The sequence below is a fragment of the Cupressus sempervirens genome, chromosome 11 (genome assembly GCF_028749045.1).
Source record: "Cupressus sempervirens isolate cs-2001-9-10 chromosome 11, ASM2874904v1, whole genome shotgun sequence".
In the NCBI taxonomy this organism is placed as follows: Eukaryota; Viridiplantae; Streptophyta; class Pinopsida; order Cupressales; family Cupressaceae; genus Cupressus; species Cupressus sempervirens.
The window spans coordinates 170,696,639-170,840,817 of NC_143128.1; the positions used below are offsets into that span (position 1 = coordinate 170,696,639).

The following is a 144,179-nucleotide window of genomic DNA, read 5'->3' on the forward strand; positions in this document are numbered from 1 at the left end:
TATATTTGCAAGTGAGTATTGTGAGTTAGGCACCCATCTTTGTCACCCGATCTTACAGTTGGTCATACATAGAGAGGCCTAACCTCTTACTTCTCTCTGCATTCGTAATAGCTCAACTGGTATGTAACTTTGTCACACATTTTTCACAGTGGTGCATAAAAACTGTTAATTCAAAATTATTGAGGCTTTGCTAGTTGTAAATATTGTAATAGCGTGTCATAATTTTTCTACAACCCATTATCCCAATCTTCTAACCTGTTACTTTGAGAACTTTTACAAACTTGATTACAAAATAGTATTTCACCCTTAAAAAGTTTGAAAGCTAACTCTCAAAGAATCAAATTCTACATTGATAACATCCAAATATATTTGTCCTTTTGCCCTGTGAAGTTGTTCCTTGCTGCATATGCTCTTCCTAGATTATTGTATGGGAAAACAAAAGCATTGAAGAAACAAAAGACCTATTAGCAGAGTTCAATTTGCCCACAAAGCCTCCTAATTGGCTACTTTTGGCATTACTGCAATAGGAATAAAATTTCAGAGTATGAGATGACAATATTGATTCAAGATTCCAATATACAAGAGTATGGGAAGAAAGACACGAGCATTGTGTTTTCAATATGAATAATATTTAAACATGTAATTGAGAGGTGATGAATGACTAACATTGTGATGTTAATATTAAATATTCCAAATAATTGGATTAGCTAATGACGAGTAAATTTAGCTGATAATTATGTTAAGGTCTCCAAAAATAGCTTACAATGAGTAATATGATAGCCATCTAGAAGATTGTGAAGAATTCAACATTGAGGCTCACTAGCTGAAAATTGACAGCACACTCTTCTTGCCAAGATCTACTCATCGCACATTCCATTCAACATTGTGTATCCAATGCACTCCTTTTCTATTCCCACTTTTTGAGATTATATAAGTGAAAACACAAATTTCTTATAATATTAGAAAATGATGCCAGAGATGTTCTTAAGTCAAATTCTTATATTCTTAGCAAATGTTGTCTACAAGATTCCTCCAGTATCTCACTAGTTTCTAGTTTGTAGTGTCTTAATGGTATATCCTTTAATACAAGAAGATAAGTACTACTTTTGCAGGAAGATAGTTTTGTGGTCTCCAATTTACATGTGTCAAAAATAAAGGAGATATTTTGTATTTGCAACGGTAACTAGTATTGAGATTATGAAGACCTTTTGGAAGAGAAGACAACCACTCCAAGTTGTTACTGTTCTCTAGTATGAATTACCGCAAGGAATGTATGGAGACCAATCTTGGAAGTTTAGTAAGACTTTTGCATGAAGATAAATCAAGGGTCCTCAAATTTCTCATATGAGAAATACTAGAAAGTTTTGATAGATTGTTGCAACCTTTGACTTTGAGACTAGTGCAACTCTTTGGTAGATATGGAAATTCCTAAATCTCATCACATTAGTCCATTATAAGTTCTTTTAGGGATGGTGTGTAATCCAACTCTAGAATTTTATTTTTGCATGAAAAATCTCAAGCGTATCAAAATATCACATATGAGACATACTGGATAGTTTATTCAGCTTGTAGAAGCTCATAGATTTGATATTTGTGATACCTTTAGGGAGTGCAAACAATTTCTTGATCTCTTCATAGTAGTCTAGTTTGGGAGTTCTTAAAGATTGGAAGTGGTCCAATTGTGGTAGTTGAAATCTCTCAATGCCTCATGTGAAACTTATTAGAAATTTTCTATGGCTTGGAGTAGTATATGAAATTGAGATTTATGTGGCCCATCAGAAGGAAATGTAATTTCTCAATCTAATCACAATGCTTCACTATGATTTTTTTAAAGAATACATTATCTTAATTCTAGAAGTTGAGCTAGATTTGAGCAGAACGATAAACCAAGGTTCTCCAAGTATCTTATAGAGAAGATATTGAGCATCTTTTATAGCTTGTACCAATGTGTGTCTTTGATATTTATAAGATCTCCTAGAAGAGTGGGCAATTATTCAATCTTATCCCAGTCATATAGTGTGAGTTTCTTCAAGGATTATACGCATTCTAATTATGAAAGTTGAATGAGAAATCATGGATAGATAAATCAAGAGTTCTCATATTTCTTATTTGGGATACACTAGACATTTTGTATCTTGTAGTAGCATCCATGTAATGACCCTGCTCAAATCTGATCCCAAAATGCTGATAAAGGTTCAAGAAGACACTTTGCATACAAGGGTCATATGACTGATATAAAATTTTAGTTTTCTTTTTTGGCTCTTTCCTTCACTTAGCATCAATAAGAATGCTTGCAAGAAGACTCTAAATTGACTAAACAATGACCTAAAATGAATGCACAATTTATTTTGACAATATTCAATGCATATATGTGACTAAAACTACTTGCAATATGCAGCTACAGCAACAAGTAATTTTGAAAAAGACTTGGTATGCAAAATTGTAACATTATTTATGCCAAAAAGAGAACTTATAGCTAATTGGCATTTTGTCAAACAATTGACATGCAAACTAATAAGCTGATCATGAATGATAAATAGATATTTAATTGCACTATATTAGACCAGCAAATTATGTCTCCTTTATTGCACATAAAATGTTAACTACAATGCTAGTATGAAATGACCAAGAATCTTGGCTTACATCTGCATGAATAATGCTTAAATATGTTACAACTTCCACCTACAACCTTACCTTCTAATATGCATCTAAATGATAAGAACAATATATGAAATATCCAAAGGAACCTAATTGTAGATGGCTATAATAATTTTCTCCAATGCTGCCTTTCTACTTTGCTTTTTTTGATCTACTTTTTCACTTATTTTTTTCGGATCTACTTTTTCGCTTTTCTTTTTCAAACTACTTTTTTGGATCTTCTTTTTTGGACTTGTTTTTTTGGATCTACTTTTGTTTTTAGACTACTTTTTCAAATCTACTTGTTTGGACTACTTTTTTGGATCTACTTTCAAAAACTCAAACCCTCAAGAAGTTTGAGTATACAAATTAAGCTCAATGTGGAATGGTTGAATACCACTACCAAAGTGCAACCCTTTAGAAGATCTTTCACTTTCTTAGAACTATGTGATCTATTGGGAGGTATCATTCCCAAAGACCAATAGACTATCTGAAACCCTTGGCTTCACAATAGACCATGTGATTGTATTCACAATCTAATCTCAAGAGAAATGATAAAAATTGGATGATGAGAATGAAGCCTAGGATGCCTATTTATTCTTTTTCTCCACGTTCTTGTGAAACTTCTAGAACATTATTTTTATTTTATTTATTAAGTGACTTTATAAGATATTTTTCAAGTCACTTTATTAAATTAATTAAATATAAAGTTACCTTTTCAATATTTATTTATTTGATAACTTTATAGATAATTAACTTAATACCACTTATTTATTTAATTAAAATATTTAATTAGTAATCCTTATAAAATATTCATTATTTTGGACAAATTAATTAATTAAATTAATTAAATCAAATTACTACCAAAATGGGGACATTATAGTCTACCCCTCCTGAAATTGCTTGACCTCGAGCAATTCACCACCTAGATCCCACAAGAAGAACTGCATAATGTCCCTATCATCACCAAACAACTCCTGCAAAATTTTCTCAATCCATCTATCGATTTGTCATACCAATTGAATACCACCAATGCATTCCACTAGCCTAAGAGGAATGTACAACCCAACTCTACAACAATGGTGAACATTCTTGAATAAAATTGTACTCGGTATGGAGAATCCACATACTATACAACTCCTATAGTCAACACAACTCTATAGATCACTAGTCACTGTCTCATAACCATAACTCCCATGCATCACTGATGGCGAATAGTCATCACATGATAGATAGCAAGAACTAGAACCCAAACCAAATCTAATGGCCATTAAGTCCTAACACCTGGGTCCAATGCAAACTGATGAACATACCCTACAGTATAATGCTAAGTAAAAGAACCAACCTTAGTCAATAGCTCACCATACACAGGTGATGCAACCCACTCCAATTGATCACTAACCAAGTGAAAACTAACTACTACTTCTGAAGATATTGCCAAGGGAGTAGTCTCACTAGCAAGAACCATGCCAACTGTTGGCTCACCAACATCACACATGATCTCTAATAGAACATCATTAGTCTCCTTACTATCTGTAGTAGAGACCACCACCAAGTCAAACATACCACCATGCTCAGCTACAACACCCAACTCAACTGAACCTACCTCCAATGGAAATGAACCAAACATGCCATTCTGGTATCAAGGACATATATATCCTCATCTCTACTGCCTCTATCAACCTTGACCATGGACATCCTTGGATCACTAGACATTGCAGTCTATGGCTATACAAAATCTAATAAAGATTGAAGTCGCTCTAACTCCATGGTCACCTCAGCCAAATGAAAATGTGACTCCTCAAAAGCCAACTGTGTACTCTCAAGGAACTCAGAAGTCACCTCGAGCTGCTAAATAAGCTCACTCACCTCATCTTCCCTAACCAATAATGCATCATATGCTATACTGCCCCACTACATAAGATAATCTCTGTCGACTACCAATTGACCTTGACCATGGAAATCCTTGGATCACTAGACATTGCGGTCTGTGACTATACAGAATCTAATAAAGATTGAAGTCGCTCTAACTCCATGGTCACCTCAGCCAAATGAAAATGTGACTTCTTGAAAGCCAACTGTGTACTCTCAAGGAACTCAGAAGTCACCTTGAGCTACTGAGTAAGCTCACTCACCTCATCTTCCCTAACCAATAATGCATCATATTCTATACTGCCCCACTGCATAAGATAATCTCTATCGACTACCAATTGCATATAATTCTATCTCAAAATCTAGATAGCCTCCCATAAAGAGTGGATCTCTATCAAGGAAAGATAACTGCCTACCTACTCATCACTAGTAGGAGAACCCTATCCATAAACTACTAACAATTGACGAGTAGCATCAAAATGCTTGCAAGCGATAGCAATGTCTCACTCACTAACTCTCAGCTAACTAGAGACATGATTGTGTTGGCTAGTCAAACTCCTATACTCTACCCCTGGTACATTGTCCAAAGGAGTAACCTCAAAATAGCTAACATCTATAATACTGCCATCTAAATTTTGCAATTCAACTACTAAACTCATATCATCAAATGGAGTGACTAAAGCCACAACATAAACCTCTGTATCAAAGGAACCTGCTAAAGAGACTAAGTCCTCAACACTGTCCACAACATCCTCCTCGGTGTCATCTACAATAATCAAATCCTGGAACTCTTCTATAAACTATATCATATTTGAGGGATCATCAACCCATTCCAACAAGAATGGTCAATTGGATACATGAACAATGCCCAGCATAAGTGTATAAAAACTAATTCTAGCATCAAACAAGCTACTGGCATGGATGAGAACTACACCTAGTAAACTACTAATCAAATACTACTACCAAAGAATGATAGATATCTTTGGTCAAAACAATCCCAAGTACTGAGATAAGGATTCCAATATCTAATCCATGAACAAAAATCAATTGGAAACTCAAGTAAACTCCTCACTCGAGTAATGTGAACAATACCAACTAACTTCATGCACCTATTTACAATACCTAGTACAATATATCAATTTAGATTGTGAATGCTAGACATACTCATATCATCATCAACATGTGACCTGATTGTAAAAGAAAACTAAGTCCCTACCATATGCACTAACTCCTAAACTAAACTCACCTCTAAGCGAAGCTCATCCACATGTCTCTCAAAATCCTGGAAGCCAACTGAGTATACATCAAGGAATTTTGAGTATCCTCTAGCTCATGAGAAAATCGGTTGACCTCCTCTTCCTTCTTCTTCAATGCATCTAAATAGATCCCCACAAGATTAAGGAGATGATTGTGATCTGAAAATAGGTTTATGTAACTTACCTTCATTGCTTCCATGCCTTCCTTGACTTGTTGTAAGTCATCACAAGAAGAACATGTTGTCACTCCTTTCTATCTCTCCTGTAGTTGAATAATCCAGATGCGTTTCTCAATCAGTCTATGCATCTTGTCATGATGAGATAAAGCTACGACAATATCCTTTCCCCTTGTCTTCAGCTGGCTTGCCAAACCAAGTGAAGAACTACTAGCCTCTATCTCATGTGAAGAAGCATCCAACTGTGCTTGATACTCATTTTCTACAAAGTCCTGAATGCTCACTTTCTAATCAACCATACTATCCTCAAACATGACAGTATCCTCAATTGTTGTAACTTCATCCAACCCAACTGTACTGGAATCACTATCTTTGTCAATCATGCAGTCTAGTGTGCCTGTGATATCACCTTCTAATGCAACTAGCTCAACCTGCACAACATTTATAACCACTTCTACTTGTGAAGATGATACAGATAAACCATTACCTAAAGATGTGCTAATGTCTCCCTGTATCAAATCAACCTGTCTGTTAAACTCCTCATACAAGTTTCTGCCTATCATAGGAAAAGTACTTTGATCGTTAGGCCTATCAATCAAGCTCTTTAACCATGTACATGCCATAGGTGACACATTCCTTTCTTTTGTCCAAACCCACCATAAATCTTTTTCCAAAAGTTTAGAAATTTCATCCTTCCCCTCAAACAAGATTGTGAACATAATGGAGTGCATTGAGGTTAATACACTGCTGGGATGAAACTCATCCATAATATTCCAAAATATGTTAAACATCCTATGAATGTCACGGATACAATATATTGACATCATAACGTTTTTAAAGCTACACCTTGCAAATACTTCAAGTAATCTTGCCCATTTTGTGAAATAAGGATCCTAGATGTTGTCTAACTTTTCGAAGCTTTTTACCAGGTGTGAAGTATCTCTCTCATAATCTAATCATCATAAGAAGTAAGACCAGCTATTATATTCATGATTTCACTAATACAAGAGAGATCTACAAGTCTTATCACCTCATCATGATGTCTCAATAAGTGGGGCTTAACCAATGAACCAAATGTTGGAGATAAAGCTCTTTGCATAGCATCAGGCTTTGACTGATCAATCTTGCCTAAATAATTTTCCAACTCCTCCAAAGTTTTTAGAAGGTCCTTTGTTCACTAAAATGGACAATCTAATTTCTTCTTTGCACTGTGCATTGTTTCTTCCAAATCCTTGTCTCCTATTAATGCCATACTGATAATTGAATTCATTTTGAAATAACCCAGTTAGGTTGGTAGGAAACTCTTCTAATACCACTATAATGACCTTGCTCAAATCTGATCCCAAAATGTTGATAAAGGTTCAAGAAGACACTTTGCATACAAGGGTCATATGACTGATATAAAATTTCATTTTTCTTTTATGGCTCTTTCCTTCACTTAGCATCAATAAGAATGCTTGCAAGAAGACTCTATATTGACTAAACAATGACCTAACATGAATATGCAACTTATTTTGACAATATTCAATCCATATATGTGACTAAAACTACTTGCAATATGTAGCTACATCAACAAGTAATTTTGACAAACACTTGGTATGTAGAATTATAACATTATTTATGCCAAAAAGAGAACCTATAGCCAATTGGGATTTTGTCAAACAATTGGCATGAAAACTAATAAGTTGATCATGAATGATAAATACATATTCAATTACACTATATCAGACCAGCAAATTATATCTCCTTTATTGCACATAAAATGTTAACTACAATACTAGTATGAAATGGCCAAGACTCTTGGCTAACATCTACAAGAATAATGCTTAAATTTGTTACAACTTTCACCTATAGCCTTACCTCCTAATATGCACCTAAATGATAAGAAAAATGCATTTAATATCAAAAGGAACCTGATTGTAGATGGCTGTAATAATTTTCTCCAATGTTGCCTTTCTATTTTGATTTTTTTGATCTACTTTTTCACCTACTTTTTTTGCTTTGCTTTTTCAAACTGGTTTTTTAGGTTTTCTTTTTCGAACTACTTTTTTGGATCTATTTTTTCAGACTACTTTTTTAGATCTACTTTTTCGAACTACTTTTTTGGATCCTTTTTTTTGGACTACTTTGTGGGATCTACTTTCAAAAACTCAAACCCTTAGGTAGTTTGAGTATACAAATTAAGCACAACTTGAAATGGCTGAGTACCACTTCCAAAGTGCAACCCTTCAAAAGATCTTTCACTTTCTCGATTATGTGATCTACTAGGATGTATTGTTCCCAAAGACCAATAGACTATCTAAAACCCTTGGCTTCACAATAGACCATGTGATTGTATTCACAATTTGATGTCAAGAGAAATGATAAAAACTAGATGATGAGAATGAAGCCCAAGATGAGTATTTATTCTTTTTCTCCACTTTCTCCAAAAACTTCTAGAACATTATTTTTATTTTATTTATTAAGTGACTTTATAAGATATTTTTCAAGTCATTTTATTAAATTAATTAAATATAAAGTTACCTTTTTAATATTTATTTATTTGATAATTTTATAGATAATTAACTTAATACCACTTATTTATTCAATTAAAATATTTAATTAGTCATCCTCATAAAATATTCATTATTTTGGACAGCTTAATTAATTTAATTAATTAAATCAAATTACTGCCAAAATGGGGACATTACAATCCAATGTTAGAAATTAATTAGAAATTCTAGTAGGGGAGGTAAATAATGCCTTGATCTTGTAACAAAAGCTTAATGTGAGATTTCTTAAAGTAAGAAAGTTGCCCAACTATGGACAATGGGAAAGACTTTTGTAGCAAGACAAATCAAGAGTTTCCAAATATGTCATACAAGATATGCTAGATATTTTCTATAGCTTTCAATAGCATGTTGTACCAAGATTTTTGAGACCTCCAAGAAGAGTAGGGAGATCCTCAAGCTTCTCATAGTACTATATTTTGAATTCTCATAAAAGGTCTAGGTTGTCCAAGTTTAGAAGGTTCTTAACACTTGTATAGAAAGATAGATAAAAAGTTTCCAACTTTGCAGCATTAGACGTAAATGAAACCTTTTATAGATTACAAAAGTGACTATAATTAAGTATCTTTAAACAAATAGGCAATCCAATTTTAGAAGCTCTATAAGCATATGGTTTTTTAAAATTATCTCTGATCATGAAATGAGATGACAATATTGATTATTTGTCTGAAATATATATTTATCAAAGCAAGTATCGATTTGTGGTTGAGTTGTTTATAAGATCAAACTTGGTGTTCAATTGTCTTTTCTTTAACTACAAGTACACCCACCTCCTATACCATAACCAAAGGTCATGTCACTTAAAGGGACATGATCCTATCTAGGTCGGCCCATAATAACTTCTCAAAATTGGCACCTAGAAGGAGATGTTTATTGTTTAACAAACATAACTATTTAGTTAATGTTTATGCTTAAAAAATGGTCATTACCAAGGATCGCCAATCATGCTTAACCAAGGGTAATGTATTAATAGCCTTTGAAATTCTATTTTATCAAAGAAGCGGAATGTGCAATCTACATAGTCAGACCAATGTGACTATCGAAGTTAGAGTTTTAACAAAAAGGAATGGGAAAAGAAAATCCCTAGAATAACTTGGGACTTATACAGTCCAAAAATAATATGTACATATTATTTGATTTCCCTAGACTAGCGATGATATGAAAGACCTTTATTGCTTTCATTTAGATTTCCAAATTACTAAATACAACCTTGCTATTTACAATTTACTACCTTTTGGTAGGTTACATTAAATAGAACCAATTTTTATTTTACATATTACTTGATCCATATTGTGTCTAAAACCATGTGAGATGTTCATCCAATTTCCATTTTTTATCATGTCATCATTCATTTGACATTGGGGAACCAACTCTCTCTCTCTCTATATATATATATATATGCTTGTAAGTACTATCTACAAGGAGCTAAGATCAATTGTTATTGTGAACTAGAATGTTGGTTTCTCAAATTCATATTAATCCACAAGACTCATTCTTTATAGATAACAAATATTCTAAGACACCATCTTTTGATGATTATCAAATATAGATTAATCTTGCCTTGAATTTATTGTAACCTCAAGCATCTCTTAGCTTAGAATCGTCATTGATTTATGAGATAACTTTGGGATAAGTGACCAGCAAGGCTATAATAACAATAGGGAAATGATAAAATAATATGTTATTACAAGAATTCTTTCTATACTTGTCAAAGAAAATTAATAGTCAATAGATCTCTATTTGTTAGATGGGGTTGGCTTAAGCCTTCCTGTTTTATCTTCATCCTTCAAACAAAGTTTTAAAATTACTACCATTCCTGTATGTATGAAGGTTCCCAATAAACTATTTTCACTGAATTAAGGCCATCCTTCATGAGTATAAATACCATTACAACATCATGACAAGTTTCACTTATTCTTAATACAAATGAGTAATTACTACATATACTCAAAGGATAAGCCTAGATACCTAGATTAAGTAAAATAAATAGCTAGATTAGATATTTGATCAAACTAAATTAAATCCTAGACATAATAATCAAAAAATACCCTAATTTCTATAGAACAATTTATGTAAAAATTACAATTGAGAGAAGTTTTCTATAGACCATACAAAAGTAGCTAAAATCAGTTATTGTTCATATAAGCTTGCATCCACAAAAGCAACTGCCAACTCCATTAATATTCAAATTCATAATAGAGAGATTAAATTCATATTAGGCTCAATAGTAAATGGCTAGACATTAGCTCTATGTTAGGATAAAAATCCATTAACCCCATGACTATGTGTGTGTATACATACACTACAGATCTGAAAGCTAATGGATCATTTCAGATGAGGAGGACTGAGAGACTATACCTTTCTCCTTCCTTATTCATTTAACATTATATTTGATCATTAAATTATGAGGTCATCCAGTTAATTTTAGCTACAACTATCTCTAGAAATTAAAACTAGTATTCTCTATCCACTGTTCAGCTTATATAGAAAGGCTATTAAGTTAAATACATATAAACAAGATTTTTTGTGTAGGTTCTTGAACCAACTCCTAACAAGGAATTCTATTTGCTACCATCCTACTATAATTAATATTTATGAAACATAAAGGAAAAAAAGTTTAAAATTCTTTAAACATAAAGTTATTAGTGACAACATCATTAACTATACAAGCTTTATTATGACAGAGCTTGACCCATCTATCTAACACCTTAGAAAATGGATCAAAAAATAAGTGAAGGATTATATGTGCTTGACCAGTACCAATTCATCATCTGAGATGCCTTCAAATACATCCAATAAAGCCATTGAGTTTTCCTTAATAGCCTTTTTGGATGAGCTTTTTTAGGCAATAGAATGTTGAAGATCAATTTGAACTTTTTCTGAATCCTAATTTATAAGAGTTAGGTGGATTAACCTTTAGAATTGAGATAATGTAAGAGCTATTTATTATCAGCCATTGGTATGATTCTAGTCCAATGAAGTAGGAAATGTATTTTCCTTTTCATGTTTAGCCAATATTTGTAGTCATATAGAGTTCTAGAAAAGGAATTCGTTCTATTAATTTATGCTATAAACAAAAATTTTCAAGCCACAAAGAATCTTCCCAAGAAAAACTACTCTGCACATGGTGACTATGTTTTTTTTGCTAATACCATGCAAGCAATAAAGGTTCATGTAAGCTCATAGTTTTTTTGCAATAGTATGGTCAGTAGTTTCAATCTTCATAACAACATGTTCAACAAATTCTATTTGGCCATGCACTAGATTCATAACAACCATCTAACTATGGGCAATTTAATGTTTCTTAGCCTCTAATCTAGCCAAATGTTGCTTCCTTTCTTTAGCAGATTCCTTCTCAAGCTCATCAACTATCACAACAATAGCCGGTGTAGCAACTATCACAATAGTAGTCCTCTAGCTAGCTACTACAACAATAGGTGCCTACTGTGTAGAGAAATGTTCAACCCCAACAACACCTTTCATTTCAATAGTATATCAAGTAGGCTTTGGTACTAGCACCTTTAGTGCAGGCTTCAACTCAATCCTAGCAACAAGCACTCTTGATGTACCCTCAACAAAAGCAAGTGTAGGATAAACATTATTAATAAATATAATGACACAAGCTAGGTTAGTGACTGTGAAATATCTTAATAATACTTATTCATGATCTTCATTTTTCAAGGTTATTATCAAGTGGCTCCAACACAATAATCTAGACTACAACAAGTCAGTAATGCATTTATGACTTAGTTGCTGATTTATTTAGGATTTTTAATGTATAATAACGTTAACATTGTTATATGTTGTTGATAAAACCACAAACATTCTCAGTATATTCATAAGGAATTGTGACAACTAGCTCCACCAATGCACTTTCTATGTTTGTTGAAACCAAGACTACTGCAGCTGTCACACTAGTTATTGACCCTAGTTCTACACTGCTAACTTGTGTCTGGACAGGGCATACTTCTCTAGAGGGATACAAGTATTATTATAATAGTGTGACATGCAAAAGAAAGGTTTTAAGAAACATTCTTTTATTCAATCTTGTTAGCTTTACTTGAAACTTTGTGATTAATGTTAGACATTCAGATTATGCAACTTGTTCAGTAGAGGCTACTCTTTCAAGTTAAAATGCTATCATTTGAAAAAAAAATGGTATAGTTGCTTATGGTTTCCAATTTATGTTATCTTACAGCTAGTAGTCATGCTAAAAATATTTGAGCAACAAAAGCAACTACAACATCCTTGGGTAGAACTACAACAACCTCATCAACAACAAAAGCCTCAAATGTTGCAACCCCAACAAAAACAACAACAAAAGTCTCAGATATAGCTATCCAATCCACAACAACAACCACAACTTCAACAGACCCGGCAACAACATCAGCCTCAACTACAACAACCTTAGTTTAATTATCAACTATGAGTTTCCTTTTATATGATGCTCCATGTGGACCATAGTAGCAAAATATAACTATAATTTGATACTTAAAATTTTGATATGAATTTTTACTCAAACCTTTGTGTTAACCAACAAAATAGAGCAACTAAGTTTTTAATAATGTGTAAAACCCCTTTAGCCTCTTTGACATGGAATCTTACAAGTTGTCACCTCAAAAGAATGTGGGTGGAATTAGTTGTCCAATTTTTAAAGATAATTTATTTTAAAAATAGAAATATAATTCATGCCTATGGAACACTTTGCATGCTTATTTGTGCTCATTGATGTGGCTTTAAGGAAAATTTTGAATTTTTCTATATAAGTAATTATTGTTTTAGTGTTCTTGATACATTTTCACTTACTTCCTTTTGGCTACTATTACTCCTGAAAATAAACTCTTTTCTACCTTATATGTGCACAATGTCATGTGGACTTAGTAGTCACCATTTTATTTGAAATGAAAAATACTTTATAATCAATTTTTTTCATCTATCCTTTCCATAAAAAATAAACATTTATTTTGTGTAATTGCATGGTCAAAGGGTGAATGTAGAATCTATAGCTACAACTACATGTTTGATGCATGACCTTGGTGATGTTATATCAAAATTTAAGGCAATACATAAAATCATAAGTGAAAGAGCAATTCTTGTACCTAAATGGAAGTACTTGACTATGCAGATATAGCAAGCTAAACAATCTAAGAAAGACACAAAGTCTAATATACTCCTTGCAATACTTGATATAATGAAAGATAGAATTGAAAACAACTTCAAGTTATCTAGCTCTGGAACTCCTAATGCTATACATAACCTATTATAGCTAAATATACTACTAAATATGCTACGAAATGTACTCATACAATGCTATATACATTGTATGATTATTCTTCAAAGGGCATTAACTCAATGAAAGAGCACTTGCTTTTAAAGTAGGAGGATGGTGGTTCAATTCCATCATGCCCTATTATAACTATTTATACTACTAATTATGCTACTGAATATACTAATTATGTGACCAAATAGATCACTACATATAAAACTAAATATATGACTAGATCAACTTTCAAATTTATGACTAAATATGTGGTTAAATATACTATTAATTATATGACTAAACGCGTGACTAAATCAATGATCAAAAATAGTGATTAAATTAGTCAAGTGACTAATAGTAGATAATATGATCCAATAATTTATAAAACTACTAAATATACTACTAAGTGATTTTAGTCACTGATTTTGATCGGTGACTAAAATATACTACTAAAAAATAGTCAAGTGACTAATAGTAGTTAATATCCAGTCATTTATAACACTACTAAATATACTACTAAGCAATTTCAGTCACTAATTTTGATCTGTGACTAAAATATACTACTAAATATAGTCACAAATCAAAATATACTAAATTTTTACAATATACTACTAAATATAGTCACATATTTTAGTAGTTAATTTTGATCTGTGACTAAAATTTTTATGGTTTTCTTAGTCACATATTATTGTTTTTGTACTAGCGAATCCATAACAAATCAGTAAATACTAGGTTTAATTTGATCCTAAAATAATAATTATGATAGTATGATATGAACCATATGCTACTATAAGGTCTTGTAAAAACCATTTTTTTGCAATCCAAAAGTTATGAATAGCCTCACACTAGATTTGGAAAACATGGAACAACAATAAAAAATAGAAATGAACATTAATAGAAAAGTTCATAAATGAAAGATGTCCCATTGCATTCACTTGCCATAATGTTGCAATGATTGGCACAAACCCTACATTAATTAGATCCAAGAAGGATTGTGTGAGCCCTACAAGTATTGGACTAGTCATGATTGTTGATTCAAACTACTTTGGCCTCATTCTTTCATATACACATTTTTTAAATGCATCAAGACTAGCGTGAAAATCTAGGCACAGTTTGTCCAATTATGAGAAAAAGGCATAGTTAACTACCAATACTTTGCAATAACTATTACTACATTATCACTCCCATAATATAAAAGAATCTAATTGCAACATGATTATCCAAAGATAATAAAATCTAGACTTAGAAAATATGTCTTACTAGAATCTGATCAAGTCGCTAGATATCCTTCTCATTATTTAATGGTTGTACAAGAGTCAAGCACTCACGATCAAGAAATGAGGCTCAAATTGAATCATGAATCTCTCTCTTGAGCTTGATAGACTTCAATTTACAAGATTTTTTTTATTTTTGTAATAATTTGGCCAACCATCACAATTGAAATGACATGTTCCAATGGCTAGCCATCACTTTCATAATACAACTATCACAAAACTATCACAATTATGATGGCTAGTTTCAGCAGATCAACATTGCTTCCACAACATAGTTTTCACATGGACATTGCAATTGAGACATATTCAATATGGAATCTTTCCCCTTCTTCGAAGTTATGCTAGTTTTATCTGTCGCAATTGCGATGGAAGCCCTTGTCATCACAAATTGTGACAACAAAAGTCTGACGCCCATCTGATGTGAGACAATTCATGGATCTATCACTTGGGTGATGGGTGTAGGTCACAATTTAGGCCCAGATATAGTAATGTGTGAAAAATAGATGCAAAACCCAACTTCATAGAAGCCACAATGATCAATTGCAAGAAAATAACCTGTTATATGGAAGAATGAAGCAAAGAAGAGAAGCATGGCTCTCAAGATAAAATTTGTATTCAAGGGAGGAACAAAATGAATCAAAAGTGTTACAAAATACAAGGGGATTAATCCTTATAAAAGGAGATCAACCATTCTTTAAAGGGAAACCCTAAATAAAACCTAAAGAGATAATGTAACATTTAATAAAAGAAAACAAATATTAAATGTCACATTCATGAAGAGACAAAAGTCAAAACTTCAATAGTCAAATCTTAAGAGTCAAAAAAGATAATAGAACTTTAATAGACAGATGGAATACTAACAAGGAACAAATTAAAAGGTACATGTTTTCTTAGTGAATTTGAACATAAATCTATAAAAGATGCTTTACAAAATGGAGGTTGGATAGAGATAATGAATGAAGAAATTGATCAAATAGAAAAGATTAAAACATGGTCTCTTATACCTAAACCTAAGGATAAGAATATGATTGGTACAAAATGGAGATTTAGAAATAAGTTGAATGAGAAAGGAGAAGTAATAAGGAACAAAGCAAGACTAATATGCAAAGGTTATACATAAGAAGAAGGTATTGACCATGGAAAAATAATTACCCCTATTGCAAGACTCAAAGGAGTCAAAATAATTCTAGCATGTTTTGCACAAAAGGGATCCAAAGTATATTATATGGATGTAAAATCAACTTTCTTAAATGGAATCCTAGAAGAAGTCTACATTGAACAACTTGAAGGTTTCATTTATACAAGAAAAAGGGACATGGTATGTAGACTTTACAAAGCTATATACGGATTGAAGCAAGCTCCTATAGAATGGTATGAAAGGTTGCATGGACATTTGGTAAGCTTTGGTTTTGAAAAGACAAATGATAATAGTAATTTGTATATTAAGAAAGGACCATAGGCCAAGATATTGCTTGTAAAAATATTTATGGATGATATCATATTTGGAGGACATGAGATGTTATGCAAGCAATTGCTGAAGAAATAAGGAAAGAATTTGAAGTGTCTATGTTTGGAGAGACAAAATTATTTGTTGGTCTACAAGTTCATCAAATGAAGGATAGCATATACATCATAGTCAAAGTACATCAGGGAAACATTGAAAGCATTTGGAATGGAAGATTCCAAAGTAGTTGGAACACCTATGTGTACTAGACATAAGCTCTTAAAGAATGAAGATTCAAAAGAGGTGAATTAGACTACTTACAAATCAATGATTGGAAGACTTCAATATGTGGTACACACTAGACCTAATATTGCATTGGCAGTTCACATAGCTGCAAGGTTTTCTGCAAATCCTAAAGAAAATCATATGATGGTAGTAAAAGGATTTTGATGTACCTAAATGGAACTAAAGAATATGGTTTATGGTATAGTAAAGGAGGAAATCTTGAATTAAGAACCTTTACTGATGTAGATTGGGCAGGAAGCATTGATGACAAAAAAAAAAAGAACTAGTTGATGAGCATTCTTTTGTGGAAAGAGATTAGTATCTTTGACAAGCAAGAACTATAATTATATTTCTCAATCAACAACAAAGGTAGAGTATGTTTCTATAGAAATCAATTTTTCTAACATAATATGGATCAAGCAATTATTGTTAGGAATAAAGGAAGAAATCAAGGAACCAATGATTATCTATTGTGATAACACAAGTGAGATCAATACATCTAAAAGTCATGTGATGTACACAAAGACAAAACACATTGCAATCAAGTATCATTACCTAAGGGAATTGGTTCAAGACAAAGAAACAAGATTGGAATATGTGAACACCAAGGAGAAGATAATAGACATATTTACTAAGGCTTTACCTAAGGATTCATATATGTATCTAAGAGGAAAACAGGGGTTATTCTCCTATTTGATGCTCACTAAAGCACAAGATAATGATGCATCAACCAAGTTCCATTGAAGATCTATGCAGATTGTCATAGTTCAAGTGTGAAATATAGAGCATATTGCATATGAATTAGTAGAAAAGGTACATGAAAACTTAATGGTTTATATCCTTTGGCATTTGATGTCAATGAGAAAGAGTTTAGTGTCAACAAGGTAGAGTTTGATGTCAAAGAGAAAGAGGGAGAGTTTTGTATCTCGAAGAGAAACTATTCAAAAATGGAATTTATAGCAAAGATGGAGAATATGACAAAAGTACATAGTAGAGTGTTGACAGATGTAAGAGGGAGAGTTCATTTGGAAGAAGCTTTGACAAATCCAAGTAGAATCTTGGATGGAGTTGGTATGGATAAGAATCAAAATGAAACTAAGGAAATTATACAATTTCTCATACTCTTATCATTGTTTGTTGACATGTCATATTTCCATTAATGCTAAAGAGGGAGTCCATTAATGTTGCCATTGATGTTACACAAATGCCAGTATTAAATAAGGAATGAACATATGACAATATTAACAAGGAATATTCAGTATTGACTGAGCAATTGCGTAATGAAGAATATTTAGTGTTAACCAAGTAGTTGGCTAATGAAGGATACCATGATTGCAGTGTTAACCGTGTGGTCAGGCATCAAAGGACTTCTAGTGTTAATTGAGAATTCAATCCTAGTATTGATCTAGCAACATCAGAATACAATTTTCTAATACTTAACTAATTGAAGCTAAATATTCATATATTTAATGATTATTTGAAAGGGTATTTAAGATGACTTGTCAAAACGTATGATATATAAGAAAGGTCAATTAGTGAGGATAAAAAGGGCAAGTGAGAAGAATGTGGAATAAGATGGATGTGTGAGTGAAGGAAAAGGCAGAGCAAGAAAGTGTAGAAGATAAGTTGCAAAGAATATTTTGATGAGGGATCCACAAGTCAAGCTAGAACAAAGATTTGAATCTACAAAAGAAGTTTCTTTGTAAATCATGTCAAATTACTATTACCTTTTAACCATTGTAGCAACTTAATATAGGTGACTTAATAGTCATATTATAAATCCTCTAGCAAGGTGATATTTCAAGATTGAAGACCTCTAACTAGGCCACTCCTAATAGGGTGATCTAAATCCTCTAACAATGTCATACTTAACAATATGTTTTGCAACCTTTAATGGGGTTGGCTCCAAACGGGGCTCACTTCAAAAAGGTGAAAAATATTATGACTAGTTGCATGGTGGTTTTTCCAAATTGGGTTTCTATGTTAAATCTTGGTGTCATCTCTAGTCATGTCATTTTCTTTATGCTTTATGTTTTTGTAACTAAGTTACTAAAGTTCAAAACAAATTAATATTCATAAGATTACTTTATTAAAAGAGTGACAACAATATCTTAGTTATAACTGAGTTGGACAATATTGCATTGTTAGTGAAAAGTTTGATTTGACATCTAGGGAAAGGGAATTGTTTTTGTGGTAATTGATTCATTCCTCCCCTCTTAGTTAATTTCTTTATTTCCAACAAGGAATACCTACAAAATAAATAGTAGACTTTAAACGATAATAAAAATAACTATATTATTCTACCCTATATCCTAACCCCAACCTTCAATATGTCTCCACTTTGGGATCAATAACCCTCTTCAGGACTCCTAGGTTCTTGGTTACTTCTCTATCTTCTATGAAGTGCTCCCTTTAAGGTCTTTCCAAGAAGATACATTCTTTATACAAGGCCCTTGAGACATATGCATATGTTAACATCTACAAGATATTCTAACCTTATAACCATGCTAAGACCACTCTCTTCCCAATGGGACTCTCTTGATCTAAAACTATTATCACTCTCTTCCTAGAGGGACTCTCTTGATCTTAAAATTTAATCATTTTTATAATAAATTATATTTATACATGTACTTTTCACACAAATAAAATTTATTCATAAAATATACATTTATATACTCCAAAAATCCTTTATACCTTCCTTAAAACTTCAAACTTGACACATAATACTCTCCCCTTAATAAGTTATTAAAAAATACTCATTCATTCCTTCCTTATCAACTACAAATATACTTACCTTGATCTTCTCACAGTACGTTAACTAGCAGGGTGTGACATATAAGTTGGATGCACCAATCACTCTGGTTTAAAGATTTTTAGACTCCAAAACATATTTGATTGGCATAATCATTGAGGATATTAGTTTAGGTTCATTTAAGGTGAAATCAAAGGGCCAACATTGGGATATGTTTTGTGGTAGTATGATTATTTCTATTAATTTTTCCTTATTTATAAACTTGAACTTTTCATGTTGATTAGTGTAGTTGTGAAAGCCAACTTCATAGATTGCCAAGACCACTTGCATCCAAATAACCTGCTAAAGAGAAACCAAAGAAGGAAAGAAAGGGCTTGAAGAATCTCAATGCTGTGAGATAAAATATATTCCAACAATTAAAAGTGAAATATTTGTATAATAGGATATTATATGATATGAAAATACATTAGGAGAGCCTATTTATAAAGGCCTCTAGGAAGCTTCTAGAATGAGCTAGAAAGTGCTAGGAGATAAGCATGACAACTCAACATACATCCACAAAAGGTGGATTATCCTCTATGTAGATGAGAGGATAAGTATGACAAGGTAGGTGCAAACTCCTGTGTTGTCAACAAGTCAACACATAAGAGTGTGCTTACTCCTAGATAAAAAACTAATAAATAATGCATTTAACTAAGTAAACTTAAGTAAAGCATAAATAATAATAATTTACACTAATACCCCCCTTTAAGTGCAACTTAGGGGAATGAACTTAAGCTCACAATAGCTATGATGAAATGCATAATTGGTCCCAACAAATAGGCCATCTTAGGTACCCATGTACAAATGCAATGCAATCTCTATAAACCAGAGACAATAGAGAAAACCCAATGGAAAAAACCCTACTCCAAAAAGGGATAGCTGAAAACCTAGTGAAGGACTAAAGAGACCTCCAACTAGAGGAATATCCCAAAAAATAGGAACAAAGAGAAGATCATGAAGAACATCACTGAAGCATGAAGAAGCCACAAACTGTGTCAAAAGGAAACTACTAATCTATAGAACCTACTCTGAAATAGAAGGCTAAAACTAAAGTAGGAACAACAATAAGAGTGTCTATATGGTAGATGATCCATCTCACTAAAATGCATAGGTAGCCAATCACTACAATCACCTAATATATAGGATCAAATACTAAATACATAGCTTACTCCATTGAACCATCAAACCAAAAAAGCATTAGAAATAATAAAACCCCCCCTCTAATGCAAAAAAGGTGAGGTGATAGGAAAATAAGAAAGTGAGCCAAAATTCCTCTACAGAAAGAACCAAGAACAATGAGAGTAAGGAAGAGGTACAAACACCTATAAAGGCACGTGTCACCAATATATCATGGGGCTAATGGTATGAAGGTACACTAATTTGATAAAGGAAGAGGGCATTAAAAAGGAATACAAATATCACCCACCATGGCCAGAATTCACCTAAGAACTAAAGAACTCAACACAAGAACACAATAGACCAAAATAGACAGAGTAGGATCAGAATGATGATATTCATTCAATAACCACATTGAGAGTACACTAGGAGTGCCTGAATATAAAGGCCTCAGGAGAGCTTCTAGAATGCATAGAAGTTAGCAACATGATATGTCATACAACCAGACACATGTCCACCAGATATGGGTTATAATCCATTAAGAATGAGATTAAGTGTGATGATGTGAGGATAAGACTACAATTGTGTAGCATGAAAATCAGTGGTGTAGACAACATGTGCTAAATGAGGAGTGCAGATAATTGTGTTGTCATCATGACAACTTAGTGAATGATGCAAACTCCTATGTTGTAGACACCATGTGCATAATTAGAGTTGCGTAACTCAATAAGAGTTCACAAACTCCTAAGTGTCTCACCTAAAATAATAATTAAATAATGCATTAACCTAAGTAAACTTAAGTAAGTGTAATAAGTGAAATACTTATTTACACCAATAGGATCGAATACTGAATACATAGCTTACTCCATTGAACCATCAAACCAAGAAAGCATTAGAAATAATAACCCCCACCCCCCCCCTAATGCAAAAAAGGTGAGGTGATAGGAAAATAAGAAAGTGGGCCAAAATTCCTCTATAGAAAGAACCAAGAACAATGAGAGTAAGGAAGAGGTACAAACACCTATAAAGGCATGTGTCACCAACATATCATGGGGCTAATGTCATGGAAGGTACAATCACTTGACAAAGGAAGAGGGTAGTAAAAAGGAATACAACTATCACCCACCATGGCACTTTTTAATGAAGTGTGAGTACAACTGGCTCAAAACAATATTTAGGATCCTAAAATGCAAGAGTGGCACTTTATCTCAGTGTGTTTGCATAAAAATGCTTACAAATGATATCAACAATGATAAAAAAAATGAAAGAAAGTTGATACAATAGGTAGTACAGCTCAAAAAAAAAGATCCCATGCCATGTAAATAATCCTCGGACCTGGAACACCCAAGATATCCACCATAGTGTAAAAATGTTAAAAATATGATAGAAAGAGTATGGGGTAGAATGTGAAGGAAATTATAGCATTTCTAAAAAGATGACAGAACCAGCTTTCCAAAAATATAATGTTTTCAAAAAATAGAGATGGGAAACTCAAGATATGCTCGTCGGAGTGCAAAATAGAACATTAGGCTTTAATTGCAAAAATAGGCAACCAAACTACATCAAAACAAAAAATACCTACACAAATGTCTCTGTCTTGAAATCATCTTTTTAGTGCTTCTTCCAGATCAAAAATAGACCTTTGTATGCTTAAGTTATGGTTGAAAAACTAATGGTAGGTCAAAAAAGGACTTGAAGGGCTTGTAGGAGGTGCTTACATCATGCTAACATTAACATTTCACTAGCTTAAAATTGATGGCTCGGAGGCCATCATAGTAAAAAAAGACTACCACGTGGCATCCATGTAGTAGAGTGGGCACAGAAAATGTGATGTGGCACCTGACACATGGCAAGTGCTAATGTGACACTTGTGCCACATGACAGGTGCTAGATGGGCCACATGTGCAATGATAGATGGTGTCCATAGGAGTGGCAGAGCCACTACTAGAGGAGCAGTAGTGGTAGTAGGGGTAATGGAGGTGGAGCAATTGATGGATGTGGTGAAGGAAATTAGTGGTTGATGGTGAGAAAAATTAGTGATAGTGACAATGGTGGTCGGGTTAGCAGCCATGCCAGAAAAGATCTTCATGACTAGAAAACAAAGTTGCTAGCATCAAAAAATGACTACGGTGCTAGAAAATTGTTTCGGAGCCAGTTTTCCATTTTTGAAATTTTTTTTTGAAAAATCATCTTGACCTATGAGAAAAAGGCCTTATGGCCCTGCTAGGTAAAAAAAATTGCCCCCCAAAGCAACGTTGTCCAAAATGGACAAATTTTATATGGAAAGGGAGGTTTTGATGCCTTTTGAATCCATTCATGAAGTTTGTTTTGCTTCAAAGTACTTTGAAAATTAGTAACCCCCTATTTTCTAAAGAAATACCCAAAAAACTCCAGCTCTGATCTATCAAAACCTTGTTCTCCCTTTTTTGTCAAATTTTGAACAAGCTATGGCAGATTTGGCTCTGATACCAGGTAGAAGTTGTGAAAGCCAACTTCATAGATTGACAAGACCACTCGCATGCAATAACTTGCTGAAGAGAAACCAAAGAAGGAAAGCTAGGGCTTGGAGAATCTCAACAGTGTGAGAGAAAATATATTCCAACAATGAAAAATGAAATTGTTATACAATATGATATATGCAAATACACTAGGAGAGCTTGTTTATAAGGGCCTCTAGGAAGCTTCTAAAATGAGCTAGAAAGCACTAGGAGATAAGTACGACAACTCAGCATATGTCCAAAAAAGGTGGATTATCCTCCATGTAGACGAGAGGATAAATATGACAAGGTAGGTGCAAACTCTTATGTTGTCAACAAGTCAACACATAAGAGTACACTTACTCCTAGATAACAAACCAACAAATAATGCATTTAATTAAGTAAACTTAAGTAAAGTGTAAATAATAATAATAATTTACTCTAATAATTAGTGACCACATTTTTCGATGACTAAATAGCCAAAAATCTACACCAAATGTGACAGTTTTTTTAAATTTATTAATTAATTAAAAATCATAGAAACATTGTTTTGTGATTTTTTAATTAATTAATAAATTACATAAATTGTCACATCTAGTGCATATTTTTTGCTAGATAGACACTACCCCCATGTTCTTCTTCCCTGGTAGCTTCGTACCTATGTAAAGGACTTCCTCAGTTTTACCCATGCATTGACATGTTCTAAATATTTTCCATGTGATGATGTACATTGTTTTCCTTCCATATTTTATTTTCTTATATCTTCTACTTATTATGTCTGACATGTCCTATCCATCATTCATCCTGCCCGAATTAATGTCAAGGAATGGTTTATATATTCCAAAATACCCTAAAGGTCACAACATTCAGTATGATCAATGTTGTCCTTGTATAGAGCATACAACTATATGATTTTATTACTTTTCTTAGAATCCCATTAATCTTCTACTAGTTAATAATATTAATAATATTATTTATTTATAAGCAAGTTAACATCTAATCAATATGTGTTTATCAATTAGTAATTATTTAATACTCAATTGATCATTTCATATGTATACTCTCTATATTCTTTTTAATAATTTAACTATTTTATTTCTTATAATAAATTGAGTTATCAATTAACATTAGTTAGGGTATATTCCACATAAAATGTAAGTATATTTATACTTTACAAAGAAGAGAAATGCAGATATATGCTCCACACATGTCATTTCTCTAGCTTGGAAGATATTCTAAAACATATAGATACATTATTCATATGTAATGTATATAATATCATTCCACTTATCCTAGATAGGGACACTAGACACCCTTGTTCTTAAAAACTGAACCATAAAAAAGATCATGGACATGCATATGTACCAATTGTATGGAGATGGTCTTAAAGTTGGAGATAATTAAGCATAAATTAGACACTAATACCAAAATCAATCAAAACCTAGTATAAAATTTATAAAGAAATACAATTTATGAAACTACAAATACATCATTTTTTTCTTAAATAAATCTTGATAATATCTATAATTTTTGTATAACCTTTTCTAAAAATATAGAATCAAAATTATAAAACATAATTAAACTAATAAATAATTTTTTTTTTAAATCACACTTATAAACATAAAAAGGTTTTTCTATTAATAAAGTTAAACTTATACAATTTTAAGTAGCACTAGTATCTTTTCTTTTTTAAATAAAATATTAAGTTATTCACATGTGATCTCTTTAACCATCTAAGTATAATTGACATGAATATTCTTAGCTAAACTAAAGCAAAATTAGGTGGCTTCTTTTAATGCAATATTTTTTAGTTGTCTCATTCAATTTTTCCCTGAATAGAAATAATTGTGAATATTGCTTCATGCACAAAAAGGACACTGGGGACTACAATTTACTAATGGATTATATGTCACATGAAGTCACATGGCCATTTTGTAAAATATGAAAGGTGAAAAGAAGTTAAAGTTGTCATAATGTCCTTTTACATGATGCCTATCTTTTTATCATCATAATGTTAAAGAAGTTATATATTTAGCGATGTCAATATGCAAAATACTATGAAAAAACAAGTTATTGAAATTTAATAATTAAAATAAATTTCAAAATGCAACTATATTAAAAATAAGTAAATTTCCACAATTTATAAGATTTCCAAACATAATTTCTAGATTTAATTGTGTAAGTTCTTTTTACATCAATATTTCAAATAACACATTGTGATCCATCATTTTTGAATAACACATTGTAATCCATGGTTTCCATTAGTATATGATTCAATACATTGATATTAAAAAACTTACACAATACAAACTACATAATCAATTGTATTGCTAGTCCCTGCCTTATACATAAGGGAGGGAACTAATGTTTTCGTTTGACCCCCTTGCCTTTTTTCTTTTTTTTTTCCTAGAATGCATCATTTTTCAAAAGTTTGAAGCTATATATTTTTTAATTCATTTATTAGAACAAAACAACTTTATTTTGTTTTGTGGGGGATTATTTTTCTGGGATTAATTTCTATTTTTCAAATTGAAATTTAAACTGAAAAATATAAAAAAAATACAAAGGATAAGTATGTAGTTAATGCTTTTGTTAGCTTTGATTTGATTTCTTCAGCCACATGTCCATAAAAGCAATGAGCAAATTAAAATAGGCAGAGCTAATTGTCTTTGGGATGTCACACTGATAGTCTTATGAAGTCTTTTATTATTTTTATAACAATGAAGGTTTTATTAGACCGAAATGGATCAATCTTCAACATCCATGTTTACAACTATACTATTTCCATTAATGGTTGACAATTGATGTGTGAGTTATATGAATAGATTCACTATACCCTAAAATGAATTTTATTGTATATGTAGTCTAGCAAAATTGATATCACTTTTTTTTTAACGTGAAAACCGGTACAACTAGTGTAGTATGCTATGAATCCTAGGCACAAAGTTTTTCTGTCAGAAAATTATTTGTTCAGATAATAATTGTATTTTTAATAAAATATTATTTCAAAACATAGTCCAATGACAAAAAAAAAAATTTAAAATTTTTATTTAGAAAAATAAATCAAGATGTATATGTTACTAAGATTATATGGTTTCAAATATATTTATTAAGAAAAAATAATAGATAAAACTTCTAATCTAAACCATTTTATTTAAGCTTTTTTTACTTTATTTTAAAAAAAAAATTTTTGACTTTAGTCAAATAACAAATATATTTATTAATAAAATTTAAATTATGATAATATTTAAATGTTTTATTATTTAATTATATAAATCATTATTATTTTTAATATGTAAATTGGTAATTTAAGAAAATAATATTGTATTAAGTACTTAGTAATGATATTGTTTAATTTTAGAAAATATATATCTATAAATAAATAATATTATTAATTTTTTTTATTATTATATTATTAACATATATATAAATTCCTTTTATAAGATCTTTTTAAGAAGATCACAATAACTAATAGTAGCATATAACATATGCAAATTATAATGTAAAAGATGATAATAATTAATAAAATATTTTAGATAATTATTTTACATAATGCATATACATGGGTCTTAATTTTACCTTAGGTATGTGCTATAAAATCTATAAATTAAACATTAGATCTTTTATATGGTTTAGCTAGGTAGCCGTTGCCATTTTTAAAGCCACCTCTATATTTATTTGGCAAATTTAGTTTTAGTTTTTCTTTATGATTCTCACACATTTTACTATGACTTGCACAAGTGTGTTAGCTTTGTCATAAACATTTGTTTTCATTGGTTTATGAAATTTGATAACTATGTTTTCTCTATTATTTTGTTGAGCTACCATTTAAATTGCATTTGTTAAACAATTATGACACACTATTTGCAAATTAGTCCTTCTAATTATCTATTTCCTTTTTTCCCCAATTGAAAGGGACTCCTGCTCAAAAAGATCTCTTGTTTGTAATTACGCCGAGAGGCATTCTATACAATGGTAGAACAAATGCCCAGCACAGGAATATGCCAAGATTCCTTGTCAATAAAAAAGAATTGGGAGCAGTTACAAACTTCCAAATTAAATATTAGAAAAGAATTCCCGAAATAATAGCTGGCCAAAATAATAGGAAGCCAAATGGAGGCCAAAATAATAGGCTCGAAAAAGTAGGACCCGAAAAAATAGGGCCCGAAAAAATAGGGGCGAAATAATTTCAATATGATTTTTTTTTTGTTAAATATAATTTTGCATGCACATTCATGCTTTTTTTGTGGGGGTGGGGGAATTTGAAACAAATTTGTGGAATGTGAAGAGACCTCTATTGGGGGATATGAGGAGCCTCTCAAAAGTTATAAAACCAAGGCTCCTCATTTCATTTTCATTTTATGATTTTGCAGGAAGGAAGAGGTGGAGGTTATTGGAGGATTCGATTGGAGTTTTTGAATAGGAGTAAATTGAAGTTTTGGAGTAACATTTTTCCAGGTGAGATTTCTATTTTTTATTTACATTTTCATTTAGATTTAGATGTAGATGTAAATTGAAATTCAAAATTAGTTATAATATCCTATTTTGATTTAGATTTCAATTTTAATTAATTTCATTTAGATTTAGAATTCTGTTCATAACTATTTAGGCTTGCAGTTAATAGTTTAGTCTTGCATGTTTTATTTAGATTTAGATTTTTATTCAAAATCTATTTGATATATATATTTTATAAAACTTTTCATTGTTAATGGTGCTTGTTGGGAGTGTTTTAGGGGTGTCTTCTTTTCTATTTCTGAAATATTTTGGTCCAATATGTACTTTCCTAACCAGATCTATCCATTTTCTTCTGATTCATGCATGGAGCTTCCTAACGCTATTAGCGCATTGCTGGGACTAAATGGGAATGGATTAAAGATAAATGACTGACTCTGGATCTGGATATGCAATTGGAATTGGCTCTGCTATGGCTCCAATTTATAGGTTCATTCCTACTACTTATTCTTTCGATGGTTTAATATGGTTAAGTGCAGATTGAGAGGTTCTGGCTCATTCCCACCAGTTTGTAATTTTGTCACGATGTCTAGCGTGTGGCATTCTGATGAGATTCTTCATTGGAAAATGGTGTGAATAATTATGTCAATGCCGAACGACTTGTCCAATGTGATAATTGCTCTAGATATAGAATGCGGCCATGGTGATTTTCTTAGCAATACAATTGAAAAAAAGGGAAATCTAGTATTAACACAATGTTATAGGAAATCTCTGAGCAGAAATGCTTATAAATACATTCAAATTTCTTTTGTAACTCATAATATCAATCTCACTTTTTCTTGTGCTCCTTTAGTCTAAGAAAGATAATAGATTGGAGTAACAAATTGCTTCTGTAACAATAGTTGCAAGTGCAATTATTTTAGCAATTTTGGGCATTCTAACTATTCCTGTGATGGGTACTTATGTTTTAGTTCTTAGATTATGTGATTTGGTTGTATTTAGAGTCTTTTTAATAATGTTTGAAACTACTATTAAATATAATAATAAAGATTAATTTAATGTTAAATATAACATGCTACAACACTTATCAAAAATATCAAAAACACAATTGCTACAGCAAAATGAGAATGGAGAAAAAATTTCAGTTTTTGTATTAATTTGTCTACTTAAAATATATTACAATTGCCATATTTTATATTGAGAAATGCCTCATATGGACTTTCACATGCTTATTTAACTACACTACAATCAAGACTAACTTTGTACTTAATCTAATTTTATCGAATGAGACTGGCCCAAGATTCCTATGTAACTGTTGTTATAACAAACATAGACAGCTGTAGAACTTGTGATTAATAATTTATAACTGCTTGATTCTTCGTATTTCATGTGTAAATTCATGATTCTAAAAACTCAAAGTTCAAACTATATGTTACATTTTCTTCCTTATTCAGTGAATTGGTGCATGACTATTAGAATAAAATGGTGCATGGAAGAGACAAAACACAGAAAGAAATTACTCTTTTCTTATTATTATTGTTGCTGCTATTTTTTATTTTTTTATAATTATTGTTAATCTTGATGTTGTTTTTAATTTTATTATTACAAATATTGATTATTAATATCTCTGAGTTCATCCAGAGAATAGTACTAAATCTAGAAAAACTTAGTAATAGCAGTTTGAGATAACTACAGAAAGTTTTTATTTTCACAAATATTCTCTTTCTTTTGAAAATCTGCTATTATTTTGGTAATGAATTGTGAAGTAGAAAGGAAAAACTTTCTGTAAATCTTTTTTGGTTACTGTTTCGCTTGCAGTTTTCATTTTATATGAAAGTTTATTATTTTTTCAAATCTTAAAAATAAAGATTTTTATATATGTAATTTTATTTTATTATTAAAATAATAAGATTTTGGAGGTTGTAAAATATTCAAGTTTAGAAATTATTTTTGATTTTACAAATGAATTTTAACATAATATTTATATTAAAGAAAGAAAAGATAATAAAATTGTTACTTTAATCAAATATAAAAATTATAAAATTTTACCTAAATTTATTAATTGTATAAAAAACTATTAAAGATAATTAAGTTCTATTAAATGTACTTGATTTTATATTATAGAAATACAAACAAAAATTATAAATTGGGACAAACTTTAGAAATGAAGTCAAATTTAAAGAGAGACAAATAACATGAGGTGATGTGTGTGTGTGTGTGTGTGTGTGTGTGTGTGTGTGTGTGAGAGAGAGAGAGAGAGAGAGAGAGAGAGAGAGAGAGAGAGAGAGAGAGAGAGAGAGAGAGAGAGAGGATAATCTTAGAGGGGGTAGAAGGAAAAGGGGAGAGGTGGAGAGATGAACCATGGAGAGAAAAAGCATAAGAAGGGTCCAAAATAGATGGAGATGGAGATGGTGGAGAGAGAGAGGCCATGTGTGTGTGTGTGTGTGTGTGTGTGTGTGTGTGTGTGTGTGTGTGTGTGTGTGTGAGAGAGAGAGAGAGAGAGAGAGAGAGAGAGAGAGATCACATGAGGTGATGTGGTAGAGAGAAAGAGTGAGACAAGGGGGAGAGAGTGAGAGACATGAGGTAGACATAGATAGATGTAGTTAAAAATAAGGAGAGAGAAAGAGCGGGGCGAGAGAGAGAGAGAGAGAGAGAGAGAGAGAGAGAGAGAGAGAGAGAGAGAGAGATGATTAGAGGGGGCAGGAGATGTAGATATATAGAAGGGGAGTAGGGAGAGATGAGCTAAATAAGAAAAAGAATATATAAGGCCCAAAAGAGATGTAGACAATGATGGGGAGAGGAAGAGTATGACGGATAGTGATAGACAATGACAATAATTATGGAGGGAGAGATGTATATATGTAGAGAAAGAGATGGACAAAGAGAACAACGTAGGGGGAGTGGGGAGGGTATACATTATTGTGGGGGCGGGGGAGGGAATTATAGAATGGGACATGTGAGAGAGAGTGTGATTACAATTAATCCTAACCCTAACCCTAACTCTAAATTATAATTATAATTTAGAGTAATAATATTTATTAATTATAATTTTATTAGCTATAATATGATTAGTAACACAAAAATTATCTTAACAGCAATAATAACACAAACCCTAACTCTAACTCTAACTCTAACTAGATAATTCTAATCTTAACCCTAACCCTAACCCTAACCCTAACTCTAACTCTAACTCTATCTCTAACTTTAATTCTCCCCCTAACCCTAACCTTAACCCTTTATAATCCTAAATCTAATGCTAATTCTAACCCTAACCCTAATTCTAATCCTAATCCTAGCCCTAACTCTTATCATAACCCTAAATCTAATCAGGTAACTTTAACCTTAACCCTAATCTAACCTTGATCACAACTCTATCTCTAACTTTAACTCTAACTCTAACTTGACCTCTAACTCTAACTCTAATTCTAACTCTAACTCTTCTATGAACACTAACACTAACACTACATCTAATATTAACTCTAACTCTAATTGTAACCCTAACGCTAATGCTAATCCTAACCATAACCCTAACACTAACCCTAACCCTAACCCTAATGCTAACCCTAACCATAACCCTAACACTAACTGTAATCCTATCTCTAACACTAATTCTAATCCTAACCTTAATTCTAGCCCTAAATATAACCCTAACTCTAACTCTAACTCTAACTCCAACCCTTATTCGAACTCTAATTCTAACTCTATCTCTAACCCTAACCCTAACTCTTATTCTAAGCCTAACACTAACCCTAACTATATTGGTAACTCTTATTCTAACCCTAACACTAACCCTAACTATATTTGTAACCCTAATTCTAACCCTCACCCTCATTCTTACCCTTATCCTAACCCTAACTCTCTCTCTATTCCTAACTATATTTCTAACCCTAATCCCAACTCTAACTCTAATTTTAAACCTAACCGTAACCCTAACTCTAACTCTAACCCTAACTGTAAGTCTAACCCTAACAAGAACCCTAATTCTAATTCAAACCCTATCCCTTACCCTAATTTTCATCCTAATGCTAACCCTAACTGTAACTCTAACCCTAACCCTAACCTTAACACTAACCCTAACCTTAATTCTAACCTTAACCCTAACCTTAACTCTAACACTAACCCTAACCCTAACTTTAACACTAACCTTAACCATAAACATTAATTTGTCCCTAACTCTAACCCTAAATCCAACTCTACCATAATTGGACTCTAACCATAACCCTAACCCTAACTTTAATCTTGGCTTAAAACTTTTCCCTAACCATAACTCTAACCGTAACCCTTACCCAAGCCCTAACCCTAACCCTGGCCCTACTATAACCCTAACCCTAACCATAACCATAAGTCTAACCCTAACCTTAACCATGAGCATAACTCTAACCCTAAACTTAACCATAAACATAACTCTATGCCTAACTCTAACCCTAAGTCTAACTCTACCATAACTAGACTCTAACCCTAACCCTAACCCTAACTTTAATCCTAACTAAAACCCTAACCCTAATCCTAAACCTAACCTTAACCCTGACTCAAACCCTAACCCTATCCCTACAATAACCCTAACTTGAGCCCTATAATAACCCTAACCTTAACCATGAGCATAACTCTAACCCTAAATCTAACACTACCATAATTGGACTCTAATCCTAACCCTAACCCTTACTTTAATCTTGACTCAAACCCTAACCTTCACTCTAACCTTAACCTTGACTCAAACCCTAACCCTAGCCTTACTATAACACTAACCCTAACCATAACCATAACTCTAACCGTAACCTTAACTATGACCATAACTCTAACCCTAACCTTAACCATAAACATAACTCTAATCCAAACCTTAACCATAACCATAACTCTAACCTTAACCTTAACCATACACATAACTCTAACCCAAACCTTAACCATAACTCTAACAATAATCTTAACCGTAACTCTAACCCTAACCTTAACCATAACTCAAACCCTAACCCTAACTCCAGCCCTAACCCTAATGCTAACCCTAACCCTTATTCTATCCCTAAGGTTAACATTAATTGTAATGGTAACTTTGCCCCTAACCATATATCTATGTTTGACTATAACATTTTACATTACAATATGCCAAAAAGAAAATTACTCTTTTAAACCATAATCCTACCCCTAACTCTAACCCTAAATATAACCTTAACTGTAAATCTAACTCTACCATAATTAGACTCTAATCCTAAACCTAATCCTTAGTTTAACCTTCACTAAAATTGTAACCTAACCCTTACTCTAACCTTAACCCTGACTCAAAACTCTAACTCTAACCTTAACCCTCACTTTAATCTGGATGAAAACCATAGCCCTAACCCTAACCTTAACCCCAACTCAAACCCTTACCGTAACCTTAACCTTGATGTAACTCTATATACAACCCTAACTCTAAATATAAACCTAACCTTAACCATCACCCTAAAACTAACCCTTTCTCTACCCCTTTCTCTAACTCTAACCATAAATCTAATTTTAACCCTAACCCTAAGCCTAATTATAACCCTAATTTAAACTCTAACTCTAGCCCTTATTCAAGCTCCAATTCTAACTCGACCTCTAACTCAAACCCTAACTCTAATTCTAATCCTAACCCTAACTATATGTTTAACCTAAACCCTTATTCTTACCCTCGCCCTTTCCTTAACCCTAACCCTAACTCTAATTCTAACCCTAACTATATTTGTAACCCAAATTCTAACCCTAATCCTAACATTAACTCTAACTCTAATTCTAACCTAACCTTAACTATAACCCTAACAAGATTCATAATCCTAAAAATAACCCTAGCCCTAACCCTAATGCTAATCTTGACTCTAATTGTAACCCTATTCCTAACCGTAACTCTAACCCTATCCATAACTCAAACCCTAACAATAGCCCCAACCCAAACACTAACCCTAACCCTAACTATAACTCTACTCTTCAATATAACATTTTACGTAACAATATGCTTAAAATAAAACTAAATTAAAGTGACGCAAATAAACACCATATATAGAATTAAAAAATAAAATATTCAAGAATAATTTTATAGTAAGTTTATAGAATTGTATTTAAAAAGAAATAAATAATTCAGCACTTACCTTAAAAAAATAGAAAAAAATTTAAAAATACTTTTCCTATTGCGCTGTGATTGCCACTAGCTTATATATACCTCTATATATATTACGCCGAGAGTAATCGTTCTCGAGGCGCCTATTTTCATTTTCATAAATCCCAACTGTGATTAAAATAACGTTGGGATTAAATGAAAGTAGGCACCTCGAGAACGATACTCTTGACGTAATATATATAGAGGTATATATAAGCTAGTTAGTTATGGCTGTATAGAGAGGTACCGGATTTAGATCGAGTGGTCAGTTGCCAAACTTGCCAAACGAAGACCCCTCTACTCCCCTTATCGCAAACAATGTGTGGGCTCCACTCCTCCCATTTCCGACCTCAAAGACGTTCCCGCCCAGCAATGAGCTGTGGTCAAAGACGAATAAGAATTGATCTCTTCCCATAAACCCAAAAGATGAGTATCACGCAACCCGTGCCGGTCAGAAACATCTCTAAAAGAGATCAGCGATGCAATACAAGGCACTACTTTGTCGACGTGAACAAATTTGTTAAGTCGATAACAATAATTCAATTAAATGCATTAATATGAATAGATTAATGCATGGCTCTCATGGGCAGTTGCCGCAATTCCATATATTGTATGTGGCTGAGATTAATCCATCATTGCATTCGCAGGATTTTTCTTTCCGTTAGCTATAACTTGGTTCCTATGGAAGGCAGAAGCAATAGTCCGGCTGTGAGAGGTGTTTCTTGAATATTAAGATGGGAAAGGAAGAGAATGGAGGTGAGAAGAGCAGCAAGGCTCATGTGGCAGTCGTTCCCTTCGTTGGGCAGGGCCATCTTTATTCCTTTCCTCGAGCTCAGTAAGCTTCTGGCCTCCCAGGGGCTAATTGTTTCCTACGTAACCACACCGAGTATCGTTGCACGACTGCAGCCTCAGGTGGACCAGGTGGTCAAGAGTTCGAATCCCGCCCTCGACATTCGACTGGTTTCGCTTCCCATGCCTCCCATCGAAGGCCTGCCGCCAGGAATCGATAGCTCCGCGAGTATTCCTCTGCATGTGACCGGAATTTTCATGATGTCGTTCTACAAGCTAGCAGGACAATTTGAGCAATGGCTGGAGCAAGAGATTAAAATTACAGAGGATCAGAAGGAGAATTTCACCGCGTCTCCTCCCGTTTGTTTAATTAGCGACATGATTACTTCCTGGGTTCACAGATCCGGCGCTAAATTTGGGCTTCCCACATTGGTTTTCCAGGCGTCGGGAGCGTTTGGTATTTCTGTTTTACAGTCGTTGCACAAGCACAAACCGCACAAGAATGTCGAAGGAGACGACGAGTATTTCCAGGTCCCCGACCTCTTGTTCGATGTCAAGCTGCGTAAATCCGACGTGCCATTCGATTTGCGCGACACGGAAATGAATCCCATGCGGAGTTTCGTCTCAGAAGAGATCAATTGCAGCTTGGAAGGAAGTGGGATGATTTTCAATACGTTTTGTGAGTTGGAGCCACTGGGGATCGATCACATCAAGAGCTTGACAAAGAGACCTGTTTGGAGGATTCGTCCTTCGTTTCCCAAGAGGATTTTCGACGGAGAGGGAGTCGAATGGACTACCTGTGGCAGCCGAGGAAAGGTTGGGGCTATAAGTGAGGTGGAGTGCTTGCAGTGGTTAGACGACTGAAGGCAAAATTCAGTAGTATTTGTGTGCTTTGGGAGCCTTTTGTCTCTGAACAAACAACAGACAGAGGCACTTGCGAAGGGGCTGGAAGCGAGCGAGCAGGCGTTCATATGGGCTCTCAAGGGGTTCGAGGAGCTATTTGGGTCAAGAAATGCAAGCTGGTTTCATCATTTACTCCTATTTGGCTCATTTTCGTTGGATTCAATGTCCATGCAAGCGCGGGAAGAACGGAGATGGCGATAGAAAGTTGGGGAGCCCAAAGTAGCAAGAAATGTATAGAGTGTGATTTTCTTGATGAGGCATGCCACATTTCCAAACTAGGAAGACATGAATACAGTGTGATTTTCTGTTAATGGCAATGTTGTCACAAGCCACGTTAGAAAAGAAAACATAACCTTCCTCTTTCTATTTTGTGTATTACGATTAATTGTGTAGGTCCGCTTTTTACAATCACCTGAAACGAAGAAGCTTGCATGAAATTCAACATTCTTGAAGAGAAGCTACATTGAATTTGCAAGTAGAAGCTGCATTGGATGAATTATGAGAGAGGATAGCATAGCACACTGATAATTGCTCTTCAAATTTCTTAGAGTTGTAATTCTTTGTGCTTTTGCATTGTGTGTTTGTTGGAAGGTGTAGACGGCTGAAGGAATTATCAGTGTGCTATGGTATCCTCTCTCATAATTCATTCAATGCAGCTTCTAAATTAAGTCTCACATACCTGCAAATTCAATGCAGCTTCTTCTCTTCAGGAATGTTGAATTTCATGCAAGCTTCTTCACTTCAGGTGATTGTAAAAAGCGGGCCTGCGCAATTAATTGTAATACACAAAATATGAAGAGGAAGGTTATGTTTAATTTTCTAACATGGCTTGTGACAGCATTGCCACTAACAGAAAATCACACTGTATTCATGTCTTCATAGTTTGGAAATGTGGCATGCCTCATTAAGAAAATCACACTCCACACATTTCTTGCTACTTTGGGCTCCCCAACTTTCTATTGCCATCTCCTCCGTTCTTCCCACACTTGCATGGACATTGAAGCCAAAGAAAATGACGCAAATGTGTACTATTATTACAATCTATTAAGAGTATATTAACACACATTAAAACATTAAACCCCATAAGACACACTAATGTGGCCGAAGGGGTCCTAATTTCTCATAAAGGGTAATAATTGGTACAACAAACTTTCAATAGATAAAGGGGTTCTAAGTGATCTTGGGGATCCTAGGATACATAAATATATCTTAGGACTACTTACGACCATTTATGACTATTTATAGCCCCCCTTGTCCATTAATGTGTCCTATTGGTCTGTAGAATACAGTAATTTATAATAGGGCTCATAATGGGAGGAAACAAGCCTTATAATAGGGGGGCCTAATGTGAAGAAATGGGTCTTAGAGGATTCTTACAAAGTCATAATTGATCCTAAGAGTTATAGGATACACTAATTTTTCCTAGGACCCCTTAAGATCTCTTATGGCTTCTTACCACATAATAGTGTATGCTAAGGGGTTGTAAGGGGTCTTAAGTTACATTAATGTATCATAGGACCACTTACAACTTCATTAACCCTTAATAAATCATAGATGTCCTATGATACATTATTGTAGGCTAAGGGGCTGAGAGGGGTAGTAGGATATACAAATCTATCCTAAGACCCTAAGGATTGCTTATGCCCCCTCGTAACTCCTCAACATACAATGATGTGTGATGGGGGGTTATAAGGAGTCATTAGGGGTTCTAGGTTATATTAATTGATTTTATGTTTCCTTACGACCACTTAGCACCCATCAAGTATCTAGAGTAGAGAGATTGAGATTATGGGAAAGGAAGAGGAGAGAGGGGGAAGAAGGGGATAGGAAGAGAGAGTAAGGAGGGAGAGGAAAACTATTACAAATAAGTGAAGTAGAGAGATTGAAACTTTTGAGAGAGAGGGAGGTGGTGATAAAGGATACATTAGGACCTATTTGGACCCCTTACAACATATTAATCATTGTAGGAAACTAATGTTTCCTAATGTATCCTAATATATTTTAATATTTCCTAAGGGGTTTTAATGAGTCTTAAGTGGTCATATAAACCTCAGGATCCATTGTGACCCCTTGGAACACATTCATACCTACTAACAAACATTAGGACTCCTTATAAAATATTAATATTTATAGAATACACTTTAGGGTTATCATGCATCCAATCAGACCTAATATTTAATAGGGGGATTTTGGGGGTTCTAAGTGGCTCTAGGAATCCTTAGGGATCAATACAATCTCCTAGGACCCATTATGACCTATAATGACACTTTAGAACCCTTCAAAGCATATTAATCTCTTTATAAGACACTTTAGGGGTTTCATGTGTTCTAATGTGCCCTGATATGTCCTAAGGGACCATTAGGGAATAGTAAAGACCCATTAGGATACATTATAATCTATTAGGGCATATTCATACACATTGAGACCTATTAGGGAATATTAAAACCCATTACAACCGTAATAGGAAACACTAATGTGCCTTAAGGCGTCCTAATGTCTCACAAAGGATCATAATTGGTGCAAAAACTTTCAATAGGAAATAATGAACACTAGATAGCCAAAGATGTCAAACTTCAAAGGGTTCATAATAATTTTCTTACATAACAAATTTTTGTAAAAAGAAAATTTATTCTACAATAACCAAAAAAGCTTCATTGATCATTCAAAATTTGGAGACATTAGAAATTACAATTGTAGGCTAATATGAAACACTCGTGAATTTGAGAAAAGAGAGGAGTCAAGATATGATTTAGTAAAACCTCAGTCAAGCTCAAGATCCTTAACAAAATACAAGTGTGGTCATCACAAATATACTTTGCATGCATGTTGCATCTTTTTATAGGAAGGACAACAACTTTTTCTTAATATTAAGAGAACATGTTATATATAAAATGCTAAAAGGAAATAAAAACCTTGAAAATTTGGGGTGAAATAGGTAACACAAAATCATGAACAAAAATAGAATTTTATTTGGAGAATACAATTTTGAAGAAGGCAAAAATAACCTTTTTATCTAATGCATAGAAAAACATAATGTGAACCTACTACTTTGCATGAATCCCTAATTGTTATCAATCCAATAATTAGGTGTATTATAAAGAAGGATGGAAGTTAGTCATGAATATCAAGAAATGGTAGAGCAAAGCTTAGGAATTTACACTCAAATTGCTAAATTTAGAATTAGACAAGAAGATGACACCTATCTACAAATGAAACCCATTTATTTTTCATCTAAATTTTAAGAAAAACTAATGCAAAATAAATAAGTGTCTACATCATCCAAAAATTTCTCTCTGTCGCCAACCCAAAAGATCAAGAAGGATGTAGATTATTCCTTTGATGACATCAATTCCTAGTTTCATAGTTTGTATCAACAATATGGGATTATGGCATTAAGGGAAGAAAAGTTATAGATCTTGCCATCAAGGGGAAGGAAAGGCCAAACATCAATGACCAATCATAGAAATCATTAAAAGTTGCCTACCAAGGATTATATTTGCACAAACAAATCCAAAACTAAATATACAATGGAAAAATACAAAACATTGAATCATAACAAAAAATATTATAAGAGTATACATTCTCCAACTATGAACATAGAACATTGTAATCTGTGCTGGACTAAGACACATCAACAAGAAAAGTGGCGAGTGATGAAATCACACATTGAGTTAGAAATTGCTTAACAATAAGTCACATAGTGTGACAAGTGCAATTGCAGGTAGATTGGAACACTGATTGAGATAGTAGAATGAAGGAGAAGCATGAAACATGGAATGAATGTAGCCCAATCACCATTGTTGTGAAAATATGAGAGAAGGTCTGGATACAATATGACATGCAGTAGAGAAAAGTGATAGAATATGGTTGAAGCATGCAAGGTTCTAGATCAAGCTATAGACATTGAGAAGGGTAGGATGGGTACATATGAATAGGTAGTCATAGGTGTCTTGTGGCTATGCATATTGTGTAGTTCAAAATTTAAATAGTAGTTTAAGTGGGATAACCTTAGGGTTTCCATTCATAGTCTAAGAGAGTGTGTTAGTGAACATATTGTCTTTTCCTACTATAACAATAATTCAATCTATGCCCAAGGCTCAGAGAATCCAATAAAGTTCATAATAGTTGGGTAAATGTTGAGTTATTCTTTTCCCTTTGAATTCCATGGGTAAAACTCCCTTTACAAAAGATTTATTGATAAATTCAAAGATCAAAATCAACTAAATGTACACTTTTGCTAGAAAGTGCATAAGGAAAACTCATGTACTCTTTGGTATTGAGGTAGTATCTTGCAAAATCAAGGATTTACTGAATGAAAAGCTCATGGTCTTTCCACAAATAAGCAGGATTTAACTAAGAAATTGAACTTTACCACAAATTCAAACTAAAACTAGGAGAAAATAAATGAGAATCAACAACAAGAAACAACAATAGATGTCATACAAAACCAATCACCATAGCTCACAAAGTAACTATGATTGGACCACTATAAATGCTAGTTTTATAGCACAACAAAATGTGATAGATGTATATTCAAAAATACTTCTTTAGCACCAAGTCATTTAAGAAAGCATTTCCAAACATATGGCTATCTGTCTATCGCTACTTTTAAATAATTAACTTAAAATAGTACTAACTTTATTAGAGTATATTTTGGCTACTTAAAATCTAACCCCTAACTATCTAAATGCTCCAGAATTTATAGTTCATTACAAACCCAAAAAGGCCTCCATTAAAGCCTAGCCTTTCAGTTAAAAATAGTTGTGAAAACAAGAAATAGTTTTAAAAATAGCTTGAGAAATAAAGAGAGCTCTAATTTCTTCATTAAAATTGATACTCATAGAAGGTAACTGACTAGTAATGGCTTAGTAATGGGCAAATGGTTTAATAGTTTAGGATTTAGACTTAAGAATTTATCTCCCCTCTCTTACCATTGAGATAATGTGATAGGGTATGCTCATCCTGGCAATTTAGGGAAGTCGATACCCTATGCCTATAGTTTGCATAAAATCCATGCATGTAAAAACACATATATACTAACCTAAAAAGACATAAAAAGACTTAATTAATAGAAAATTCACCAAAGACTTATAAAAAAAATACAAAAAACCATCATAGAAAAACACATACAAGATTAAACTAAAGGGTTATAATCACAAATTAACATCATTCGACACATTCAGAAGGTAAACAACTTAGATAGTTATTCTAATTTTGTAGGACAAATGGCTTAAAGGTTTAGGATTTGGACTTAAGAATTTACCTCCCCTCTCTTACCATTGAGATAATGTGATAGGGTATGCTCATCCTAGCAATTTAGGGAAGTCAATACCTAGTACCTATAATCTACATAAAATTCACACATGTACAAACACATATATACTAAGCAAAATAGATAATGGCAGGAAGTGATGCATCATGTAGATCCCAACTAATAGGTGACTACGACTCGCTTCCTTAACCACATTAGAAATGCCGTACACAAAGAAAACATGCATGCACACCATACACTTGTAGTATGGGGTAAGTATCCATAAGAAAATGCATATGATAATCCATCTAACTAATCATCATTAATAACTGAAAACAATATAATAATCATCATGCATACATGAAGTATAGAGTACCAAGTAATCTCATTGTAAAATCCACTCAATATGAAACTATATCTAATAATCTCAAAACATTGCTACTAATCATCAAGCATAAAATTGGCCTAAAAGAGTTTTGGAATAATAACAAAATGCAAACTAAGGGTAGGAACTAACTTCCACCTCCCTGGACTTAGGATTACCTCTAGAAGCCTACAAGAAAGGTAAAACCAAAGAACTCGCTATACAAGTCCCATTGGACCCTTTCCCCATGTAGGAGGATATGACTCCACTAAGAATGCTCTCTAAGATCTACCCATGTCTCCAATCATAGGTTCTAAAGTTGTTGGTTTCTAGTTTGAGAATTCTGATTTCCATTAAGGGCAATAGGATGACTTGTGTCCATGTTGTAAACATGAGAAACACTCTCCATCAAAGCTCCTCTACACCCTAGGTGCACTAGACTATTGAACACTATCCCCACTAGGATAAGACTAAATACTCTAAGATGGCTGGTCATATTGGTTGTGCTTATTACATTGTGCGTTGTGATAACTCCTAGCATTGGAACCACTACCACCACTCTTTGCTAAAGGATAAGTTCCTCCCTACTGTTGATCATCTCCAAAAGGAGTTTCCTACTAACACTTGCACCTTGATTACTCTTGGATCTTGATACTATAGGTGCTCCCACAAAACCCCCATGACCTAGCTTAACACTCTACTCTACAAGGATGCCTTGATGTACCGCATCTTTGAAGGTTTTGGGTTCTAATACCTTAACACCCCCAACTAGATAGTTGTTCAAGCCTCTGATGAAATTTTGTGTGAGCTATGCTAGGTTATCACTAATTCTTGAATAGGGCATAAGCTCATAGAATTTGCACTCATACTCTACTATGGTCATAATGAACTGTCTCAGGTTGTGGAACTCATCTGCTCTATCCTACTTCCATTCCTCTAGTAGGAATCACTCACATAAGTTTTCCAAGTATAACTCCCATGTGACATTATTTATGTTTGTGCCTAGCTTCTTCTCTTTAATAGCCCACCAAGTGGCTCTAAAGAGTTCTAGGTTGGTAATAGAAAACCTAGCTTTGACATTACTATCAAAGTCCTGAATAACTTGAACCATATCTTGGCTACATAACTTGAACCATACCCATTAAAGGGTTTGACCTTGGACCTCTAAAGGTCCTTCACCTGAATAGATACAATCAATCTTTATTGATCCCTCTAAGGGCTCCTAGATGTAGGTCTATGTTCATGTCCTTCCTGATGTGCCCCATCCTAACCAACACCTTGAAGAGGAGGTAGGCGATCAGTGATAGTCTTCATCATTTGCCTCAGGTCAGCTTCCTCTAAGTTGGTTTGCTGCTCTCTATGGTTCTCTTCCTAGTGCTCACTAACATGCTCTTCCCTACCCTCTTCTCGATTAAGGCCTTTGTGGGTAGACTCAGGTACACTAATGTTTTTGCCTTGTTCACAGCCTCTACCATGGCCTATGCTATGACCTATAATTGAAGATATCATCCTAGATACCATCCTACAATAATATCCAAGAGACAAGATGCTAAAATAACCATAAAACATACTACTATAAAGCATATATAAAGGACACATTTTTTGAAAATAGAATAAGTTTCAATTTTCAATTTTGCCTATTTTTAGGTTTATCTATAATTCATTTTGAAGTCTAAGTGTTCAAGTTTGAATGATACAACTAATAGTCTAAGTTTTGTTTTTAGTTCAACTGGTTCAAGTTTTAGTTTGAAATAAATATGCATAATAGTTTAAAGTTTCATTTTTGTTCAACTAGTTAACAATTAGTGGCATTCGAATATACCCAAAGCTCCCAATGTAGAACTTAGGCTCTAATACTAGACGTAATGCGCCACCAAGGGATCCAAAAGAATTAACCTAAAGTTTTATGAAGTTTTCCAAACATTTCTTTTTAAAAAGAAATAATAACATACATATGAAATATAAAGTAGCAGAAGCAATAACATACACTCATACATAACCAAAAAGATTAAATCCCTTTAGGATCCCAAGATGTTGAGTCACATTTAAATTTAATTAGTATTAAGTCTAACAATTACCACATTTACATGAAAGAATAATTAAAAGTCCAAAGTCCATTTAAATAATATACATTTGTTCTGAATACCTCTTGGCAATAGAATTCAAAATGCTCAATCATCCACTATACATGTCATGTAGGGTATGAAAGGCTAAAAGAATATGCATTTATAAAAATAGATTTCATCATCCTTTTCAGATCCATGATACAAAGTACAATATAGTAAATGAAACTGTCCATCATAAAGATATAACTATCCATCATAAAGATACAACCATCTATCATAATACATAGAGATAGAATGAAAGAAAATGCAAACAAGAAAACTCTAGCCATGGTATCAATGAATGGATCTCAATGGCAACAGTAAAAAGAACATCCACCCAACTACATGGTAACCCCAAAAGACCCACTCCCATGCACTAAGGAGATAGTCTTAAGTCCCAAACAAGATAACAATCCAAAAATAAAAAGTAATATCTAAGTCTAGTAAACCCTATAAGAAATCTAACTCAAAGGTTATGAATAAACTTGACATCTTGACCCAGAGGCACACAAAGATATGTAGGAAATCTACACTGCTAGTGGGCAAGTGTCATCGCATGAATCAACGCTAGGGTTACCTGACTAGTCTTGTGAACCTATGCGACACTAGTATCCTTTTATACTGATAAGGCATACTAAAGAGTCAACGTTAAGGTTACCTGGCTAGTTTTTTAATCCTCTAGCCCCTTAGTGACTTTTTGTGGTATCACTATCTTGTTAATTCATTTTAACCTCATTTAATGAAACGTTATCACTTATTATATTACTATAATGGGTTACCCTAGTGGTCACTTTGGGCCTTAGTCTCCATTGCAAGCCACTTCCAAACTTAACATATAGATTACCTACCCTAGGCTCATAAAAGTACAAAACAAAGAATTACAAATTTCACCTTAGCTCTATACAAGTGACTAGAAATCATCAAAAGATAACCCACAATAACACATCAATTCTCTATGAGCAACTGGAAAGAATCCCAAAAATACTTATCGAAGACTCAAAAAGGTTAAGTCATATATGTCATACATCCACCTTAGCTTCACACAACAACACTAGAAAGCAATAATGAACAATAAATACAAACTCATCATAGAGCATGCCAAACACATTACCATGGTTGAGCATAAAAATCAAGATCAATTCAGCATAATAACACAAACACATAACTCCCAAGCCTTTGGTAGATGTCCTAGGAATAGTCAACACTCTAGTCCACCCAAACCCAAAAACATAATCAACATACAAACAACAATGTAGGCTTCATGGTTTGGTTTGATTTTGAAAACATATTGTTGAGTTAAATATAAGGTTTCAATTTTTGTTTCAATTTACTTTTGAAGTAAATAAGTCTCATAGTTCACCCTTACAATTAACGCATTCTTATTTTAAAATAATTTGCACAATTACCCCTATTTGATTTTAAGTCAATTATTCAAAAATAATTTCTCTTTTTGTTTAAACTTAAATATATTCAATTCAATTAATTAATAATTATTAAACAAACTATGTTAATTATATATATATATATATATATATATATATATATATATATATATATATCTTATTGAATAATTAATAATTAATAAAATCAATAAATACATTTTATATTTTTACAATTAATAAATAAGTTTAATAAATTTATTAAATAATTTTTTTATTAATTAATAAATAAATTTAATAAAATTATATTATATTAAAAAATGTAATTTAAAAAAAAGGGTTAGCATATTCTTTAAAAGCTTGCCAACTTTAAAGGTGTCATGTGGCCACCTGCCACAGGGGCTTATGGCCGTAGTGGTACCCTATACCACTATTTCCACAGTACCTTGTGATAATAGTGATGACGTCGGTAGGGTGTAAGGAGGAAGGTGTGGGGATTTCTCCACCCCCTTCCATTTATTATTATATATATTTTTAATATTGTTTCAATATAATAATTTTTTATTTATTTATAAATTTAAAAGAATAAAAAAACTTTGCCCCATTTAATTTTTTTTAAATATATTTTTTTAATAATAATCCTAGCAAATTTCTAATAGGAAAGGACGGCCAACCGATCAAATTTTCTATTTAAATTTTTGATTTCAATACAAACCCTTCCCTATTTAATTTTCACTTTTGAATCTACTGAAAGAGGATTGTAATGGCATTTTAATGTTCCTAGATAGACAAAAACAACATGCATATCAAAAATTCCCAATTGAAACACTTGTCATAGATAATTATTCAGATAACCATTTCACAAACACAAAGAAGATAGGAAAAGAAATAGCATAATTAACTTTGCAAATTAATCATAAGAATCTACTTAGATTTTGATGCTAACAACGCAACACCCAAAAAGACTTGTGAGAGAAATTTCTCCACTCAAAACTCTCTCTTTTAAAAATTCTCCTTCCAAAATTCGTAGTCCCTCAAAAATTAACCCTCAATTGGTGATAAGGAGTTCTCTCCTAAAATTGGGGTACTAATTGTGTGATCACCTGACAGGACTCCTTGCTCACCAGATATTAACTCTTTATTATCTTTTCTTTATGTTTTTCATGCACATTTAATGAATTATAAAATAACTTTACTTAATTTTCACTTGACTTCTCTTTTTAATTAATTTATTAAATTTTAAAATCATGCGCACTTTATGCAATCTTTAAACTTTTAATAAATTAATATCTTTTCCATGCTTTACTTTATTTTTCAAATGTTAATTGACAAAATATTTATTAAATAAAATAATAATAATATTTAGCATTTATTTAAAAATGAACTCTAAATATATTATTATTAAATTAAATAAATATTATCATGTTGTAAAAGTAAACTTATAACTTTTATCTTTAAATTTAATTCTTGTTATTTAACTAATTCTCTAAATTAATTAAATATTATTAAATATTGAAAATATCATAACAATTTTCCATTAAATTAAATCATCAACTTAATTATTTAATTTGACTTAACTAATAGAAAAATCACCAAAGACTTATAAAACAAAATACAAAAACCCATCATAGAAAAACACATACAAGATCAAACGAAAGGGTTATAATCATGAATTAACACCATCTGACACATTTGGAAGGTAAAAAAGTTAGATACTTGTCCTAATTTTCTGGGAAAAATGACTTAAAGGTTTAGGATTTGGACTTAAGAATTTATCTCCCCTCTTTTACCATTGAGATAATGCAATAGGGTATGCTTATTCAAGTAATTTAAGGAAGTCAATACCTAGTACTTGCAATCTGCATAAAATCCACGCATGTACAAACACATTTATACTAAGCTAAATAGATAATGGAAAGAAGTGGTGCATCATGTAGATCCCAACTAACAGGTGACTACACTCCCTTCCTTAACCACATTAGAAATGCCATACATAAAGAAAACATACATGCACACCATACACATGCAATATGGGGTAAGTATCCATAATAAAACACATATGATAATTCATCCAACTAATCATCATTAATAACTGAAAGCACTATAATAATTATCATGCATACATGAAGTATAAAGTACCGAGAAATCTCATCATAAAATCAACTAAATATGAAACAATATTTGATAATCTCAAATTATTGCTATTAATCATCAAGCATAAAACTAGTCTAAAAGAGTTTAGCAATAATAACAAAATGCAAACTAGGGGTAGGCACTACAAACTGATGTTTATGTCTAGATGTTTTATTTATTTTCTATTGAATGTTCATGCGAATCTTCTAATGAATCTTATGTTTTAATGTTAATGTGAATGTTCTAATGAAACTTATGTTTTAATGAATGTTATCATGTGATAATTCATGAATGTCACATTTTTTTACTGGAATGCATGAATTTTAGATGCTAACATGGAATTTAGATGTTGGGGGGTTGAGGGGTTGGGGAAGAATGAGCTTCCACTTTCACATGATTGGCCTTGATTAGTATAGAATATTAAAGTACTCTTGAAACCAAGTGAAGCTCAACATTAATCTATGATTGTATAGCAACTAATTGTGTGAATCTCTTGGTTTTAGGCAGTGTAGAAGGAGGTTGTAGTTCAATATGCAATCTCAATTCATATGCATATGACATTAGGTGGAGCTGAAAAATGCAATAGGTTTGCATTTTTTTTAGAGGTCTTCAATTAGGTATTATAAGTTATAGACCATCATGAAAATTTTAACTTTGACTCTTATAGGCAAGAGTAATGTCCTCAAAATGCATGCAAATCAAGCCTTTCTATGTACTACTTGTTGAGGACATTCTCTCATCCATAACAACTAGAGTTCTAATGTTCATGATGGTTTATACTTTTAAAAATTTAATAGACCTAAAAGCATGGTGCATTTTCTTAGCTCCACCTATTGTCCATGCATAAAAAATACATCTACATGTGCATTCTTGATTTAGAGTGGAGACCAATTCAAGGATGACTTGAAAAAGAAATGGTTAAGTGTATAAATTTTCTAGAACTTATATCAATTGTTTTAATCTGAAACTTATGACAACTTTTTAAATTATGACAGTTTTCTAACTTTAGATTTTGTTGCTTTAGTGCTTGTCGATGGTGATAAATGGATTGTGCTTGCCAAATATAATGCAAACAAGTTTACTAGGATTGCATTAAAATATAAAGTGAGGTATGTAATATTTAGTACTTTTCTAATCCATATAGATAATGGTCATCAATTTTTTGAAATTGTGGATGAGTTATCTTTTTTTGTTTGTAAATTAATATAATGTGAATTTTATTATCACATTCTCATTACAAATTTTTATGTTGAGAAAAATGATTATTCACAAGGATTAATGATTTTGGATATTTATTTTTATGGTTTCAAATGTACAAACCATTTATCCCAACATCTTGATTTTGCAATCTAGTTTCAATTGTAGGTTATATCGTACTAGGTGATGCTCGACATTCTCAAGCCTCACCAAAGAATCATTTACTTCATTATCCTAAAAAATACAAAAAAGGAAAAATCACCATACGTAGCTCAAAAAAACATATTTGAGAAATGAGTATTCTATATATATTAAAATATCAAGAAATCATATTATATAATGGATTGTTCTTTATCATATATTGCATTACTAATAACATTTCTAATGGTATTAATATGCCTTACCTTCTGTGCTATAGTGGCAACAAATTCTATCCTCAAAGAATCCTCTCTCTAATGTGCTCTCTTGCTAGAATGTTTTTGTTTTGTTGTAGCTTTCTCCAATGATTTTTGAGCTTCCTTAATATAAATTTCATGTTTTTGTTTCCACTTAGATGCCTCTTCCCTTGCCAATTCAACTTGTTCATGAGAAGCACTAAGCCTTGCTTCTATAGAAGTATACCTACTTTTTAAAGAGGCCATTTCTAAGACAATATGGTCTTCTTCAATTTTTTACTTTGAAATTATATGTTCATACTTATTTTTCCACTTAGAACCTTCTTTTGTAGTAGATTCCAAAACTTCAGATACATTTGTGTATCTCTATTCTAATGAGTTAGACTTGCTCTAAGTATTAGCTATTCTAGTTGTATATTCATCTAAAATCTTTTTATTATTTGAAATAGCATTGTCATATCTTTTTAAGTAATCATTTCCATGCTTCTAGCTAACCTCCAAATTCTTTCCAATCAATTTTAATTTATCTTTAAGTGAACAACATTTCAACTAAAGCCCATCTCTTTCAATTGAATTCTGATCATTGAGTCTCTTAGTGATGTCAAATAGAGGCCATTCTAAATTGGAAAATCATGAAGAAACTAAATTTTCATTAGAAAATTAAAAATTATATAAAAATGAAAGTTTTCAGATTTCTAATGGAAACATTATTAGAATAGGGGCATAATTTACTAAGGAACTAGGTTCTCACCTTTGCTCTAAGAAGTTAGGAAGTTTCCACCACTTTTGTGTGCCAAAGCTAATGTTTCATACTTTGTCACAAGGTCATTTAGAACCTTAAAATAGAACATGGAAATATTTTTCGTAGTTAAAAGCAAGAAAATATAATGGTTAACACGTCCATAATCACATAGTACCATAAATACACGAGAGTTAAGGTGGGTGCAATTAAAAAATAAATTTTAAGTTTCCTGATAAAATAATCATTGTAAAATTTACATGAACTTGAACAAATAACATTAATGCAAATAATAGTTTAACAAAAGATAAGACTACCTTTAGAGCTTGATAAAGCTTTGCTTTGAGGGCATAACAAGAAACATGTATCTTTTTGTCCATCATTTGAATAATACTTGTGCATTTCAGCTCAAATCCCTGAATACATTCCACTTAAAATCTTGCAAAGATATTCAATATTTTAGTACTAACTCAATGTAATTCTAAATATCTACATCTACCACATTCAAATCAACCAAGTTAAAGAGATGGATGGGATAGACAATTTTTTTGGTTATGCCACTTATAACTTGACAATCACCCATTATAGTTCAACATAAATAAGCTAAACACACATCTACATACATTGGGAAAATTGTATAGCCCCATTTTGTGTACCCATTCTTCTCTTTAATATTACACCATTTATTGATTCAAAAACTGTTGTTGCTTGCTTACTATTGCTATCACAATTTCTTAAGAAGGATTAGTTGTCTACTAGTATGTAATACATCTATCTAGAAGGCCAAAATTATAATTTTTCCTTGACAAAATTTTATAGAGAATAAACTACCTCTTTGGGTGATTTTGATTGATCGAAGGACCCCATGTAGGCTTCGATAGCACACTCATAAGCTCATAAAATTAACTTTCCTCTACACTTTATTATCAATAAAAAAATGTGTTTGAATTGTATGATGAGTAGTGATACATGTATTTTGTAAAGAGTAATGACAATAGTTTACAAACTGACTCTCAATAAATTGTCGATTGATAGCCTTGCATAGACTTCAATACAAAACTCATAAGCTCACCTCTATTCACCTTCACACTCTAAAATAAAAGAAAAAAAGGGTTAATATTGTACAATGGGTGGTGATTCATATATTTTATGGATAATAATGACATGATAGCTTAGAAACTATGATTCTCAATTTAAAAGATATTTAAGAAATGCAAGTAGCTCAAAATCCCAAACCAAATTGTGATTGGTGTATCAAGGAAAACTATTTGGGGCACTTTTTTATATGGCCAAGAGCTAGAAGTTAATTAAATTTGAAAATTTGAAAATATTCATCTTTAAAAATAGGTATACTAGAGCCATTATTAACATCATAGTTATATATTTTTCTAGCCAAAGAACTTAAATGTGCTCAATTAATTGGGTAAATTGAGATTATGATAAACAAAACTATCATGCAAGAAATAAACAAATAAAGACACTACAACCATGCAATCCATAACATATATGTAAATACTAGGTTTCATTTGATCTTAAAATAATTGTTATGATAGTATGATATATACCATATGCTACTATAAGGTCTTGTAAAAACCCATTTTTTGCAATTCAAAAGTTATGAATAGTCTCACAAAAATTTTGGGAAACATGTATTAACAATGGAAATAGAAATGAACATCAGTAGAAAAGTTCATAAATGAAAGATGACCCATTGCATTCACCTGTCATGATGTTACAATTGTCGGCACAACCCCTACATTAATTACATCCAAGAAGGATTGTGTGAGCCTTGCAAGTATTGGACCAGCCATATTTATTGACCCAACCTACTTTGGCCACATTCTTTCATATACAATGCTTTTTAATGCATCAAGACCAATGAAAAACTTTGGGCACAATTTATCAAGCTATGGGAAAAAGGCATAATTAACTACCAATACTTTGCAATAATTATTACTACATTATCACTCCCATAATATAAGAGAATCTTTAAGAAATGATAATGTTGAGCAAGGAACGAGAAACAATCCAAGTAAGTTAAGTGTGAAACAATGTTACCATAAGATAAGCAAACTCCAAGAGCATAAACCAAGATGGTTCAACAATGGAGACAAGGATTTATAAGGGGAAAGCAAAGAAAACCCCTTGTGAGTATTATGAATGAAGGAAAATGCCTAGAGAAGAGAGAGAGAGAGAGAGTGTGTGTTGGAGCAAAAGTAGCTCAATACAATAACATCAAGTGCTAAGAGTGTGTTGAAGAAAGAAGGAGGAGCATCTCTTATATAGAGATGAGAGAGGAGTTGCATTTGTAACTCCCATTTCTATGAATGCCACATTCATAATAGGTGTGTGCAAAGTGTCACAATCCTCTTAAGGAGGATAAACTAAATAAAGAAATAAAAAAAAGTTGTCCTTACATGTGGAATAAAGGAAAAACAATGACATGTCCTCCACATGTGTACAAGTGGACAAACTACATTCAGGGACCCTTGGAATATCCCAATTAATATATATATCCAAGGAAAGATTAACCTTTCTAACACCCCCCCTTAATCTTTACTTGGGGAGTTTACATCAACGGGTTGTAAAGCCAAATTTTTACAATGGAACTGAAATCTCTCTTTAGAAAGTGGTTTGGTTAAAATATCAGCCACTTGATCTTCTCCTTTACAATAAAGAAGAATAATTTGATTGTCTTCAACTTGTTCTCGAATGAAGTGATGTTGAAGTGAAATATGTTTGGTGCGTGCATGATAAACTGGATTCTTTGCCAAGGCAATAGCACTTTGATTGTCACAATGTATAGGTGTAGGCGATTGTTGAGGTAGATCCAAATCATCAAGAAGTCTTCGAATCCACAAAGCTTCCTTAGCTGCATTGGTACAACCTTTGTATTCAGCTTCAGTTGAGCAGAGGGAAATAGAGTGTTCTTTTATGCTTTTCCAAGAAATTGGACCTGAACCAACAAAGAAAAAATAACCACAAGTGGATTTCCCATCATTGGGATCTCCACCTAGATCGAAATCAGTATAGCCATGTAAAATAAATTCAGAATTTGCATCATAAAATAATCCCATATTAATAGTTCCTTTAATGTACCTTAAGATGCGTTTAGCAACTTTAAAATGAGTTTGTTGAGGTTTAGACATAAATCAAGAAACTAAACCAACACTATAAGCAATATCAGGTCTAGTAAGAGTTAAATAATTTAAACTTCCTACCAACTGTCTATACAAAGTTTCATCAACAAAAGGAGTATTCATATCATTCATTAATTTAGTTCCTAATTCACATGGAATTGAAACATTGTTAGAGTCATTCATCTTAAATTTTTCTAAAAGATCATACGCATACTTGCTTTGAGAAACAAAGATACCTTTAGGAGTTTGAAAAATTTGCATACCTAAGAAATAATGTAAGATACCTAAATCTGTCATTTGAAATTTCTATTTAAGTTGGAATTTAATATCAGAAATCAAAACGTCTAAACTAGAAGTGAGTATTAGATCATCTACATAAACAATAACAATGATAATATCATCATTAGTATGTTTAATATACAAATTAGGATCATTCTTACTTCTAGTAAAACCTTGAGAAACAAAGAAAGAATTAATTTTAGAATACCATTTTCTAGGTGATTGTTTAAGACCATAAATAGATTTGTTCAATTTGTAAACCAGATTTTCATTACCTTTCTTAACAAATCCAGGAGGTTGAGCCATATAGATTTCTTCATGTAAATCACCATTTAAGAAGGCACTTTTAACATCCATTTGATGAATGGGCCAATTCATTTTAGATGCTAAAGCAAGAACTAATTTGATAGTAGGCATCTTAGCAACAGGAGCAAAAGTTTCATTATAGTCTAATCCTTCAATTTGTGAAAAACCTCTAGCAACTAGTCTAGCCTTGAATTTACTAATTTCATTATTAGTATTCAATTTTGTTTTGTATAACCATTTACATGAAACTATATTCTTTCCATGAGGTAATTTGACTAAGTCCCAAGTTCGATTAGCAAGTAAAGAATCATATTCCTCTTGCATGGCTTTCTGCCAATGAGGTTGAGAGTTAGCTTGATCAAAAGACTTAGGATCGTTAGAATTCATAATAGTAGTCATCAAAGCATAATTACAATAATTAATCCTTCTCTGTTTAATTCCACCAGATCTAGAAATATAATCATCAGCTTCATTGATTAGGTTTTGAGCCCATTTAGGTTTACGTTTAGTTGTGATGGAATTATCAGTAGAGGAAGAATCATTAGTAATAAAAGTATCATTAGTATCTACTTGAGTATCATGAGTTGTAGGAGCAGAAATAATCGGTGGTATTTGATTTGAACGATTAAGAGAAAGAGTAGGGTTAAGAGAAGGAGGTTGGTCCTCCACCAGCACAATTTTAGTGCCACTGAATTCTTCATCATGTGTAGTAGAGCAATCATGAACTCCATTTTCTGCAATACAAACATCTCTAGCAACTTGAACTTTGTTAGTAGTGGAATCATAAACACGATAACCCTTAGTGTTTTCATCATACCCAACAAACATATAAGGAGATGACTTAGCATCTAATTTATGCCTTTTCTGTTTAGGCGTATGAACATAAGCAATAGAACCAAATATTCATAAATGATGTAAATTCGGTTTCCTACCAGACCAAGCCTCTTCTGGAGTGATAGCCTTGAGAGCTTTGGTAGGAGTCCGATTAAGAATATAAGTTGCACAAAACATGGCTTCAGCCTAAAATTTATAATGCAAATTCTTAGCATGCAACATGCTTCTAGCCATTTCAACAATGGTCCGATGCTTTCTTTCCACCACACCATTTTGTTGTGGTGTATAAGGAATAGTAAGCTCGTGCTTAATTCCACATGATTTCAAATAAGAATGAAAAGCATTATTCACATATTCCTTCCCATTATCAGTTCTAAGAATTTTAAGTTTATACCCAGATTGCCTTTCAACATATAACTGAAATTCAATAAATATATCAAGAACTTGATCCTTGCTATGCAAAAAATAGATCCAAGTTCGTCTAGAAAAATCATCAACAAAGGTAAGTGCATACCGAGAACCTTGGATGGAGGTATTCTCCATGGGGCCCAAAAGGTCACTATGGACAAGATGCAACTTATGAGTTGCTCGCCATGATTTTCCACTTGGAAAGGGCTCCCTATGCATCTTACCACTCATACAACCTGTATAGGCAATCTTGGAAGGAATAATGTGAGGCAAGCCATCAACCATATTATACTTTTGCATGAAAGTAATATAATCAGAATTTAAATGGCCAAGTCTTTCATGCCATATATTGAAATCAATAGAAGTATGTAAAGAATATCGTGAACTAGTAAATTCATGGAATTTAAACAAATTGTCATTATCCATTTTAGCATGAGCAATCACTTTGAGAGTTTGAGGATCTATGATATAACATGTATCTTTGTAGAATTCAACTTTATAGTCTTGACATAACTGTGAAATAGAAAGCAGATTAGTTTTCAAGTCAGGTACATATAATACATCATGCAATTTACCATTAGGAATAGTAACATCACCTAGTCCTTCAACTTTACAAGTTTAATTATTAGCTAACTGAATAGGAATGTTAGCAATATCAGGTTGTAAAGAATCAAAAATTTCTTTATGAGAAGTGACATGTTGTGATGCACCAATATCAACAATCCATTCTAAAGGTCTACAAAGATTAAAGCTACAAGTAAAAGCATGACGAGGATTAGAACCAATCGAGTTACCTTTTTTATGGTTTGAGGTTTGATGATTGTTACTATTATTCATAGGTTTTTTATCATTTTGCTTTTTAAAACAGTTATTGACAATGTGACCATCTTTGCCACAATAAGAACAATGAGGTTTGGAATTGAAATGGTTCCTTTGATTATTAGTATTACGACTATTATTAGGATGATTGGTATTATTATTATATTTGGCATGAAATTTATTGTTAGAATTATTTGAATTAGTATTATATTGTTTATGATTATGATTATTATTATTGGAATGAAAGTTTTTAGTTGAATTTCTAGACACAAATGCATGTTCAGTTGATTTAAGGGTACCAAACTGAATTAGCTTAGCTTCTTCCTGTCTTAATAAAGTTTGAAAAATAACATAAGTTAACTGAGAAGTTAAAGTAGGAATAGCAAGCTATGCATGAATATTAGTTATAAACTGTTGAAACTGTCTCGGAAGACATTTTTTAAGAATAAGATGAATTAAACGAATGTCTTCTAATTGAACACCTAAAGCCATAATTTGACTTTTAAGAGAATCAAATTTTAAGAGAAATTCATCCATACTTTTAAAATCTGCATACCTGAGATCTTCAAGTTGATCCTGCAACTGTATTTTGCAGTATTCATCTCCACTGTCATACTTGGTTTTCAAGATGGACCATGCATCATGAGCTTTAGAACAGTGAGCAATTAACACATATAAATCTGGAATAATGGAAATACCAATTAACCCTAAAGCTTCTTCATTTTTAGCTTTCCAAGTATCTTTCTCGTCTTGAGTAGCCGCTGAACCGGGTTCAAGAGAAGGGTCAGTGGCTATTTCGAAGAGGTGTTTAAAATGAAAAATAAATGAGATATGAGTTTTCCAAGAATGATAATTAGAATAATTAAGTTTGATTTCTGGAATTAAGGTTGACATGATAAAAAAAAATTCCTCTTTTTTTTTATTAAAAAAATTCCTTAATTTGAAAATCAAATTAATTGAAAAGAAAAATTTTGTTTTTTTTTATATAAAATTAAGAATATATTTTTTTAATTTCAATTATTTATGTGAGAGAAAACAAGAAAAAATTATAAAATTAAAAATTTTATTTGTTAAAAAAAATAAATTAAAAAAATGATATAAAACACGTTTTATGGTTTTGTTTTTTTTTTAATAAATAAAACAAGATTTGAAAAAATGAAAAAAATGGGCAAAGAGGGGGAAAAATTTAAAATAGTTTAGAAAAGGGGAGCGGAGCGCAGGCGGTGGCTGCCTCGTGCCCAAAGGGCGGAGGAGTTGGTCGGCCCTGGTCAGTGGAAATGGCGGGGTTACAAAGTTTTTTTTCTAAAAAATGTAAAAAGGATAAGGATGCGGGCATGGCTGCGCAGGCGGCGGTTGCCGTGTGGCCTAGTCGCAGGCCTCGCCGAAGGGTTTACACTGGGTGTGAAGGGGGCGGCGGAAGCGGTGGAACAAGGTTTATTTCGCGTGGGGCGTCATTGAGACCGCGGTGCAGTGGTGAATGCAACGTGCGACGGCATTGAAGACTCGCGGCGGCGCACTGGCTCGCGGCGGCGCTACTAGCTCACGGCGGCAGGAGGGTGTCGCGCGGCAGTGCGGCAACACTACTGGCTCATGGCGGTGTCGCGTGGCGGCGCGGGGGTGGCGCGCGGGTGGCGCGTCCGCCCAACAAAAGCAATGTAAAAAAAATGAATGTGTGTTTTAAAACAACAAAGTTATTAGATTTATAAGGATGAAAATCCTATAAAAACATGTATGTTGTATGTTTGAAATTTCAAGAGCATACAATAAATAAATATAGAAGAATATATTAAAAGTTTTTAAAGAGTAGGAAAATTTTTGTTTAAAAAGAGTATAAAAATTAGAGAGTTATTGAAAACTTTACTCGTAATACTTCTTGTTTTGGCGGCATGCCGTCCAAAACAAGAAAAAAAAAAAAATTGAAATTTAACAAGAAAACCCTTTTGCGGCAAGCCTTCCAAAGAGGGTTAGCAAAAAAAAAATATGAAACTTTACAAAAAAACCCTTTGGCGGCAAGCCTTCCAAAGAGGGTTAGTAAAAAAAATATGAAACCTGCAAACACAAGATACCAAAACACAAACTTCTTCTCTCAATAACGTCTCCAAATAAGGTGTGCTCCAATGAATGGCAACCTTCAACACAAAACTTAAAACAAGGATTAGATAGCCAAGCTCTGATACCATGTAAGAAATGATAATGTTGAGCAAGGAACGAGAAACAATCCAAGTAAGTTAAGTGTGAAACAATGTTACCATAAGATAAGCAAACTCCAAGAGCATACACCAAGATGGTTCAACAATGGAGACAAGGATTTATAAGGGGAAAGCAAAGAAAACCCCTTGTGAGTATTATGAATGAAGGAAAATGCCTAGAGAAGAGAGAGAGAGAGTTTTGGAGCAAAAGTAGCTCAATACAATAACATCAAGTGCTAAGAGTGTGTTGAAGAAAGAAGGAGGAGCATCTCTTATATAAAGATGAGAGAGGAGTTGCATTTGTAACTCCCATTTCTATGAATGCCACATTCATAATAGGTGTGTGCAAAGTGTCACAATCCTCTTAAGGAGGATAAACTAAATAAAGAAATAAGCAAAAGTTGTCCTTAAATGTGGAATAAAGGACAAACAATGACATGTCTTCCACATGTCTACAGGTGGACAAACTACATTTAGGGACCCTTGGAATATCCCAATTAATATATATATCCAAGGAAAGATTAACCTTTCTAACAGAATCTAATTGCAACATGATTATCCAAAGACAATAAAATCTAGAAATGGAACATATGTTTTACTAGAATTTGATCAAATCCCCAGAGATCCTTCTCATTATTTAATGGTCATATAAGAGTGAAGCACTCACAATTAGGAAATGAGTCTCGAATTGAATCATGAATCCCTCTCTTGAGCCTGATAGACTTCAATTTACAAGAAACATTTTTTTGTAATAATTTGGCCAGCCATTGTAATTGTGATGACATGTTTCGATGGCTAGCTGTCACTTATAAAAACACAACTATCACAAAATCATCACAATTATGATGGCTAGTTCTAGCAGATCAATGTTGCTTCCACAACATAGTTGTTGCATGGATGTCACAATTGAGATGTCTTCAATATGAACTCTTTCCCTTTCCTTCTATGTTACAAAATTTTTATCCATCACAATTGTGTCAGATGCTCTTGACATTGCAAATTGTGAAGCAGAAGTCTAATGCCCATTTGATGTGAGCAAATTGATGGTTCTGTCACTTGGGAAATGGGTGGCTATTGTAATTCAAGCCCAAATGTAGTAGTGTGTGAAAAATAGATGCAAATCCCAACTTCATGGAAGCCACAATGATCACTTGCAAGCAAATAACCTGTTATATAAAAGAATTAAGCAAAGAAGAGAAGCGTGGCTCTCAAGATAAAATTTGTATTCAAGGGAGGAACAAAATGAATCAAAAGTGTTACAAAATACAAGGGGGTTAGTCCTTATAAAAGGAGATCAACCATTCTAAAAAGGGAAACCCTAAAGAGATAATGTGACATTTAATAAAAGAAAACAAATATTAAATGTCACATTCATGAAGAGACAAAAGTCAAAACTCCAATAGTCAAATCTTAAGAGTAAGAAAAATATAATAAATCTTTAACTCTAATAGACAAATGACATACTAACAAGGAACAAGTTAAAAGGTACATGTTTGGTTAGTGAACTTGAACCTAAATCTATAAAAGATGCTTTAGAAAATGAAGGTTGGATCAAGGTAATGAATGAAGAAATTAAGAAAATAGAAAAGAATAAAATATGGTCTCTTATACCTAGACCTAAGGTTAAGAATATGATTGGTAAAATGGATATTCAGAAATAAGTTGAATGAGAAAGGAGAAGTAGCAAGGAACCAAGAAAGGCTAATATGCAAAATTTATGTACAATAAGAAGGTATTGGCTATGGAGAAACATTTTCCCCTATTGCAAGACTCAAAGGAGTCCAAAAAAATTCTAGCATGTGTTGCACAAAAGGGATTCAAAGTATATTAGATGGATTTAAAATCAACTTTCTTAAATGGAATCCTGGAAGAAGTCTACATTGAACAACTTTAAGGTTTCATTTATGCAAGAAAAAGGGACATGGGCAAAGCTATATATGGATTGAAGCAAGCTCCTAGAGCATGATATGAAAGGTTGCATGGATATTTGTTAAGATTTTTTTTTGAAAAGACAAATGATAATAGTAATTTGTATGTTAAGGAAGGACCAGAGGCCAAGATATTGCTTGCAGAAATATTTGTGGATGACATCATATTTGGAGGACATGAGATGTTATGCAAGTCATTTGTTGAAGAAACGAGGAAAGAATTTGAAATGTCTATGTCCAAAGAGATAAAATTCTTTTTTGGTCCACAAGTTCATCAAATGAAGGATATCATATACATCACAAAGTGAAAGTACATTAGGGAAAGATTGAAAGCATTTGGAACACCTATGTCTACTGGACATAAACTCTTAAAGAATGAAGATTCAAAGGAGGTAAATCATACTAACTACATATCAATGATTGGAAAACATCAATATATGGTACACACTCAACCTGATATGGCATCAATAGTTGGCATAGTTATAAGGTTTTCTACAAATCCTAAAGAAAATCATATGATGGTAGTGAAAAAGATTCTGATGTACCTAAATGGAATTGAAGAATATGGTTTATGGTATAGGAAAGGAGGAAATCTTGAGTTAAGAACCTTTAGTGATGCAGATTGGGCAAGAAGCATTGATGACAAAAAAGCACTAGGAAGAGAATTCTTTGTTGGAAAGAGATTAGTATCTTGGACAAGCAAGATGCAAAATTGTATTTCTCACTAGTAGAATTTTGGCAAATAAATGACTAAATGACTAAAAAATTTAGTGACATGACTAAAAGTGATCAAATTTTAGTAATGTTTTATAATTTATAAGTATAAGTGACTAAATAAATGACTAGTTTAGTCATCAAGTAAAATCACAAACGTAGACTAAGATAAGTGACTGAATAAATGATCAAGTAAATGACTAGAAAATTGTTCACTAATAATTAGTCACCAAAAAAATGACTAAATGAATGATCAATAGATTTTTTAACATTCTAATGAATGTCATTTATTTTTTATAATTTACAAGTATAAATGACTATTACAGATTCTTTTCTCTTTCAAATTTATCATAATACATAGATCTTAAGACCCCTCATGGGAACGCCACCTAAGGTCATTTGTCCACCTAGGTTGCTTGGTGCACAAAAAATACCTATTGAACTCAATATAGAACTAGAAAAGATAAAAACTAATGATAAACTCAAAAAAACACCAATTGATGATAAACTCAAAAAAACACCAATTAATAATAAACTCAAAAAGAGACCAATTGATGACAAACTATCTCAAGAATGACCTATGAGTGTCCTCAACTATTGCATAAGAACAAAAATCCACTTCATCAATTAAGTACATTCAAAAATAATAATTAAAACTCCTTTTAAATAAATCTCCTCTAAAGTGTCTCAAAAAAAATGCATGCCATTTCTCCTTAAAAGTGCAAAAATAGCCTTTCTCTTATGTATTTAAAAAGTTAATTATGTTTACCAATTGATTTATAGAATATCTGTTGCTAAATAATAGTCACAACATGGTAATAAAAAATGTTATTTTATCATGTTTTATTTTTATTAAATAATATATAAAATTAATTAATAAATATAAATCTTAATTATCTAAGGAAGTATTTACTACGAGATTCTTGGTCATGAAAGTGTCAAGTCCAAACTGTAAGCCCATTTACAACAAGTTTTTGTGACTAGAGGAACTTAGCCTCTCCTTGAAAAATGAACATCAAGTTTCTTGGGAAAAATAGGGTTGTTGCAACTATGAACATAGACATAGAGCTACTTGGAAAACATGGACGCAAGTTGCTTCTTGGTGGTAAGAGGCAATGAGGAAAGGGCTATTTGCACACTATGCAACTTCGGTGGCCAATTGTTATTATAATTTGCAATTGGGAGGATGAAATGGAATGCACTACTAAGAAGGAGAGATGCATGGAATGAAAGAAAAATAGTTACAAATAGGAACCTTCTAGGCTCTAGTCTGAGCCTCAACAATCTCATATCACTATTTAAATCCAAAGGAATGAATGTCACCAATATGGACACACTTTTTGGTAAGTAGGATTCCACTGTGCTGACTTATTGTTGTGGTGAATTAGTGCTAACTCTTCCAATTTATTGAAAACCTTCAAAATTCTCTATAAATATGCTGACTATAGTCACGATGATGGTAGGAAATCCTTTCTAAGGCCTATGAGAACATGTGATTTTGGGGATTTACATTCGATGGAGAGTTAACAACCTCTTGGGTAATTTTTTTCTACTTCTTTCTAACTAAACTGTGTGCTTAGTATGAAAGTTGCAATGGTTATTTTGTAATGCTACACAAATATTTGGGACAATTGTATCAAAGAAAATCTTTTAAAAGTTTTATGTTACACATTGCAATATAATTTGTTATCTTTAGGGCTTCCTAAATGCAGATGGGATTTCCTTATTTTGGTTAAAATTGTGACTCTGATAGCACTAGCAGCAGTGCATTTTGCAATATACATACTTGTAATTTGGGCTTTGTGAAGTCATTAAAATTTGTTGAATTCTTTGATAATCATTATTTCTAGACCTTGGTTGAAACATAAACTATTGTGGATTAGTTCTCAAATGCACTTTATGTGGACTAACTGTTCTACATGCATACATGCATACACACACACACACACACACACATAGATAGACACATACATAAATAAATACACAAATATATTATAATTTCTATAATCCATAATATAGATAATGTGTTTTTTTATAGATTTGATTCATTAATCCAAAAAATTGAACCCAATTTAATGTTTTTTTAGAATAATTTAAACTAATATCATAATTTAAAATAGTAAATAGATAATTACTATTTAATAATGATAATTATCCCACTTACTCATATTATAAAATATAATAAATAAACATAATTAAATTTTATATTATTCTAAAAGAAAATTCAAATAATATTTTAATAAAATAATATTAAATTTTCAAAAAATTTAAAATAAAATTGATAATAATAATAGATCTTACTCATATTATAAAATATAGTAAATAAACATAATTAAATTTTATATTATTTTAAAAGAAAATTCAAATAATAATTTAATAAAATAATATTAAATTTTCAAATTTTTTAAAATAAAATTGATAATAATAATACATATTGTAGATAAATTAAATTATTTAAGATAATACTATTACATATAAAAATAAAATTGAACATCTTAATATATGATTTCCTATTATAAAATATATTTTTTAAAACTTGATCTTTGGCATGAAACCATATGTATATGATAGTTATTGCTTATTATTTTGTATATTGTCAATCAAGGTATATTCCATTTTAAAATGTGCATACATGAGTGTGATATAGTTGTCAAGAAATACAAATATCAAGGGTTCTGATATTGCTACTAGGATTCAACTGTTTAATTTTTTAGTCAAATTCATTGAACCATGTTTCATGAGCAGCTCTTTACAAGAGCTCATCTCTCATAAGAATGAATGCAATAACTAGTACTTAGTGCATCCATTTAATGTTCATAAAGGTGAAGCCCAAAGGTAGCATTTAATCTCATGAGAGATGGGGTCTTCTAAACCTTCACAAGTAATGGTTCAAAAGAGCCCATCTATCATTAGAATGATTGAAACAACTAGAACTCAATACATTGAGTTGATGCTTACAAATGTAGCATTCACTTTTATGAGAGATGAGATCTTATGAGCTCTATTAATGAAACATGGATCAATGAGTTAGATCAAAAAACTTCCGAGTACGAATTGAACTATGTAGTTTTTCGGTCAAGCTCATTGATCCATGTTTCATGAGTATTGGTTCACAAGATCCCAAACAACAGATTTGGTTCTTCTGAACGACTATTTATGAAACATGGATCAATGAGCCTGATTTGAAAATAAACAATTGATACCATCCTTTTCCTTATCCTTCTTTTCCTCATAAATATATTTCATAACAACAAATGTCATGTGTTGAATATTCCTGAACTGAAACTTATGCTACAACTTATTTGTGAGTTATATTGAAAGAGCATTAAAAGTTATATATTGCAAAACAAGAGAGATTTTCATTTAATAAATATGAAAGACTAATTACTCATTAACATAATTTTAGTATGATAAAATGTGATATTACACGTACACTTAGGTCAGAATTATGGTCAAAAGAGAGTGGATTTTAAGTAAGATCCAAATAAAAAACTAAAATGCACATCTTACTAAGAAACACACCTTATTTTTTCCCTATTCTTCTTAATATTACCTAATGTTTTATATTTCTATTTCACCCATCAAAGATTTTGCTCTATTTTCCCCTCATAGAATAAATTGATATTCGCATGGATGGAAATATTTCACCATAAATAAGGAAAATCGAATAGTTTAGATAATTGCGGTGTGCCTGAGGTTTGAATATTGGTTTTAGACGGTGGGTGGAGAATGTTACAAAAGAGCACGTCATAGGAACATAGCATATGCCAAGGAGATCAGAGCAATAGCTTATAATTAACGGTGACAGGAAAAATAGGAAATGCAATTTACACAGATTATTATCCCAATCATCGCGAGCTCTGTTTAGAACAGTGTGGATAGTAGATCTAACAAATCAGCTTATTCGTTTTAGGTAAAAAGTGCCTTCAGTTTAATTGAGAAAAATGAATACAATTGCCAAAATGTACAGCTACGATATTCAAGCACTTTATAAAGAGATTTGATTAAATGAGGCTCTGTCAATTTTGCAGGATCTGGATAAGCGTGATTGTACATTGAAATCCAATATTTATTCATGTTATTTGCATCCATATACCGAAACCCAATCCCTAACAAAAGGTAAGATTCTACATTTCATATGCTGTTAATTTTCTTATATTTTATTCAATATATTGTTCAAGCATTTTCAAACGCTCTGTATATTGTTGCGGTATTTTTAAATTCAGAAAGTTACACTACATTGATATTCTAAAGAAAAACAGTATGGGTTCTTTTAATGTTTCTTTATACTATCATAATTCTAATTTCTCTAATAGATTTGTATATAAAATTTAGAAGTATATAGAAGACATGCCAACTGTTTGACAAAATGCCATGACTACAGGATAAATTAGATTTTTTTATAAGTCTAGAAACTTTCCCTGCGGAGGTTCCTCTATTGGTAAACTATCACGAGTATTCCTAAAGAGGATACATATGTGGGTAATACATCAGATTATGTTTATGGTGTTGGCTATGAAATTTTGCTTCAAAATTTTATATAAAATTATATTATTGAGACAAGTACTCCTACACCTATGAAATCTGAGATTAAGGCTCTATCTATGGTTGAAATCCATGCCCAATTTACTGATATGAGCTACCTAGCAATGATATTAAATATGAAGAACAAAAGAAGCAACGCACAATGATCCAACTCTGGTATGTCATCACCACATAGAAGTCTCTCTTAGAACAAAAATAACATTCTATCTAGAAGATGCTTTGAAAATTCAGCATGGTTCAAATCTGAGTGCCTTGGGTTCAAAATTAAGTAATGTGGGAATGATCTGATGGACGGGAATAAACTTGGATGTGTAATATCTACAACTACAATATTGAGTAATATTTGGTTGAATTTCTCACATCACGTATTTTAATTCTTAGTAATCGAATCCTCTGTCACAAATCAGGATAAGATTACCATAAAAATTAGATATATTTGGAACAATTATATACAAATACCAAATGAAATATCAACTACAAATCCAAATTAGTTATCGCATAAAACCAATAATCAACATATTGTATATGGCATTCAACAGGACGCCAATCAAATACAAGGAAATAGTGCTGACATAGCTCTAAAATATCAGTAAATATAACACTGAAATGATTGCTAGACCACCAACAAATTCAGAACTGGGTTCTATGTAAGAAACCTTGAATCCCTCACCACGCAACCTTGAATGCCCAATTATAATGAAGCTCAAGTGCAATCTTTGAATAAGATCACCCAAATCTAAATCAAGGGTTTTTTTCTTCTTATCCGCTAATGAAAATCAAGGGGATTCCATTCTTCAACCTCTAATTTTAGATGAACTAATTGCCCAATCTATTTGAGGGGATGAATTCATAAAATAAGCTTACCTCCTTCGGAAAAAGGCCTTGCTTACATGATCACCTTGAATGCCCAAATTTCCCTTGACCCCCTACCCCCAGACAATGAACTTTGTTTCAAATTTATCTTCCCCTGCCACAGATTCAAGAAAAGATATTTTTAATTACAAGAAACACCCACTCTAGGTGCCCAATGCCCACTTTTTGGAAGTACTTTAAGGGTTTATATTATCAAGAAATCAAAAGAATAATACACTTTCAGGTTATAGTTTCAGTTTCTTACCCTTATTTCTCTATGCCCATGGGAAATGCAAAATGGATCTTACGAAACATCATAAGAACTTATTGACAATTGGATCACGAGAAGACACATGGGAATGAATTGACATAGTGGAGACTTCTGAAAAATGAAAATTGGTTTTTCCCTGAAACTATAATATTTGGTCTTCTTGCAAGGATGGTGTTCTTTAAAACAAGCTTTGGCATCACTGCCACATTGTTAGGCTCAAAATCTAGTGTCAAAATATGTAGATAGACTGTGTTTATGGTTAACTATTATTGATATCCTACACAAATGAACTACCAATGATATAATAGGTTATTATAATTTGAAGATACAAGCAATTAAATTAGAGGGAATGGAGATGTTTTGCATTTTGCAATTAGGAGTGCAAGAAGAATGGAAGTTCAAGAACCCTCTTTACAGCAAAGAGTTATGATAGAAATTGTAGAGAACCATGTGCCAGAGGTATCATTGATGAGATTGGAATAGAAGCAGAGGAAATTTCTTGTCAGGCCATTGCAGAGAGAGGGGTGATGTTGGTTGGGGCAACACATGGTGAAAGACTAGAAAATATGATAAAGAACCCCACATTTGTGATCTGATTTATCTTTTTCCTTACAACTCTTTTATTTAGAAATCTTCACTATCATAATGAAAAAGCTCATTCTATAATAGCAGTACAGTTTGCTTCATAACAATAAGAAGGAATGATAAAGGAGAAACATCTCGGTTCTATTATCTCTCTAAATGGACTATGAATTCCATGGAGAATAAGTCAATGTTATAGTGTCTTTACTTATCATGGCTGGGTAATACTAAATAGTGACATGCATCTTTTGACAACCACTATCGTCATTATGAACACTGTCATCTTGGCTTTATTATTTTTACTAGTTGGGATCAAAGTCTTGAGTGTGCCACATGGATTTAACTGCTCCTCTTAGTGTAGAGAGGACATGAATTCTCTTTGCTGAAGGACACTATTACAATAAGAACATTGTGCATTGATCAATAGTCATTGCTATAGTGTAGTATGAAGGACACTATTATAGTGCAAAGAAGATAGATTCTCTGACATGGCTTTTACTAATCCTCCATGAACTTCTTGGCTATCATCAACCATTCAAAGGCTATAGAAATTGTTCTTCAAGGTATATATGCTATAGTGCCTTTAGCTGGACACTGTCCCTCCTATAAATTGTTGTCCTATAGCATTTAATCTACTCTCCATGACACTATAGAAGTCATTGTTCTTCGTAATAGATCATGATTATAGACCTTCATGAAGAACAGTTTCAAGTCTACGATGGACATTATGCAAAGGGACTATTAAGAAACTTCTTTGAAGAAGTCATGCTAAAGGGATAGTTACTTTTCTTCAAGTCACTATCGGACTTATGAAGAACAATGATCAGAGTGCAGTGTCCATTTATTAATGGATCAATAAGTTGAATAAATAATAATGTCCTAATCTTTATTTGTAGATTTAATTTCTTTTAGTGAATGGATGAGTAGCCATGTTATACATGATTGAGATATTTATTGTTTTATTGATAGTTAAATTTTGTTTTGTTTTAGAACTATAGAGATGATTAATATATTAGATGCTTTTTATAGCCTAATACCTTCTCCCTGTTAATTCTTTCTAGTTGATTCCAAAGGGCATTACCTGTAAATATCTTCATCCAATGGCTTTTGTGGAGTCCAATTGGCAATGCATACTATAATGGGAAATTGGAATAGTTGAAAGTAAAATCCATCCTCTGCTTGCATTGTCAATGTCAAAACTAGTGGAGATTTTCTTACCATGATACCAATTTCAATCCTCATAAAAATTTTAAATAACTGAACAACGACATTTTAGTTTTAGGAAAAAATTATCCATTTCCCATTACTTATGATAAACTAAATCTGCTCCAAATTTGATATTTTATTGTTTACAGGAGTTATACAGATGATAAATATTTTACTGTATGATTTATAGTAATTAACGATGGTTGATAGGGAAACAAAGGGGGATTCATGTATGTCTTGTATCAGCAATCCCTGAAACTTTCTGGAGTGATATAACCCAACCTAGGGTTAAAATTTGAGAACACAATGAGTCCTTCTAACACTGTATTTTGCTGCTGATGTTTAGCTCTTGACAGGCCAAAATGTGACAAAAATATATGTATAAATAATAGAGGAATGAGCAAGGGTTTAAGAGAAATCTAGGTTGTCCTCTCTGATCACATGGCAAAAAGATGCTCTCCTTCAAAATTGATGTGAGGGTAGCCAGATGAGCGCTGAGAAAGCTTTCCTTCATTAAAGCTTTCCTTACAACAGTCTAGTAAACCAAAGCATCTTATGCAACTTGAATGCCCTTATGTACACTATTTCCTCAAGTACCAGATTATTTTAAGCATCTCTTGAATCGCCATCACTTTTAGAATCAATTTGCAGAAAGAAGCTTACAACAACTATCAGATAGCATAATATTAGCATCAGCCCTTTGAAATAGTTTGCCATGCCATCCTAAAGTAGAAATGCCACCACAATAACATTGATAAAAAGTGTTGCAATCTCAAAAACATGAAAGTTTAAGTCATGGGCTTTCCCATGATCGAGCTAACCATCACACAAAAAGGGATCACAAACATTGATATTTGTGTTGAAGATCCAATTGCAACACCTAATGTAATGTCCAGCTTATCTTTCATGGAAAACATTATTGCACTTGCATGTTCAGCAGCATTCCTAACTATTGGGAGTAAGATGACACTCATAAATGCAACTGGCATATTCCAACTCTTAGATGCCCCCTCAATAGCATTGACAAGATAATCTAAAAGGAAAGAAAAAAATGCATTCAAGATAGCAAGCCCTAATATTGCTTCCGAAAATTTTAGATGTGGAGAATCTATTCCCTCATAACCGCCTTCATCATCACCCTCATTATAGCATTCATAAAGATCTCGATGACTCTTCAATTGGAAGAATAGATAGACTGCATATACAATGAGCATGATGCAGCTGGTAACCTTGAAAGCGCTAACTCTAATCATCCAGCATGGAGTTATGTGTGTGTAGAATGGAGAACAATAGGGAAAAGTAATCCCATAATAGCCATCAACATAAACATTACTGGATGACTTCTGTATTGTTAGAAACATATACTGTTAATGAATTTGTGTGCTCTCGCCAAGGGAAATATTGGGAAAGTTATTTTGTCCGCAATCATTTACATAAATATCTATTGCTATGGCATGGAAGTGATCAGAAATTGTTAGAAACATCCTGGAGAAACTATTACATTCCTACCTATATAACATTTTATTTCAAATTCTCAAATTGATTATATCTGGAGTCATTTTTTAATATTTTTGTATTATTTCATTAAAAAGAAAATTTGAGCTTTAGTTTTAATGTTTTCTAGAAGTTGATTAAATATTCATATATCTATGATTACTATATAATATATGATTTAATTTAATCTAATATCATCGAGGATTAATTAACGACTAGAAAAAAGTTTAATCAAATTATGATTTTATGATTATTTACATGATCTTAATATTATATTGTACGTAGTATTTTTTAAATTTGATTTGTGTAATGACTGTTGGCTATGTAAAAAATCAATTCTTCAATGAAGTTCAAAATATTTCAATGAATAATATTTCATAAACTAGTAGAAACTATTATAAAATGATTGTTTTATTTGAAAATGGTTAAAGTGACATAAAAAATAAGGGATAGATATCAACATTTTTTTATATTGTATATCTCACATCTTTTAAAATTAAACATTAAACATGATCATAAATATAATTTTTGTATTATCATGTATCTATAATTTCTATTTCTTTGGATTACTTTTAGATTAAATTATTGTTGATTAACACTAAGATTAATAGTTTAAATACAACACAAAAGTAAAAAGTACAAGCAACCCCTTTCAATAATTAAAATTCTTATTCCTTAAAACTCTTATTCCTTCCATATTCTTCCTCATGTCATTTCCCTATCTATGTTATGTTATAGCTTTCATTTTGCACATAAGGCAGGGACCCTAGCTCAATCAGAACTCTTGTTATTCTTCTTTTTTCTTCTATACTTTATCTCCATCCAACATATTGATTAATGATTTTCTGTCCAAGGGCTCAGAATATTGGTAAAGAAGATATTTTAAGGTTAAGCAATTAGAAGAGAAGCATAAATCTTTTTTCTTTTTTGTTGTTTGGAGAATGGAGATAGAGAGTGGAATAGAAATTGACTCTTTCAGCAAGAATTTTTAGAGTAGAGATGATAGAGTTCTTCTGTCTCTTGCAAAAACTGCTAGTGAAGTCATCACTTGCAAAGGTAAGATATCATCTTTCATTCTGAAATCTGTGGTAGCATGGAGGGATAAAGACCTGTAGGCAATACAAGATGTTTAGGCTGAGACTATTTTAATGGTCCCAATATTCTTATTAGGCTAATAATGATTTAACCAAGGTTCCGAATCTTGTCTTGGCAAAGCTTATATTTCTTGAACCTTTTTTTTTTGTTTTGATTTTTAATGAACCCTATTTACACCTTCTAACTGTGTTGAATATAATTCAAGATTTTGTTCATACAGAGTGTAAATATGATGTTAATATTTTCTTTTCTTGATTATATTTTCTCTTTTGTCACATATAGTTCCAATCTCTTCAACAAAATTAATTGAGTCAAAGGTTAAATAGATATTATTTAACACATTCATGTCTTGGCTGTTGTAATGGGTTTGGACTTGTCTAACAATGGAATTACAAGGACAGGAAATTTTGCTACATTGTCTTTTTTGGAGTTGAAGCATGTTGGATCAATTTTTTTGGGTAGTCTTTTGCTTTCTCGTCACACAAAAGTTTCCTCCCAAAAAAAATCTCTTAGGTCATGATAGGAATTGGCATAGTTCAACGTGTCCTCTGTACATTTACTATATGCAGCTTTTGCATGTTCTTAACATTGGTATTATTATGGTGATTACATTTCATTGTTACAGCAAGTGACTCTATTTTTGCAATACACACAAGCTAGTCTCAATTATTGCAGAGACTATGAAAAGAAAAAACAACTGGTTCGATGTGATTTTTTAATGGGGTTTGATGTTTTTATCTAATGCAAAGGTCTATTTTCTTGACATAAATTGCATAATCATTTGTATATTTTTTCTGAGAATTTAGCACAAGAAACAATACTTGTGTGTGGCCAAAGTGCTCCAAATTATATTTTATACGAGTCTATCACTGTAATAATTTAGAGAAGTGTAATTGACATGAAATATAATTTTAAAATGCTTGAAGAGAAGAATTTAAAATTGTTGAATTGTTATCGATAAAGATTTAGATTATTGTTTTTCATAATAACTAAAATTTGTGTTTTTTGAGAAGAGTTTATCATGTTGCAGTGACCATGATCATGGTATATCTAATGTTGGGAAGACAACTTTGTCAATTTTTTACATTATTCTTTAAAGGGTAATAGCTCAATGAAAGAGCACCAACTTTAAGAGTAGGAGGATGGTGGTTCAATTCCATCGTGCCCTAATACGACTAAATTAATGATTAAATAAACTACCAATTATATTACCAAATATACTACAATATATATTACCAAATATACTACCCAAAAAACTACCAAATATACTACCAAATCAACTACCAACTATACTACCAAATAAACTACCATATAAATTACCAAGTGACAACAATAAATGACTAAATCAATGACCTAATTAATGATTACAATAGTTTAGTCATAAATTTGGTTGGGAGATAAATGTCTGGCAATAAACTACCATTGGTCACGTGATCAAAATTAGTCACATATCTACAATTTTAGTAGTTTATTTAGTAATATATTGTTGTTTTTGTACTACTGTCTCAATCAACAAAAGAGGCAAAGTATGTTGCTATAGTAGTCAATTGTTCTAACATAATATCGATCAAGTAATTATTGTTAGAAATAAAGGAAGAAATCAGGGAACTAGTGGTTATCTATTGTGATAACACAAGTGTAATCAATATATCCAAAAACCCTATGATGCAGACAAGGACAAAACACATTGCAATCAAGTATCATTATCTAAGGGAATTGATTCAAGGCAAAGAGACAAGATTGGAATATGTGATCACCAAGGAGTAGATAATAGACACATTTACTTAGGCTTTACCTAAGGATTCATTTATGTATCTAAGAGGTAAACTAGGGGTTATTCCCCTATTTGATGCTAAGTAAAGCACAAGATAATGATGCATTAACCAAGTTCCGTTGAAGATATATCAAGTTGATGCAGATTATCACACTTCTAATGTAGCAAAATTGTATTTCTCAATCAACAAAAGAGGCAGAGTATGTTGCTATAGTAGTCAATTGTTCTAACATAATATTGATCAAGTAATTATTATTAGGAATAAAGGAAGAGCTACGGTTAGAGCTAGAGCTAGAGTTAGGGTTAGGGTTAGAATTAGGGTTAGGTTTAGAGTTTGAGTTACCAATAGAGTTAATTTTACAGTTGGGTTAATGTTAGAGTTAGGGTTAGGGTTAGAGTTTTGAGTCAAGGTTAAGGTTAGAGTTAGGGTTAGGGTTAAAATTAAAATCCAATTATGGTAGAGTTAGATTTACAGTTAGAGTTATGGGTAGGGGTAGGGTTACGCTTACAGTTAGGGTTAGAGTTAGATTTAGGGTTAGGGTTAGGGTTAGGGTTAGGTTTATATTTAGAGTTAGGGTTATATATAGAGAGAGTTATATCAATGTTAAGGTTAGGGTAAGGGGATTGAGTCCGGGTTAAGGTTAGAGTTAGGGTTAGGGTTAGGGTTTTAGTCAGGATTAAAGTTAGGGTTAGGGTTAGAGTCTAATTATGGTAGAGTTAGATTTACAGCAAGAGTTAGATTTAGGGTTAGAGTTAGGGGTAGGGTTAAGGTTAGGGTTAGGGTTAGAGATAGTGGTAGATAAAGGGTTAGGCTTAGGGTTAGGCTTAGGGTTAGGGTCAAGGTTAGGGTTAGGTTTAGGGTTAAAATATGAGTTAGGGTTAAAATTTGAGTTATAGTTAGGGCTATAGTTTGAGTTAGGGGTAGACAGAGTATTAGAATTCTAGCTACGATTAGGGTTAGGTTTTGGGTTACGGTTATGGTTACGGTTAAGGTTAGAGTTAGGTTTAGGGTTACAGTTATAGTTAGGGTTAAAGTCCAATTATGGTAGAGTTAGATTCAAGGTTATAGTTAGTGGTAGGGATAGGGTTACAATTATAGTTAGGGTTAGGGTTAGGGTTAGAGTTAGAGGAAGGGTTATATTTAGAAGTTTTCTTATGGTCATAGTTATAGTGTGTAGGTTTTTGGTTTAGATTATGGTTTGGGCTGAGATTTTCGTTATGATTAGAGTTTAGAATATCAATAGGGATATGTTTTAGTGCTATAATTATAGTTTAATGTTGGATTATAGTTATATTGTACATCATTGTTGGGGCTAGGGCTAAGGTAGGGGTTGTTGTTAGGGTTAACTAAGGATGAAAATTAGGATGGTTTATCTTTTCAAGTAGAAAAAAAAACTCATATTGATTGAAAAACAAAGAAAATATACTTCAAAAATATTTTTCTGTCATAATAGATTCATTTATTTTAATTATTGTATTAGTTAATTAGTTGTTTGATGTTTCAAAGTAAACATGGCTTATTTTATTTAAATTTAAATAATATTATTGTTTTGAACTGAATTTAGCTTAATTGTTAATGATCATATTTATATTTCTAATATTAACTCCAATTTGATTAAAGACCAAATATATTTTTGGTATTTTTGTAAACGAACTTGCTTAACACTTCCCTATTTCAAAGTTAATAAAATATCATTTCTATTGTCTTAGATTTGAGAGGAAGTATATTAAATAAGTAATAATAAATGAACATTATGATTAATATATTTCTAAAATAAAAATATATTACTTAAAAACTTGTTTACTTTAAATGAATAAAGTACTCATTTACTTGTAAATTTTAAAAATAGAAATTAATCTACATATATATAAAATATTTATTCTTTTTCCTATTTGCATACAAATTAATTAAAATCTAAACTTTAAACTACATAAATATTTTTAAAATATATATCCATCAATAATTAGTTTAGAATAAAGTAAAATCTAAAAATTAGACACATATAGAATCTTTTTAATTTCTAGATACATGTTTTTCTAATTTATTTCTACAAACATGCAACTGATATTTCTATTATGCATTTTTTTCCATTCTAAAAAAATCTAGATGTAAATAGAATTTTTTTAGATGCATGCAATCTTTCTAATTTTTTCTACATACATATATTAACATTTCTATTTTATATTTTGTTTTTACATTATGGTTATTTCAATCAAAATATGTAGATGTAAATAGAATTCTTTTCAAAAAATCTAGATGTATATAGAATTCTTTTAATTTTTTACATACATAAAATCTTTCTAATTTTTTTCTACATACATAAAAGAATAATTTCTATTTTCTATTTTTTATTTTCTATTTTTAAAAAAAAGCTATCATAAAGATTGATAAAAAAAATTGATTGCATATGCATTCTTTATTTTGTGCACTAAATGCATTAATTTTTTTCATTTATCTAATGGTTTTGAATGAACTTTGTCTCATCTTGGCATTGCATCTTCCAAAGATGAGTAAGTAATATCAAGATATAAAATATCAAAGTTGAAAATATTAAAATGAATGACTAAAATATCAAATGCTCAGGATGCAAGACAGAAATAAACTGTGTTGAAGTGTATTTTATTGATTAAATGATGACTTTTATATTGAATTACTAAATTACCAAATCTACCCACCCCATTGTAAAACTTAATTGCTCTATTTCAAAAGTGATTAAATTAAAAATAGAAAATCTACACAACATAGATCTGTTCTGCATAATGCAGATTTTAAAACTATGTAAAAGATTTGTTGTTCTGCATAATACAGATTTTAAAACTATGTAACAACAATTTATTCTTGACTTCCAACTATTTGTATCTTCTCTAATATAAATTATTTTGTTCATATCATACATTATATAATGAAAGTAAATCCATACCAATTAATATTAATGTAAGTGGGAAATAATTTTTTTTCACATTGATAGAAGAGTATGACGGAATCCAAAATGGGTTTGCCATGGATTTGCATTCTTGCATCAATAGTTTAAACTAATTCCGTACTCATGAATCACACCGGCTAAAATACACTAAAAAATAATCCATTGCAGGGAGGCGATAAAGATTAGTAAAGAACTTAAAGAAGACACATGGGTATACTACGAAGAGCTTTTAGAAGTGAGCATCTTATTAGCTCCAAGCTGGAACCTCACAGAATAATCTATCACAGAACAATCGAATATTCATTTAGGTTTTTTTTATAAAAACATTACAAATACTATATTTTCAAAATAGAGAGATTGATGCTATCAACACTCAAATGAACAAGACTCATTCTTATTAACAACATTTACAGAGAAATAAAATAAATAAAATATGAGAAGACCGAGCAACTCTGGAATTTTGTCCAAATACAATGACCCAAATCAAAGTCAAATAGAAATTGAAATCAAAAGGCTCCAAAAATTCAATGTTTCAATTTGTCATGGATCTTGTGAATTCTGCAAAGATTTTAGTGTGCTCATAGACTGGAAGGAACCTATAAATTGGAGCCGCAACAGAGCCAATTCCAAATGCATATCCAGATCTAGAGTCAGTCATTTATCTTTAATCCATTCCCATTCAGTCCTAGCAATGCGCTAATAGCGTCAGGAAGCTCCATGCATGAATCAGAAGAAAATGGATAGATCTGGTTAGGAAAGTACATATTGGACCAAAATATTTCAGAAATAGAAAAGAAGACACCCCTAAAACACTCCCATCAAGCACCATTAACAATGAAAAGTATTATAAAATATATATATCAAATAGATTTTGAATCCAAATCTAAATCTAAATCAAACATGCAAGACTAAACTATTAAATGCAAGCCTAAATAGTTATGAACATAATTCTAAATCTAAATGAAATTAATTAAAATTGAAATCTAAATCAAAGTAGAATATTATAACTAATTTTGAATTTCAATTTACATCTACATCTAAATCTAAATGAAAATATAAATAAAAAATAGAAATCTCACCTGCAAAAATGTTACTCCAAAACTTCAATTTACTCCTATTCAAAAACTCCAATCTAATCCTCCAATAACCTCCACCTCTTCCTTCCTGCAAAAACATAAAATGAAAATGAAATGAGGAGCCTTGGTTTTATAACTTCTGAGAGTCTCCTCATATCCCCCAACAGACGTCTCTTCACATTCCACGAATTTGTTTCAAATTCCCCCACTCCCTGCAAAAAAAAAGCATGAATGTGCATGCAAAATTATATTTAACAAAAAAAAAAAAATCATATTGAAATTATTTCGCCCCTATTTTTTCGGGCCCTATTTTTTCGGGTCCTACTTTTTCGGGCCCTACTTTTTCGGGCCTATTATTTCGGCCTCCATTTGGCTTCCTATTATTTCGTCCAGCTATTATTTCGAGAATTCTTTTTTAATATTTAATTTGGAAGTTTGTAATTGCTCCCAAATCTTTTTTATTGACAAGGAATCTTGGCATATTCCCGTGCTGCCATTGTATAGAACGCCTCTCGGCGTAATGAACAGTCACATTCACTATACCCTAAAATGAATGTTATTTTTTATGCAGTCCAACAAAATTGACATCACTTTTTTCTTAATGTGAAAACTAGTCGTACAACTAGGGTAGTATGTTATGAATCTTAGGCACAAAGTTTTTCTAATAGAAAATTATTTGTTCAGATAATAATTGTATTTTTAATAAAACATTATTTCAAAACATGATCCAACGACAAGACATATTTTTTAAAACCAAGAAATTTATCAAACAATGATGAGGTAATGTTAATATGTACCTTTTATAAAATTATGAGATTATATATTCATATAATGTAAAATGTAATTATAAATAAAATAAAATTTAAATGAAAATGTTTCAAGTTTAAATTTTTATTTATAAAACTAAATCAAGATGTATATGTTAGAAAGATTATATAGTTTCAAGTATATTTATTAAGCAAAAATAATAATAAAACTTCTAATCTAAACTTTTTAATTTTAAGGTTTTTTACTTTATTTTCAAAAACAAATTTTGGTTTTAGTCAAATAATAAATTTATTTATTAATAAATTTTAAATTATGGTAATATTTAAATATTTAATTTTTTAATTATATAAATCATTATTGTATTTAATATGTAAATTAGTAATTTAAAAAAAAAAATTGTATTAAGTACTTAGTAATGATATTATTTAACTTTGAATATATATATATATATATATATAATTAATTTTCTTTTTATATTATATTATTAACATATATACAAATCTCTTTTATAAGATCCTTTTAAGAATATCACAATAACTAATAGTAGCATATAACATATGCAAATAATGTAAAAGATGATAATAGTTAATAAAATATTTTAGATAGTTGTTTTACATAATGTATATGCATGGGTCTTAATTTTACTTTAGCTATGTGCTTTAAAATCTATAAATTAAACATTAGATTCTTTTTTATGATTTGGCTAGGTAGTCATTGCTATTTTTAGAGCCACCTCTATATTTATTTGGCAAATTTAGTTTTAGTTTTTCTTTATGATTTTCACACATTTTACTATGATTTGCACAAATGTGTTAACTTTGTCATAATGTTTGTTTTCATTGATTTATGAAATGTGATAACTACGTTCTCCATTATTTTGTTGAACAATTATGACACTCACTATTTGCAAATTAGTCATTCTAATTATCTATTTCTTTTTTCTGAAAAGCCGAGGACTCCTGCTCTAACATAGCGCTTGTTTGTAATTAGTTATGGCTATATAGAGAGGTACCAGATTTAAGTCGAGTACTTGCCAAACTTGCCAAATGAAGAGCCCTCCACTCCCCTTATCGCATACAATGTGTGGGCTCCACTCCTCTCATTTCCGACATCGAAGTTCACGCCCAACAACGAGCCGTGGGCAAAGACGAATAAGAATTGATCTCTTCCCATAAAGCCAAAAGATAGGTATCACGCAACCCGTGCCGCTCAGAAACAACTCAGCCATGAATACAAAAGAGATCAGCCATGCAATACAAGGCACTACTTTGTCAACGTGAACAAAGTTTTTAAGTCGATGACAATAAATATATAAAGCATAAGATATTTGGACATTTAATTCAATTAAATGCATTAATATGAACAGATTGTCAATGTAAATTAATTCCAACGCAAGGCATGGTCAGCACCGACCAAGATGCTTCCAGAAGGCATGTGCGGCCATCCCTCCAACTGCCAACTACTCTCATTAAAAACATTACCAAACTCTTCTCTAGAATACTCTGTACATTCAGCTATAAATAGACTGGCTGGGCCTGGAGTTTAGCAGCGCTTATTTCCTGCATATTCTGCTGTGTTATTTTCTCTGTGTGTTTTTTATGGTATCAGAGCCATGATTAATGATTGGTGAATGTTTTGTTTTGCTATGTGAACTGAAGGAGATTGCTGTTACAATCTACAAGCTGCTGTTGGAGTTGAAGTGTTTCTTTGAACTGTTGGCATTGGCATTGTCTAAGAGAAGAAAGATAATGTGCTAAAGAAAGCAGATCTGTTGCAGCCATTCCTGGAGGAGCAGAAATTATTGTTGGTCAAAGAGTACATTTGAATTTCTAAGAGGTATGTATTGAAAGATAAAAGAGTATAGTGTTGTGTGGGGCTGTAATGCTTATTGTTTTAATATAGAGCTTTCTCTATTCTATTGTGCCGCCGAAATAAGCAATGAACTATCGAATGTCTCTTTAAATCTGAAGTTGTTAATGACCGTTTGGTTATTTCAAAGAGACTGAGTAAGTTTGTTCATGGTAGTGGTGTTGATGAAGAGTTATTTGAAATATTGAAGGATTAAGTTGCTGTGTGGGATAGAATTGGGTGCCATTTATATTATTATGGTTATCTATCTTACTGTGATTTTTCAAGTACAGTTGAAGTGTTGAATGCTCTTGTGATTTAGAAGATGCACTAATCCTTTGTTTGTTTAGATATGTTTGTATGATTGAGAAGTGAACGCATCTTTTGGAAGATACAAATTATGTATGCTTCAAGGTGTGTGGATGTATGTGATTAAGAAGTGTTATTAAAGATTTATCGTGAAGAGATTGATAAGAATAGAAAGTGGGTAACTTTGTGTGGAAAAGACAAATTTGATAAAGATTTTTATTTAAAAGTCCTTGTTTGATTAGTTCATAAGAAGGCCAATATCAAGGGTGGTCTTTTGGTATTTGATTGAAATCTAACTATGGCTGGTGAGATGTCTAATCTTGTGGTTAGTGAAAAATTGGATGGTTCAAATTATGCTAATTGGAAATGTGAGATGGAGTTAATTTTAAAAATGAAAGATTTATGGGAACTAGTCATAGAAGAAGAACCTAAGGATCAAGATAAACTTAATAAATGGAATAAAAAGGATATGAATGCACGTGCTACACTTTTGTGAAAAATTAGTCCAGGGATTAGGCCTCATGTTCAAGGTTTAAAAACAACAAAGGCAATATGGGAAACTTTACAAACAATGTATGAAAGAACAAGTAAGTTAAAAGCAATGGATATTAAGAGGCAATTAACTCATTTGAAAATGAAAGAAGGAGTAAATCCTATCAAATGTTTCAAGTGTGGAAAAGAAGGGCATAAAAGTGATCAATGTTTTAAGAAATGGCAAAAGAGATTTGATCAAAGAAGGCAATCAAATTTTGTTCAAGAAGAGGGTGATCATCATATAATGATAGCTTCTTTGGCTGCTCAAGGTGATTCAAGTAATGCATGGTATATTGATTCAGGAGCTAGCCAACATCTAACCCACAACAAAAATATTTTTAGCTCTTTAGAAGCGACAAGAGGTGCAAAAATATTTCTTGGTGATGATAGTTCACATGACATAGAAGGAATAGGTACAATTTCAATGAAAGGTAATGATGGTAAAAATTTAGAGATAACTAATGTGAATTTTGTACCTAGGTTGGCTAAAAATCTTCTATCAGTGAGTCAAATAACTCAACATGGATATAAGGTGGAGTTTTATTCAGATAAGTGTTTAATCAAGAATATTAATGATGGATACAAAATAGTTGCTAGAGGAGTTGAGAATGATGGATTATATAAATTTCAAGCTAGTGTTGCTACGAAGGCTTATATCACTACAAGATCATCCTTAAGTGAGTTATGGCATCAAAGGTATGGTCATTTAAATTATCAAAGTTTGGCTATGCTTTCAAAGATGAATATGGTTAATGGATTACCTTGGATAAAATTAAATACAAATGTGTGTGAAGGATGCATGGTTGGTAAACAACATAGAGACACTTTTGAGAGGTCTAGATGGAGAGCAAAGAAAAGTCTAGAACTTATCCATAGTGATTTGTGTGGTCCTATGAATCCAACATCAAAGGGAGGAGCTAGGTATATCTTGACATTTATTGATGATTTTTCAAGAAAAATTTGGGTTTATTTCTTGAAACAAAAGGATGAAGTGTTTGACAAATTTAAAATATTTAAAGCTCTTGTGGAAAATGAAAGTGGAAATAAGATCAAGAGAATTAGAACTGACAATGGTGGAGAATATGTAAACAATAGGTTCAAATCATTTTGTGATCATCATGGGATCAAAAGAGAGATGACTAATATATATACTCCTTAACAAAATGGTATTGCTAAAAGGAAGAATAGGATTTTAGTGGAAATGGCACGTTGTATGCTACAATCTAAGAATCTTCCTTTGTTTCTATGGGCTGAAGCTATTAATACTGCATCTCATGTTTTGAATAGATCTCCCACAAATGTTTTGCAAAACATTACTCCTGAAGAAGCTTGGAGTGGAAGAAAACCTAATGTTAAGTATTTTAGAGTGTTTGGATGTGAAGCCTATGCCCATGTGCCAGATGAGATTAGAGAAAAGAAATTTGATAAGAAAAGCATTAAGTGCATCTTTGTGGGGTATGATGACCAAAGGAAAGGATATAGGTTATATGATCCTAGTGTGGAAGATGTGTTTACAAGTAGGGATGTCAAGTTTAATGAAGGGTTTGACGATATGCCAATATCCACTCCTATTCCACATATGGCCATTAAGAATCATGAAGATCCTAATGATTTTGAAACTGGTGAAAGTTCTAAGGAACCCTTTGACATGGATGAAAAATCTAGTCCTTCTCTGAAGACCAAGAGTATTCAAGAAATTTATGAAAGGACTCATCAAATTAATTATGCTTTGATGACCACCATAATGAAGAATAATGATCCTCAAACATATGAAGAGGCCAAAGAAAAACATGAATGGGAAGAAGCTATGAAAAATGAGTATGATTCATTGATAAAAAACAACACTTGGGAATTGGTAGAGTTGCCAAAAGGTAAGAATATGGTTAACAATAAGTGGGTATATAAGACCAAGTTCAAGTCAGATGGGAGTATTGAAAAACATAAAGCAAGACTAGTAGCCAAAGGGTATTCACAAAAAGAAGGGATTGATTACACAGAAACTTTTGCCCCAGTAGCAAAGATTAGTACTGTTAGAGTTATTATAGCATTAGCAGCTCATTTTAAGTGGCCTCTACAACAAATGGATGTTAAAAATGCATTTTTGAATGGTGAAATTGATGAAGAGATTTATATGACTCAGCCACAAGGATTTCAAATACAAGGGAAAGAACATTTGGTTTGCAAATTAAGGAAGTCTTTATATGGTCTCAAACAGGCTCCAAGGGCTTGGTATGCTAAAATTGATGAATATTTTCAAATTCAAAGCTTCCATAATAGTCCAAATGATCCAAATTTGTATGTGAAGGAATTTGCTAGTGGTGATATCATAATCATTGTGCTTTATGTTGATGATCTTATTATCATAGGACATAGCATGGATAAAATTAGTAACATAAAGTTAAGCTTGCAAAATACATTTGAGATGACAGATCTTGGTTTTCTACACTATTTTCTTGGTATACAAGTATGGCAAAAGGATGATGGATTTTATCTTTCTCAAACTAAGTATGCCCTAGACATATTGAAGAGGTTTCAAATGATAGATTGTAAAAGTGTATCTACTCCAATTACTCCGGAGTTGAAATTAAGCAAGGACATGCAAGGTGAAGATGTTGATCCTACCTTATATAGGCAATTGGTTGGTAGTCTTGTATATTTAACACACACTCGTCTTAATGTTTCTTTTGCAGTTAGTGTGGTTTTCAAATTTTTGAGCTCACCTAAAGTCCCACATTGGATAGCCGCTAAAAGAATACTAAGATATGTGAAAGGGACTTTAACGATGGGCATCTATTATTCATTTCATGGAGATATTTCCCTTATTGGCTATTCAGATTCTGATTGGGTAGGATGCATGGATGATCGTAAGTCCACTACAGGTTATGTTGTTTATCTTGGTGTAGGTCCCATTTTTTGGTGCACTAAAAAGCAATCTACCATAGCTCTATCCACTACAGAAGCTGAATATACTGCGGCAAACGAAGTAGCAAAAGAAATCACTTGGCTACGAGCTATTCTATCAGTTCTTAAGCAACATCATGCAGGGCCTTCTCTGCATCTTTGTGACAATCAAAGTGCCATATCATTGTCTAAGAATTCTGTGTTCCATGCTCGCACCAAAGATATTGAAGTTTATCATCATTATATCAGGCATCTCCTCCAACAACAAGTGATTCATCTTCAATATTGCAAGACAGAGGACCAGATTGCTGATTTATTCACCAAAGCTTTAAGTGAAGCCAAGTTTGTATCTCTTCGACATCTTTTGGGCTTAAGAGCAGTGACATAATTGTCTCATGGTTGTCATTCAGGGGGGATTCTTATGAATTCCAACCATTGTATTTAGGAAATAACAGATTGTAAATGGGTACCTAACAAGGCCTTAGGTCAGGACCCATCATATGTAGATTATGGGGGGATATTTAGATATTAGATATTTAGTATAGCTATTGTAATTAATTTAGGGGGGATGTCAACGTAAATCAATTCCAACGCAAGGCATGGTCAGCACCGACCAAGATGCTTTCAGAAGGCATGTGCGGCCATCCCTCCAACTGCCAACTACTCTCATTAAAAACATTACCAAACTCTTCTCTAGAATACTCTGTACATTCAGCTATAAATAGACTGGCTGGGCCTGGAGTTTAGCAGCGCTCATTTCCTGCATATTCTGCTGTGTTATTTTCTCTGTGTATTTTTCACAGATTAATAATGGCTCTCATGGGCACTTGCCGCAATTCCATATGTTGTATGTGGCTGAGATGAATCCATTATTGCATTCGCAGGATTTTTATTTTCGTTAGCTATAACTTGGTTCCCATGGGAGGCAGAAGCCATAGTCTGGCTGAGGGAGGTGTTTGTTGAATATTAAGATGGGAAAGGAAGAGAATGGCGGTGAGAAGAGCAGCAAGGCTCATGTGGCAGTCGTTCCCTTCGTTGGGCAGGGCCATCTTATTCCTTTCCTCGAGCTCACTAAGCTTCTGGCCTCCCAGGGGCTAGTTGTTTCCTACGTTACCACACCGGTATCATTGCACGACTGCAGCCTCAGGTGGACCAGGCGATCATTCCCATGCCTCCTATCGAAGGCCTGCCTCCTGGAATCGATAGCTCCGAGAGTATTCCTCTGCATGTGGCCGGAATTTTCATGATGTCGTTCTACAAGCTAGGCGGACAATTTGAGCAATGGCTGGAGCAGGAGATTAAAATTGCAGGGGATCAGAAGGACAATTTCACCGCGTCTCCTCCCGTTTGTTTAATTAGCGACATGTTTACTTCCTGGGTTTACAGATCCGGCGCTAAATTTGGGCTTCCCACAGTAGTTTTTCAGACATCGGGAGCGTTTGGTATTTCTGTTTTACACTCGTTGCACTAGCACAAACCGCACAAGAATGTCGAAGGAGACGACGAGTATTTCCAGGTTCCCGACCTCTTGTTCGATGTCAAGCTGCGTAAATCCGACCTGCCATTCGATTTGCGCGACACGGAAATGAATCCCATGCGGAGTTTCGTCTCAGAAGAGATCAATTGCAGTTTGGAAGGAAGTGGGATGATTTTCAATACGTTTTGTGAGTTGGAGCCACTGGGGATTGATCACATCAAGAGCTTGACAAAGAGACCTATTTGGAGCATTGGTCCTTTGCTTCCCAAGAGGATTTTCGACGCAGAGGGAGTCGAACGCACTACCTGTGGCAGCCGAGGAAAGGTTGGGGCTATAAGTGAGGCGGAGTGCTTGCAGTGGTTGGACGACCGAAGGCCAAATTCAGTAGTATTTGTGTGCTTTGGGAGCCTTTTGTCTCTGAACAAACAGCAGACAGAGGCACTCGCGAAGGGGCTGGAAGCGAGCGAGCAGGCGTTCATATGGGCTCTCAAGCGCCTTCCTGTAATAGCCATCACAGAGGGGTTCGAGGAGCGGACAAAGGATAGAGGGATGGTTGTGAAAAATCAAACTATTGCAGTCATTGATTATTAATCTCCTATCACAAATGATTATTAAACTGCTGAAAATAAATTCTCAGCTAATATCGAAAAATAACACAACTGCAACTTCACTTAAAATACGGAAAGAAATGCGCAACAGAATCAACACAATATTTTCGGACAAATTGTCCCTGGAAAAACCCCTAAGGGAAAACCAGTTCTACAGATGAGAAATTATATTAAACTTCAGCAAATCAAGAGATACAAAATTCCTCGCCTCACACTGGCAGAACTCCGACAACCTCCTAATTTCTCCCGCTGATATTTCTCACTGCTATCCCTGCGCTAACACTGCGCCCTTGCTAACACTGCAAGACTGTTTGCTAACACTGCAAACTCCTTCTCCAAAACGCTTCTTCCTTGTGCCCTTGCTAACACTGCAAGACTGTTTGCTAACACTGCAAACTGCTTCACAAAAGCTTCTTCACATCCAAAGCTTCCTGCAAGACTGTTTGCTAACATTGCAAACTGCTTCTCCAAAGCTTCCTTGCTAGCACTGCAAGACTGTTTGCTAACACTGCAAACTGCTTCTCCAAAAGCTTCCTTGCTAACCTTGCAAAGCTTACTGTCCAAATGACCCAATGACCCCTTTCTATACTACTCCTGTTGGTAAACCAACGACCGAGATTAAATCTAACCAACGGCTGAGATTAAGACAACTCAATAGCCAATAATAGAATTGGTTGCAAGGTGTCCAAAAGGAATCACTAAAATTAGTAAATAATAACCATTTACTAATTTTTGGCAAGTGGACAAACAGCTGTCCAAACCACCCATAAATACAACCGCTATTCATAGATAAGGACGAACAGCTGTCCAAGCTACCCATAAATAGTGCTGCTATTTCCGGGTCAGAAATAACAGCTGTCCAACTAACAATAATTAACACTCCCTCTTAGCGAGGAAGTTGTTCTGCATGACACCCATCTTATCTCTGAAGAAGATAAATTTGGCCTTTCCCAAAGCCTTCGTCAGAATGTCTGCTACCTGCTCATCTGTAGGTATGTATTGTAGTCGAACAACTCCCCTTTGTACAAAATCTCTGATGAAGTGATATCTGATATCTATATGTTTAGACCTATCATGAAACACTGGATTTTTAGACAACTTGATGCAACTCTGATTGTCACAATGTATCACAGTAGTCTCAACCTTCTGACCAAACAAGGCTACTAACAACTTCCGAAGCCATATAGCTTCACATGTCGCCATGCTAGCTGCTATGTATTCTGCTTCTGCTGAACTTAGAGCCACAGACTTCTGCTTCCTGCTGAACCAAGATACAACTCCTGATCCCAAGCTGAAACAACACCCTGAAGTGCTCCTTTTGTCTGTTGTACTTCCTTCCCAATCTGTGTCAATATAGCCTATCAACCTGATACCTTCACCTCGAACATATCTGATCCCATACTCGACTGTACCACACAAGTAACGTAGCACATGCTTAGCCGCTATCCAATGCATTCTCTTTGGTTCAACCATGAACTGACTAAGAGAGTTTACTGCAAATGCTATATCTGGTCTAGTGTTGACCAAATACATAAGCGAACCAATCAACTGTCTATATAAAGTGGGATCTACATCTTTCTCCTTAGATGTATCGTCATGCTCTGTGCTCACCTCCGGAACACCTGTCACGGTCTCACGAAGCAATCTAAGTGCTCCATGATGAATATGGCCCATCCTCCTATGCCATAGCTCTCCAAGATCTCTAGTATTATTGTTGCTCATAAGTGCCTTAGGAGTATCAAACTGCAATCTATAAAGGCGACCACTCCTAACTCCAATAGTTATGGGTGATTTCCAATCCTTGTGTTTAATCAACACGTGTCCCTCTAAAGAGTACATTATACCCCCTATCCTGAAGAACAGATACATAAATCAAATTCATACCTAAGCCCGGCACATATAACACATCATGAAGAGGAATTATCTTTCCATTCTCCCTCTGAAACTGAACAGTCCCTTTCCCAACAGGGTTGAGTTTGGACAAGTTTCCCATAGAAATCTGGATGTTGGTGTCCTCCTCCTTGTAACTGGAGAAGTACTCTCTAACTCCTGTCATATGAAATGACGCCCCACTATCTATATACCAAACACACTGTGAGGTTGAGCTAACCATACAAGCTATGAGTGCAAACTCATCTTCCATTCTGCTGGAGAGTTCTTCTGCACTTGCTGAAGCTGCTACCTGCTTCTTACCCTTTTTCCTCTCTGGGAAATCACTGACATAGTGGCCAAACTCGTGACATCCAAAGCACTTGACCTTAGAAAGGTCTTTCTTCTTCTTTTCACTTTGTGAATTTGATCCTTTGCTAGATCCCTTCTTTGCTTTCCCTTTACCCGCTAGGGCAACGTTCTCGTGTTCCACTTCATTTTTCTGACTCTTGTTGGCCCCATTGACAAGACTTAGTCTAAACTCCTCCTAAGTGAAATCAGTCCATAGTCGATCCCAACTCGATAAAGTATCTCGTCCACTGACAACTTGAACAAAGACACTCCATTGTTTAGTAAACCCATTTAGGGCTATTCTCACTAGCTCATCATCACTAGGGCTATCTCCAACAACTGCTAACTCATCCTTGACAAGTCTGAGCCTCATGAGGTAACTTGTGACGTCTTCTCCCTAATTCATCCGGGTATTCTTTAGCTTCTCTCTGAGAATCAACTTCCTGTTAGTGGTAGCATTCTGGTACAGATTTAGAATGGCGTCCCACATCTTCTTTGTTGTATCTAGCTCCGAGATATGTGGAACAATATGATCCTCGACACCATCAAGGATAATCCTCCTCGCTTTGGCATCGTCCTTCCTATATGCTGCAAGCTGTGTTGCATCCGTTGGTACAGGTACACCACTGGTAGCATAATCCTTGATACCATTCTCTTCCAACAATAAAGAAATTCTGGCCTTCCAGACACCAAAATTTGAGGCACCATCCAATCTATCTTGATCTCTCAAACCAGCTGAAGCCATCTCAAGGGTTTAAAGCAATAATAAATCTAAAGAGATCAAAATTTCTTTCCTAGGGCAAAACTCTTCTACCCTTAACAATGCTCTGATACCATGTGAAAAATCAAACTATTGCAGTCACTGATTATTAATCTCCTATCACAAATGATTATTAAACTGCTGAAAATAAATTCCCAGCTAATATCGAAAAATAACACAACTGCAACTTCACTTAAAATACGGAAAGAAATGCGCAACAGAATCAACACAATATTTTCGAACAAATTGTTGCAACTCTGATTGTCACAATGTATCAAAGTAGTCTCAACCTGCTTAATCAACACATGTGTCCCTTTAAAGAGTACATTATACCGGTTATGTATCCTAGTCATAATTAACAATGGTCATATGGGGCTGGGCGCCGCAGCTCCTGATTCTCTCCCATCCTTCCACAGGCGCATTTCTGAGCCACTGCGGATGGAATTCGACGCTGGAGAGCATAAGCCTGGGTGTCCCCATGATTACATGGCCTATGTTTGCAGAACAGCCTTTCAACAACAAGCTTCTGGTAGAGTATTTGGGCATTGCAGAACAAATATGCTCGCACATGGACGGCGTTGGGGACGAGCATGTTGTGAAGAGAGCGGTTGTAAAGCTGTTGGCGGAAGAGGATGGGAAGATGATGAGACAAAGAGCTCGGGAATTAAGAAGAAAGGCAAAAATGGCGGTTGAGAAAGGCAGTTCTTCGCATGCAATCTTGCAGGGGTTTGTGGATTATGTATGTGGGCTGCATGACAGGTGGATACTCGCTAGGCACCCAAATGAACTAGAGGCATCGTGTTTTCTTGAGGCGTAGAAGTCCGTTATGTAGGTATGAGCTTTTCGGCAACAGTGGACAAATTTGTTTCATATGCTTTTAATTTTTAGATTGATCACTTGCAATTGTAATGATAATCTGATAGGAAGATATGCTTCGATAGTATGTTGAAGTGAATGATTTTTAATAGGACTAATTTTTAAGTTTATTTTATTTTATACAAATATGTTCTTATCTTTAAGAAATTATTTCAATTCTACACATTTTGCTTTGAGCATAAACAATGAAAAGTGGGGAGAAAATTTAAATAAAAATTACATTGTTCAATCTTGTTTCATACAAATGTGTTCGTTTTATCTTATTTTGAGTTCATGCTATTCATCTTCTAGTCTTTTACTAATGAATGATGCTTTTGTATAAGTGCATTATGGATCATTATTTCCAAAATTGGTGTCTATTCATTAGGTTACATGGTCAAAGCATGCCATGAATAAATAAAATTCGATAAAAAATAATTGTAATTTGAATTTTGCATATGAGATTCTAGTCTCCTCTCACATATTGCTTTAGAAACTTTATCAAACATTATTTGCAGGCACCAGGTATCTATAAAATTATGATATAATAAAAATAAAATTTACAAATTCAACTTTTGTGTAGTTGAACCATTACAGATTATCTCAAAATGGGAAACACACACACACACCAACAAATTTTCGTATATAATATGGTATGAATAAATGTATTTATGAAAAATAGACCTAGTATGGAAACACACACACACACACACACACACATCACAAACACACACATACACAACACAAACACACACACCAACAAATTTGCATATATAATATGATATGAGTAAATGTATTTATGAAAGACCTAGTACACATAGAGAGAGAGACACATGCACACGGACACACACACATCAATAAATTTGCATATATAATATGGTACGAGTAGATGTATTGATGAAAGATAGACCTAGTATAGAAATGAGATATACAGTTAATTTAAGAAAAAAATTACTGTACAAAGTGACAAAGGTTGGAGTAAGAATAATGAAGATGCTCACTTTGGTAGCTCCAACTAGATTAGATTGATTGTTTCCCTCTTCCACAAGTCCTCCTACCCAACCAAATTTCATTGTGTTCAAGCATTCCTCTCCTACTTTTCGCATCAATGATCACCACCTCTAAATTTTCATCCAACTACAATTTAGGATTCTAATAAAATAGTTTGGTTTAATTCAATGTCAAGTTGCCTCATGATATGATAAAACAAGGCTTTAATAAATACCACATCAATACATATATTTGATCCTCTTAATTTCTCTAAATACTTTCAAGATTCAAGCTCTCTAACCACTTTTTCAAGAAGGTACACACGAAACTTGATTTTTCCATATCACTAAAACTTTGATACCATAAATGGGCTATATTTTTGGTTTGTGTCTAGATATAAAAATAGACAAATAGGTAAGATACAAATTCATTCCAAAGAGCTTCAAATGTATGTAAATTTCCCTATACAAGAAGGCTAATAGGGAATTTGACCTCTTGAATGAATTATTTTAGTTGTTATTTCACATAATCAATAATCACCACAAGAACATTTTTCTTTTTTGAAAGCATGAAACTAGTTTGTGTTTCTTGACAAATTTTTGTTGTATCAATCATAAATATAAACTTGGTCATAATGCAATAATTGACACACATTCAAATATTTTTGATGACTCTAATAGTTGTTCCAATACAAATGTTTATAAATCCAAGTCCAATTTTCAGCTTCTCACTATGGTAGCTAAGGAATAATTCATTTTCCTTCCTCTCCAAAAATCATTCAATACATGCCTTTAATCTAGAGAATACCTTATTGCTTCCATCTCCCATAATACTTTTTACAATTTTGTATAGATATCATGTTAATGCTTGTGAATTATCTCCTACACAAAAAAACATATATACCATTGTATGGATTTCAATCCAACTACATCTAATTGTCTATTTATTTCTCTAGGCCCCATCAATTTGCTTACCTTTTGAGCATCAACCCACCTACCCAATTCTCCATAGATGTTTGAAATAAGAATATAAGGTGCAACATCTTTAGGATACTATTAAAAAAGAGATTTGATGTAAATAATTGATGACCTACATTCTTGTGTGATCTACAAGCACCCAAGAAGCACATCATTGATAAATAGTGAATACTGAGGACACGAGGGGAGGGGGGGAGGGGGAGAGTGGGGTGTAAATCAATATTTCACAAACATTTTCCAAAATATGGATACCATTTATAACCTTAAAACATGCACATGTGGTTAAACCGAAAATTAAACATAACAATAACTCAATGCACCTCATAATAGTGTTATTTGTTAACTAGGGAAACCTTGGCCAAGGGAAAACCCTAGTGGAGATTCTACCCAAACATGATCCACTAATCAAAAGTATCCTATGAAATATATCGACCTTGTTAGGAGTATATTATATTTCTAAAGTGTCTTGATCATTATTAGAGGACTAGGCCTTGTTAGAACCCTGAACCATATTAGTAGTTGTTATTGCAATTACAAAATGTATGCAAGATGATCCAACTACCCAAACATGCAATACACAATAAAGTTCAATACACAAAATGATATAGATGCAAAAACCTCTTGTCAATGTTTCTATCTTCAACATTTGACTTGACCTTTGTAGCTCACTATACAATCTTTGCATATGTTGTCTCTTACTGCTCCAATCACAATATATGCATTACAAAATGATAGCATAGTTATCACAATAACCACACACAACATCACATCAAGATTTTTGTCCTTTATACCATATTTTTTTTGGTTAGCCTTCATACTTTCACACATGTCCAAAATGAAAAACATACTTTTTCTCACTTAGGGTTAACATCTATGATGTCATCCCTAATTTTTTAAGTAACTCTCTTGCTAAACATACCAATTTCTTAGCATAAAATAACTAATTACTTATCTCTATCATGTTTTTCCCATGTATACCCACAATCATAAATCATTAACATCTTTCTTTGTTCAACTCATATTGACTTGTGCACTTAGGTATGATATCATGACACTTGGTAAGTTATCACCATGTAACTATGCACATGTTTATTTTGTATATGTGAACTATGCCAACAAAAACTATATCTATTCAGACTAATAAATTTCATAACATTTAAACAATTTTCTAAGTCTTTCTACCAAAAACTCAACTTCATAGTCAATTCACTTAATAGTGAATATATGTTTCCATAAATGATAACTCCAAACTATCTTCCTAGCCAAATTTCCAACAATCTCCCCCATTGGCATTGATGGCAACATATGAGAAAATTGGCTCAGTCCCAAAAATTCAAAATCTCAATTTCTTTTGAAGTTCTTCACATGGCCATAATAAAATTTCAAAGTGTGGACAAGTTTTCATTTATACCACGTTTACATCCTTATATCTCCTAATTACAATAATCATTTACTCCCCCTTTGATTATACTTCTACCTTAAATACCTCCTTTTACATATTACATATACAATTTTCCATACTGTACTCCCCCTTTGACATCAATGACAAAGTTGAGTCAGAAATCAAAAAATTTGGGTCTACCTTTCTTTACTTCACGCTGTCTAGTTTGATATACATGAAATGCAATAAAAAATGGTTTATTTTTAGATTCTTGAACTCCTTGCCCCATATGTCTTGGACTACTTGAGACACCCTAATAAGATGCCTTAGCCTTAAGGCATTCATCTAACTAGTTCTAAATATGATTGATTTTCAAAGTGAGATACTCTCTCAATGGTGAAACTCTTTTTACCATCCTTTGTATTTTCAACTCTATCAAGCTTATCTCATTGTTAATCTTTCCAATTCTACTCTCCAAATCCTTAATATGTATATTTGGGAGTTGTAATTCATTAACAATGCCTTGTATCTCTACTTGTTTTCCTTTCAACTCTTTAGTAATATCATTGATAAAGTTGTATTATAGAGCATGTTGTCCATACAAAGTCTTCCCTTTAGTTAAACATCTTCAAAGCTCCTTAATGCAAGAATGAAGATTTTCTAGGTCACTTTTGATATTCTTGTATACTATATCAAATAGATGTGCATCATGTTTTACCTATGCTTTAGTTGATGCAATTTTCTCAAGCATGTTGTAGTGACTATCAAAGACTTTAATCACTTCTTCAACTTTCTTCTTAGCATCTAATTTTGTGACCTTTGACTGCATGATATCCTACAATTTGTTTTTCACTTTATCAAGAACTTCTTGTGTCCTCTTTATGATTTTGGTCTTCTTCATGATTATATTGGTGTCTAGTACTCTTATCTAACTAATAATATCAATTTTAGGATCTCTAGTAGGTGTCAAAGGTGTACTACCTATCATGTTTTCTAATAATAGCTCCATTGGAGTCTTTGGTGTTCTAGAGCTTGATATCTCTAAATTGGGTGTCCTTGCACGAGTAGCTAACTCAATTGCCATATTTAGAATGTGTTCCTTTCCCTTTTTGATTCCTTTACTTACTAACTTTTCAAATTCCCTTTCCATTTTCCCTCTGCCTTTGGCTACATAGGAGCTTTTTCTTTCTCTATTTCTTCATCTTTCTTCCTTTCTTATTCTTTCTTTTCTTATTCTTCTCTCCTTTTATCTTCCTCATCCTCATCCTTTTCTTTATCGCTTTTATTTTCTTCTTTATCATTCTTCCCTAATAATTAGAACTTGTATAACCTACCAAATTGTCAATGCTAAGGCCATAATCCTTAAAAGGATATTCAAATGGATCAACACTAATCTTTTTCTTATTGCCTAATCTTCTTATACTGCTATCTTCTTTCTATTTACTAACCTTCCATACAAGTCCTTAGGTATCCATCCCTTTATATCTAGGAACCTCTAATTAGACAAGATCATATGTCTAATAACTTCATTTTCTAGTTGTAGTTTCTCAAAGGTATCATAGAGATCATAAAATTGACCAAGTTTACTAAAGTTTCCCTCATTGATGATCATATTGTTCATGTTCTCTATCTTTGGCTTCCACTTCTTTCTTCCCTTACTTGCAGTCTCAATTTTTTCCTTTCTTCCTCTTCTTCTAATTTCTCTTGTTCTTAATTATTCTTCTTCTACTATCCCACATATGTAACTACTATCTTAGGTCACTTACCAAGTCGTATGGTAAATTCTTTGACTCTTTTGTGTTTTGGTGGCTTTGTTGGTCCATGTTTGACCTCTACTAACCTCATATACTTTCTTGTACTTGGAGGTGTTATTGTTTGAATCTTTACTATTCTCACATCCTCTTCCTCTCTAGGTTGAACTACCAGCTGGGACAACTTGTGGTAATGGTGCATTTGCTACATATGGGGCATGTATTGATGGTCCTATAATTATAACTCCTTTAGATGATCCATTTACAAATACTAATTGTTTTGCAATCAATATATTAGACTATCCACCAACTCTAACATATTTGTCTATCCCCATAACTTCTTTGAATTCTTCCTTGTTCACACCAAATTTTTTTAACAACTCATTAAATTTCTTATCAAATTTCTTCCTAATATTCTTTCTAAATAGTTGACTATCCACTTCTCTCAAATTTTCTTCATATTTGTCCCATCTAGGATGCTCCTCATCTTTTTTGGATTCATGTATTATCTTTCCATACCCTTCAATCAACTCCTCTTTTATTTCATAGACTATAGGGTCAATGAACTTGGCTCTTGGCTCTACTACAACCACACATGTGTTGGAAATATAAGAGGAGCAATTGAGAGGGGATGGGTGAATCAATTAATACTAAAATAAATCACAGATCCCTTAAATGTCAATACAAAACATAATCTATACTGAAACTATTGTTTCTTAGTTCACACTCAGGCATTCAGTTAACACTAACAATATGTTGTAACTTGGCAAGAAAAATACTAAACATGCAAATCTTAAGATATTAAATGTGATTAACCTTAATTAACTTAGTTTCATAAACATAAAATAAATAGCATGAACACAAGTGGCACCAAGATTTAATGGGCATGTGTAGGATCATGGTGTGCCAAAAAGTGGCAATCTAAAAATTCTGTAGTTCTGAAATATCTCAAACCATTTCAAAATCTATTCCAACATTTTTCTCATCCACCCTGATACTAAATGAAAACAATTAATATCTTTATAAGGTCTAAAATATATGTTGATACCAAACCTATATGGTCAACTTTAGAAACATCCTAAAAATGTGCTTTTGGCCTATTTTTATGTGATTTTTACTTCAAACATGTAGCTAACAATTTTTTTTTCACAAAAAATTGATGAAATGAAAAGGCTTTCTTAAGAGTGTTCTTATCTTTCCATAAATGTAAGGTTTGTCAAATTATGAGTTTAGTAAGTAGTTATTGCTCATTTTCTAATGGAGTTATGTAGAAAGTGTTGATTGAGAGACTACTTGAAAAACAACTATTACTTTCAAATGGTACAACATGTTTTAAATCCAAAAGATGCATCACATTCCATGTTTCTTTTACTATAAGGAAAAGAAATGAAAAATTTAATTTCCCAAAGTTTTGATTTAGTTAAGGTGGTTAGACATGAGAGTTCTTTTATTCCAAAAATACTAAAGTCAAAAATTAATTATTAATTCTTTATTTAGAATAAAAATACCCAAAAATATGTGTCACATCTAGGCATGAGTCTACTACTTATATCTACAATATTATTAAAAAATATTATCATTTAATTTTGATTAAGGTGGTTAGACATACATCTACTTCTTATTTTTGTTCTAAAATTTTTGTAATATTGCATTAAAATTCAAAATTTTGACTAATCAATTTTTATTTTTTTGAGATAAGTCCTAGTAGTTTAGAAACTAGATTCAATTTGCTAGAGATTCTTTTCTCTTAACTCTTTGATATAAAGTTAATAACAAGTAGAATATTGCACGTCAAGTTGACATAACTTTGATTTTCTAATTTTTTATTGCCACTTAAGAGCATAGTTTGGTTGACCATGATCCTGCACATGCCCTAATGTGGAAACCCAATTTGGAAAAAGACACCAATTGCATCTAGTTACTATTATTCACTCTTTTGAAGTAAGCCCTATTAGGAGCCAACCCTATTAAATGTTACAAAACACACTATTAGGTGTGACCCTATTAGAGCATTTAACCACCCTATTAGGAGTGGCCTTGTTAGAGGTCTTTAGACACTTCAATCTAGAAATGACACCTTGGTAGAGGATTTGACAAATAGTTGTTAAGCCAACCCTGTTAAGAGATTTGATAAATTGCTGTAATAGTTAGAGAGTAACAATGATATGACTTGTTTGTTGATGCAAATGTATTACTGATTTTAGATTGTCAATTTGGCTTGAAAACAACTTTGAATAATTAGTATTCATCTCTGCATTCCACTAAAATAAAATAAAAATCCATTAAATTCAATATGCCAAAACAAAAAAATCCTTTGTTAGCTGACCCTGCTCGGTAGACACTAACACTAGAATGATTTTTCTATGTTAACCAAGTGAACTTAGTTAACACTAGATATTTATAAACTTCCTTTCATAACCGAGTGAGATCAGTTAACACTAGTTATGTCCAACTTTCCTTTTTCAACTGAGTGAGCTTGGATAACACTCAACTTTTGAAAACTTCTCTTCAATGCCTAAGTGAACTCAGTAGATAGTCTTCTAAACTTGGAAAACACTAAAATGATCAACATACATAAAAATATCTTTATCCCCTGAGTGAGCTTGACATACACTAACTTGCAAAGATATGAAATTTTGTGTAACATCAAAGACAATATACAATTGATCAGTTATTTTCAACAATCTCCCTCTTTGGCATTGATGGAAACACAACATGTCATAATACTATGAAATTTTAGAGAAAAATAAAGTAAGGAATTTAAAATCCTTAGTTTTATTCTGATTCTCATCCATGAGAGCTCCCTCTATAAGTGTGAACTCCCTTTGAATTTAGATTCTCCCTCTATCAGAAACCTATGTCTTCAACATCTTCTTTTGATAGAAAAATCTCCCTCTTTGATATCAAATCAAGTTCTTCCTCTTCATGTTCTTTTTTTTTGATATGGCACAAAATCTCACTCTTTGACATCTTATGCCAAAGACAATATTTAGTGAATATCAATGTTCCTAGTATATAGATTCATACACAATCAACCCTTTCATTACTGCATGAACTTGACTAATCTCCAACAAGCTCTAGATGATGCATCACTTGACTTTATTTAGTGAGCTTTAGATAAAGGAATAACCCCTAACTTACCTCTTAGATACAAAAAATGCATCCTTAGGTAATGGCTTTGTCAATATGTGTGCAATTTGTTCTTTAGTGTTCACATATTCCAATCTTACCTCTTTGTCCTGCACCAATTCTCTTAGAAAATAATATTTTATTGCAATGTTCTTGGTCTTGGTATGCATCACATTATTCTTTGATATATTAATTGCACTTGTGTTATCATAGAAGATAACCATTGGATCCTTGATTTCTACCTTCATACCTACCAGCAATTGTTTGAAGCAAACAACATTGGAACAATTATTTTCTATTGGAACATACTCTACCTCTACTATAGACTAAGAAATGTAATTTTTCTTCTTACATTTTCAAGACACTGATCTCTTACCAAGAAAGAATGCTCCACCATTGGTGCTCTTCCTATCATCAATACTTCCTACACAATCTACATCAGTGAAGGCTTTCAATTCCAAATTGCCTCCTTTTTTGTACTTTCACATACCTCATGATTCTCTTTATTGCTATCATATGATTTTCTTTAGGATTAGCTGAAAATCTTTCCACCATACCAACTACAAGAGAAATATTAAGCCTAGTATGTACAAGATACTAAAATTTTCCAATCATTGATCTATATGTTGTTTGATCTACCTCCTTGGAATCATCATCTTTGGAAAGATTATGTCCAAGAGACATAGGTGTTTCAACTAGTCCTAAATCCTCCATTCCAAACTTCTTCAATATCTCCTTGCTATACTTAGATTTGGTAATGTAGATACCATCTTTCTTCTATTGAATTTTCCAGCCAATGAAGAATCCAATTTCTCCAAACATTGAGATCTCAAATTCCTCACTCATTTCCTTTAAAAAAATTTACACAAACCATCTTTGTCAGTAAACAATGTATCATCCACAAAGATTTTTGCCAACATAGTCTTCTTGTTTGGTCCTTCTTTTATGTATAGTCTTTTGTTATCATTTGTTCTTTAAAAACCAATCTTTATTAATAATTATGAAGTCTTTCATACCAAGCTCTAGAAGCTTTCTTGATACTATTTAATGATTTGTGTAGTTTGCAAACCATATCCTTTTTGGTAGAATCTACAAAACCTCTGAGTTGTTCTATGTAAACTTCTTCTTCTAGAATTCCATTCAAGAATGCAGATTGCACATCCACTTGATACATTTTAAATCCTTTATTTGTAGCATAAGAGAGTAAGGTCCTAACACCTTCTAATCTTGTAACATGAAAAAAAGTTTCACCATAGTCAATACCTTCCTCTTGAGAATAACCTTTGCATACTAACCTTTCTTTATTTCTTAAAACTTCTCCATCTTCATTCAACCTATTTTTGAAAACCCAGTTTGTGCCAATTACATTCTTATCCTTGGGTCTAGGAACAAAAGTCCATGTCTTATTCCTTTCTATCTATTATGTCTCTTCATTCATTTCTTCAATCCAACTTTCATTATCTAAAGCATATTTAATTGTCCTAGGTTCAAATTTAGTAAGAAAACATGTACCTTTCAATTTGTTCCTTGTCATTGTACCATCTAACTTATCTGCAATGATCTTCTCAGGTGCATGATGCCTTCAGAAATATCTTCGTAATACATGTACTTTGTATTTAGAACTCGTTCAACTTGCCTCACCAAGATCTTCTGCATCATGCTCGGATCCCACTGTCTATGACTTGAGTCCTTTAGATTCAAACTCAGTTTGCACTGGATGCAACTTGGTAGCCTTTGACTATGCCTTGGGTCCTTTAGACTATGATTTAGGTTGCACTAGCTGCAACTTGAGTGCTTCTTGTGATTTTGTGGACTTAGGAGGTGAAGTCTGTTGACTTCCACTTGGATTAGGCAATGTATAAAGTTCAAAGTAAATAAATTTTCTATAATCTTCAAGTTCTTTTATGCTCTCTTCTTCACTCTTTTTTGCAAACTCATCAATCTTCACATGTACACTTTCTATGATCTTATGAGTAATTAGATTCAAACATTTATTTGCTTTACTTATGTCAAAGTATCCTTGGAATATGCCATCATCACTTCTAACATTGAATTTACCTTTCCTAGTGTTGGTCTAATTTTTTGCATGATAAGTTTTCCCAATCTAGATATAAAAAATTAGATTTGAGTCCATTGTTAGAGGCTAGGGTTTCTGGTTTTTGGTTTTGTAGTTTTGATATCCTTTGAAAATCTTTGTTAAACCCTAGGTCTTATTCCTTTTGATTTTATCCTGGTGTGAAATCTTTTTAAAAGTGCAAATATCCCTTTCCCACTTAATTTTTTATCATACTGAGTACATTTTTCAAAGTCTTTTTCATTGTTTGATCTTGGTTAGATCCACAGTTGTTGCATCATCATTATAACAAAGTGCAAGGTTTTTTTACCATAATAACATAGTGACTGCTAGAAATTTAGTCATGGTATCATAAAGTGAAAACTGGTGCCAAAAATGTGCATTGATTTTGAAATGTCTTAGTCATGTGCTCCATCCTAGAGTTTTTAGTGTCAGAAAGGATGCACGTGGATCAAACTATAACTGGGGTTACTAGAACTCAGATTTCCTAGTGAGTCACTATGTCACAACCAAAAAATCTATATGCTATGCTAGTAGTGATGTAGTGACTAGCCTAAAAATGAGGAAAGTGGCAAATTTTTGAAATTGATAGTGACAACAAAAGTTCCCATGTAGTACCATAACCATGCATATTGATTTCTTTGACATAGGTATTGATTAATGTAATCATGGTTGAAAATTTTTCTTTTCTCTTGTCACTAGAGTTTAATTGATCACCGAAGGTTGCTATGTCATGACTAAAAAAGTAATAGTTTTTCACCGATAATGACATAGTGACTTGTCGAAAAATAATAATGCAATGACAGTTCCAAAAGGTGGGTCCCAATGAATGCTTCATAAAAAATGAGTCATGCACAACTGTGACACAATGGCATCCTGCTCACGATGTATGTGCTAGAAACTATGAATCCATAGGAGGTCGCTCTGTCACGACTGGAAAAGCTTTATGCCTTTCTGGTAGTGATGTAGCACCTAGCCTGAAAGTGTGAAATGTGGTGGGGTCCAAAAGACATGATGTCACCATATGGATTAAAATAGTAATATATATACCAGTGCGTCAAGATAGTTCCATGTCATTAGGAATGTGTACCCACACCCAAGTTAGATCTCAGATGAACAATGATAATCATTGGATCAAGGGTAGATCAACGATTATCGCCAAGTCATTATAAGAAGTTGTGCTCTGTTTACTCAACATGACTTGGAAACTAGGGGACCCGCCATAGTTTATGTGGTTGAAGTGCAATATCCTCACCTTTAGATCAAGTAATATCTACAATTATTGCATAGTTGCTATGGAGAAGTGCTCAAAGTTTAAGGATAGTGACACAATGATTAAAGCAAGTGGAAAAGGGACCCACCACATTTGTATTAAATATCCTTTGCTCAATCAAAATAAGATCAATGGTTGTCATTATCTTACCTAGGTGATATGCTCACTCTTTATGCATAGCGAGATAGTGACATGGCAACGCATGTCCTTGAAGACTAGTGGGTCTAGTTTGAAGTGTCAACTGTGAAAGAAAAGTAAACATGGAGACTTTTCATTGCTTTGAATACCAGTGTGTCTAGGAGAAGATGAATCATCCCTATTTTCACTCTTGGATAATAGGATTTTTTGAGATCAACAGTGAAAATTTAAAAAAAGAAAGTGGTGCCACTCTGCTTTCCTTTGCAGTTCATTTATGAGGTATGAAGGCTTTGCACGCAAGAAAAAATAGAGTATATTGTAAAATACTACAACATTTTCATCTTATGTGAACAAAATTGCAAGCTTTCTGATCAGATGAAATTACTGAGAAAATTGTGTTAAGCTTGATTGGAATGTGAAGCAGTTTCTCCATTGTTCGCGAGAGGTTGCAAAATTACAAAGAAAAATGAGAAAAAGATTAAGTCCCATTATACTATAATCTCTGTACCACTTCAATTTCTATGAATTATAGTCTAGATGCCTCCAAAGAAAGTGTTTTCTAGGTAATAGAATTATTTGGATAGGAATATCCATGATGAACATCTCAAATTAGTCTCTTAATCCACCACTAAGATTGTACAAGTTAAGAAGTTAACTTTGTTAAACCCTACACTAAAAATTGTAGATGGCCTATATGATAAGGGGAACTGGGTTAGCGATGCCAAAAATTCTCAGACTGGTCTTGCTCTATTCCAGAAATGGCTTTTAGAGAGGAATCTATTCTCCCCACATGCCAATATTTATAATTTGATTTGGAAAAGTTATAGGTTCGCAGTGTTTTTATGAACTATGACTTGCTTTAAGCCATTGTAAAAAATTATAACCAAGTAGTTAGACTAGTAAGAAGAACTGATGTTGTGCCTCTGGTTACAATCAGTCCTAAGGAGATTAGAGAGGTATTTCATTTACAGCCTTTGATACATTATAATGTGCCTATTAATTTACATGAATTAGATAAAGAGTACATATCAAAGAAGGATTTGATTAGGGGAGGTGCACTAAGGGCCCATATTGGCACAATTGGAAATTTTCTAGTAATTATAGCTGCCTCTAGGGAACCTTTCAAGAAAGAGATTTTCACTTCAAGGGCTGTAGAAATATACAAGACTCTATGTCAATTTTTTGGTGAGGATGAACAGAATGTCATGCCCATCAGTCTTATGTATATGATGGATTAGATTGCTTGTTTCACTGTAGATGTTATTTTTGACTTTGCTTCCTATTTAGTGGAAGAAATTCATACTAGCTTAGCAGGAATTGCAAAGGGGAAAGTGGAGAAGACTTTTGGCCATTACTCTTTATTGATGCATATGTTTTTGTTTAAGGGAGTGACATATTTTGGTAAAGAAATGGAATTGAATAGAGAGTAGGATGTAGAAACACTACCAGTCTAGTTATGGAGTGTAGACATGACCTAGGATGTAGAGAAGGCTAGATTTGGTAGGTTTGATAGATACTTTACGTCAAAGTTGAGGTGCCTCATATTAAGTGACAATCCTAGAGTGACTAGGGCATTGATGAGTCTGATTAGGCCTATGGATAATCCTATTTTCTTGAAAGTTTCATATAATTGGGGAGATATTATCCCATACTTTGTTTCTACTATCATTAGGGTTTATGGTTTCAAAGGCAACCCTCATGTACTATCTTACTAGGTACCTCTTAAGATAGGGATGGCTGAATTTTTATGGTAGCTAGGGGGAATAGATGAAAGTTTTTTGATAAACAGATCAAGAGGGTCAATATTCCCCACTTGTACTATAGACCATCAATTTGTGATCACTAAAGTGGGGTGGGTTTTTCTACATAAAATTTTGGATCAATATAAAATGGCTATTTCTCATCCCCATTTTTGTGATACCGAGGGATTTTATAACTTGACTTTTAAACACAATATAAAGTTTGGAAAAATTGACCATGAATTCTATTACCCTAAGGACATCATAAGAATGAGTTTTCTTTGTAGGAACATGAAACTAAAAAAGAAAAGTGGAGAGTTTATTCAAGGGTTCTAGAATTTATACATTATTTTGATAAAGATTATAGTCCTCTAGATAATGTTGTAATAGAGGCAGATAAGATTTAAAAGTTCATGAATATGTTTCTTACAATAATGGAGACTATGAATGAGAAGAAACAATATTTTATTAATTCTTACCTAGATAAGGCCAGGGAGGTCATGAGGTGGTTGGCATTCACTCCTAATGTACGAGCTAGACATTTGATTGTCCAAAAGAGGCCAAGTTATACTATAATTCAAAATAAAAAGGCTACTGTAGATAAGGGAAAACAAATAATGGAGTCCACCAGTGTTGTTATGGAAGAGAGACCTAATGAGTCTTCTCCTAAGAGGCAAAGAATAATGAAGGAATAGGGTCCTCATTTTGAAGAATATTCACCTACACAATCCCCTTTGCGGATTAGAGAGGAGCAACTCATTGGAGAGCAGATTGAACAAATGGGGTCACGAGGAGATGTTTTTATTACTCAAGAAAAATTGGACGAGTGAGACCCTCAAGAACCTCCTGTGTCTAGCCTTGATTTAATAGTACCCAATTACAAAGGTAGGTAATTGGAACCTATCATATAGTAAGCTAGTCATCAATTTTTATCAAATGATAGCTTTGTTAAATCTAGAGCTTTCCACCAATTTGCATGGTGGGCCAATATGGGAAAATTTAAAGAAAGATGTATTAAATTGAGAATAAAGCATCCAAAAATGGATGAGACTACCTTACAGAATTAGGTGATAGAGGAAATGATGAAACAATTTCAAAATACAAGCCCTGAAGAAGGAGGGAAGAGGGTAAAAGGATCAAACATCTTATTGCTACCCAATTGGGATATAGCTAATGCTTTGGTTTTTAATTCTATTTCTAATAAACTGGATTTGCAGGACCAAAATAAGAAAGAATTCATAGATATTGCATTCACTCAAGATCAAGCTGCTTTAGTCATTTGGTCATTGAGGAAAGGGTCATGAGCTACCTCATCACAACCAGATGATTCTAGTTTGATGGGAACTATAGTTGTAGGAAGCGTCATAGATACCACCCATGTACAGACAACTCATATGGGTGTAGGGACATCTTAGTTTGTTTTGGCCACTTTTGAAAAGGAAGAAAAGGCCATGTTTGAATTACAAAGTAAGTGTGAGATAGTTTTGGAAGCTTACAATAAAGAGGTCCAAAAGAGGATTGAGCTTGTGATTAAGGTGATGGGAAGGGCTTCCAGACCAAGGATAACATACCCTCGCTCTCCAGTTGAGCCTTTTAAATCCACTCCACTTATAGAACTACCAGATACATCACAAAGGTCACAATGCTACACTACTGAAGATTTTGAAGAAGAAAAGAGCAAGTTGTGGGCATTACATGTGGAACTAAATATACAATATGAAGATAAACTGAGAAAGGCTCTAATGTATCTAGTAGATAAAATTGAATGGCCACTATTTTATGATCAATTAGCAAAGGTAATAAGCATATGGGAAGAATTGAAAGCCCATGAAGATATTTTGAAACCCATTGTCAATAAGTGGGGGAAAAGAAGGAAAGAAATTACCTTTTTATGTCATTCTGTTATAAAGTCTTCCCATGATTATATTGAGGAAACATATGATATTGCTAATGATTTGTCAAATTTTGATAATAGAAGGGTTGCACTACAACTAAACATTGTTTCTTATCTAAGAAAGTATAAGAATGAGATATTTGATTTGTTCCCTCATGCTTTAAATAGAAAGAACAAATTAAAGAATAAGGATGAATGGGCCAAGGAATTGGATGACCTGTTTTGTTTGAGAATGAATAAGGTTGTTAATGGAAGGGGGCATTCTTGGTGGTCCAGCACAATAGAAGAATTGGTGAAAGTTCAATTATTATTTGTTTCTTTAAAAATAAAAATTGTTAGTATTGATAAGGAAGTCGAATATGCTCTTCGGAAGTAACATGATGTTTTGTAATTCAATTGGCCAGATGATACACTCTTTGACACATGGATGGAAGATATTGCTTTTGATGAATGGTTGGAAGAAGTTGAAAGTGATGATGATGAAATGCATGAAGATGATATATAGATCATTGACTCACTCCCACTAGTACCTAAACAAGAAGAAGGCAAGGAAGCATAGCCCACTCATGTGACAGATACAATAGATTAGTTGGATGATGTGGTAGAAATGAAACTAGATATAACTGTCACCTTGGTGGTACATGTTGAAATGAGTGGAAATGCCAGAGTAGAGGTTAAGTTGTAGGAATCAAAGCCTGACAACTCATTGGCTAGTTTGATGGCAACATATGTTGAGGACTCAAAATGAATAAAGGCCAGTCATGGGATTTGTAACATTTGAAGATGTAACAAAATAGGGGCCTACGAAAAGAATATCATTGATGTATTAACTTTTGTTACATAAGTTTTTGTCTTTTTCTATTGAGTAAAATGTAAATATCTTTGTGCAAGGACACCTATCAATCTCTCTACACTTGAAGCTTGTTGCATCTCACACTATATAAGTGAGATTCTAGGCTAGAGAAGGGTCTAAAAGCAGTATAATTTTGTTTTGTTCAAGAAAGGTATAGTCTATCCAATAGTATGTAGTTGTTTTGAGTTTATTTCCAATGGTGTACTTTCTGATAATAGATAGAAATGATAGAATCAACAAGATATTCCAGACTTCTCATTGAGTTTCTATTGGTCATTGTATTAGTCATCTAAAAGGATAAAACAAATGGGTATTTGCATCAAATCTGTGTCACCAATTCCTATGTCCATTTTATGAGTTTGTTTACTTTGAAGTGATTTGGACAAGGTTTAAGTGGTTTAATCAAGTCTGGATGGGTTGTATACTGGTTGTGTTGTTGCTTTTAATTCAAGGAATTAAGTAAATGCATTAATAAACTAGTGGATTTTATAAGTTTATGAAATGGATAGTTCATAAGAATGGAAATGGGTGATTACAATTGATGGATTCATTTACAAGTTATTTTAATTAGATCTCCTACCAATAGTCAATCTATTGCCCAATGGATAAGGCACTGGTCACATAAGTCAAAAGTGAGAGAGAGTAAATTCTACCATTGCATATAAAATCAATTATAAAATAAAATTCATTTTTATCCTATTTTGTTCAAAGTTACAAATGCTGGTCACCAGTTGTTTATATCTAGTTTTTGAGTCTTGGTTAGCTGCTATTTCCAAAAACATTCATAAATCCTAGGAGAATTATGACCAGATCTTCTTATGAGGGATGCATATATCTTTGAAAATATTAAAGAATTGGATGAATTTTTTATGTGTTTGAAGATATAAGATGAGAATCAGAATGAAACTAAGATAATTTTCATACAATAGTTTGCATTTGAATCATCCCTAGGTATACCCACCTTGGTTTTGTAGAGCCTAAAGAGTAGAAAACCATTTTTGGTTTTGTTAATATTGGGTCCAAGTGGTTTACACATGTAATTGTTAATAGGAAGTACCTAATCCTTAGGTTGTGTGAGTATTACCACTTTGATATTGAGCATTTTGTTGTTCAGAGGTTTTAAACACCAACAAATGGCGACTCTGCTGGGGACAAGTGTATAATTGTCAGATCATTTGGGAGTTACCTATGGTTTTAGTGGGCTTTTCTAGTGACAAACCTTGGGAATTTAAAAAGAAAGAGAACAAATCCCCATGCCACAGGTGTAGACTGAGATGTACAGTCCTTGGAAAGGTGTATTATCCATCAAGAAAGAGTTGCAGTCCCAAAACAAATTCTAATTGGTTGCATTCTATTTGTCAATTTCCCTCTTGACAATCCCATGATATTTTTATTAGGTCAACAAGATAATTGCATTTCTTTTTCCCGTAGGTGGGTGGCAACTCAAAAAAGTTTTAACTAGTGTCAAATTTAAGGATGTTTTAGATCATGAGAAATGTGAAAAATACACAAGCAAATGTGAAGAAAAACCTAGCTATTAAGTTACAGAATGATCTACCTCCTAAAGGAAAGAAAAATTTGGCTATGAAATGAGCTCAAATGCAAAAGAGAAATTATTCCTAGGAGAAAATGGTAGGGAAAAATAATACTTACCTTTCTGCTATTGAAAAGGAACCCTTCTACAAGGGTCGTAGATCTCATCTTGGTGTATCTAATGATTATTTCTATAATACTCCTGAAATGATATGTCAAGAGAAAGTTGTGCAACCACATGTATGTAGTCTATAGGATAGGAATAGTAATAATATTTTCTAGCATAGTACAAATGCTTTCATGTTAGATTATTTTCTTGAAAAGGTAAGATCTAAACATTTAGAACCTAAGAGTTTCAATGAGAAGACCTCTAGTTCTGAGTTTACCATTCTTGACCCTAATGAGAATGAAATATTGAGAATGTAGCTTGCCGGGAAAGATGCTATTTATAGGAAATTTCAGTAGGAAAGGAAAGAAAATATCGTGAAAGCTTATGAAGAAAAGCAAGAATTACTTAGGTGAATTCTTGCCTTGAAAAAGAAGAATGAGATAGTATCCAGTGCTTGGCAGCTTGAAATTGTGGGTCAAGTTAAATAACTTAAATTACAAGAGCAAAAGCTACTAAAAGACCAAGATACAAACCAAGAGGGTCCTGTGATACAACAAATCAAGAGTTATAAAACCCCAAAAGTTAAAAGGGATGTAGAACATGCTATTGGTGTTCAAGTTAAGGGAAAACAAAAGGATGTTGGTATTAGGATCAATGAACCAATAAAGCTCATCCATATTGATGATTCTTTGTCACCTTCTGATATTGAGTTTTAGAAAAGGAGGAAGCAAAAGGATGCTTTGGCTAAGAAATTGGAAATTGGAGAGAATGAGGGAGCCATAGCTAAGACAAATAACAAGATTAAGTTTCTAGAGAATGCTAAGAAGAAATCTATATTTACTCCTAAAGATAATGATGCATCAAATATTGCAAATCAGAATGCTACTAAGTTGTTTGCTTCTTTCTTTTCTTCTTCATCACAGAAAGTGGATCTTAATAAATCTACTACAGATGCTAGTACTAGTAATACTTTTAACAATAATGAAAGAAATGTTGGCAATACCTCTAAGATTGATCTACAAAGGATACCTATTCAGTTAGAAGATTATAGGCAGATATGCTTTGAGGGCATTCCTAGATTCTCTAACCCTGTCCCACAAGAAATGAGGAAAAGATTGCTTAAGTTTGCTAGAAATAATGCTGTCACTTGTGAGGATCACTTGAGGAATTTTCTTGACATGATGAGTGATATGAGGTTGAGGCTAAAGATGTTATCATGAAGCTATTTTTTTAATCATTAATTGAAGATGCTAGAGAATGGCTCAAGAGGCTCCCTGAGTCATCCATTGTAGACTGGAAAGACATTGAATATTGTTTCAAGGAACAATATGGTGATAAACAATACCTGAGTTATATTTTAAGTGAGTTCAATAATACTAAGAAGTTGCATAATCAATCCGTTACTGACTTCAACACTAGGTTCCAAAAGAGGATGTATAAGCTAATGTAAGCCATGCAAGTTGATGACAAGGTATGTATGTTTACTTATTTGAACACTTTTGATGGTAAAATGGTATACTAGATTAGGGATAAAGAGCCTAGGACCTTAAGAGATACTTTTAAAACTTCTATCAGTATTGAAAATAATTTGAGGATTTCAAGGAGATTAGAGAGAAAAAGAGATGATCATGGGTTATTTCAGAGCAAGGAAAATAGAAATGAAGAACACAAATCTACAAGAGGAAAAAAGCATGAGCCTAGTGAGATGAGTCAAGTTCTAAATGCTATAAAAGGTTTGAATCTTCCTTAGGGAAAGAATGATAAGAATCTCATTAAAAATATGTTTCCTTATTAGTCCAACATTAGTAGACAGAATAGGTTGCAAAATTTCCCTTATAACACTACTTGGAAGGATAGTCAGCCCAATGTTCCTCCTCCTAAGAACACCATTAACAAGGACACCATTAACAAGGACACCCCTGATCCCTTATCAAAAAATGCTATAAATGTGGTAGACCCTAAGCTCATTGCTAAACCCACATGGTGTTTTGTTTGTCAATTATCTCATGTTCTTGAGTATTCTACAATAGCTTTATCATTTTTTGGAAATCAAACTAATGTAGAAGAAAATCAGGAACATGAAGAGAATAGTGATGATGTAGGATGCAATATGTTTGAGTCACATTATGACCATTATGATAGTGATGATCATGATAGGGATGTAGAGGAGCAAAAACAGTTTCAAAATCATATGAGTAGTAGGCATTTTCTGATTAGGAAAGTGATTTCGAGGATAATATATTTAATATGGCATCTACTAGAGAGGAGGTGATACTAAAAAAGCCTTCAAGAGAAGAGGTTGATCAGATCCCTACTAGTATGGTAGCTCAAGTATAGACCAGATATATGGCTCAGAGTGTTGATGGTGGTAAGATGGCTAGTATATTTATCAACAAAGCTGACCCTAAGAAAAAGGAACTTAAAAAGCCTCAGGATATCCCCACTCTAAAGGTTAAAACTATAAACAAGAAATGGAAGCCAAGAAAGGTAGATAGTCCCAAGGTTTTTGAGTTCCATAATAATGCTCCTAAGAAGTTAAATTAGAAGATACACAAAGTGATCATTATAAGTGAGAAGGATCACCAAGGTGTTGTAAACATTTTGGATAAATATCATGACAAAAGGAATATGGTTATTGATGGCCCATCTGATTCTTCTATAGATATGACTATTGTGTTATCAAAAATAACTATCAAAGTCCCTTTGTTTGAATTATTAAGAATCACTAAGCATAGAAATAAAGGTTTAATATGGTTGGGAGATACTGATATAAAGGTGAGACATGAGTGTAAAGGAAATCACAATCCCAAGGAAAGCAATATAGAAAAGGTGAAGGATAAAGAAGCTGAAGTTGTTGTGTCTCAAATTCCTTAGATGTTTTTGGATAATGCTATAAATCAATGTTTGGGAAATGTTGAGCCATTTTTCTTAAGTATATTGATAAATGGTAAAACATTAAAAAATTGGATGATTAACTCTAGTGCTTCCAATACTATGATGCCTTTTGAAATAATGAAGGAGTTAGGCATGGAGTAGATACTACTCACGGAAGATGTTGCGCTATGTATAAAAGCGAAGTGGAAGCCATTGGTACTATTAATTCTTTACCATATAGATTAATAGCCTGTCCTAACAAAGAACTTACTATGAGTGTATTGGTTGTGATATTCCACCTTAGTATGGCATTTTGTTATCTAGAAAATGGAGTGATACCATAGGAGGAAGTCTACTATGTGATTTATCATTTGCTACTTTCAACATTGATGGGAATTTAATAAAATTAAATAGGGAGCCTAAAAGTATATATATGATACAAGAAGACATAGATGATCATATTAAAATTTTTGTGGATACAGATGTCAATGCATTCTGAATTGAGGTTTTGACTTTGAAGAAAGGTAAGCATAAATCTCAGATGGAAGTAGAAGATGACATAAAAACATAGAAAGGAGATTTATGGACCATGTTCTTTGATGGTGCTTGCTACAAAGATGGAGTAGGTGTATGTATTTTATTTATTTCTCCTGCTGGGGTAACATACAAATTTTCCTTTACACTAAGTTTCCCTTGTACCAACAATATAGAAAAATATGAGGCTTTGCTATTAGGCCTTAGATTAGCTCATAAGCATGGGATAAAATGTTTCCAGGTTATAGGAGATTTAGAATTTGTTTTATCCCAAGTAAGGAATGCTTATGCATCAAAAAATAAAAGATAAAGATAATATAGGAATGTTGTATGGGATATGATTGAATGTTTTGATGCATTTGGGATAACTTGGAAACATAGGACTAACAACATGAAGGCAAACTTGTTAGCAAATATAGCAATAAAACTTGATGATGTTACATTTGCTGGAATATCCAAAATTGAGATTGAAATTAGACCTTTTGTTCTTGATAATGTCCAAAATTGGCAAGTATTTGATGATGATAGAGATATTTTGAGGTTTTTGAATTGTGAAAATTTGTTTTGAGGACAAGAAATTGATTGTGCAGCTTATGTAGAAAATATAAATGGAAAAGATATTGTTTTTGGGTAAGAAGTTGTGCAGTTGAAGACAAAAAAAATCCCAAAGGGTTTAGTTATTTTAGAGACTATTTTGGACAACCAAGATAGGTCACAGGTTGATGCCAATAATTTTGATGTTAAAGTTCTAGAGGAGATAAATTTGGGAATTGAGGAAAAATGGAAGAGCATATATATTGGTAAGAAATTGCCTCCTAGAATTAGAAAAGACTTGATAGATTTGTTGAGAAAGTATAGACATGTATTTGTATAGACAAAAAAGTAATGGTTTTCACTGATAACAACATAGCGACTCATTGGAAAATAATAATGCAGTAATAGTTCCAAAAGGTGGGCCCCAGTGAATGCTTTGTGAGAAATGAGTCATGCACTCCCATGACATGGTGGCATCTTGCTGAAGATGTATGCATCAAAAACTATGAATCCACCAAAGATTTCTATGTCATGACTGGAAAAGCTTTACGCCTTGCCAGTAGTGTGTTAGGATTAAACCATAGATAGAAATAATAATTACATGCAAATATAACCAATAATAGAAAATAATAGATCACATAGAAAAGAACACAAGACACCAAGATTTAACATGGTTCACCCAATCCTTGGGCTATGTCCACCAAATAGTAGGTCTAATATTATTATTATCTAATGATTATAACCTGATTACAATTTGTAATCCCTTATAGCTCAATACCGCTACAAGAACCAACTTCACATAACAACTATATCAATACCTAACCCTTATCTCTTTTTATACAAGTATTTTTACCAGTTTAGGGTTATAATTAATAATTATATGTTGGCCCAAAACCTTGAGCCCCAAAGAATTATGAAGTATGTACAGTACTTTCCTGATTAGTCACCACAATCTAACAATCTCCCACTTGGGGTAATATCAGGCTCCACACTAAACAAAAATCACACACTTGGAGACTGATCCTATAGCTACACTGCTACTCCATGAGGCTCCCACTGGATCAAACCACCCTGGACGCTACTGTTCTTTTATTCATGTTTAGTCTAGAAGACCAACCATAGCTGAAGAGGAGTTTAGCTTCTTCCTTGCTACGATCTTTGTCAACATATCTACTAGATTGTCATTTTCATGTATCTTCACCAGCTTTAACTGTCCATCCTCCAAAACTGACCAAATGAAATGGTACCACAACTATGTGTTTGGTCTTTGAATGCAAAGCTGAATTCTTTGTAAGATGAATGACACTTTGACTATCTGTGAACAACTAATTATCCTTCTAGGGATGCCCCAATTCTTTCAAGAAAAATTGAAGCCATATCACCTCCTTGGCTACCTTTGTAGTAGCAACATACTCTACCTGTATAGTGGATAAAGCATTAATCTTCTGTAACCTAGAATCCTAGCTCTTATCTGCCCCACCAATAGTAAAGACATACCCTATATTACTTGCCTAGTATCAATATCCCCTGCCAAATCTAAGTCAACATAGCATTGTAAATCAGTAGTAGAGCCCCAAAAGTGTAAACACTTATTGGATGTGCCTCTCAAATATTTGAGAATCCATTTGACTACATTCCAATGCTTAATTCCTTGGATGACTCATATACTTGCTAACAACTCCCACTACATGTGCAATATCTGGCAAGGTACATACCATAGCATACATCAAACTTCCTACAGCTAAATCATAGGGTACCTTGGACATCTTATCCTCCTCTTCCTGTGTCTTAGGACACATCTCCTTAGTCAAAGGACTAGGTAAAGGTGTATTGATAGCTTTAGCATTCTCCATAGAGAAACATTGCAGCAACTTCTCAACATAATCAACTTGAAAATAACCTAATGGAGATGTATAAATTTGTTCAACTTTATGAAGATAATATCATTGATGAGATGCAACTTAGAATGGATGATATCTTGCAATTAGAAGAAATGAGGAGAGAGTCTTTTGTTTAGAATGCCAAGTTACAATCATAGATGAACCACTTATATGACAAAAGGGCCATTTATAGGAAATTTGAAATAGGTGATATGGTATTGATGTGGTATGCTAGAATGGAAGATAAAGGAAAGCATGGTAAATTTGACCCAATCTAGCTTGGACCATATAACATTTGTGATACAAATGGAGAAGATTCATATTTTCTGAGGGATTTAACTAGAGATATTCTTGAATTGCCAATTCATGGACAATTCATGGACAATAGTTTAGGGTTCCTTGTGTTCTTATACATTTTGTATATTTTGTAAATCCTTGCAAATATCTCTATCTAGTCTGTTTCCCTATTTCTGTTGTTTTGTTTTTGTACTCTCTAAGGAAGTTGTCATTTTTCATCAAGTATGTGCTCTGCTCTACCATAGATTCTGAGTTCATGCATAGAGTCAGGTTGTCTATCATCCTAAGATAGAGCCACTGGTTGTCTAATTTTTTGCATGATAAATTTTCCCAATCTAGGTATAAAAAATTAGATTTGAGTCCGTTGTTAGAGGCTAGGCTAGTTTTTGGTTTTTTTCAGTTTTGATATCCTTTGGAAATCTTTGTTAAACCATAGGTCTTATTCCTTTTTATTTTATCCCAACACAAAAATCTTTTAAAAATTCCAAATATCCCTTTCTTGATTAAATTTTTTGTCGTATTGCGTACCTTTTTTAATGTCTTTTCCACCATCTAATCTTGGTTAGATCCACGGTTGTCAGTGTCAGAAGGGACACATGTGGAGCAAGTTCCAACTGGCATCACTAGAACTCAAATTTCCTAGTGAATCACTATGTCTCAACCGAAAAATTGATACACCATGCCGGTAGCGATGTAGTGACTAGCCTAAAAATGAGGAGAGTGGCAACATTTTGAATTTAATGGTGATAGTGAAAGTTCCCAAGCAGTATCATAGCTGTGCATATTGATTGCTCTTGCACAAGTATTGATTAATGTAATCATGGTTGACAAAGTTTCTTTTCGCCTATCACTAGGGTTTAATTGATCACCAAAGGTCACTATGTTGTAAACAAAAGAGTAATGGTTTTCACCAGTAACAACATAGTAACTCGTTGGAAAATAATAATGCAGTGGAGACTTTTCATTGGTTTGACTACTAGCATGTCTAGGAGAAGATGAGTCATCCCTATTTTGACTCTTGGATCGTAGGATTTTCTAAGATCAATGATGAAAATTTAAAAAAGGAAAGTGCTACCACTCTATTTTCCCTTATAATTCATTTATGAAGTATGAAGGCCTCACGTGCAAGAAAAAATAGAGTATATTGCAAAAGATTGCACCATTTTCATCTTACACAAACCAAAATGCAAGCTTTCTAAGTAGGTGAAATTATTGAGAACATTGTGTTCAGCTTGATAGGAACTTGAAGTAGTCTCTCTATTGTTTACTTGAAATAATGAAGGAGTTAGGCATGAAGTAGATACTACTCAAGGAAGATTTTGTGCTATGGATAAAAGAGAAGTGACAGTCATTGGTACTATTAATTTTTTACCATATAGATTAACAGCCTATCCTAACAAAGAACTTACTATGGGTGTATTGGTTGTGATATTCCACCTTAGTATGGCATGTTGTTATCTAGAAAATGGAGTGCTACCATAGGAGGAAGTCTACTATGTGATTTATCATTTGCTACTTTCAACATTGATGGGAATTTAATAAAATTAAATAAGGAGCCTAAAAGTATATATAGATGATCATATGAAAATTTTTGTGGATACAGATGTCAATGCATTCCGAGTTGAGGTTCTGACTTTGAAGAAAGATAAGCATAAATCTCAAATGGAAGTAGAAGATGACATAAAAATATACAAAGGAGATTTATGGACCATGTTCTTTGCTATTGCTTGCTACAAAGGTTGGAGCAAGTATAGGTATTTTATTTATTTCTCCTGTTGGGGTGACATACAAATTTTATTTTACACTGAGTTTCCCTTGTACCAAAAATATAGGAAAATACGAGGCTTTGCTATTAGGCCTTAGATTAGCTCATAAGCATGGGATAAAATGTTTGCATGTTATAGGAGATTTAGAATTGGTTGTATCCCAAGTAAAGAAAGCTTATGCATCAAAAAAAAAAAGATAAAAATAATATAAGAATGTTGTATGGGATATGATTGAATGTTTTGATGCATTTGGGGTAACTTGGAAAGATAGGACTAACAACAAGAAGGTAGACTTGTTAGCAAATATAGCAATAAAACCTAATGATGTTACATTTGCTGGAATGTCCAAAATTGAGATTGAAACTAGACCTTTTGTTCTTGATAATGTCCAGAATTAGCAAGTATTTGAGGATAATAGAGATATTTTGAGGTTTTTGAATTGTGAAAATTTGTTGTGAGGACAAGAAATTGATTGTGCAGCTTATGTAGAAAATATAAATGGAAAAGATATTGTTTTTGGGTAGGAAGTTGTGCAGTTGAAGATAAACAAAATCCCAAAGGGTTTATTTATTTTAGAGACTATTTTGGACAACCAAGATAGGTCATAGGTTGATGCCAGTAATTTTGATGTTAAAGTTCTATAGGAGATAAATTTGGGAATTGAGGAAAAATGTAGGAGCATATATATTGGTAAGAAATTGCCTCCTAGAATTAGACAAGACTTGGTAGATTTGTTAAGAAATATAGACATGTATTTGTATGGTCATATGATGATATAAAAGCTTATAGATAAGATATTTTTCAACATGAAATACCTTTGAAACTAGATGGTAAAACCTTTAGGCTGAAGAAAAGGCCAATAAATCCAACTTTGGCTCCCAAAATGCAAGAGGAACTAATAAAGCTAAGAGATGAAGGGATCATAAAGCCTATTAGACATTCTTCTTGGGTGTCCAATTTAGTCCCTATTAAGAACAAGAATGGAGACATAAGGCCATGTGTTGACTTTAGGAACCTTAACATTTCCTCATTAAAGGATAATTATGGATTGCCGAATATGGAAGCTATGTTGCAAAAGGGCACTGGTTCATAACTTATGTCTATGATGGATGCATTTTTAGGTTATAATGAAGTGATTGTTAAGGAATCAAAATAATTTAAGAGTGCTTTAACCACTCCATGTGGTACTATGTGTATGCTAGGATGCTTTTTTGGCTTACTAATGTTGGGGTTACTTTTCAATGTTCAATGGATGTAGCTTGTGCTAATATTATTGATAAATTTTTGGCTATATATCAGGATGATTTATCTAATTATTCTAAGGATGAGAATGATCATCACATGTATTTAGAAAATGTAATTATTAGAGCCCTTACGTATGGTATCTCTTTAAATCCAAGGAAATGTAATTGTGGTGTCCCCAAAGGAAAGTTTTTAGGGCATCTAGTTGGTAAGCATGGAGTGAGGATTAACCTTGAAGGGTAGAAGAAATAGGAAAAATTCAAAAGCCTAAGAGTGGTAAGGGAAATCAATCATTCTTTGGAAAAATCAACTTTCTTAGGAGATTTTTGACTAATTTTATAGAAATTAGTAGACCTATATGAAGAATGTTAAAGAAAGGATCTGAGATAAAATGGGATGTGGAGCCTAGCATTTCATTCTAGAAGATTAAACAAGCTATTAAGAATACTCCTATTCTTAGAGCACCAAATTATGACAAGCCAATGCATATATTTTCATTTTCCTCATTTCACACTATTGTTGTAGTATTGTTATAGAAAAAATGAAGAAGGTTATGAGCAACCCATTCAACATGCATATGCACTGGTCAAAGGAGTAAAGAATTTTAGATGTTATTTGATGGGCGCCACTGTTATTGCATTTATTCCTATAGCTGTCATAAAATATATTTTTTGATAGCAAGAGGTATCTGGTAGAAGATGTAGATGGATTAATATAATACAAGAATTTAACATTGATATTCAAGTCACTAAACTGGTTAGGGGTTAGGTTTTGGCCAAATTCATGACAAAAGACAATTTAGAGGCAAACCAAATCAATCAACTTGATGATAGTTGCAGGGATACCTCTGATTGGTATGGAGTAGTGATCTATTACTTAGAAAACATAAAATTTCCATTAGGATTAACAGATAACCAAAAAAGGTCTCTGAAGTTGTACACCATAAGGTATGTCATAGTGCAAGGGAAATTGTGGTGGAGAAATATGGAAGGTGTCCTTTCACAGTGTGTAGATGAAATTGAATCTAAAAGGATGTTAAGAGATATGAATGAAGGTGTATGTGGTTGTCATTGTATGGCCAAAACTACTATTCATAAAGTTCTAAGGGCTAGTTTTTGGTGGCCAACACTTTTTTGAGACACTCATGAGTTTGTGAAATATGTCATACTTGTCAAAGGTTTAATGGAAAGTTTTTTTTTTTTTTTGAGAATTTACCATTATGGCCTATTGAATTGTAGGCACCATTTCAACAATGGGGAATTGATTTCATAGGTGAGATCTCAAACAAATCCAGTGGTGGACATTCTTGGATCATGGTAGCTACTGATTGCTTCACTAAGGGGGTTGAAGCGATCCCTACTAAGAGTGCAAAAAGTAAAGTAATTATTAATTTCATTCTAAATAATATAGTGACTAGGTTTGGGTGTCCATAGAAGATTGTAACTGATAATGCTATGTGTTTCAAATCTAAGGAATATAAGAATTTTTGTAAAAAATAGGGCATTACAGAATACACATCCACACCTTATCATCCTCAAGGGAATGGTTAGGTAGAATAAAGCAACAAAAGTATACTAAATTTTATCAAAAGGATCTTAGGAGAAAACAAGAAGGCATGGGATTCAAAATTGCCATTAGCTTTGTGGGCTAATCGGGTTACTGTGAAAAATGCCATTGGATGTGCCCCATTTGATTTGGTTTATGACATACAAGCTAGACTTCCACAGAATAACCTAACGAAGATGTATAAATTTGTTCAAATTTATGAAGATGATATCATTGATGAGATGCAACTCAGAATGGATTATAGCTTCCAATTAGAAGAAACGAGGAGAGAGTCTTTCTATTCATAATGCTAAGTTACAATCATAGATGAAGCACTTATATGACAAAAGGGCCATTGATAGGAATTTTGAAATAGGTGATATGGTACTGATGTGGTATGCTAGAATGGAAGATAAAGGAAAGCATGGTAAATTTGACCCAATCTAGCTTGGCCCATATAACATTTGTGATACAAATGGAGAAGATTTATATTTTCTGAGGGATTTAACTAGAGATATTCTTGAATTGCCAATTCATGGACAATTCATGGACAATAGTTTAGGGTTCCTTGTGTTCTTATACATTTTGTATATTTTGTAAATCCTTGTAAATATCTCCATGTAGTCTGTTTCCCTGTTTCTGTTGTTTTGTTTTTGTGCTCTCTAAGGAAGTTCTCATTTTTCATCAAGTATGTGCTCTGCTCTACCATAGATTCTGAATTCTTGCATAGAGTCCAGGTAGTCTATCAGCCTAAGATAGAGCCACTGGTTGTCTAATTTTTTGCATGATAAAATTTCCCAATCTAGGTATAAAAAATTAGATTTGAGTCCATTGTTAGAGGCTAGGGTTTCTAATTTTTAGTTTTTCAGTTTTGATATCCTTTGGAAATCTTTGTTAAACCCTAGGTCTTGTTCCTTTTTATTTTATCCCAACACAAAATCTTTTAAAAATTCCAAATATCCCTTTCTTTCTTAAATTTTTTGTCCTACTGAGTACCATTTTTAATGTCTTTTCCACCATCTAATCTTGGTTAGATCCATGGTTGTCACGTCATTGTTATAATAAAGTGCAAGTTTTTTACCATAACGACATAGTGACTACCAGAAATTGAGTTGCAGTATCATAAAGTGAAAATCGACACCAAAAATGTGCATTAATTTGGAAAAGTTTTAGTCATGTGCTCCATCCTAGAGTTGTCAGTTTCAGAAGGGACACATGTGGAGCAAGTTCCAACTGGCATCACTAGAACTCAAATTTCCTAGTGAATCACTATGTCTTGATCGAAAAATCTATACACCATGCCAGTAGTGATGTAGTGACTAGCCTGAAAATGAGGAGAGTGGTAACATTTTGAATTTAATGGTGATAGTGAAAGTTCCGAAGTAGTATCATAGCTATGCATATTGATTGCTTTGGCACAGGTATTGATTAATGTAATCATGGTTGACAAAGTAGCTTTCTCCTATCACTAGGGTTTAATTGATCACCAAAGGTCACTATGTCGTAAACAAAAAAGTAACAATTTTCACCGGTAACAACATAGTAACTCGTTGGAAAATATAATAATGCAATAATAGTTCCAAAAGGTGGGCCCCAATGAATGCTTTGTGAGAAATGAGTCATGCACTCCCATAACATGGTGGCATCTTACTCAAGATGTATGCATCAAAAACTATGAATCCACTAAAGGTTGCTATGTCATGACCGAAAAATATTTACGCCTTGTCGGTAGTGTGTTAGGATTAAACCATGGATAGAAATAACAATTACATGCAAATATAACCAATAATAGAAAATAATAGATCACATAGAAAAGAACACAAGACACAAAGAACCAACTTCACATAAAAATTATATCAATACCTAACCCTAATATCTTTTTATACAAGTATTTTTACTAGTTTAGGGTTATAATTAATAATTATATGTTGGCCCAAAACCCCGAGCCCCAAAGAATTATGAAGTATGTACAATACTTTCCTGATCAGTCACCACAATCTAACAATCTCCCACTTGGGGACTGATCAGGCTCCACACTAAACAACAATCTCACACTTGGAGACTGATCCTATAGCTATGCTGCTACTCCATGAGACTCCCACTGGATCAAACCACCCTAGACTCTACTATTCTTTTATTCATGTTCAGTCTAGAAGACCAACCAAAGCTAAAGAGGAGTTTAGCTTCTCCCTTGTTATGATCTTTGCCAACATATCTACTAGATTGTCATTTGCATGTATCTTCACTGGCTTTAACTATCCATCCTCCAAAACTGATCAAATGAAATGGTACCACAACTATGTGTTTGGTCTTTGAATGCAAAGCTGAATTCTTTGTAAGATGAATGACACTCTGACTATCTGTGAACAAATAATTATCTTTCTAGGGATGTCCTAATTCTTCCAAGAAAAATTGAAGCCATATCATCTCCTTGGCTACCTTTGTAGTAGCAACATACTCTACCTCTATAGTAGATAAAGCATTAATCTTCTATAACCTAGAAACCTAGCTCACAACTACCCCACCAATAGTAAAGACATACCCTATATTAATTGCCTAGTATCAATATCCCCATCCAAATATGAGTCAACATAGCCCTGTAAATCACTAGTAGAGCCCCAAAAGTGTAAACACTTATTGGATGTGCCTCTCAAATATTTGAGAATCCATTTGACTACATTCCAATGCTTAATTCCTTGGATGACTCATATACTTGCTAACAACTCCCACTACATGTGCAATATCTGGCGTGGTACATACCATAGCATACATCAAACTTCCTCCAGCTGAAGCATAGGGTACCTTGGACATCTTATCCTCCTCTTCCTATGTCTTAGAACACATCTCCTTAGTCAACTTCAAATGTTTAGGTAAAGGTGTGCTGACATCTTTAGCATTCTCCATAGAGAAACGTTGCAACAACTTCTCAACATAATCAGCTTGAGATAGTATCAATGTTTTTTTTTTCCTATGTCTATAAATCTTCATACCAAGGATTTTTTTTACTACTTCCAAATCCTCCATAGCAAATGCATGCGCTAACTAGCATTTCAGCCCCTTAATATGATCCATGTTAGACCCAAGTACAAGCATATCATCAACATATAAACATAAAATAATGTAGCTATCATCATCCAACCTATTAAAATAAATATAGTAATATGAATGACACCTATTATATCCAAGCTCATGCATAAAACTATCAAAATTTAGATACCATTGCCAACATGCTTGCTTCAAGCCATATAAACTTTTCTTCAATTTGCACACTAAGTTCTCCTTACCTTTGACTGCAAATCCCTATGGTTGAGCCATATATATCTTTTCATCAAAATCACCATGAAGGAAAGTTGTTTTAACATCAATCTACTCTAAATACAAATCTTTAGTAGCCACAAGACTTAAAATAGTATGGATAGAAGTCATCTTAACAACATGAAAAAATATCTCATCAAAATTAATGTCCCTTTGCTGTGCAAATCCTTTGACAATTAACCTAGCTTTAAATCCTTTTTTTTCTCCTTCCTCTTCTTTCAACCTATAAACCCACTTATTCTGTAAAGCTCTTCTACCTATAGAAAATTTGCACAAATCCCATGTCTTATTCTTCAGCAAAGAGTCAATTTCATCTTTCATTGTAGACTCCCACTGAATCTTTGTATCCACCTACACAACTTCATCATAACTTTCAGGTTCACCAGCATCAGTAAGTAAAATAGAATACAAAGAGGGATAAAATCTTTCTTGAGGTCTAATTTTCCTTTTTGACCATCTAACATTCATTGGTGTGTGTGGTATTTGTTGTTGCAATTTTTGCACATCATGAGGAATGGCTAGAACTTCAGCTTTTGGAGTATCATCCAACACTACATAATCATCTTCTTTCTTCTCATGCTGTTGGAACAGATCTTTGTACAACAATTTTTCATTGAATATGAGATCCTCGCTTCTTAGAATTTTATGATTTTCAAAATCCCAAAGCCTATAACCAAACTCATTAATGCCATATCCAATAAATACACATTTCTTTGACTTAGCTTCTAGCTTGGTTCTATTTTCAAAATCTATGTGAGCAAAAGCTTCACAACCAAAGGTCTTAAGAAAAGAATAACTCACCTTCTTACCAGTCCATGCTTCCTCTAGAATACCACAACCCAAAGGAGTAGAGGGACCTCTACTAATCATATATACAATAGTATTGACCACCTCTATCCAAATGTGTAAGGGCAACCCAGCATGCAATCTCATGTTCCTTGCACGCTACATTATAGTCTTGTTCATGCATTCAACCACTCCATTTTCTTATGGAGTCCTTGAAATAGTTTTCCATTTATGAATACCATTAGTGGAGAAATAATCTTCAAATTCATGACTGCAATGCTCACCACCATTATCAGATCTAAGATGTTTTAATTTCTTACTAGTCCCATTTTCAACCAAGCATTTCCATTTCTTAACAGTTTGAAATACATCATATTTCTATCTAATGAAATAAACCCACACCTTTCTTGTTGCATCATCAATAAATGTAACATAATAATGAGAACCTCTAAGGGAAGATACATGAGCTGGTCCCCATACATTTGTATGCACAAACTCTAATTTCTCCTTTTTATTTTTCTTCCCAATCTTTGCAAAACTCACTCTATTTTGTTTTTCATACACACAACTTTCACAAAAATCCATATTAACACATTTTAAACCTGGTAGAACTTTCTTTGAATGAAGTAATTTCATACCTTTCTCACTCATGTGCCCAAGTCTGTTGTACCACAATGCTATATCAGAAATTATAGCAGCTATTTGTTCTCCCTACTAAACTATAGTAATTGTTCCTGAACATTCATTTTTCTTTGAAACAATTAAAGTAGAAAGAACAATATGACTTGTACAGAGATATAAGGTGCCTACTTTTACACCTTTTTTTACTACAAGGGAACCTTTTGAAACCTTCCAATTTTTATCATTAAAAGTAACTACACAACCCTCATCACCAAGTTGCCCTACTAAAATTAAATTCCTACTTAGCATTGGAACATGTCTTACCTCATGTAGTTGCCATTGATTCCCATTCTACAACTTAATCTTAATTTTTCCCTTTCAACAATCTAACAAGGTTCATTATCCCCCAAATAAATAAGCCCCAAATCCCCTTGGACATAATCAATGAAATAACCTCTATGAGTTATAGCATGAAATGAAGCACTAGAATCTAAAACCCATGAATCATCAACACTTTCTAAAGACAAAGGCAAATCATCCTCTTCAGATTTGTTACTTACCACATTTTCTTCCTTGTCTCCATCTAATTTATCTCTTTGTTTTATTTTTTGATTCTAGCAATCTTTCTTTTTGTACCCTGGTTTCACACAGTACCAGCAGCCATTTGGTCCTCTCGATTGAGACCTCTTCCCCTTTGACTTTCCTCTTGATTTCCCATGATTTCTAGAATTACTTCCTCTCTTAGTCATTATGCCCTTACTTTATGCATTCAAAGCACTTTGTAATGTGGATCCACTTGAGGTTTTCCTACAAGTTTCCTCACTCAAAACAACATCGATCAAATCATCATATTTTAGGGTGGTAGATCTAGGAATATAATTACTCACAACCATTACCAAGTCATTCTAGCTTTTTGGCAAAGAACACAAAATCAAAAGAGCCCTAATTTCTTCATCAAAATTGATACCCACAGGAGATAACTGACTAGTAATAGTACTAAAATTATTTAAATGATCTGCAATAGATCCACCTTCTGCCATTTTCATATTAAATAAATGCTTCATGAGAAATACCTTGTTTGAAGCAAAGGGATTTTCATATAGTTTTGCTAGGGTTTTCATCAATTCTTCTATTGTCTTCACTTTTGTAATATTGAATGCCACTAATGGTGTTGGGCATAATTGAATGCTTCCAAGTGCCTTTCTATCCAAAAGATCCCATTCATCATTTGACATAGATCCCTGATTCTTGGCTTTGCCTTCCAACGACTTCCATAAATCCTTCTGATAAAGATAGTCTTCCATTTGCATTTTCCATAATTGGAAATTTTGCCCATTAAACCTATCAACCCCCATCTTACCATCATCTTCCATTGCTCCCACTCAACTGTGAGACTTTCCTATAGAGGATAACTGAAAAAAAAACCTTGCTCTAATACCACTTGTTAGGATTAAACTATGGACATAAATAACAATTACATGCAAATATAACCAATAACAAAAAATAATAGATCACACAGAAAAGAACACAAGACACCAAGATTTAACATGGTTCGCCCAATCCTTGGGCTATGTCCACCAAATAGCAAGTCCGATATTATTACTATCCAGTGATTATAACCTAATTACAATTCGTAATACCTTACAGCTCAATATCACTGTAAGAACCAACTTCACATCACAACTATATCAATACCTAACCCTAAGCTCTTTTTATACAAGTCTTTTTACCACTTTAGAGTTATAATTAATAATTACATGTTGGCCCAAAATCTTGATAAAATAGGGCTCCAAAGAATTATGTAGTATGTATAGTACTTTCCTAATCAGTAACCACAATCTAACATAGCAATGTAGTGACTAGCCTAAAAGTGTGAAATGTAGTGGGATCTAGAAGACATGATGTCACCATATGGATTAAAATAGTAATATATATTCTAGTGTGTCAGGATAGTTCCATGTCATTAGGAATGTGCACCCATGCCCAAGTTAGATCTTAGATGAACAATCATAATTGTTGGATCAAGGTCAAATCAACGATCATTGCCAAGTTGTTATAAGAAATTGTGCTCTATTTACTCAATGTAACTTGGTGACTGGGGGACCTACCATAGTTTATGTGATTGAAGTACAATTTCCTTGCCCTTAGATCAAGTAAAATCTATGATTATCACATACTCGCTATGGAGAAGTGCTCAAAGTTTAAGGATAGTGACACAGTGATTAAAGCAAGTGGAAAAGGTACCCACCACATTTGTATTAAATAATGAATTAAAAATCCTTTGCTTGATCAAAATAAGATCAATGGTTGTCACTATCTTGCATAGGTCATATGCTCACTCTTTATGCATAGCAAGATAGTGACACAGTGACATGTGCCCTCGAAGACTACTGGGTCTAGTTTGAAGTGCCAACTATGAAAGAAAGGTACATGTGGAGCCTTTTCATTGGTTTGACTACTAGCATGTATAGGAGAAGATGAGTCATCTCTATTTTGACTCTTGGATCGTAGGGATTTCTGAGATCAATGATGAAAATTTTAAAAAGGAAAGTGCTACCACTCTATTTTCCCTTATAATTCATTTATGAGGTATGAAGGCCTCACATGCAAGAAAAAATAGAGTATATTGCAAAAGATTGCACCATTTTCATCTTACACGAACAAAACTGCAAGCTTTCTAAGCAGGTGAAATTATTGAGAACATTGTGTTCAACTTGATAGGAACTTGAAGTAGTCTCTCTGTTGTCTCTCTGTTGTTTACGAGAGGTTGTAGAATTAAAAAGAAGAACAAGTAGAACATCAAGTAAGTACCCATATACTATAATCTCTGTACCATTTCAATTTCTATGCATTATAGTCAAAATGCCTCCAAAGAAAGTGTTTTCTTGGCAAGAGAATTATTTGGATTGGAATATCCATGATGACTTGAATTACTCCCTGAATCCACCACTAAGACTATACAAGTTAAGAAGTTATCTTCATTAAAACCTAGACTAAAAATTGTAGATGGCCTATATGATAAGGGGAACTAGGTTAGGGATGCCAAAACTTCTCAGACTAGTCTTTGTCTATTCAAGAAATGGTTTTCAGAGAGGAATCTGTTCTCCCTAAATGCCAATATTTGGAATTTTGATTTGGGAAAGTTAGTCGTTCCTAGAGTTTTTAAGGAATATTACTTGTTTGAAGCCATTGCAAAAAATTATGACCAAGTAGTTAGAGTAGTAAGAAGAACTAATGGTGTGCCTCTAGTTATAATCAGTCTTGAGGAGATTAAAGAGGTATTTCATCTAGAGCCTTTGACAAATTATCATGTGCCTATTAATTTACAAGAATTAGAAAAATAGTACATATTCAAGAAGGATGCGATTAGGGGAGGTGCACTAAGGGCCCATATTGGCACAATTGGAAAATTTCTAGTAATTATAGCTACCTCTAGGGAAACTTTCAAGAAAGAGTTTTGCATTTCCAAGGCTGTAGAAATATATAGGATTCTATGTCAAGTTTTTGGTGAGAACAAACAGAATGTCATTCCCATTAGTCTTATGTACGTGATCGTTCAAATTGCTTCTTTTGGTGTGGATGCTATTTTTGACTTTTCCTCCTATTTGGCAAAAGAAAATCATACTAGCTTGGCAAGAATTGTAAAGGAGAAAGTGGAGAAGACTTTTGGCCATTATTATTTGTTGATGCATATGTTTTTGTTTAAGGGAGTGACATATTTTGGTAAATAAATGGAATTGAATAGAGAGCAAGATGGAGAAGCACTGCCAGTCTAGTTATGGAGTGTAGACATGACATGGGATGTAGAGAAGGCTAGCTTTGGTAGGTTTGATAGATACTTTGCATCAAAGTTGAAGTACCTCATATTAAGTGACAATCCAAAAGTGCATAAGGCATTGATGAGTCTCATTAGGCTTATGGATAATCCTATTTGCTTGAAGGTTTCACATAATTGGGGAGATATTATCACATACTTTATTTCTATTGTCTTTAGCATTTATGGTTTTAAACGCATCCCTCATGCACTGCCTTACCAAGTACCCATAAATTTTTGTGGCAGGTAGGGAGACTAGAAGAAAGTTTTTTCATAAACAGATCAAGAGGGTCAATATTCCCCACTTGTACTGTAGACCATAAATTTTTGATCACTAAAGTGGGTTGGCTTTTTCTGCATAAAATTTTGGATCAGTACAAAATGGGTATTTCTCATCCCCATTTTTGTGATACTGAGGGATTTTATAACATGACTTTTAGACATAGGATCAAGTTTGGAAAAATTGACCATGAAATTAACTACCCTGAGGAAATCATAAGAAATGAGTTTTCCTTAAAGGAATAGGAAACAAAAAAAGAAAAGTGGAGAGTTTACTCAAGGGTTCTAGAATTTATACATTATTTTGATAAAGATTATAGTCCTCTAGATAATGTTGTAATAGAGGCAGATAAGATTAAAAAGTTCATAAATATGTTTCCTAAAATAATAGAGACTATGAATGAGATGATACAATTTTTTATAAATTCTTACCCAGATAAGGCTAGGGAGGTCATGAGGAGGTTGGCATTCACTCCTAATGTAGGAGTTGGACATTTGACTATCCAAAAGAGGCAAGGTTATACTATAATTGAAAATAAAAAGGCTACTGTAGATAAGAGCAAACAAATAATGGAGTCCACCAGTGTTCTCATGGAAGAGAGACTTGATGACCCTTCTCCTAAAAGGAAAAGAATAATGAAGGAATAGGGTCCTCATATTGAAGAATATTCACCTACACAATCCCCTTTGTGGATTGGAGAGGAGCAACTCATTGTAGAGAAGATTGAAAAAATGGGATCACAAGGAGATATTTTTATTACTCAAGCAGAATTGGATGAGGGAGACTCTCAGGAACCTCTTGTGCCTAGCCTTGATTTCATAGTAGCTAATTACAAAGGTAGCGAATTGGACCCTATCATAGAGCAAGCTAGTCATCAATTTTTATCAAATGATAGCTTTGTTAAATCTAGAGCTTTCTACCAATTCGCATGGTGGGCCTATATGGGCAAATTTGAAAAAAGATGTATTAGACTGAGAACAAAGCATCTTTCAAAATGATGAAATGGATGAGACTATCTTATAGAATTAGGTGAAGGAGAAAATGATGAAAGAATTTCAAAATATAAGCCTTGAAGAAAGAAGGTAGATGGTAAAAGCATCAAACATCTAATTGCTACCCAATTGGGATATAGTTGATGCTTTGGTTTTTAATTCAATTTCTAATAAACTGGATTTGCAAAACCAAAATAAAAAAGAATTCATAAGTACTACATTCAGTGAAGATCAGGCCGCTTTAGTCATTTGGTTATTGACAAAAGGGTCACAAGCTACCTCATCACAGCCAAATGATTCTGGTTTGATGGGAACTATAGTTGTAAGAAGGGTAGCAAATACCACCCATGTATAGGCAGCTCATATTGGTGTAGGAACATCTCAGTTTGTTTTGGCCACTACTAAAAAGGAAGAAAAGGCCATGTTTGAATTGCAAAGTAAGTATGAGACAATTTTGGAAGCTTACAATAAAGAGGTCCAAAAGAGGATTGAGCTTGAGAATAAGGTGATGGGAAGGGCTTCTAGACCAAGGATAACATACCTTCCCCCTCCAGTGGATCCTTCTAAATCAACTCCACTTATAGAACTACCAGATACACCATAAAGGCCACAGTACTACACTACTAAATATTTTGAAGAAGAAAAGAGCAAGTTGTGGGCATTACATGTGGAACTAAATATACAATATGAAGATAAACTGAGAAAGGCTCTAATGTATCTAGTAGATAAAATTGAATGGTCACTATTTTATGATCAATTAACAAAGGTAATAAGCATATGGGAAGAAGTGAAAGCCCATGAAGATATTTTGAAACCCATTGTCAATAAGTGGGGAAAAAGAAGGAATGAAATTACCTTTTTATGTTATTCTATTATAAAGTCTTCCCATGATTATATTTGAAAAACACATGATATTGCTAATGATTTGTTAGATTTTGATAACATAAGGGTTGCACTAGAACTAAAAGTTGTTTCTTATCTAAGCAAGTATAGTAATGGGAGATTTGATTTGTTGCCTTGTGCTTTAAATAGAAAGAGAAAATTAAAGAATAAGGATGAATGGGCCAAAAAAATTGGATGACATGTTTTTTTTGAGAATGAATAAGGTTATTAATTAAAGAGGGCATTATTGGTGGGCCACCACAATAGAAGAGTTGGTGAAAGTCCAATTATTCTTTGATTCTTAAAAATAGCATTTTTTAAGTATTGATAAGGAAATCGAATATGTGGTTAGGAAGCAACATGATGTTTTACAATTTGATTGGCTAGAAGATACACTCTTTGACACATGGATGGAAGATATTGCTTCCAATGAATGGTTGGAAGAAGTTGAAAGTGATGATGATGAAATGCATGAAGATGATATATAGATCATTGACTCACTCCCACCAGTACCTGAACACAAAGAAGAAAAGGAAGGGCAACCCTCTCATGTGACAGATACAATAGATCAATTGAATGATGTGGTAGAAATGAAACGATATATAACTATCACCTTGGTGGTACATGAAGAAATGAGTGGAAATCCCAAAGTAGAGGTTAAGTTGCAGGAATCAGAGCCCAACACCTCACTGGCTAGTTTGACAGCAACATATGCTAAGAACTCAGAATGAATAAAGGCCACTCATGGGATTTGTAACATTTGAAGATGGAACAAAAGAGGGGCCTACTAAAAGAATATCATTGATGTATTACCTTTTTTTACATGAATTTTTGTCTTTCCCTATTTTGTAAAATGTAAATATCTTTGTGAAAAGACACCTATCAATTTCTCTACGCTTGAAGCTTGTTGCATCTCACACTATATAAGTGAGATTCTAGGGGTAGAGAAGGCTCGAAAAGTGGTATCATTTTATTTTGTTCAAGAAAGGTACAGTCGGTCCAATAATATGTAGTTGTTTTGAGTTTACTTTCAATGGTGTACATTTTGATAATAGATAGAAATGACAAAATCAACAAGATATTCTAGACTTCTCATTGAGTTTCTAATGGTCATTGTATTATTCATCTAAAAGGATAATACAAAGGGGTATTTGCATCAGATCCTTGTCACCAATTTCTATCTCCATTTTATGAGTTTGTTTACTTTGAAGTCATTTGAGCAAGGTTTAAGCGATTGGATGTAGTTTGGATGGGTTATATACCAGTTTTGATGTTGCTTTTAATTCAAGGAATTAAGTAAACTTTTTAGTAGACTAGTGGATTCTATAAGTTTGTGAAATGGATAGTTCATAACAATGGAAATGGATGATTACAATTGATGAATCCATTAACAAGTTATTTGAATTAGATCTCCCGCCAATAGTCAATCTGTTGCCCAATGGATAAGGCACTAGTCACATAAGTTAGAAGTGAGAGAGAATAAATTCTACCATTATATATCAAATCAATTATAAAAATTTTTTCATTTTAATCCTATTTTATTCAAAGTTACAAATGTTGGTCACCACTCATTTATATCTAGTTTTTGAGTCTTGGGTAGTTGCTATTTCTAGAAACATTTGTAAACCCTAGGAGAATTATAACCAAATATGCTTATGAGGGATGCATAAAAGTCTAAAAATATTAAATAATTGGGTGAGTTATCTATGTGTTTGAAGATACAAGATGAGAATAAGAATGAAAGTAAGATAATTTTCATACAATAGTTTGCATTTAAATCATCTCTAGGTATACCCACCTTCGTTTTGCAGAGCCTAAAGAGTAGAAAACCATTTTTGGTTTTGTTAATATTGGGTCCAAGTGGTTTGCACATGTAATTGTTAATAGGAAGTAGTTGATCTATAGGTTGTGTGAGTATCACTACTTTGATATTGAGTATTTTTTTGTTCAGTAGTTTTAAACACAAACAAAATGTCAACTTTTTTGGGGACAAGTGTACGATTGTCAAATCATTTGGAGTTACCTCTAGTTTTAATGGGCATTTCTAGTAACAAACCTTGAAAATATAAAAAGAAAGAGAACAAATGCCCATGCCATAGGTGTACACTAACATGTACAGTCCTTGCAAAGGTGTCTTATCCATCAAGAAAGAGTTGTAGTCCCAAAGCAAATTCTAATTAGTTGCATTCTATTTGTTAGTTTCCTTCTTGATAATCCCATGATATTTTTATTAGGTCAACAATATTATTGCATTTATTTTTCCCCTAGGTGGGTGGTGATTCAAAAAGGTTTTAACCAGTGTCAAATTTAAGGACATTTTAGATCATGGGAAGTGTGAAAATACATGGGAAAATGTGAGGAAAAATCAAGCTATTGAGTTATAAACTAATCTTCCTCCTAAAGGAAAGGAAAACTAGGTTGTGAAAGGAGCTCAAATGCAAAAGGGAAATTATTCCTAGGAGCAAATGCAAAGGGAAAATAATATTAGCTTTTAGCTATTGAAAAGGAACCCTTCTGCAAGGGTCCTAGATCTCATCCTAGTTTATCTGATGATAATTTCTATAATACTCCTAAAATGATATGTCAAGAGAAAGTTGTGCAACCACATGCACTTAGTCTGGAGGATAGGAATAGTAATAATCTTTTCTAGCATAGTACAAACCCTTGCATTTCAGATTATTTTCTTGAAAGGGTAAGACCTAAAAATTTAGAACCTAACAGTTTCAATGATGAGAAGACCTCTAGTTTTTAGTTTACCATTCTTGACCTTGATAAGAATGAAATATTGAGAATGCAACTTGTTGAGCAAGAGGTTATTGATAGAAAATTTTAGAAGGAAAGGGAAGAAAATATCATGAAAGCTTATAAAGAAAAGCAAGAATGACTTAGGCAAATTGCTGCCTTGAAAAAGAAGAATGGGATAGCAGCCAGTGCTTGGTAGCCTAAAATTTTGGGTCAAGTTAAACAACTTAAATTACAAGAGCAAAAGCTGCCAAAAGACCAAGATACAAACCAAGAGGGTCCCGTGATACAACAAATCAAGAGGTATAAGACCCTAGAAGTTTAAAGGGATGTAGAACATAATGTTGGTCTTCAAGATAAGGAAAAAAAAAAAAAAAGTTAGTATTAGGATCAATGAACCAACAAAGCTCATCCAGATCCATGATTCTTTATCACCTTTTGATATTGATTGGAGAAAAGGAGGAAGGAGAAGGATGCTTTGGTGAAGAAATTGGAAATTGCAAAGAATGAGGTAACCATAGCTGAGATTAATAACAAGATTAAGTTTCTAGAGAATGCTAAGAAGCAATCTGTATTTACTCCTGAACATACTGATAGATCAAATATTGCAAATTAGAATGCTGCTAAGTTGTCTACTTCTTTCTTGTCTTATTTATCATAGAACGTGGATGTTAATCAATCTATTGGAGACAGTAGTACTAGTAATGCTTTTAATAATAATGAAAGAAATGTAGTTAATACCTCTAAGATTGATCTACAAAGGAGACCTATTCAATGAGAAGGTTATTGGAAGACACACTTTGAGGGTATTCCTAGTTTCCCTAACCCTATCCCACAAGAAATGAGGAAAAAATTGCCTAAGTTTGCTGGAAATAATGCTATCACTTGAGGAATTTTCTTGACATGATGAGTGATTATGAGGTTGAGGCTGAAGATGCTATCACAAAGCTATTTGTCCAGTCATTAACTGAAGATTCTAGAGAATGGTTCAAGAGGCTCCCTAAGTCATCCATTGTAGACTAGAAAGACATTGAATATTGTTTCAAGGAACAATATGGTGATAAAAAATACCTGAGTTAAATAATATTAACAATTTGCATAATGAATCTATTACTGAGTTCAACACTAGGTTCCAAAAGAGGATGTATAAGCTAATGCAAGCCATGCAAGTTGATGACAAGGTATGTATGATCACTTATTTGAATGCTTTTGATGGTAAAATAGGATACCGGCTTAGGGATAAAGAGCTTAAGACCTTAAGAGATGCTTTTAGAATTACTATCAATATAGAAAATAATTTGAGGATTTTAGGGAGATTAGAGAGTAAAAGAGATGATCCTAGGTTATTTGGGAGCAAGGGAAATAGAAAAAAGAACACAAATCTACAAGAGGAAAAAGGCATGAGCCTAGTGAGATGAGTCAAGTTCTAAATGCTATAAAAGGTTTGAATCTTCCTCAGTGAAAGAATGATAAGAATCCCATTGAAAATAACATTTCTTATCAATAAAACTTTAGCAAATAGAATCGGTTGTAAAATTTCCCTTATAACACTACTTGGAAGGATGGTCAGCACAATGTTCCTCCTCCTACGAACACCATTAACAAGGTCACCCCTATTCCCTTATAAAAAATATCTATAAATATGGTAGGTGACCCTAAGCTCACTACTAAACCCACATGGTGTTTCATATTTCAATTACCTCATGCTCCTGAGTATTGTACAATAGCTTTATCTTTTTTTGGAAATCAAACTAAGGTAGAAGAAAATTAGGATCATGAAGAGAACAATGATGGTGTAGGATGCAATATGTTTGAGTCACATTGATCATGATAGGGATCTACAAAAGTAAATATAGTTTTTAAATCATATGTAGCAATTGGTATATTCTAATGAGGAGAGTGATGTCAACGAAAATATATGTAATATGGCATCTACTAGAGAGGAGGTAATACTAAGGAAGCCTTCTAGACAAGAGGTTGTTTAGATCACTGCTAGCATGGCAGCTCAAGTCCAAACCAGACATATGGCTCAGAGTGTTGATGGTGGTAAGTTGGCTAGTATATTTATCAAGAAAGCTTACCCTAAGAAAAAGGAACTTAAAAAGCCTCAAGATATCCCCACTCTAAAGGTTAAAACTATAAACAAGAAATGGAAGCCAAGAAAGGTAGATAGTCCCAAGGTTTGTGAGTTCCCAAATAATGCTCCCAAGAAGTTAAATGAGAAGATACCAAAAGTGATCATTATAAGTGAGAAGGATCACCAAGGTGTTGTAAACATTTTTGGTAAACATCATGACAAAAGGAATTTGGTTATTGATGGCCCATTTGATTCTTCTATAGATATGACTATTGTGTTATCAAAAATCACTATCAAGGTCCCTTTGTTTGAATTATTAAGAGTCCTTGATCATAGAAATAAAGCTTTAGTATGGTTGGGAGATACTAATATAAAGGTGAGACATGAGTGTAATGAAAATCAAAATCCCAAGGAAAGAAGTAAAGAAAAGGTGAAGGATAAAGAAGCTAAAATAGTTGTGTCTCAAATTCATCAGATGTTTTTGGATAATTCTATAAATCAATGTTTGGGAAATGTTGAGCCATTTTTTTAAAGTATCTTGATAAATGGTAAAACATTAAGAAATTGCATGATTGACTCTAGTGCTTCCAATACTATGATGCCTTTTGAAATAATGAAGGAGTTAGGCCTAAAGTTAGATACTACTCAAGGAAGATGTTGTGTTATTGATAAAAGGAAGTGACAGTCATTGGTACTATTAATTCTTTACCATATAGACTAACAACCTATCCTAACAAAGAACTTACTATGAGTGTATTGGTCAGTATGGCATGTTGTTCCCTAGAAAGTGGAGTGCTACCATGGGAGGGAGTCTACTATTTGATTTATCATTTGCTACTTTCAATATTGAGGGGAATTTAATAAAAGTAAATAGGGAGCCTAAAAGTATATATATGATAGAAGAAGTCATAGATGATGATATGAAAAACTTTGTGGATACAAATGTCAATGCATTTTGAGCTAAGGTTCTAACTTTGAAGAAAGGAAAGCATAAATCTTAGATGGAAGTAGAAGTAGACATAAAAATAGATAAAGGAGATTTATGGACCATGTTCTTTGATGGTGCTTGCTATAAAGATTAAGCAGGTGCAAGTATTTTATTGATTTCTCTTGCTAGGGTAACATACAATTTTTTTTCACACTAAGTTTCCCTTGTACCAACAATACAGAAAAATATGAGTCTTTGCTATTAGGCCTTAGATTAGCTCATAAGCATAGGATAAAATGTTTGCATGTTATAGGAGATTCTAAATTTGTTGTATCCCAAGTAAAGAATGCTTATGTGTCAAGAAACAAAAGATTAAAACAATACATGAATGTTTTGATGCATTTGGGATAACTTGGAAAGATAGGACTAACAATAAGATGGCAGACTTGTTAGAAAATATAGCAATAAAACATGATGATGTTACATTGCTAGCATATCCAAAGTTGAGATTGAAGTTAGGCCTTTTGTTCTTGATAATGTCCAGAATTGACAAGTATTTGAGAATGATAAAGATATTTTGAGGTTTTTGAATTATGAAAATTTGTTTTCAAGACAACAAATTTATTGTGCAGCTTATGTAGAAAATATAAATGGAAAAGATATTATTTTTGGGTAGGAATTTGTGCAGTTGAAGACAAACAAAATCCCAAAGGGTTTAGTTGTTTTAGAGACTGTTTTTTACAATCAAGATAGGACATAGGTTGATGCTAGTAAGTATGATGCTAAATATCTGGAGGAGGTAAATTTGGGAATCAAGGAAACACCTAAGAGGGTATATATTGGTAAGAAATTGCCTCTTAGAATTAGACAAGGCTTGATAGATTTGTTAAAAAAGTATAGACATGCATTTGCATGGTCATATGATGATATAAAAGCTTATAGAGAAGATCTTTTTCAACATGAAACACCTTTGAAACTAGATGATAAACCCTTTAGGTAGAAACAAAGGCCAATAAATCCAACTTTGTCTCCCAAAATGCAAGAGGAACTAATCAAGCCAAAAGATGTAGCGATCATAAAGTCTATTAGACATTCTTCTTGGCTGTCCAATTTAGTCCCTATTAGGAACAAGAATGGAGACATAAGGCTATGTGTTGACTTTAGGAATCTTAAAATTTTTGCATTAAAGGATAATTATGGATTGTCGAATATGGAAGCTATGTTGCAAAAGGTCACTAGTTCAGAACTTCTGTCCATGATGGATGGATTTTTAGGTTATAATCAGGTGGTTGTTAAGGAATCATAACAACTTAAGACTACTTTCACCACTCCATGGGGTAGTTATGTGTATGTTAGGATGCCTTTTGTGCTTACTTATGCTGGGGGTACTTTCCAATGTGTAATGGATGTAGCTTTTGTTGATATTATTGATAAATTTTTTGCCGTATATCAAGATGATTTAACAACTTAGTCTAAGGATGAGAATGATTATTGAATGTATTTAGAAAAGGTATTTATTAGAGCCCTTAATTATGGTATCTCTTTAAATCTAAGGAAATGTAAATTTGGTGTTACCAAACGAAAGTTGTTAGGGCATCTAGTTGGTAAGCATGGAGTGAGAATTGACCCTAAAAGGGTAGAAGCAATAGACAAAATTCAAAAGCCTAAGAGTGTTAAGGGAATTCAATAATTTTTTGGACAATTCAACTTTTTTAGGAGATTTGTGACTAATTTTGCAAAAATTAGTAGACCTATATCAAGAATGTTAAACAAAGGATCTCAAATAAAATGGGATGGGGAGCCTAGCATTGCATTCTAGAGGATTAAAAAAGCTATTAAGGATACTCCTATTCTTAGAGCACCAGATTATGACAAGCCAATGCATATATTTTCTTTTACCTCATTTCACATTATTGTTGTAGCATTGTTACAAAAAAATGAAGAAGGTTTTGAGCAACCCATTGCATTTTTTAGCAAATCATTGTAGGCAACAGAACTCAAATATGATATAACTAAGAAACAAGCATATGCACTAGTGAAAGAAATAAAGGCTTTTAGATGTTACTTGATGGGAGTCACTATTATTGCATTTGTTCCTATAGCTGCTATAAAAGATATTTTTTCACAAAAACAAGTATTTGGTAGAAGATGTAGATGGATTAACATAGTACAATAATTTAAGATTTATATTCATATCACTAAACTAGTTAGGTGTTAGGGTTTGGCCAAATTGATGATAGAAGCCAATTTAGAGACAAACCACATCAATCAACTTGATGATAGTTGCAGGGATAATCTTTTTGATATGGATACCTCTAATTGGTATGGAGGTGTGATCTATTACTTGCAAAACATGAAATCTCCATCAGGATTAACAAACAACTAAGAAAGGTTTCTGAAGCTATATGCCATAAGGTATGTCATAGTGTAAGGGTAATTGTGGTGGAGAAATATGGTAGGGATCCTTTTGTAGTGTGCAGATGAAATTTAGTCTAAAAGGATCTTAAGAGATATGCATGAAGGTGTATGTGGTGGTCATTATATGGCCAAAACTACTACTCATAAAGTTCTGTGGGCTAGTTTTTGGTGGCCAACACTTTTCAAAGACACTCATGAGTTTGTGAAAATATGTCATACTTGTCAAAGGTTTAGTGGAAAGTTAAAATTTTCTAGAATTTATCATTAAGGCTTGTTGAAGTGCACGCACCATTTCACAATGGGGAATTGATTTCATAGGTGAGATCTCAAACAAATCTAGTGGTGGACATTCTTGGATCCTGATAGCTAGTGATTACTTCACTAAGTGGGTTGAAGAAATCCCTACTAAGAGTGAAAAAAGTAAAGTAGTTATTAATTTCATTCTAAATAATATTGTGACCAGGTTTGGATGCCCACAGGATATTGTGACTAATAACACTATGTGTTCCAAATATGAGAAATATAAGAATTTTTGTAAAAAATAGGGCATTATAGAATACACATCCTCACCTTATCATCCTCAAGGGAATGGTCAGGTAGAATCAAGAAACAAAAGCATACTAAAGATTATCAAAAGGATCTTAGGAGAAAACAAGAAGGCATGGGATTCAAAATTTCCATTAGCGATGTGGGCTGATAGGGTTACTATGAAAAAGGCCATTGAATGTGCCCCATTTGATTTGGTTTATGACATACCAGCTAGAATTCTATAGAATAACCTAAAGGAGATGTATAAATTTGTTCAACTTTATGAAGATGATATCATTGATGAGATGCAACTTAGAATGGGTGATATCTTGCAATTAGAGGAAATGAGGAGAGAGTCTTTTATTCAAAATGCCAAGTTACGATCATAGATGAAGCACTCATATGACAAAAGGGCCATTGATAGGAAATTTGAAATAGGTGATATGGTATTGATGTGGAATGCTAGAATGGAAGACAGAGGAAAGCATGGTAAATTTGACCCAATCTAGCTTCGCCCATATAACATTTGTGATACAAATAGAGAAGATTCATATTTTCTGAGGGATTTAACTGGAGATATTCTTGAATTGCTAGTTCATGGACAATTCTTAAAGAGGTTCTTTTCCAAAAGGATCTATTTTCTATGAATAGTAGTTTTAGGTTTCCTTGTGTTCTTGTACACTTTTTATATTTTGTAAATCCATGTTAATATCTTTGTGTAGTTCATTTCCCTATTTGTATTGTATTGTTTCTGTGCTCTCTAAGGAAGTTGTCATTTTTCATCAAGTTTGTTGTTTGCTCTACCATACATTCTAAATCCTTACATAGACTCAGATGGTCTATCATCCCCAAATAGAGCCACTGTTGGTCTAATTTTTTTGCATGATAAATTCTCCCAACCTAGGTTGAAAAAATCAGATTTGAATCCATCATTAGAGGCTGGGGTTTCTAGTTTTTTGTTTTTTAGTTTTGATATCCTTTGGAAATCTTTGTTAAACCCTAGTTCTTTTTGCTTTTGATTTTATCCTAGCGCAAAATCCATTAAAAAGTGTGAATATCCCTTTCTTGCTTTAATTTTTTTGTCATAATGAGTACCTTTTTCAAAGGCTTTTCCACCATCTAATCTTGGTTAGATCCACGGTTGTCACATCATCATTATAAAAAAGTGCAATTTTTTTTACCATAACAACATAGTGATTGCCAAAGATTGAGTTGTGGTATCGTAAAGTGAAAATCGATGCCAAAAATGTGCATTGATTTGGAAAAGTTTTAGTCATGTGCTCCATTCCAGAGTTGTTAGTGTCAGAGAGGATGCACATGGAGAAAGCTACAATTGGCATCACTAGAACTTAGATTTCCTAGTGAGCCACTATTTTTAAATTGGAAAATTTATATGCCATGCTGGTAGTGATGTAGTGGCTAGCTTGAAAATGAGGAAAGTGGCAACTTTTTGAAATTGACAGTGACAGTGAAAGTTCCCACATAGTATGGTAACAAGGAATATTAATTTCCTTGACATAGGTATTGATTAATGTAATCATGGTTGAAAAAGTAGCTTTTCTTTCATCACCAAAGTTTAATTAATCACTGGAGGTCGCTATGTCGTGACCGAAAAAGTAATTATTTTCACTAGTAATGACATAGCAACTTGTTGAATAATGCAGCTACAGTTCCAAAAGCTGGGTCCCAATGAATGCTTTGTTAGAAATGAGTCATGCACTCTCGTGAAATGGTGGCATCCTACTAAAGATGTATGCACCAAAAACTATGAATCCATTGGTAGTCGCTATGTCATTGACTAGAAAAATTTTATGCCTTGCTAGTATCGATGTAGTGACTAGCCTGAAAGTGTGAAATATGGTGGGGTCTAGAAGACATGACATCACCATCTGGATTAAAATAGTAATATATATGCTAGCATGTCAGGATAGTTCCATGTCATCAAGAATGTAGATCCATGCCCAAGTTAGATCTTAGATGAATAATGATAATCATTGGATCAAGGGTAGATCAATGATCATCACCAAGTCGTTATAAGAAATTGCACTCTGTTTACTCAACATGACTTGGTGATTAGGGGACCCACCATAGTTTATGTGACTAAAGTGCAATATCCTCACCTCTTGATCAAGCAACAACTACAGTTATTGCATGGATACTATGGAGAAGCGCTTGAAGTTAAAGGATAGTGACACAGTGATTAAAGCAAGTGGAAAAGGGACCCACCACATTTTATTTAATAATGAATTAAATATCCTCCACTCAATCAAAATAAGACCAATGGTTCTTGCTATCTTGCATAGGTGATATGCTCACTCTTTATGCATAGCAAGATAGCAACATAGCGACACATGTCCTCAAAGACTAGTGGGTCTAGTTTGAAGTGCTAACTGTGAAAGAAAGCTACACGTGGAGACATTTCATTGGTTTGATTGCCAATCTATCTAGGAGAAGATGAGTCATCCCTATTTTCACTCCTGGATCGTAGGATTTTCTAAGATCAATGCTACAAATTTAAGAAAGGAAAGTGGTGCCACTCTATTTTCCCTTATATTTCATTTATGAGGTATGAAGGCTTTGTGTACAACAAAAAATAGGGTATATTTCAAAAGATTGCTCCATTTTCATCTTACACAAACAAAATTGCAAGCTTTCTGAGTAGGCAAAATTACTAAGAACATTGTTTTAAGCTTGATTGGAATGTGAAGTAGTTTTTCCATTGTTCATGAGAGGCTGCAAAATTAAAAAGAAGAATGAGCAGAAGATCAAGTAAGTCCCCATATACTATAATCTCTATACCATTTCAATTTCTATGAATTATAGTCAAGATGCCTCTAAAGAAAGTGTTTTCTGGGCAAGAGAATTATTTGGATAGGAATATCCATGATGACTTACTTGAATTACTTCCTGAATCCACCACTGAGACTGTACAAGTTAAGAAGTTAACTTTGTTAAAACCTAGACTAAAAGTTGCAAATGGCCTATATGATAAGGGGAACTAGGTTAGGGATGCCAAAACTTCTCAAACTAGTCTTTCTTTTTTCAAGAAATTATTTTCAGAGAGAAATCTTTCTCCCCACCTGCCAATATTTGGAATTTTGATTTGGGAAAGACAGTGGTTCCCAATGTTTTTATGGACTATGACTTGCTTGAAGCCATTGAAAAAAATTATGACCAAGCAGTTAGAATAGTAACAAGAACTGATGGTGTGCCTCTGGTTAAAATCAATGCTAAGGAGATTAGAGAGGTATTTCGTCTAGAGCCTTTGAGAGATTATCATGTGCCTATTAATTTACAAAACTTAGAAAAAGAGTACATATCAAAGAAGGATGTGATTAGGGGAAGTGTACTAAGGGCCCATATTGGCACAATTGGAAATTTTCCAGTAATTATAGCTACTCTAGGGAACCTTTCAAGAAAGAATTTTTCAATTGTAGGGTTGTATAAATATACAAGACTCTATGTCAAGTTGTTCGTGAGGACGAATAGAATGTCATGCCCATCAGTCTTACGTACATGATGTTTTAGATTGCTTCTTTTGGTGTGGATGTTATTTTTGACTTTGCCTCCTATTTAGTAGAAGAAATTCATACTAGCCTAGTAAGAATTGCAAGGGGGAAAGTGGAGAAGATTTTTGGCCATTATTCTATGTTGATGCATATGTTTTTGTTTAAGGAAGTGACATATTTTCGTAAAGAAATGGAATTGAATAGAGAGCAGGATGGAGAAGCACTACCAGTCTAGTTATGGAGTGTAGACATGACCTAGGATGCAAAGAAGGCTAGCATTGGTAGGTTTGATAGATACTTTGTGTCAAAGTTGTGGTGCCTCATATTAAGTGACAATCCCAGAGTGCCTTGGCATTGATGAGTCTCATTAGGCCTATGGATAATCCTATTGGCTTGAAATTTTCACATAGTTGGGGAGATATTATCCCATACTCTATTTCTACTATCATTAGGGTTTATGGTTTTAAAGGCACCCCCAACGTATTGCCTTACTAGGTACCTCTAAAGATAGGGATGGCTGAATTTTTGTGGTAGCTAGGGGGACTAGAAGAAAGTTTTTTGATAAACAGGTCAAGAGGGTCAATATTCCCAACTTGTACTATAACCCATCAATTTGTGATCACTAAAGTGGGTTGGCTTTTTCTACATAAAATTTTGGATCATCACAAAATGGTTGTTTCTCATCCCCATTTTTGTGATACTAAGGGATTTTATAACTTGACTTTTAGACACAGGATCAAGTTTGGAAAAATTGACCATGAATTTTATTATCCTGAGGATATCATAAGAAATGAGTTTTCCTTCCAGGAATAGGAAACTTAAAAAGAAAAGTCGAGAGATTACTCAAGGGTTCTAGAATTTATACATTATTTTGATAAGGATTGTAGTCCTTTGGATAATGTTGTAATAGAGGTAGATAAGATTAAAAAGTTCATGAGTATGTTTCTTGAAATAATAGAGACTATGAATGAGAAGAAACAATTTTTTATTAATTCTTACCAATATAAGGCCAGCTAGATCATGAGGAGGTTGGCATTCACTCCTACTGTAGGAGTTGAGCAATTGACTATCCAAAAAAGGCTAGCTTATACTATAATTGCAAATAAAAAGGCTACTATAGATAAGGGCAACCAAATAATGGAGTGCACCAGTGTTGTCATGGAAGAGAGACCTAATGAGCCTTCTCCTAAGAGGCAAAGAATAATGAAGGAATAGGGTCCTCATATTGAAGAATATTCACCTACACAATCCCCTTTGTGGATTGGAGAGGAGCAACTCACTGGAGAGTAGATTGAAAAAATGGGGTCACGAGGATATTTTTTTATTACTCAAGTAGAATTTGACAAGGGAGACCCTTAGGAACCTCCTATGCCTAGCCTTGATTTAATAGTAGCCAATTAAAAAGGTAGGGAATTGGACCTTGTCATAGAGCAAGCTAGTCATCAATTTTTATCAGATGATAGCTTTGTTAAATCTAGAGCTTTCCATCAATTTGCATGGTGGACCAATATGGGAACATTTTAAGAAAGATGTATTAAACTGAGAACAAAGCATCTAGAAATGAATGAGATTGCCTTTTAGAATTAGGTGAAGGAGAAAATAATGAAAGAATTTCAAAATATAAGCCCTGAAGAAAGAAGGCAGATGGTAAAAGCATCAAACATCTTATTTCTACCCAATTGGGATATAGCTAATGCTTTGATTTTTAATTCTGTTTCTAATAAACTAGATTTGCAAGACCAAAATAAGAAACAATTCATAGGTACTGCATTCAGTGAAGACCGGGCTACTTTAGTCCTTTGGTCATTTAGAAAAGGGTCATGAGATACCTCATCACAGCTAGATGATTCTAGTTTGATGGGAACTGTAGTTGCAAGAGAGGTAGAAAATACCACCCATGTATAGGCAACTCATAGGGGTTTAGAAACATCTCAATTTTTTTGGCCACTATTGTAAAGGAAGAAAAGGCCATGTTTGAATTGCAAAGTAAGTATGAGACAATTTTGGAAGCTTACAATAAATAGGTCCAAAAGAGGATTAAGCTTCAGAATAAGGTGATGGGAAGGGCTTCCAAACCAAGGATAACATACCCTCACCCCCTAGTGGAGCCTCTTAAATCCACTCCACTTATAGAACTACTGGATACACCACAAAGGCCACAATCCTACACTACTAAAGATTTTGAACAAGAAAAGAGCAAGTTGTGGGCATTACATGTGGAACTAAATATACAATATGAAGATAAACTATGAAAGGCTCTAATGTATCTAGTAGATAAAATTGAATGGCCACTATTTTACGATCAATTAGGAAAGGTAATAAGCATATGGGAAGAATTGAAAGCCCATGAAGATATTTTGAAACCCATTGTCAATAAGTGGGGAAAAAGAAGGAAAGAAATTACCTTTTTATGTTATTCTATTATAAAGTCTTCCCGTGATTATATTGAGAAAACATATGATATTGCTAATGATATGTTAGATTTGATAACAAAAGGGTTGCACTAGAACTAAAAGTTGTTTCTTATCTAAGCAAGTATAAGAACGAGAGATTTGGTTTGTTCCCTCGTGCTTTAAATAGAAAGAACAAATTGAAGAATAAGGATGAGTGGGCCAAGGAATTGGATGATATGTTTTGTTTGAGAATGATTAAGGTTATTAATGAAAGGGGGCATCCTTGGTAGGCCACCATAATAGAAGAATTGGTGAAACTCCAATTATTCTTTGATTCTTTAAAACAAGTTTTTGTTAGTATTGATAAGGAAGCTGAATATGTGCTTAGGAAGCAATATGATGTTTTGCAATTCAATTGGATAGATGATACACTCCTTGAGACATGAATGGTAGATATTGCTTCTAAAGAATGATTGGAAGAAGTTGAAAGTGATAATGATGGAAGGCATGAAGATGATATACATATCATTGACTCACTCGCACCAGTACCTAAACAAAAAGAAGACAAGGAAGGGCAGCCCTCTCATGTGATAGATACAATAGATCAGTTGGATGATGTGGCAAAAATGAAACTAGATATAACTATCACCTTGGTGGTACATGACAAAATCAGTGGAAATGCTAGAGTGGAGGCTAAGTTGTAGGAATCAAAGCCCAACACCTCACTGGCTAGTTTGATAGCAACATATGCTGAGGACTCAGAATGAATAAAGGCCACTCATGGGATTTGTAACATTTGAAGATGTAACAAAAGAGGTGCCTACCAAAAGAATATCATTAATGTATTACATTTTGTTAAATAAATTTTCATCTTTTCCTATTGAGTAAAATATAAATATCTTTGTCAAAGGTCACCTGTCAATTTTTCTATGCTTGAATCTTGTTGCATCTCACATTATATAAGTGAGATTCTAGGGCTAGAGAAGGGTTCAAAAGTGGTATAATTTTAGTTTTAGCCAAGAAAGTATAATCGGTTCAATAGTATGTAGTTGTTTTGAGTTTATTTTCAATGGTGTACTTTCTAATAACGGATAGAAATGATAGAATTAGCAAGATATTTTGGACTTCTCATTGAGTTTCTATTGGTAATTGTATTAGTCATCTAAAAGGATAATACAAAGGGGTATTTGCATCAGTTTTGTGCCACCAATTTCTATCTCCATTTTATGAGTTTTTTACTTTGAAGTCATTTGAACAAGGTTTAAGTGATTGAATATAGTCTATATAGGTTGTATACTAGTTCTGTTGTTGGTTTCAATTCAAGGAATTAAGTAAATTCTTTAGTAGAATAGTGAAGTTTATAAGTTTATGAAGTGGATAGTTCATAAGAATGGAAATGGGTGATTAAAATTGATAGATTCATTTACAACTTGTTTGAATTAGATCTCCTGCCAATAGTCAATTTGTTGCCCAATGGATAAGGCACTGGTCACATAAGTTAGAAGTGAGAGAGAGCAAATTTTACCACTACATATCAAATCAATTATCAAATCAAATTCATTTTTATCCTATTTTCTTCAAAGTTACAAATGCTAGTCATCACTCTTTTATATCTAGTTTTTGAGTCTTGGTAGCTACCATTTCTAGAAACATTCGTAAACCCTAGGAGAATTATGACTAGATCTACTTATGAGGGATGCATATAAGTCTAAAAATATTAAAGAATTTGATGAATTGTCTATGTGTTTGAAGATACAAGATGAGAATTAGAATGAAACTAAGAAAATTTTCATACAACAATTTGCATTTGAATCATCCCTAGGTATACCCACCTTGGTTTTGTAAAGCCTAAAGAGTAGAAAACCATTTTTGATTTTGTTAATGTTGGGTCCAAGTGGTTGTCACATGTAATTTTTAATAGAAAGTAGCTGATTCTTAGGTTGTGTGAGTATTACCACTTTTATATTGAGCATTTTGTTGTTTAGTAGTTTTAAACACCAACACTTAGTCTCCTTCAAAATATGACACTTGCTACCAAATACTTTCAACTAACTTACATTGGGTTTGTAGCCATACCATAGTTCATAAAGAGTTTTATTTGAGTCTTTATTTAATTGTGCTCTATTCAAGGTATGAACTATTGTATTGATTGCTTCCTTCTAGTATTTGATTACAACATTCTTTTCTATCATTACGATTCTTTCACAATCCATGATTGATTTGTTCCTTTATTTTTCTATACCATTCTATTGAGGTGTACTAGGGGTTGATACATGTCTTTTGATTCCTCTTTAAGTAAAGAATTAATTGAATTCATTAGAAATGAATTCACCTCTTATATCTGATCCCAAAAATTTCAGCTTCTTTCCTATTTCCTTCTCAGCTCCTTCTCAATACCACTTTAGCATTTGAAAAGCTTTAGATTTATCTTTTAGATACATTACTAGAATCATCACCATCATAGAATAATCATTAACAAAAAAATTAAGTACTTATCTTCACTATAGCTCTCAATGCCAATAGGCCCACAAAGGTCTCTATGAACCAACTCCAAGACTTCTTCAAAATGATAGTTCTTGCTCTTGAAACTAGTCTTGCCCATCTTATCATTTTTGATAATTTTTGCATAGACCCATATTAGGTTTCTTTAGACCAGGAATACCTCTTAATATTTTATTTTTTCTTATCTTGATTAGGTTATCAAAGTTT

The 144,179-nt window shown here is 33.1% G+C and overlaps 3 pseudogenes; 2 read left to right on the forward strand and 1 right to left on the reverse strand.

Annotated features, from left to right (window-relative positions):
• Positions 1–34,435: 34,435 nt before the first annotated feature.
• Positions 34,436–63,372, forward strand: LOC149528733 (putative UDP-glucosyl transferase 73B6; annotated as a pseudogene).
• Positions 63,373–67,635: 4,263 nt separating this feature from the next.
• On the reverse strand, positions 67,636–77,333 carry LOC149528734 (vacuolar cation/proton exchanger 2-like; annotated as a pseudogene).
• A 5,390-nt stretch (positions 77,334–82,723) lies between these two features.
• On the forward strand, positions 82,724–87,634 carry LOC149528735 (putative UDP-glucosyl transferase 73B6; annotated as a pseudogene).
• The last annotated feature ends 56,545 nt before the right edge of the window (positions 87,635–144,179 follow it).